The sequence below is a fragment of the Chelonoidis abingdonii genome, chromosome 14 (genome assembly GCF_003597395.2).
Source record: "Chelonoidis abingdonii isolate Lonesome George chromosome 14, CheloAbing_2.0, whole genome shotgun sequence".
In the NCBI taxonomy this organism is placed as follows: Eukaryota; Metazoa; Chordata; order Testudines; family Testudinidae; genus Chelonoidis; species Chelonoidis abingdonii.
In genome coordinates this window covers 20610924-20754328 of record NC_133782.1, presented here as the reverse complement: position 1 = coordinate 20754328, position 143405 = coordinate 20610924, and the positions used below count along the sequence as shown (strand labels likewise).

The 143405-nt window shown below is 48.0% G+C and overlaps 3 protein-coding genes across 3 annotated transcripts in view; 2 read left to right on the top strand and 1 right to left on the bottom strand.

The window, feature by feature from the left end:
- Positions 1 to 23287: 23287 nt before the first annotated feature.
- On the bottom strand, positions 23288 to 46398 carry RBPJL (recombination signal binding protein for immunoglobulin kappa J region like). The gene is made up of 12 exons (XM_075072426.1): positions 46332 to 46398; positions 45534 to 45648; positions 38257 to 38382; positions 35783 to 35853; positions 33898 to 34013; positions 30485 to 30659; positions 29140 to 29277; positions 27540 to 27649; positions 26211 to 26351; positions 25355 to 25510; positions 24421 to 24524; positions 23288 to 23677 (listed from the first exon to the last, which is right to left on the bottom strand). The coding sequence occupies exons 1-12, from the start codon at positions 46396 to 46398 to the stop codon at positions 23404 to 23406; spliced, it is 1593 nt and encodes a 530-aa protein (XP_074928527.1). The 3' UTR covers positions 23288 to 23403.
- On the top strand, positions 45529 to 76989 carry MATN4 (matrilin 4). The gene is made up of 11 exons (XM_075072292.1): positions 45529 to 45616; positions 60715 to 60832; positions 63929 to 64498; positions 67275 to 67397; positions 68244 to 68366; positions 69047 to 69169; positions 70079 to 70201; positions 71562 to 71975; positions 72517 to 72669; positions 73997 to 74101; positions 74856 to 76989. The coding sequence occupies exons 2-11, from the start codon at positions 60757 to 60759 to the stop codon at positions 74912 to 74914; spliced, it is 1869 nt and encodes a 622-aa protein (XP_074928393.1). The 5' UTR covers positions 45529 to 45616; positions 60715 to 60756; the 3' UTR covers positions 74915 to 76989.
- A 65397-nt stretch (positions 76990 to 142386) lies between these two features.
- Positions 142387 to 143405, top strand: part of LOC142047758 (uncharacterized) — an 8998-nt gene continuing 7979 nt past the window's right edge. Inside the window, exon 1 of the mRNA XM_075072425.1 lies at positions 142387 to 142489. Coding sequence (XP_074928526.1) covers positions 142387 to 142489 — 103 coding nt within the window. The remainder of the gene's footprint in view (positions 142490 to 143405) is intronic.

Below are 143405 nucleotides of genomic sequence, written 5' to 3'. Positions count from 1 at the left end.
TCCTGAGTCACTCCTTAGGCCTGTGCCAGGAGCAGTGTTTTGGACCAGGCTTTCAAAAGAGTTCAGTGTCTGATGTGCTATACACCTTTGAAAATGGCCTCAGGTTCATTCATGGGAGCTGCCGCTTGGAAACCTGACCTGTTCTGCGGATCTGCCCTGCAGGCCCCAGGGCCTGGCCCTAACACAGAAGGTGCACTTATAAACATGCGGGGCCGGCGCTTCCATTAAGGTGAACTAGGCAATCGCCTAGGGCGCCAGGATTTTCGGGGGGGGGGGGGGCTGCGGCATTTTGCTGAGGAGGGCGGCAGGGGGCTCCGGTGGACCTGCCACAGTCATGCCTGCGGAGGGTCCATTGGTCCGTGGCTCTGGTGGAGCTGCCGCAGGCATGTCTGCGGACAGTCCGCTGGTCCCATGCAGCTCCAGTGGACCTTCCGCAGGCACGGCTGCGGCAGCTCCACCGGAGCCGTGGACCAACAGACCCTCCATAGAAATGGCTGCGGCAGCTCCACCGGAGCCGTGGGAGCAGCGCGCGGGGCGGCAAAATGGCCGTGCGCCTAGGTCGCGAAAAACTCTAGTGCCGGTCCTGTAAACATGAGTGCATCACCCTCTGCTGTCCCGCAGCACTTCATTTCTCCTCTGGAGCATTCTCTGGCTGCCAGTGCCATTCTGTATTCCCCACTCACTGCTGCACTGGGTGAAGTGCAAATGGGCCCTTGGTGTGTTTGTCCACCGGTTGGTCTGTCCATCCTGGCGTCTCAGACAACAGAGCAGGTCTCCTTTAAACAAGAAAATTGAGGGTCCCATTCAGTTTAAGATTTTTATCTTGTTTCTGACTTAGACCCATTTTACCCCAGTGTAACTCCACTGACTTTGCAGTGTCATTCCTGATTTACATCTATATGAAATCATTAGCATTTTGCATGGTGGCTATTGACACGATTGGAATTCACAACCTCTCCACTTTCCTCTCACTGAATATGCAGGCCCTTAAAGCTCTCTGGGGACAATGGCACATGTGGTATCTGTAACACCTACAGTTCCAGGCTGGGGCATGGGGCATAATCCTGGCCCAGGGCTGGGGAATGTCACTGCTCCCTGCTGTGCCAATGCTGGGTACTGGCATCCGGAAGGAAGGTGGGATACTCGATGCAGACTGTTGACAATGCTTGTTTGCTCCCTGTGATTTCACAGCAGCCTCTGGCCTAGGGTGTTGCTGGTGGATGCATGGTCATTTGCTGTGTCCTGAAAGATGGTGCCAGCATCCACCATGAGAGGGAGGAAGGCTCTTGGGCCCAGCATCAGCTGGAGTCACATGACTCACCACACAGGAGTGGCTCAAAAATAATGGCACAGATTCTGAGCTAGGTGGGGAGTCTGTCTAAGTTTGGGGAGGAAATGCAGGACTAAAGCTATGGAAACCTTTGGGCAGTGGTGTATGCTGCTGCCTTACCCCAGCCATGGCAGGGTAAAGACAGGAGGCAGGAGAAGACCAAGTGCTCGGGTCAGGGAGTGACAGCAGCCCTGTTTGTCCTGCTCTCCTCTAACCCTGCTCCAAAGCCAGGTTTGCCCTGGATTCTCGCAGGCAGGTTCTAGTTTTTGTGCTGCTGAATGGGGGCTCCCGGCGCTGCCCCTCTGCAGGGAGAACTGACTCTGACTCACAATTATTGTCACCAAAGCCCTCGCTCCAAAGTGACTCCATTAACCCCTTTGGCGTGTCTCTGGCCCTGGCCACACCCGGCTTATGTCCCTCTTTGGACTTGTACTGCCCGAAGGATCATACGTTTCCTGACCGCTTCTCCTTTTCTCTCTCTGGGGCTTGTGCCGCTGCAGTGACTTCAACACAAAGACACTCCCAGCGAGTGAAGCACTGGAAAGGGGAATTTCTGGGAATGGGAGCTGCCGTTAGCACCTCTCTTCCTGGAGCTGGCTCCCCTGAGCAAGCCAAGCATCTTATTTCTTTCCCATCCACACTAGGCTCTTGTTAGACAGGCCCAGGAGGGAGCCCTCCTCCCTCTCATGCTGGTTGCTGGCAGCATCTTTCAGGACACAGAACAGGACAAGGGCTCTGAAAAGGAGCTCGGTGCTGAGCCTGACCTACGGTACACTCTGCTGGCCGCGTACCCCAGGATCATACAGCCATGTACTCTGCTCCTGGCCTAATGCCCCCTGGGGGCTCTCAGGGCCAAACTCACATATTTGCATTGACTGAACTCTGCCCACATCAGAGTCTAGGGGTTTTCTTATCAATTTCGCTGTCAGCCATGCCCTGAAGTTCCCTGAACTGCCAAATGCCACAGACTGACTCACTCTGATTCACAGAGTCACAAGGCCCCAGCTAGGCACCCAAAACACCAGGGGAGGCCCCGGGAATTGGCAATGTTCGACGTCTCTGAAAAGCAAGCCCATACTGCACTAGTTTGTGTGTGTCCCGGTGATTTCAGATGTTCTCTTTCTTCTCTCTAATCACTGCTGGGGGAGGGGAGGGAGTAGGGTCTAGTACAGTGATCGGCAACCTTTGGCACGCGACTCGCCAGGGTAAGCACCCTGGAAGGCTGGGCCGGTTTGTTTACCTCCCATGTCCGCAGGTTTGGCCGATCGTGGCTCTCACTGGCTGCGATTCGCCGTCCCAGGCCAAGGGGGCTGAGGGAAGTGACGTGGGATGAGGGATGTGCTGGCCGCCACTTCCCACCACCCCCATTGGCTTGGAGTGGTGAACCATGGCCAGTGGGAGCCGTGATCAGCCGAGCCTGCAGATGTGGCAGGTAAACAAATCGGCCTGGCCCGCCAGGGTGCTTATCCTGGCAAACTGCATGCCAAAGGTTGCTGACCGCTGGTCCATTAGTTAAAATAGGGAGGGCTCTTGGGTTCTCTTCTCAGTTCTGTGAGGGGTTTGTGTATTAGGGATGGGCGGGGGGACAGGGATAGGAGTCAGGACTCCTGGGTTCTGTTCTGATCTTTGAGAAGGAGTGTAGTATATGGGCTAGCACAAGACAGCTAACAATCAGGATTCCTGGGTTCAATTTCTATGGTAGTTCCGTGATGATCTTTGGGGCCCTATGGCTCAGTTTTCTAATCTGGTAAATGGAGATAATGCCTACCTCACAGGTCTATTGTGAGTCTTAATGCTCGTAAAGCACTTTGAAATCCTTGGATGGCAGGTGCTAGAGAATGAATTGTGATTGTTTAACAACACATGTAACATAGTTGTGTTCTCCTGCCCCAGGACACTTGCACAACAGACAGACATATGTGTGTCCTCCTGTCGGACAGATTTAGCCTTTCTGAACCCTGAGATCTCTCAGTATTTCTTTAACAATAGTAGCTGCTGCAACCACCTTTTCTATGGTTCTATCAAAACTCCTCCTTCCCTCACCCTGCTGAACTGCTACAAAGACTTTTTCTGTTCTCCATGACAACACAATAGGGCAAATTCCTTCCCAGTGTAATTACTGAAATCAGATGAGCTACACCAGGTAGCTGCTACCTCAAAGCACCTCCTCAAAACCTGGAATAAGCCCCAAAATGGGACTCAGGAATTTATCTTGGAAGTGGAATAAATAACTCCTTCCAAACCAGGTCACATGGCAAGGAAGCCACATTAGAGAAGGGTTGGCTGCTGTTTAATCGGTCAAATTAAACAAGATGCAATTAGGGCTACTTTATTCCCTAAACGGTTGGGTTTATAATCCCACCCCCCACGGAAACCAGGATTTGGGGTGGGGACCAGTTAGCCCGAACCCTGTCTTGTTTACCTTGGCTAACACTATTCTGAGGCAGTTGTTTCATAGATCTCACCGCTTCATATTCACCCAGCTGGACTGTGCACTTTCTAATGTGGCTTATTTTAACTTTTTAAGTGTTTTGGATCAGATACAATTTATGCAAGGCTCTGTGTGTATGTGTGTGTGTATTCACGTGAGCCAGTGTGTATGTGTAGCGTACAGCTTTCTCTTTAAAGTGGTGTTCGTTCCTCCGGAGAGAAGAGTTTTATTTGTTCAGACTTTGTGTCCATTACAAAACTTATGTTGGTATAATTACATCACTCATGGGTGTGGAAAATCCACACCCCAGCGCTATGCAGTGATACTGACCAAACTCCAGGTGTAAACAGTGCTGTGTTGATGGGAGGGCTTCTTCGGTCGCGGGGCGGTGGAGCACCTATGCTGAGGAGAGAAGCTCTCCCACTGTTGCAGGTAGTGTCTTCACCACACACTAAAACTACAAGAGCAGACAAGCCCTTTGCTTTTAAATTGAACCCAGCCTCCTGCAGGCTGGGCAGTGTTAAGAACACTCAGCTTCTCTGGCTCCTCTAGGCTTCCTTCCTTATTGCAGTTGACCATGACTGAGGATGTGTTGTGTGTGTAAAAAAACCCAGATTCTTCCCTTTCTTCCAACGTGCTTCCTCCTGCCTGATTCATCTAGTGAGGTCACAAGCTGATGGGCATGACACCACAGCCACGTTGCTGATGAGGAATTAGGACGGCTCGCACGTAGTACGTTACAATGAATCTGTCAGGAGGAGCAGGCTGGCTAGAAAAGGGGAAGTTTCCTTAACATTCAGACCTTTGTGCAAGCAGCACTACCAGAGAGGCAATCAGAGAAGCAGGGACGGAGGGCTGAAGGGTTCTAGTATTTTATTTTAAGCCACTGGAATGTGTTGGTGGCTAATAGTTTTAATTTACCTTGGGCTTTGTTCTCACTATTAAAAATTGCAAATACCACTTGGCTTCATGAAATCTAATGAAGGGCTGTCTGTCTGCCCCTTATCCAGACTCCACAATGGGCTAAGTAGTGGATGGTTATGGCCATCTGCATTTTAATAGCACCAAATTTGATTCCATTTCTCTTGAAGGGTTTAGTAACAATGTCATCACCCTGGTATCTGGGCACTTACCACAATCAATACTCAGTCCCATTTATCAGCCACAGATCCCAAAACACATAGCAAAGATGGGTCAGTGTCATTATCCCCATTTTACAGATGGGGACACGGAAGCACAAAGAGCAGAAGTGACTAACAAACTCACACAGCACGTCGGGGTGGAGGTGGGAAAAGAGCAGATTTGGAAAGGAAGCCCCCTCAAAATGGAACCACCATAAAGTCCCTGCTAGGTGTCAGCTTGGACACCAACGGGGTTAGCGTTCACACCTCTTTTCTGGATGTTGTGCGTTTGGGGCTTGATGCAGGAAAAGCTGCAGTTGACTTTAATAGTGCAGAATCAGGGCTCTGATGGCTGACTGTTTTTGGAGCGAGTGTGTCAAGTCCAAGCCCAGTTAGGAAAATGGAGACTTTTATTGAGAGAGAGACTCCACTGCTCAAGCAGGGAAGAAGGAGCATTCCTTCTCGTCCAGATCTCCAATCACACAACAGGCTAGTATGAATGACCAGGTCTGCAGTGGTCGCTGATGGGGAGGACCTCCTAGCAGAACCCCTGCTACACAATCCACACCTTAGTGTGCAGATGGAGGATGGTGCCTGGCTAGTACTACCAGGCTCAGAGACCTCCTGGATTATGATCAGGACTGGGTTGACACCATGGCGCCCGGACAGTGCATGGGGCTGCCCACCCTGTGCATCCCCAGCCAGGTGCTCCAGGAGATGACAGCAGCCTTGCCTCCTGCTTCTCTTAATTTCTCAAGCAGGTCCTGCAAGAGGGTGCTCCCTGCCCACCATGCACCCCTGTCCCTCTGGAACTTATTATTGGGCCTCTGTCCCATGAGCCTCCCTGGTTGCCCCCAACATGCTACAATACTCAGCTGGTCTGCCTCTGAACAGCACCCAGAGAACATCTGTATGGGCTCATGCTTCATGCCATCCACTTCCTTACTCTTGTGCCCCACCCCAACACCAAGTGGTGAGACCTGTTGCCGCCTATGAGGGTGAGGAACCCCAGGGGGCCAGCTTCTACTCCACACTGGTTCTATGGCCCATGGGGGATATTAGTTGGCAGTTCCTCCATGGGGCCGTGAGCACGGCCACATACCTGGAGCAGCTCCCAAACTCCCCTGACAGTGGTTCCTTTTGCGATGAGAGGAAGACCCTGCCCACCTCTATGTAAGTGTGGCAGACTGCATCCCCTCTTCCAGCTCCTCCTACTGAGGTTCTCACTCCAATTCTTCCTATGCCTCCTCCTTTATGCACACCGCATCCATGGCCCCATAAAGTCACAAGACCACCTTGTGAAGGAGGAGGCAGCTGGGGTGGTGGTGGTGAGGGGAATATTCTGTGAGTGTGGAGCCTATTTCTGGTCCCTTATCCCCTCATGTCTCCAGGCAGATTTCCTCTGGGTAGCATCCATTGACTTCCCAAATGCCTTTGAGAAGTGGGCACTGTCAGGGGCTCTCTGATCACTGTCCCCGCTCTGACAAAGTGAGTATTATTCACCCATGAAAGCTTATGCTCTAATACATCTGTTAGTCCTTAAGGTGCTGCAGGACTCTCTGTTGCTGTCCCCCCTCTGGATCCCTCATTTTCAACCCTTGCCTTGACCTCATTCTCTTTCCTGTTTTTTCCGTTTGTTGTCCCAGTAATCAATTACAGCCTGGGCTTAGTCATTCCTCCCCCTAAATAGTTTTGGGAAGGCCTAGACCTACTTGCCTTAGTGCTGCAAACAGAACAACAGGCTAGTGTGACAACACACTCCACCAATGAAACACAAGACAGAAGCGTTACATCGCAAGATACTCTCACTGACTAATTGTACCTTAAAGGCACCATTATTTAGCAATGTAAAGGGACCAGACACCTCCTGAGTGCCTATTCATGGCTTGAGGTGGCTCTGCAGGCTCCCTGCCTCAATTTCCCTCTTCTTTAGCTCAGCACCCCTAAAATCAAACTGCCCAAACTCTTCCTGGCTCAGAGACACCACTCTTTGGCACTGAATTTATTAAAATAACAAAATCAATCACAAAATAATGTTCTCAAAATCCCCATATACCCAGTATTTCCTGCTAGGAGTCTGCCTGACACCCTCTCCCCCAAAGACTCAGGGTCCCTGCTGGCACCACCTCACTCCCAGCAGTCCCTATAGTCTCCCCAACTATCACCAGCTCTGCAGCTTCCTGCTGCTCTTTATAGGGGAACCAGCTCATCCCTGGGCAGCTTGTTCTACTAAAGGTGTGGCTGGGAGCTAATTAGATGGGGCAGGGCAGCTCCAGGTCTCCAGCCCTTAAAGGAGCAGGGCCTCACCATTGCAAGTAAGTCTTGATTCACTTGTCTGTGGTTGTTTCATCCCATATGCTGGCTGCTTGTGGCAGGAAATCTCCTACAATCTCACTTGGACTAATCGGAGGGTGTAATGAGGTGGCTAAGGCAGGTTATGTGATGAAACAGAGAGAGAACTTCAGCCAGCTGCAGTAGCGCTGAACAGTCCAGTAAGCAGAGGAAGTTGGCAGCAAACAGCGGCCAAGTGAGACTGAGTGGACTCACTAGGCTGGTCTGGCTGCCCTGCTGTGTGTTCAGCTCAGCAGCCATCAGAGGGCAGTAGGGATGGATACAAAGTGAGAGGTGATTTTCTCTGTCCTCGAACACAGGCCTGCTTTGGGGTTAATAGGATAGTTGGAGGATGCTCATGGCCCTTAGTGAGGGCTCCTAGTTCAGGCAGCCCACTGCTGCCACGGAGACAGAAATGAGGTGCCCCCAGGGTCTTAGGAAAGTACCAGTATGAATGAAAGCAAACAGGCTGAGGCTGGCTGAGCTGGGATCCTCTGTGCACAGAGCTCCAGCCGGCCTGCCACCACCAGTGTTTGCTCACTGCTGCTGCTCTGTGTGATTACTGAGCAAAGAGCAGCTAGAGAGACTGATGGTCCTGACAACTATGGCTCCCTGAGTCCAGGGCAAGAGATATATGGCTCAGGAGAGCTTTAAATGCACCTAGATGTCTCCTGGAGGCTGGTCAGAGGCTGCCTTGTGCAACACGGGGCCCCGGAGCAGCCTTGCAGGTGCAGTGAGGTACCTCAATTTTCCAAGAGTCTGAGATAGGACTTGGTGGGCGGACTTGGTGCCAATGAGGTAAATCCAGCATTTCTAGGGCAGTGTTAGCTCCCTCCCCTCTCTGCTGGGTCACTTTGGGGCAGTAGCAGCCGAGAAAAATGACCGCTGAATGGCTTCATGGTCTCTTGCACATCCGGCAAGATAACCACACTGAGCAGCACAGGGAGGGGAGCAGGCGGGGCTAGCGTGCATGGTTGGGGTGGGACACTGGGTAGTGCCAACAGCATAAACCCTACATGCCCTCCTCCTATTACAGCCACATGTAGGTGGTAAGAGGAGGAGGGTGTCTGGGGATACCCAGGTCGCTCCAATGTCTCATGAGATCACATTCACCAGGAAGAAGGCTCTGGTTTCAACAGAACCTTTCCCAAAGCACTTGGGGTTTGACCCATCATTTCTGGAGCCTGCTGAGGGCATTTCCAACCACCAGGGCTTCTCCTTTCTTGCATACGTGTGTCCCACCCCATAAGGGGGATTGGATTGGCTGGGAGATGTGACCCCACTGGGTTGACGGAGGGACAGTTGGGACCCAGTCATTGCTTTCTAAATCCTGAACCAGTTTGTTAAACATATTAGAGATGGAATTGTTTGCCTAATTTGCAGGTATAAATAATTACAGTGACTGTGCATGGAAATTAGGCCTGCAAACCCTATTGTTTATCTAAGCTGTTTAAAAATTCATCTCCCTGCTCTAGTGAACTCTGAGAAAAAAGATCAGCGTGTTTCTTCTGAAACAGAGTCAAACAATATTGCCAGCAAACTGCACATGCTGTTCCCCAGCACTGTTCCCCCCACCTCCCATCCTGGCTCCCCTTCCAGGACCCCCTTTCCTCCATTGACCCTGCAGACTGCTTAGGAAGAGTCCTTGTTTAGTCCGTGCTCCTGTTTTAATGTATGAATTAATAGTGCCTGGGGCTGGAGCTCCGAATACCTGTGTCTGGCCAGTTTATCACTAGTCTGCCTCAATGGACATAGAGGACCATAACTAGCCAATCCAGACCAGACCAATGACTCAGTCTAGCCCCCTTCGCTGCCTTCAGTAGGGATGTCATGCTTTGGTAACAGCAATAAAAGCCCAGGGCCAATGAGGGGGCGGCGGAAGAGGAATTCCTACCTGGTCCTAGTCAGCTGTCAACCTAAGACCTCCAGCGTGAGGACTGAGAGCCCTTGTTGGAGCAGAGCCTGTGCAATAGTCTGCCATGTACCCTTTACAGACATTGCACAGGAGGCTGGAGCAAGGTGTTGCTGTTCTCCCACGATTTCACCTCAGCTATTTCCAGTCACAGTGTCCATGAGCCTTGGGTCATTTATCCCCTGCCCGTTGGATGCTGGACTCTGTCCTGCTGGCTCTTGGGGAAATGGGGATGTTTGGTGCTTCCAAGGGAATTTTAAAAATGGATTTCTGTAAAAATGTTCTGGGTGGCCAGGAAGGACCTGCTGGATCTCATGGCTCGTGTACTGGGGAGGGAGCAGCAGGGATATGCCCTGCAGTCAGAGCAGTGTGGATCTCTGGCTTTGGGACAGTAGCCAATAATACCAGAGTCTGGTGACTTGAGCCATCTGGTGTAATTTTAGTCCTGGCTGGTGTCTGACCCACTCTATGTTTAATGCTCGTTATGTTTGATTCTGGTCAGCATGCACATATTCATAGGCTGTTCTGGGAGACCTTTGAGCAAGTAACTGAAATTTCTAAGCAACCAAATTCAACTTGGGTTTGGCCAATGGACCATTTTGCATCCCCGCTGCCCCAGGCAGCACATTTATAGTCCTGACAGAAAAACAGAAAGTCAGCAGATGTTTTATGGGCTCTGCTGCTACCCAACACTACTGCAGTGCATACAGGGTCAAGGGAGAGTAGCTGAGGTGAGGAGACCTCAAACAAATGCTCAGCCAAGCTGAGCAGGACATTCCATTTGAGGTGAGTTGGGGCCTGCTGTGTAGTCCCAGGGAGGCTTTTCAGGAAAGTGGTGCATTTTCTCTCCTAATTCGCCCCACGTTTGGCTTGCAGAGTAGAGTCATCTCCCACCCTTATAGCTGCAACACAGAATCCCGGGGTAGCAGGCTGTGGGGGCTCCAGCATAGAACTGTCCAATATATTAGCATGGAGGATCGTTCCCAGAATCGTTCCCAGGATCTTTCCTGTCAGACTGGAGCCCAGGGTTCAGAGTCAGGGATCTCTATGGGCAGGGCTAGCTCTAGCCATTTCGCTGCCCCAAGCACGGCGGCACGCCGTGGGGGCGCTCTGCCACTCGCCGGTCCCGCGGTTCCGGTGGACCTCCCGCAGGTGTGCCTGTGGATGCTCCACCGGAGCCGCGGGACCAGCAGACCCTCCGCAGGCACTCCTGAGGGAGGTCCATTGGAGCCGCCTGTCGCCCTCCTGGCAACTGGCAGAGCGCCCCGCGCGGCGTGCCGCCCCAAGCATGTGCTTGGCGCGCTAGGGCCTGGAGCCAGCCCTGTCTATGGGCTAGTAGCTATTGGCACTAGAAAGTGGTCAGATGCACTGAGACTGACTGCCTCCTTTAAATCAAAGTTCTCTTTTTCAAGACCTAGTTTATAGTGGCCTGCATGACTGTTGGGTTGAACCTGAGGAAGCATCATAAGCATCTCCACATCCATTATGGGGGTTCATCTATCACCGTCACTGTGTGTGAGTTCCTGTTCCGACTCCTGCCTGCCTGCTGCTATGTCTTACGTGGGCTGTGGTCAGACATGGAGATTTCCATCCCAGTGTCTGGGAGATGCCTCAAGGCTCGGCTGCCCTTGTCAAGTGCCTTTTTCAGTCCCCAGCAGCGAGCTGTGTCCCTGTGATCCCTGCCACCCAAGCAACTGCTTTGATTTGATAGTAGGTCTTTGGGAGGGCTCTCAGCCAATGCACAACTTCAGGCAGCTGTCCCAGGCTCCTCTTGCCAATGCATAAGCAATTAGAGTAAAGCTGGGAAGCCAGATCATGGACAGGAGACCAGCCCCATGGCGAGGCCCATCTGTGTCAAGCTGCAGATGAGGAGAGGCCCTTTCCCCTGCAGAGTTAAGTTTCTGTTACACTTCACCATCAACCTCCCATACTTCTTCCCCATCACTATGCAAACACCTCCCTCCAGCCTTTTCACGGCTTGGAGCTCACTTGCAAAAGTTCCCTCCAGTTTGGAGTTTCTCAGGAGTTTCTGAGTAGCAGCCATGTTAGTCTTTATCCACAAAAAGAACAGGAGTACTTGTGGCACCTTAGAGACTAAGGTGCCACAAGTACTCCTGTTCTTTTTTCACGAGTTTCTGTATGTTGGGATTAAAAATACTGGGTCCAGTTCTGGGGTCCACAAGTAAAGAAGGATGTTGAAAAATTGGAGAGGGTTCAGAGGAGAGCCATGAGAACAGCTAAACAATTGGAAAACCTGCCTTATAGTGACAGACTCAAGGTGCTAAATCCATGTAGCTTAACAAAGAGACAGTTAAGGGGTTACTAGATCACAGTCTATAAATGCCTAAACAGGGAAAATAAATGTGATAATTGAGGCCTCTTCAATTGAGCATGCAAAGGTATAACAAGATCGAATGGTTGGAAGTTGAATCTAGACAAATTCAGACTCTAAAGGTACTGATTTTTAACAATGAGGGTAATTAACCATTGGAACAATATACCAAGGATCACAGTGGATTCTCTTATCACCAGCAATTTTAAAATCGAGATTGGAGGTTTTCCTAAAAGATCTGCACTAGTTTAAAGAGGAATTAACTCAGGGAAGTTTATGGCCTATATTATACAAGTGGTCAGACTAAATGATCACAGTGGTCTGTTCTGGACTTAAAATCTATGAAAAAACACCAGCAGCCTCATTTAAACAAACTAACCCCTGTTGGCCATTTGGACTGGAGATCAAGCTCCCCAGGTTGGATTTTTAAGGGTTCTTCTTGCACTTGGATAACACTGAGAGTTTCCCACTGATGTGAAGAAATTACTTTGCCTAATGAACAAGGAGTGAAGGGGCAACATGGTCCTTGTGTGGGCACAGCACGGGGAGTCTGGAATGTGACCAGCATGTGTGCTTGGACTGCACAGTGATAACCTGGACTGTGCAAGGGCGTTTCTGGACTCAGGGAGGTCCCAGGCTCCCTGGGGATTTCTGGACTGGAGCAAAGTTTGGGAGCTGTCCAGGGGTTCTGGAATGCACTGGGGCATGAGGACTGTTTCTGGTTTCTGTTCAGGCATCCAGACAGAATGTCAGTTCATGCAATAAATTCTCTGCCACTACCTGGTCCCCAAACTATATGCCGATCTCTCCCGATGCACTTTAGTCACTGCATTCAACTATTGTCTAAAGAATCAAATCAGTTCACAGATTATCTAAAAATATGGTAAATGACCTCACTAAAAATCCTGCTAAAAGGAAGGTCAGAGTAACAGACACAATGAACCATCTTGTGACACACCAACACACGATGGGATAAGGACAAAAAACATCCCTTGGGCTGGGAAGAGCTGGCTCAGGGTCAGGGCTGGATCCAGGCACCAGCAAAGGAAGCAGGTACTTGGGGTGACCAATGGAAAGGGGCAGCATGTCTGGGTCTTCGGCAGCAATTTGGTGGTGGGTCCCTAAGTCCCTCTCTTCCTCTTTGAGTTGCCGCCAAAGAGGAAGAGAGGGAGAGAAGGACTCGCCACCAAATTGCTGCAGAAGAATGAAGTGGTGCAATTGAACTGCCGCCAAAATGCCTCAGAAGTGCTGCCGATCAGCTTTATCTTCTTTTTTTTTGCTTCGCCGCTTGGGGTGGCAAAAAAGCTGGAGCTGGCTCTGCTCAGGGTCACATTTGGGTGGCAGTTTGCTCATCATAAGCTCCAGGAAGCACCCCAGGCCCCACCTCAACTTCAGTCTGATCCTGTCAGGAACAAACCCAATATCATAGGTGTGTAATGCCCAGGGCAGTGATAACGGGTTATGAGGAGAAGCTGCTGTACATGTTCTTGTGCACTAGATGGCAGCAGCTGTTTACACAAATAAACTGGAGGCTGAGCATTGCCAGAACCCAAAGAAATCTGGGACCCAGGCACATGGGCTGGTACAACAGTAGTGCTGGGCTGAGGGGATTTCTCACTGACCGTATGTACTGGAGACAAAAGAAAATAGTGTGGTGGGGCTGTGCTGCCCTCCATGATGGAATGGGGCATGCTGCCCAGTAGCAGGATTCCCCGCCCCCGCAATTCAACTAAACAGGGTTTTTTTAGTATTTGTGGTAAAGGCAGGAGCGGCGCCAGCGTTTTTGGCGCCCTAGGCAGGGGTCCTTCCGCGCTCCTGGTCGTTGGCAGCAATTTTGTGGTGGGGGGGTCCTTCCATGCTCCTGGTCTTTGGGGCACTTTGGCGGCGGGTCCCCGAGTGAGTGAAGGACCCGCCACAGAATTGCCACCGAAGACCCACAGCGCGGAAGGACCCCCTGCCGCCCAGGGTGGCAAAATGCCACCCCCCCAAATCCTAGCGCCCTAGGCGACCGCCTAAGTCGCCTAAATGGAAGTGCCGGCCCTGGGTAAAGGAGTGCTGGATCTGCAGAAGTAGGCATGAGCTGGGGATGGAGGGTACCTGCAGCACACCTGGGAGGTTGGCTGCAAACAAACACTATGCATTTTAATGTATACGTGTAGGAGCAATGAATGTCAGCCATACTGAGGGTGTGAGGAATACTATTTGGGGAAGCCACGACTCTGAAAAGGATTGCGGGGGAGGGGCTCATGTGGCTAATCAGCTGAATATGAGCTCCTGGTGTGGTGCTGTGGCCGAAAGGACCAGAGAAATCATTAGATGCATTAACAGGGGAGTCTCAGGTAGGGGTAGAAAGGTTGTTTTACCTTTGTATTTGGCACTGGTGCGACCACTGCTGGAATCCTGGATCCAGTTCTGGTATCCACCACACAAATATGTTGATAAATTGGTGAGGGTTCAGAGAAGAGCCACAAGACTTATTAAAAGATAAGAAAATCTGCCCAATAATGAGACACTCAAGGAGCTCAATCTATTTAGCTTAACAAAGAGAAGGCTAAGGGGTGGTTTGATCACAGTCTGTAAGTACATACATGGGGAACAAACATTTAATAATGGGCTTTTCATTCTAGCAGAGAAAGGTCTAACGTGATCCAATGGCTGGAAGTTGAAGCTAGACAAATTCAGGCTGGAAATAAGATGTACATTTTTAACAGTGAGAGTAATTAACCATTGGAAAAATTTACAAGGGTTGTGGTGGATTCTCCATCACTGACAATTTTTAAATCAAGATCAGAAATCAAGCTTTCCTAAAAGCTCTGCTCTGGGAATTATTTTGTGGGAAGTTCTATGGCCTGCATTAGACTAGATGACCCCAGTGGCCCCTTCTGGCCTTGAAATCTCTAAACGCTGGAAGTTTAGAGATTGCCGGCTAAGAAGGCTGCAGCTGTCCACTTAGAGCTCAGCCTTCTTGCAATACATTGTTACCCTCAGCCTGAAAATCCATGCTGGCCAAAGTCACAGCTCAAGCTCACAGACCAATAGCTGGGCCCATAATACAGGATTTGGGAATTTAAGAGGCCACAACCTCTTCCCACATGTACTGTTTGAGATCAAATTAACTTCAACCCCCATCTAGCTCCTTATAATGGTCTTACTAAATCTAAGGACATGTCTCAGGAGCCAGCATTTTCACTTACCCCAATGTAAACTCTACTGACTTCAATGGACTCACTCCTGATTTACAGCCAGTGTAAGTCAGAGCAGAATCAGACCCCAAATATAAAAGGAGTTAAAAAGTGATCGAGAAGCGTTGAGCTCCCTGGGCTGAGTTTGCTGCTGATGTCACAATGTGTCAGATATGTGAAGCCCCTCAGGTACCTGCACAGCTGGAAAGAGCAGCTGGCAGCCTCACACCTCTCCTCCTGTTTATTCTTTTACCTCAAACCCTCAGAGCCTCCTTTTCAGAGGCAGATGAGACATATTAGCCAATTTGCTGAGGCTACATCTACACTACAAGCGCTACAGTGCTGCAATTACCTGCTGTAGATACTTGCTACAGCCACAGAAGGTTTTTTTTCCCATCACTTTTAGAAATCCACCCCCTTGAGAGGTGGTACCTAGATCAACAGAAGAATTCTTCCATTCTCCTAGCTGTGTCTATAGCAGGGCTTCGGTTGGCTTAACTGTGTCTCTCATAGCTACATCAATCTAAGTTTTAGGTGTAGACCAGGCCTGAGTGTGAGACAGGAGATTATGGGCAGGATACTCCCATAGAATCCATGTGGAAACCCAAGGCCCTGGTTTCCACATGGATTCTATGGGGGTATCCTGCCCATAATCACTCATCTCATGGGATGGGATATTCAGGCATGCTTGGGGATCTCAGGGAACTGACTGCCCAGACATACAAGGGGATTTAATAAGACTTCACTAAAGACAATGGGGAAAATTCTAGTGACTCTCAGCTGCTAGCTTTGTAAGTTCAGGGTGGATGGGACCTGCACTGCTCAAGCCAGGGTAGATGCTACTGTGCCCATCAACAGCATTCCTGGCTCATCAGGAGGAAGCAGGACGTGGGGGGAAGTCCTGGTGCTGCCTGTCCAGGTTGGTTAGGACAAACTCAGCTCCCCCACGTGGCCAGCGTTGCCTTAGCGATAGCCTGACAACCTAGACATTTTCCTTTGTGTAAAATCCTCATCACTGGGACAGCCAGGTGGCAGCATTTGCTGACTCTCATGATTTTATCACAAGTCTCATGGTAGCTGATTACTTTTAAGCTCCAGCTCCTGGAGTCATATGATTAGGTGAGGCTCCCAGCTTTCATTTTTAATAAAAGTGAGTTTTTAGCCTTCGCTGTTGTGGAGAAAAGCTTAAAAATACATCCTGGTTGCGACACAATGGCTCAGACACACCAAGATGAATACAAGGAGCCTCAGCAGATTTCTTAGTTTTTAAAAAACTCTCATGATTGTTAAGCCAGTCAGACGATTTTTGAAGCCTGAGGCGTGATTCTTTATGAATGTGTGGGGCTGGCAATACTGGGGGCAGAATGTGCAAGATAGGCCATGGGCATCCGCAGTGCAGGCCTGAGAAGAGTTTGCTTTGAGCTTTCAATGCCTGCCATGGAATTATTCCCCTCCTCCCCTGCATCCCCCCTGCACTGCAGAAGGTACAGTGCTGGCTTCAGCTTCAGAGGCAGGAGTCCTGAGGGCTGCAGAGAGGGGGTGAGCTGAGACCTAGGGAAGCCAGACGGGCACACTCTGTGCTCATGCTGCCTAACACTTGCAGCTTTATGTTATATTCCAGCAGGAAACAGGGGGCTGCTGATTTACAGTTTGGGAGTGAGACTTTATGACTCAAGGGCAGGCATCCACCAGAACCATCTGTGTTCATCAGTGGGTATGTACATAAACAGCGCACACAGCCCTGCCAGTGCCTACGCTGACAGGCTGAGTACACAGTCCCCCCAGGGGTAGGGAAGGAACTGCCCCTTTAAGAGTGGTGGACTTCTGTTTACAAACTGCTTGGAGGGCTTGGCGGGAAAAGCAGAGGGCAAAAATGCACCCAGGCTGTTGGCTGGTTTAAGGGAGGATGAAATCGATCCTGCCCTGATGCAGGAGGACAGGCTGGGCAACCCACTCTAGGTTCCTTCCAACCCAAAGGAGCTGCTGAGTTTTCCATTTCGCTATGTGATTAAATTACTGCAGCTGTTTGCTTAATTCATTAGAGTTTAAGAATGTGCCGTTTGCTACTTTTCTGACTGCTCCAGCAAAGTGCTTTGCAGTAAACAAAACTAAACAAAACTCTCTATTGTTGAAATCCTTTGATGTCTAGTAAAAAGTGTCACTTCTTCCCTACAGAACACAAAATAATGCTAAATATAGTGGCGGGCTCTTTACATTCACAAAATCTGAATGGCACAGCATTCTGTCAGGAGGCTTCAAAGGGAAGGGGGAAGTGGCTCCAGCAGATTGTTTATTCCATCTGTCCCACTGATAGAACTGGAGAATTAAGACATCAATTTAAAAGAATCTCCCGTCCTTTCATGCAATTCCAGCTCTTCTCAGAACAGATCTGGGTAGGAAATAGTTTCAGGAGGGGGCTACAGGAAGGATCCTTAAAGCAGGGACTTTGTCACATGGTCATCAATTTAAGGGGGTGTCTTGGGCCTGAGGCCTGTTTACACTAAGGCCCTTTTTCACCACACTAGTTCTCTGTAAAGAACCCTTAAAGTGGGTATAAATAGAACTCTAATATTAGTGAAGCTCTGCTGGTTTACACCAGCTGAGTATCTGGCCCTTATATCCTTTGAAGAATAGGTCCAGTACCCATATGGAAAAGCCCTACATAACTTACAGGGGATTAAAGGAATAGGGCTCTATGGAAATGTAACCAGGTTCCACCACAGTTACATTACACACCTAAAGAAATTAAGGGGACTCTCATTCTCTTTCTACAGACGTTTTCTTTCTCTAAACCAGTGACACTCTGACCTCAGTGGTTCAGGAGCCAAATTAGCAATCAACATTACCCAAAAGAGCCACAGTAGTGTGAATGTATTGTCATTTACTCTGGTACTATTCATATTCAAACAATATGGCAGGGGAAATATTTAGTATATGGATAATAAGTGTTATTATTTGATCAACCACAATTGTAGTGACAGAACTCTGAATGCTTATTCAGAATCACATGTTATTCAAACTTCAAATGATGATCCTTACCTGTGTGGCTGTCCCTGTGGCACTCCTCTGAAACCAGCGCTGTGAAGTTGGGCTCTATGCTGGAGATAGCAGTTCAAAGGCACTCTTGTGTGTGTTGGAGACTGATTGATTGGTTAATAACACATAAAAGCATCCTGACTGGTTAATAATTAAATCACACACTGTCTTAATATCATGTGCTGCAGAAGACACATAAAAGCCACTCGCAGCTCTCCAGCTTCGGTCTGAGTATCACTGGTCAAATCATCCTGTACAATCCCTCAACAGGGGTATTAATATCTATTAAAGTCTATAGGATGGTTCCAAAACATCTACAGAGAAGTATCATTTTCTATGATACTGGCTAGGGCTTTTCCACCAGGCTGCCACACCATTGGCAGTGCAAGTGAAAGTGCTAATATATATTCAAATGTTGTAAATATTTCTTTAGCTCTCTTTGGCATTAGAGTCTATCTCTGAAGCTTCTCTTTTAACCTGGTGCTTCTTGGAACCCTGGGAAACTTTACCATTATGGCCTCTCTCGCCAAAAACCTTTCCCATATTGTTTATGGATGCCCCTGCCACACCACCAGGTTCAGACACTGTGGAAAAGATTCTCAGCTGGTATAAATGGTTGTAACACCATTGGAGGGTGCTAAGGAAGGGCAATTCCCACCATTCACACATTGGTGCTATGCGAGCTACACCAGTTAAGGATCTGCCTCTGTATTATTGCATTAAAAACACAGGTTATATATATTTCCTTTTGCAGCTAGCCCCGGGATGTATTTTTAGCCTCTGTGCATTGCTCTGCCCTGCCTGTAAAAACCAATTCCTGTAGCGCTGCCAGCGCAGAACCAGGCTCCATAAAGTAGAAACTGACTTGGTCCCAAATCAGTTCAGTACAGCTGTTGGCCTCACCTGCCGGCAATTGGAGCCAGCAGAGCCAATCAAATGCATTTTTCTTCTCAGCACTCTGGCTCGAATGATCTAGGCTACACATTGTGCCATTCATGCCTAATGCCCTGGGGACCGTGACGCTGCCAGAGCTGCCTGGAGTTCCACTGTGCAATATATCTGCCCCCAGTCAACAGCGAGCTCTGGTGAATTGATGGCGAGTTGCCATCTTGTAAATAGAATGGCTCTTTTTTTCTTTATGTGCTAAAATTAGAATTAACTGATTAGCTGAGCAGAATACAGGAAACGATACCCTGGGGAGCAGGCTCTTGACTCATGCCCTGCTGGGACCACAGACGCTGCTCTCTTCTGATCTATCCGCTGGACACTAGAGGCAGGAGGCCAGCGTCTCTAAGTAGGGGGTTTAATAGCCTTCTGTCCTTCCTTAGCCACCTTCCCCCTTCTCCAGGTGCTTTGCAAACGGTAATGAATTCCGCATGAGCCAGTAGGCAAGTCAGAATCATCCATTTCAGGATTCTAAGGAAAGGAAGGAGTGAGAGTTGCAGCATAAGGACAATGAACTTCAAACAAGCAGATTGTAACAAACCCAGAGAACTGGTGGTAAGGTCCCATGTTATGAAAGGCACAACTGCAAACTAGCCTGATGTGAAGGAAGAACAAGAGGAGGCCATCGGGATAGCTGGCAGTTGTGCCTATAACATTCTCTCCTTAAGAAACAGCAAGCCCTTCTGAACTCCTTTATCCATTAGATTTTCTTCCCAGGGCACCTTACCTACCAGTTCTCGGGAACAAAAGCAGAAAGGCTAAGGCACACAGTGAGTTACACCTAGCAGGGGACATCAAAGGCAGTAAGAAGAGGTTTTTTAAATACAGTAGGAACAAGCGAAAGATGAAGAAAAGTTACATCTTCTGCTCAGCAGGGAAGGAGAGCTAATAACTGACGACATCAAGAAGGCCGAGGTGTTTAATGCTTATTTTGCTTCAGTCTTCACTAAGAAGATGATGACCAGATACTCAACATAATTAATATTAATAACAAGGAGGAAGGAACACAAGCCAAAACAGGGAAAGAACAGGTTAAAGAATACTGAGATAAGGGAAATGTATTCAAATTGGCAGGACCTGATGAAAATCATTGTTGGGTACTTAAGGAACTAGCTGAAACAATCTTGGAACTGTTAGCAATTATCTCTGAGAACTCGTCTGGGTCCCAGAGGACTGGAGAAAGGCAAACATAGTAGCTATCTTTAATAATGGGAACAAAGAGGACCTGGGGAGTTACAGACCAGTCAGCCTAGCTTCCAGACCTGGAACAAATTATTAAATGATCAGTTTGTAAGCACCTAGATGATAATAGGATTTTAAGGAATAGCCAGCATGGATTTGTCAAGGACAAATTATATCAAACCAACTTAACTTCCTTCTTTGATAGGGTTACTGGCCTAGTGTGTATGTGTATGTAGAGAGAGAATGAAAGCAGCAGATGTTGGTATATATTGATTTTCGTAAGGCTTTTGACACAATCCCACGACATTCTCATAAGCAAACTAGGGAAATATGGTCTAGATGAAATGACTATAGGGTGGGTACATAACAAGTAGAAAGACGGTATTCAAAGAGTAGTTTTCAATGTTTCATCATCAAACTGGTAGGAAGTATTTAGTGGGGCCCTGCAGGGATCAATCTGGGCTCCAATACTATTCAATATTTTAGTTAATGACTTGGATAATGGAGTGGAGAGTATGTTTGTTTATAAATGTTGCAGATGACACCAAGCCGGGAGGGGTTGGTAGCACTTTGGAGGACAGGATTGAAATTCATACCAACCCTGACAAATTAGAGAATTGGTCTGAAATCAACAAGATGAAATTCAGTAATGACAAGTGCAAAGTACTACACTTAAGAAAGAAAAATCAAATGCACAACTAAAAAATGGGGACTAAATGGCCACACGGTGCTACTGATGAAAAGGATCTGGGGGTTAGAGTGGATCACAAATTGAATGAGTCAACAATGCGATGTAGTTGCAAAAAAGGCTAATATCAATCTGGGATGTGTTAACAGGAGTGTCACATGTAAGACATGGGAGGTAATTGTCAGGCTTTACTCGGCTCTGATGAGGCCTCAGCTGGAGCATTGTGTCCAACTCTGGGCACCTCACTTTAGGGAAGATGTGGACAAACTGGACAGAGGGTTCAGAGGACAGCAACAAAAATTATAACAGGTTTAGAAAACCTGACCTATGAGGAAAGGTTAAAAAAAACTGGGCATGTTTACTCTTGAGAAAAGAAGACCAAGGGTACGTCCAGACTACTCGCCAGATCGGCGGGTAGTGATCGATTTATTGGGGATAAGTATATTGCGTCTCATCTAGATGCGATATATCGATCCCCGAATGTGCTCCCTGTCGACTCCAGAACTCCACCAGAACAAGCGGCAGCATCAGAGTCGATGGGGGAGCCGCAGCAGGTAAGTCGAAATAAGATATGTCGACTCCAGCTATGGTATTCCCACAGCTGAAGTTTCATATCTTACATCAAAACCCCACCCCAAAGCAGACCAGGCCTAAGGGGATGGGAACCTGACAAAAGTCTTCAAATATGTTAAGAGCTGTTATAAAGAGGATGGTGATCAATTGTTCTCCACGTCCACAGAAAATAGGACAAGAAGTAAGGGGCTTAATCTGCAGCACAGGAGATTTAGGTTAGATATTAAGAAAAACTTTCTAACTATAAGGGTAGTTAAGCTTTGGAATAGGCTTCCAAAGGAGGTTGTGGAATCCCCGTCACTCGGTGTTTTTAAGAACAAGGTGGACCAACATCTGTCAGGTATCGCCTGGGTTTACTTGGTCCTTCCTCAGTGCAGGGGGCTGGACTTGCCCCCTGAAGGTCCCTCCCAGCCCAACATTACTACAATTCCATGACTCACTCCATTTTAACAGTGGAGGCCCAGAGAGGCTGCAACTCGTCCATGCAGTGAGCTGTGAATAGAACCCAGCTAGCCCTGCCTCTCAGCCCTTGCTCTGATCTCCAGGCAACACTAGTGCTGAAGTCCCTAAGGGACAGTTTTTTAAAGGAATTTAGGCACCTAAAGACACAGGTAGGCACCTAGTAGGATTTTCAAGACCACTGAAGAACCTAACTTCAATTGATTTCAATGGGACTCCCACTAGGCTCCACCCTGCCTCTTTAGGCACCTAAATGGATTTAAAAAGCTGGCCCTAAATGATTCTTGCTGCTGCTGACCCAACTTTTCCTCTGCTTGTCGTCTCATCAGAGCCATTTCTAGGCACAGGAGAACGAGATGTACTGGTGATAGTGATGGAGATGGGACAAAGAGTGTCCTTCCTCCCTCTTCCCCAGCAGGCTAGTTTGAGCCAGTTCCAGCAGAGGTGTGCAGAGCAACTGGATCTGGGGTTCTATCACCCCATGGCACACTGCCTGGATGCCACGATCACAGATTTGCCCAGAGGTGGGGCAAAAACTATGCCAGGCCAAGCAAGTCTTTCAGTGATTATGACTATAGCGTATATCAACAGGGCAAAGGTCTCCAGTGTGTTTGCTGCCTGGTGCTGGGATGAGCTCTGCTGCATGAGGTGAGGATGGGGTACAGAACCAAAGCATGGAGCAGGGGCTCCTGTGGAGTTAACAGGGGTTGTGCAGGTCTGGACAAGAGCAGGATTTGGTCCAGCATCTTGGGGGAAAAAAAAAGAGCTGCCCTTAGGCCTGGAACTTGGACCTTGAGAAACATGAAAATCCATCTCCCAAACCACTGGACATAAAGTAACCTGTGTAGCATAATCCAAAACACGCCAGCCACAAGACTGCACGTGCTCGCAAAACACAGGCGTAAACGGGCGGATCCTCCAGGAGCAGTGCCGCAATTAGACGAGCGAAAGAAAGAGCCATCTGTTGCAAAGCCTGCCCAGGATTCTGTAGCTCACTAGACAGCAGCATGCTTCTTCCGGGCCTGCTGGTAAACCTTCAAGAGTTCAGTGTAGGTTAAAAGCCAGTGTGGCTTTGGCAATTAAGGCACTTCTAAATCAGCCTCAACTGCCAAAACAGCATGTTTCAAAATATACCATAGGCCTTTTGATGCCGTCGTGATCTGAAGACTCTAAATAGAGCTTCAGAGCCCACTTGTGTGTAGCACTCAGAGCTCCAGTTCCATGAAACATGGATTCTTCTTAAGGCAACTTTAACTCAGCAACTTGCTACTGAGGCATAGATTGAAGTGTGTGTGAGATGACAGGGCTAGTAAGGGCACCTCAGACTGTGCTACTTTTAAAAAAATAACCCCAGTAGGGGCCACAAATAAAACCACATTTGGGCTCAGCTTCTCAGCTGCCATAAATCAATATCACTCCACTGAAAACAATGGCCTCGTGCAGGAATTACTGGGTGAAAAGCTCTTGGAGGTCAGACTAGGTGATCACAATGGACCTTCCTGGCCTTAAGATCTATGAAGCCATGAATCCAATGGCACCACTTTACACCAGCTAAAGAGCCAAACCGTGACATCTGCAAAATGTCCAGTAAAAAGATCATTTGAACCAGTTAAACACTCCTTGAGGCACAGATGTATTGTTCATTTTGTTAGTAAATTTCACAGGGTGACGCTTCCTTCTGAAACAATTCTCAACAAATCTAAAAAGAATAGACGGGGTATTTTATGCACAGTAGAGCACTTGGAAGGGGGCTCACCCCAGATCCTATAGATCACAGGGATGTTTGTACCCATCTCTCAGTGTTAAGGTCAGTTTCAGGGATGCTGGCAGACCTTGTTTCAAGTCCTGTTTCTACGAAGATTCTCCACCATTCCAGGCTCGCTAGCTCTGCATGAAGAGGTGAAAATTGGTCCTAGTGAATTCCTGATGGATGCTGTTGAGTAAGGTATCGGAGTCCTGTGTCAGCCCTGGAAGGACCTGCAGGGCAGGGAGGAAGCTCTGCTCTGGGGTGTATGTAAATGTGAACGAGCTGGAGTAGATCAGCCCATCGTTCCTTATGAGCGAGAGTGGGACGGTGATGGGGTATCTCAGCCATCGCCAGTCGCTGCCAAATGCCGAGACATCAGGGACAACACACACTAAGGACTTGGGGGTCCTGGGAACAGTGCACAAAAAAAAAAGAAAGAAAGAAAGAAAAGAAACCATATATATTACTGTGGCTTTTCCAGAGAGGAGACTCTGCCCTGTCCTACTCACAACCCTAATGCAGCCTTTCTCCCACAGTGCCTTTGAATAAAGTAAATTCTATTTTGCTACCTGGTGGCAGTCATTTAGTCTTGGGATTAATGGCAGCTCCTGATTTGTCCAGTCTCCTTCCTTCTCTCTTTTGTCTCTTTCTCCCTTTCCCCTCTGTTTTGGTGGGGTTCCCGTTCCAAGGTTTGGTCCTTTGGGCCCAGACTTTCACCCTGTTTTATTTTTGCCTCATGCCCATGCTGCAGAGGGAGCTGCCACGTCCCTCCTGAAGTGACCTCACGGAGGACCCATTTTCCCAGCCTGAGACCCCTTGCCATAAATGCTGGTGTACTAGTCAATGTCCCTCGCGAGCAATCCCGAGCTGGTGCGGGCATGGATCAGATGTCCTAGGAAGCCTTTTGCGTCTCTAATTACAAAGCTTGTGTACGTGTGAGTTATTTCCAGACTCGTCCTGCTTTGTCTTGTGGGATACCCTGCACAAAATTCCCACCTAAAGCAAAGCTCCCAGTCCTTGGAACCACAATAGTGATCAAAAAGGCCTGCCAGATGTAGCCTTTAGGGTCGGTGCCATTTATGCCACCCACCACCACCTCCATCTCCGCCTGTGTCTAAACACCAGCTCATCAGACTGGTTCGTTGCTTTACCTGTACATAGTCTCAGCTTCCACATCTCCAAACCAGACTTTCAGATCTGCATGGAAATACTCGCCCTGCACCTCCAGCATCGCCACGTCCCCTCCGCCAGTCAGCTGTCACAACCAGAGCACATGAGAGGGGGTTATACACCTTGCACCATGACGTGCTGCTGCCCCAATATGGTCCTGCGGGCGGCAGCGTTCCCAGCTGGAGGGCTTGCAGTCCACAGTGCCCTACCCCAGGAGAGGAGAGCAGGGCCCTGAGCTGGGGGTGGGCACAGGGAGAGGGAATTGAGGAGACATTAGGACCAGTTATTGAGCAGAGGGGAAAAGATCAAAACTTACTGATTCCTCAAATCATCTGTGAAAAATCTGCCCTGTCATGTACACAGAGGGCAGCGTGTGGCAAGAGGCCGGGAGTTGGGGAGAGGGGAAGGTGATTCAGAGGCACATGCAGAGCTAGGAGAAGGGATTTGCAGCCTCTTGTGCTTCCATAAGCTAGGTCAGGGGTGGCCAACCTGAGCCTGAGAAGGAGCCAGAATGTAACAATGTACATTGCCAAAGAGCCATAGTAATATGTCTGCAGCCTCGCCGATCAGCGCCTCCCCCTGCCTCCCTGCCCCTCCTGATCAGCAGTTTCATGGAGTGCAGAAAGCTCTGGGGGGAAAGGGGAGGAGTGAGGGCATGGCAGGCTCAGGGGAGGGGGCAGGAAAGGGTGGAGTGGGGGCAGAGCCTGTGGCAGAGCCAGGGGTTGAGCAAGGAGCACCCCCTGGCCCATTGGAAAGCTGGCACCTGTAGCTCCAGCCCCAGAGTCGGTGCCTATACAAGGAGCAGCATATTAACTTCTGAAGAGCCGCATGTGGCTCCAGAGCACAGGTTGGCCACCCCTGAGCTAGGTTAACAAAAGCCCCACACAGGATAACAAGACGGAAAGCCCTCTGTACCTCCAGCATGGTTATAAGTGGGACTGGGCTCACGGGATCCTGAATACAGGCCAGGCTGTCACTGAATGTGTACTCCACAGTCTCCGTTCCAATTATCGTCCAGCAGGAGCCATCGTTCAGCAGATCACGGTTCGCTTCCTTTGGGCATGGAGACGCCTGCATGGAATTTTAGTGTCATGGAGGCCATATGCCATAGTGGTGTGAGCTGGGGACTGATAGCCAGGACTCCTGGGTTCTATTCCTGACTCTGCCATGGTCTGCTTGGCTTTTGGCAAGTCACTCCAGCTCTCTGTGCCGCTGTCTCACCGTCAAAGGGGGATAATAATATCTCTCGACCTTTGTAAAAGGATCTGAGAGCCCTGAATGGAAGGTGCTGGACCAGCACGTTGCTATTTATTATTATTATTAGCCAGCTGCGGCAGCTCCATGTTCAGGGATAGGGATATGTCTATGCTGACCCAAAGGAGCAGGCAGGATCAGTGACTTCATCCTCAAATGCTTCTGGCTTAACAAAATCACATGGAAGCTTGGCTATGTGATGCTGTGGGAGGCGGCCAGAGGGGAAGGGCCATGTCGGAAGGGAGAGAGGTCTGTGTTGCTGTGGGGTGACAGGAAAAATTACAGCAAGGCCCAGCATCGGTAGGTAAGGTTGGAGTGGGGATGTGGGTCTCCATGCACGGGTTCTCTCCCTATTCCCACATCACATAAAGGATTGAATTTCATTTGGGGATTGTGGGGGGCTTTAAGGTAAAGACCATTCAAATGATGGACTCAGCAGCAAGTAACAGGAGGGAGGAGCTGAAGGGAGTTTGCTCTCGCTAGCATCTGGACAGCTTCCCAGTTCGTGCTGCATTACCTGGAACTGGATCACTTTCTCGGTCGAGAGACACAGGTACATCCCGTCGCTGCCTTGGAACTGGAAAGCGCACTTGTGGAGCTGGGAGATGGGCTCATCCACATCCAGCATGGCATACTGCTTGGTGACTTTCCGAATGATCTGTGGGGAAGAACACACAGGCGGGCTGACCGGCTGGAAGGAACTGTCAGCTCCAGAAAGTTCAGCATTTTTATCCTTCAAAGATTTTCTCAGCCCGAAACTTCCTCTGGGACTGGTTGTGGGAATTCCCTTCTCCCTCCCCTGTTGTCTGACATGGAACAAAATCAGCCCACATCATTCTAGTCTGTCTCCTGCCACTGCCCTCCCATTCGCTACACCCAGTAGCGATGATCCCAGGTATCTGCTGGGATCATTTCCCAGCAGACCGTGCTCCATCCTCCTGACCTGAGTCACCAGGTCACATTGCATGCTGGGATCTGTTGCCTCTACAGGCCACACTTCGTTAATAAAGGTCAGGATGGCTGCAACCTGCTCCATGTTATGCCACTGCTGCCAGCTGCTGGCTGAGCAAAGTTGGGGCATGGAGCTAGGGCTGCGAAGTTGCTAACTGCAGAAAACCAAACACCCTTGCCCTGCCCCTTCTCTGAGGCCCCACCCCCTGCTCACTTTATTCCCTCTCCCTCTGTCACTTGCTCTCCCTCACCCTCGCTCACTTGCTCATTTTCACCAGGTTGGGGCAGGAAGGTGGGGTGCGAGAGGAGGTGTGGGCTCCAGCTGGGGGTGCAGGCTCTGGGGTGGGCCAGGGATAAGGGGTTTGGGGTGCAGGAAGGGGCTCAGGACTGGGGAAGGGGGTTGGGGTATGGGAGGGGCTGTGGGGTATGGACTCCAGGAGGAAGTTTGCGTGCGGGAGGGGGTTCTGAGCTGGAACAGAGGGTTGGGGCACAGGATCCAGGGGGTGCTGACCTCAGGCGGCTCCTGGGAAGCAGTGACATGTCCCTCCAGCTCCTAGGTGGGGGGAAGGGGGCGGCCAGAAGGCTCTGTGTGCTTCAGGCACTGCCTCCAGGCACCGCCCCTGCAGCTCCCATTGGCTCCAATAGGAGCTGCGGAGCCAGCCTAGGAGTCGGAGGGATATACTGGCTGCTTCCCGGGAGCTGCGTGGAGCCAGGCATGGAGCCTGCCTGCCCTGTGGCCAACTGGACTTTTAGTGGCCGGGTCAGCTGTGCTAACCAGAGCTGCCAGGGTCCCTGTTTGACTGAGTGAAAACCAGAGGGCTGGCAACCCTAAATGGAGGTGAAGCTGGAAGCATTCCCCATCCTATCCGGTGTCTGAGTTTCCTGGGAGCCTTACCAGGGGCGGCAGGGTAACGCCGGTGGCTGTGCAGATGAGCTGGACTACGGAGCCGTAGTGAATGTACCCTTCCCGCAGTGGGAACTCACCCCGGGTGCAGTGCTCATCCGCTTCCCATGGAGAGGAAAAGAGATGGAGAGTTACCAACTTGGAGTATGAAGGCGGGAACAGCTCCCTCTGGCTCTAGCTGAAGGACCAGGGTAGAGAAGAACTCTCTCTCATCACGGAGCCTGGCAGCACGGTAGATAAGGGGCTTCTTGGACACTCTTCAGGCAACTGGTCCCTTTCTTAGGCTGAAGCTCGCTCCAATTTGTGCATCTTCAAGATCAGGGTAAATGCAGCCTGCAGAGGGCAGTGCTCCCCGCAGGCAGTTCTCCACTGCGATTGGAGCAGGCAGGCCAGCACCCTGGAGACTGTAAGCTCTGCAGGTGACACCTCCAGATTCACAACGGGGAGGGAGGTAGCTGAGATCTCTTACATTTCATACAAAGTGCGCCTGGCTGCATGCTAATGTGGCCCTTGGACGGGCACAGCCTGAGCCACCCTTGCTCAAGACCAGCAGGCTTTTAAGGTCTGATCCAAAACCTACTGCAGTCAATGGAAGTCTTTCCCACTGATTTCAAAGGGCACTGGATCAGGCCCTTAATGAGGAAAGGGTGTTGGAAATCAGAGATGAATTTAGACTGCTCCCAGCCCTTTCCCCTGCTGACTCCTTCCTGGAGAACGACATACCAGCGCAGGAGAAGGGAATCAGATTGTTACTGAGTCTGGGCAACACCCTGGGACTCCAGGAGGCAAACGTGGTGGCAAAGGGAAGTTAAGGTAGGTAGGAGACCAAAGGACTCCGGAGACCAAAGGGCGTGAGGTGGAGAGGGGGGAGGGTGGGAGGGACATTCACAGGGAGGATAATTTCACACTGCCTGAGGGTGCTGGTAGCAGGTATCAAAGAAAGCAGTGTGGTCAAAATAGGTACCATCTCCTATCTATTCTTGGGACCTATATGGCCCCATCCTTGTAGTATCAGAATGCCCGCTGGTCTTTAATTTAGTTATTCTCACAACACCCCTGGGAGGCAGGGCAGGGCAAGTACTGATCGGGGCTGAGGCCCAGACCCTCAACGTACGTAGGCTTCTAACTTCCATTGACATCTGAGCCTCTGGGCCTAAGTGACTTACTGAAGGTCACGTAGGAAGCCAGCAGTGGAGTAGAGAATTGAATCCAGGTATCTGAAATCCCGGATTAGCTGCCTAATCAATGGACCATCCTTCCTCCCTCCTCAGAGCTCTGTCTGCAGGCAGGGAGGAGCAATGTGCTGCAAAGAGACACAGGCCTCCTACTGGAAGCTGGCCTCAGGGGTTCCTGACATCTTTTAGAAAGATACTTCTGTTGACCTGTGATTATGACTTGTTAAAATCAGTAAGCACCATTGTTCACATTGGATGTGACCACCCTGTTTGTCTTTCACTATTGCTATGCTTGGGTGGCCAAACCTACCCCTGCTATTAAGGACACAGCTCCACTGACTTCCCCAGTGATGTACCAGCGGTGAATTTGGCCCTGTGTGGACTGCTGGAGTTTGCTGAACATGTAAGGTCCTCACCCAGGTGCAGTGTGAATGCTGCCCATTGCCTTGCACTAGCGATGAAGGTGCCACCCTCCACGGACAGATAACGGGTGCTGACTGTCTGGGAGCGGAGGCGGTTAAAGAGGGAAACCTTGGACCCAGATGAGATGCACACTGCAAAAGACAGACATGCTGGCATTAGCACTGATGGAAACTCGCTGTTATCAGTATCAGCTTGCCTGAATACCAGAGCATGGCTGAGTGATTTGATAGCCACACAGGCCAGTTATTGCTTTGCATGGAGTTAGGATAAAGAATGCAGTGAGCCATTATGTTACAAAATCTTGTTCTTCTGAGTCTTTATAATGATATATAGGGAGAAACTGGAAGGAATGTTGAAAGGCCATAGAGTCCAGTCCCCTTCTTTTACTAGCAGGACCAAGTACTGTTGCTGACAGTGGTTGTTTGGTTTTCATCCCAGATCCCTAAATGGCCCCCTCAAGAATTGAGCTCACAATACTGGGTTTAGTAGGCTAATGCTCAAACCACTGAGCTATCCCTTCCCCCCACTTGGATCCCATGGGTGGTGTGTATACAGCCCCAGGTGCGTGAGTGGGCTCCAGGCAGACAAAACAATTCGAAGAACTTGTGACTGTGAGGTGAGTAATCATTCTTCTGCGCTGCCAACACTTCATAATATTTTCAAGTTCTGTGACTGAAAAGACCTCTTAATTCATATCTTGTGCAGTCCGGGGTTGCTTTCCCCTGCTCTGCACGTCATTAGATAATGCTCCATGTGTTCTCATTTCCATATCAGCGTGTGGTTTGAAAGCACTGCTCTGCCCTTCTCAGACTCCCCAGGGCTAAGCTGGTGTACACAGCAAAATGAACACTAGCCCTTTCTGGCTGGCTTTCCCTTTAGCAGAGTACCAGCTGAGATGGCCTTTTATGAAGGGTGAGTGATGCCTTTGTCTGTATGTGGAGATCTTTGAACAGAAATCCTGACAAAGGTTCTGCATTAGATCTTAACACAGCTTGGTAGGATACATTTTCAAGAAAGTGGACATAAATATGCCCTGATCCATTCTTTCTTCTATTGACTTCACCGGGCTTTGGATCAGGCTGCCTATAGCACATAAACCTGTCATGTCTAAGGACTTGGCAGATATTCAATCTGCCATCTATGATAGTTTCTTGTTTGCTTTATATCAGTTCCCCATTCTGATAAAGCATCTGATAACCTGTTCAGGTGCTAGCTACTCAGACAGCTGAAATGGTGCATGCTACTGAAGCAACGGAGAACAGAGTATCGCAGAGATTGCTGTTAAAAACCCTGCAGCACTCAGCTCCCATTAACGAGGCTTGCTCCCCTGCTACTTACAGTCTGTGTTCTTCAGGGACTGCTTCTTCTGTGAGGGTTTGGAAATCACTTTGATCAGCTTGCTGTAGAAAGTGCCGATCTCCTGCCCATTGCTGAAGAAGAGCTTCAGAACCAGCCGAAAATGCTTCCTCTTCTCCGTGTCTGAGATGTAGAGTGCTTTGGCACAGCTGAACTCCTGTAAGTAACAAGGGGCTATTGTCATAGACTGGAGATTGTGTCTGGAGTCTTTGGGTGCATCTTCACTGAAGATACTCCAGTAAGGGGGGACACAGATATCTGCCCGCCGAGATACCTAGAGAGATACCTGCTCACTTCATTTCCTTCACAGCTGGGGGGCTTTATCTGCTGTGAGAGTGAGAGGCTGGCCAGCAGCATTGGTTAATGATTGCTGAGTGCAGGCAAGGTCCCCTGATAAACTCACCTCTGCTCATAGGCTGTTGTGCCTAGGCAGGAGACTTGACTGAGCAGAGAGTGATAAGCATTGCAGGGTATGGTTAAAGGGACAAATGGCCACGGAGACTGGGGAACTCCTAACTATCACAATGATGGGGCACTACTGTTGCCAGTGTTTATTATTTGTATTGTGGGAGGACCTAGGAGCCCCAGTCAGGGACCAGGACCCCTTTGCACCAACTCTATACAAAGACAGATCAAAAAGACAACCCTTTCCCCCAGATGCTTACAGTCGGTGTAAAGATGCTCATGGTGCTTTCCAGACACCAAACAAAAGATACAGGCCAAAGGAGCTTGCCTTTTAGTTTAGATTGCATGAAAGAGTAAATAACAAGAAGCCAGGAGCCCTTAGAGGCTGGGACGATGGCCCCACCAGCCCTTCTACCATATCAAGTCTTGCCTAATTAGTTGGTCAGGTATTTTAGGCAAAAGAACTTTTAAACTAGTGTATGTGTGAAAAAGGGAAAAAAATCACTGCCGAATTTTGCATGAAAATTTTCACTCTTCTGTTACAAACTAATTTTGTTTCCTGGAATTTTTTGCTTTTCCTTGAAATGTTGATGATATGACATTTTGGGTCCACAAAATGTCATAGGAAAACCTGGAAATCAACGTCCTCATGGAACTTCCCACTGAAACGGAAGTGCTGGGAAGTGGAAGTAGCTATTTTTGAAACTCTTCCTGCGTGGGAAGAGAGAGACTGAGGGCTGACAGACACTTTTCCATGTGTGTCTGTTTCTATCTACCCACCTATCGGAGATGGTTAGCTTAGGCCCTGATCCTGAAAATGCTTACTCACATGCTGAACTTTATACATGATTGGTCCCGCTTGACTCAATGTAAATGAGCACGGCCAGATTAGTAGGGTGGGACCTTAGATGTAAGCTCTTTGGGGCAAGAACTATATCTTCATATGTGTTTGCAATGCACCCAGTCTAAGGAGGCCCTGATCCTGGCTGGAGCCTCTGAGTACTATCATAAGGAGTACTGCAGAAAAGGATCTGGGAGTCATAGTGAACCACAAGCTAAATATGAGTCAACAGTGTAACACTCCTGCAAAAAAGCGAACATCATTCTGGGATGTATTAGCAGGAGTGTTGCAAGCAAGACACGAGAAGTAATTATTCCGCACTAGTCTGTGCTGATTAGGCCTCAGCTGGAGTATTGTGTCCAGTTCTGGGTGCCACATGTCAGGAAAGATGTGGGCAAATTGGAAAATGTCCAGAGAAGCGCAACACAAATGATGAAAGGTCTAGAAAACATGACCTATGAGGGAAGATTGAAAAAACTAGGTTTGTTTAGTCTGGAGAAGGAAGACTGAAAGGGGACATAACAGTTTTCAAGTATATAAAAGGTTGTTACAAGGAAGAGGGAGAAAAATTGTTCTTTTTAATTTCTGAGGATAGGGCAAGAAGCAATGGGCTTAAATTGCAGCAAGGGAGGTTTAGGTTGGACATTGGGAAAAACTTCCTGTCTGGGTGGTTAAGCACTGGAATAAATTGCCTAGGGAGGTTGTGGAATCTCCATCATTGGGGATTTTTAAGAGCAGGTTGGACAAACACTTGTCAGGGATGGTCTAGATAATACTTAGTCCTGCCTTGGGTGCAGGGGACTGGACTAGATGACCTTGCAAGGTCCCTTCCAGTCCTATGATTCCATGATAAACAGTAATACAGAGAGGGAGAGAGTAACAACAAGGCTCCCTTTCACTTGTGACACTAGGCAACAGTGTAAGACAATCAGTTAACCCAGCAACTCAACCTGTGCCGGATTCCTGCCCAACCTGAGCACCATGACATGTGCAGAAGTGAATCACTGCACCATCAGTGCACAGCATGGTGCTACCAACCGGCTCCTGTTAGTCCTGTGGCTGAACATACAGCTCTCCAAACCACAATGCCTGGGCCTCCCCTAGAAGGGGTATCTTCAACAATCTTCACTCTAAATAGTTTCAGTGTCCACCTTATAACAACAAAGACTTCAGTGAAAAGATGCCCTTCATGCTGGTGTGGGGATGGGAGATCTGCAGGGGAGCTGCAGGAGCCAGATGGCTATTCTTCTCTGTCCTTCCTTATGTGCTTTGGGTTTTCAGAAGGGAAACTGACCACCTTGCATTGTGCTGTGTGGATTAATGATGATTCTTAAGCACCACCCCGTGAAGGGCCCAGAAGACAAGACCCCGCTTCACCAGAGCCACCATCACTTTGCTCAGTACACCCAAGAAAATGCACTGCAAGACAAAGCAGCTCCCACTAGGACATGATGGGGTCCATTCAGAGGAGCTATAGGTTCATTTAAAGGGGGAAATGATTAGAGATGTTATTTCAGGTGGAGTGAGGAGCTGAGGAATGGCAGAGGCTTTATTTACACTGGGGCTAGAGAATTCCAAATGGAAATTAATGTTCCCATGTGATTTACCCAACATAACACAAGAAATCTCCTTAGGTTTACAGTTTCCCAGTCACCTTGGCGCTTTGGCTGGACTGATATGCTGCAAGGGAAGCACTGCAAACACAAAGGTCCTTTTTGTTATATTTCTGGCCAACCCCAGACCCTACATTCTTCAGAGCTCCAAGATAATACTTGATAGATTTCTTTCCCTATAGGAAGATGCCAAGTTATAGCTCCAGCCCACAACGTTTGTGACAGGTCGGTGTTTTCGCTAGCAGTTTATCTGTAAATGAAAGATTGCACTCTCATTTTGTGATGAGTGGCATTGCCATTTGTCAGGAGAATACGACGGGCTGGAGAAACTGCGTAATCCCTGGCCATCCTCCAGTCACAAGGGCCAGGAAGTTGAAAAGATGGTGACAAGGAAAGATTGGTTTCCTGGCAAACCATGAGTGAAGAGCACTCAGAAGGCTGCAGGGAGATGCCTGGTCATATGTGACTAGGGGGCAGGAGAGCCTAGAGAGGTATTGTGTGAGTGTGTGTCAAGGGAGTCATTTTACTCAGCTTACCTTGGAGTCCGGCTGCTCCTCAAAGTTGAGTTTCTGGGTCTCCATGTGGCTGCTGCCTATGCTGTCCAGCCCCATGTACCCGCACACCCTGAAACCAGCCTCTCCCAAATCCCTCGCTGGAAAAGAGAAGGAGAAACATTTCCCAGACACAGAAACCTGGACACCAGCTGAAACCAATGGAGCTGGAACCATGGAGCTGCAGTGAGAGGGTTGGGGCTGCTGCTGCCCAGACTGCTGGTGGCAATGGAAAGAGAGGAAGGGCTGAGCTGTTGTCACCCCCCATGCCCTCACTAGAGAGAGGAAGAGGGGACTGGGAATCTACTGCCCTGCCTGAGAGGGCACAAGCAGGTGAACCTCCCAGAAGCATCTTTGGGACACTTGGACACTTCTGGTCTCCAGCCGCACTGATGTGAGATGCTGCTTTCCTGCATCTCACCCTCCTTATCCTGCACCCCTAGACACCTTCGACAACAGGCTCGGCAGCTTCTCCCGACTGCCCTGCTTCACCAGCCCCACTCTCCCGATCCCCGTCTCCATCCCCCTTCTGTTCCTCCTGGCTCTGATCTTCCTGCTTCCCTTCTCCCACATCCCTGTCTCTCCACCCCTCCAGTCTTTTACCTTCCTGTATCCTCCCCCACCTGGGCTGCATGATCCCCTCCCCAGAGCTGTGAAGCCGCCATTATAAGAGCGTACCCATTGCTTAACGGGTATATCTACACTGCAAATAAAAACCTGCAGCAGCGAGTCTCAGAGCTCAGTTCAATTGACTTGGGCTCAGGCAGTGGGGCTAAAAGTAGCAGTGTAGACATTCTCGTTCAGGTGAGTGGGAATGTCTACACTGCTATTTTTAGCCCCTCATCTGGAGCCCAATTCACTTGACCTGGGCTCTGGGACTTGCTGCTGCGGGTTTTTCATTGCAGTATAGACATACCCTAAATGGTCTCATGGTCAAGAATTTTCCTCCGAAAGTTAATCTCACTCTCCCTTTTCTATCTTCAGTCCTCGCTCCTGGCTGGAGCTGGTCAGGAAATGGTTGCTTCCCTGCTCCCCCCCAAATTTTTTCATGTGACTGAACATTTTTCATTTTCATCAAAAGTTTTCTTTGGAATTTTTCAGGTTTTTTGCTGAAAACTGAAAAATGTCAAGTTTTTGGTTGCGGAAAACAAAATAAATAATTTGTTAAAATGCAGTTTTTGAACTTTTTGTTATTGTGGCTGAAAACCTGAACATTTTGATGAAAATGGAATTTTTTTCATGAAAATTTCCATTTCATAGAAAAGCTGTTTTTCATTGATTTTCATGAAAAATTTTAGACTAGCTCATGGTCCCAACTCTCTTTGCCTCCCTGCATAATCCCCTTCCCTCAGGGCCTGATCCCCAGGTCTTGTCCCCTTTCTCCTCAGTAAATCACATGTAGTGCCTTCAGACTCTCCTTAGAGGAAGTCCCCTCTGAGCTTTGGCATTTTTAATAGCCTCTTTTTAGATTCTATCCAATGTATCAGTCCTGCAGATGGAACGTGCTGCTTCTTCTCATCAGCTCAAGCCTAGTTCCATCGCTTCCTTCGCTGCTTTTCATCACCCCCACTCTGCCCGTTCCTGTGAACTTGCTAATAGAGCTGAATAAATATATAATTTGATTAATTTAACTTTGCGATCTGTTTGAGTATATGAACTATGTATTCATTTGTCATGGGTATTCACTCTGTTAAAGGTCAAGAACTCAAACACTAATAGGTCAAATATACACTCAAACCGAAAGTCACTTTCATGTCCGAATGAATATTTGCAGACAGCTTTTCCCATTGTGCTCAGTTCTGCTTATCAGGAGTGGCTGAGCAGCAGGACTTCTGCTCTCCAGGCATACGTGGCTTTCTTCTGCTCTTACCTTTTATCTGTTCCTGCTTAAGTTTCCAACCTGGTCCAGTCAGATAAACACAAGGTGGGGGGCAGAAAAATCTAACAAAACAAAACAGCATCTTTGTTAAGTGAACACTAGGGTAAGAGACTTCACCAAGAAGGGTTGTTTCTTTGTAGGATTGTGAATCCAGAGTCTTCTTCATTGCTTAACCAAGTGAGAGATCCTTAGACATGACCTGCTTTGGGGTCACTAATGCCAGCATATACTTGGCTTGCTGCCCCAGACACGCACTTGCAGCGCTGGTGCCTGGAGACGCCACTAGTTTTCACAGGAGATGCACCCACAAAAATGTGGATGCCTGCACCACACCTGTATTTGCATGTGCTGAATGCGCAGTCATGCCATCTGCATGGCCAATGGCAGGTCTTTGCAGGCACAGAATCATAAAAACATAGGGCTGGAAGGTGCCTCAAGAGGTCCTCTGTCCATTTCCCGGCACCAAGGCAGGATGACATATACCTAGACCATCCTGGACAAATGTTGAGGCCACGATGGGAGGGAGCTCAATGCACTCATTATTCCTATCTCTGTTTGGCCTAAACAGTCTGCTATGTTGTGAACATCTCCCCATCTGTTCTTGTGCAAGCCTCCCCTGGGTTCCTCCGGCAAAGGATGGATGTGGTTGCACAATTAAACCTGTTTCTGGCTTTAAGACTCTGGTGACATGCAGACCTATCAGGCTGTAATGGCTTTACATGTCTCTGTGTGTGACGACTCAGAGCATGTCCCTAACTTGAAGCACCTGAGGAGGATGCAAAGGCAGCAGCTCTTCAACCATGTAGAGTGCCATTAGCAAAGGGTCAGCATAAGTAGGTCATGCTGAGGCAGCTCTTTTAGCTTCTCCCCCTTGCATGACAAACCAACCACATCCAGTGTCCTGTGCAGCACCGGAGAAATGAGACCGCCTCTTGCTGCAATGTCCATCCCCCTGCCCCAGATGCCCACGTGCGCAGCCACATCCATCAGGTGCTCTGTTAGTGGAACATGCCAGCCCTATCCAAGGGCAGATGGCTGAGAGGGCACATAGGGAAAGCTTACTTCAGATCTTTCCTCCTTGAGTCAAGGGAGAATTTGTCACAGAGAATTTTTCAGCTTGGAATGTGGAAGTTTCAGCAGGTTGAGAACACAGTTTGTATTCACAGCCAGCTCCTGAGACCAGTGCAAACAAATCTATAGCCAAAGTTTTGGAAACACATTTTCCTGTGTTTTATTTGGGTTTCCACTGTCTTTGCATTCAAGTGAATGGTGCAGATTCATCCCATATTGATACTGTGTAAAATGTTAGCAGTGAAAACACCAGTCTGGGCTGGTTCCATATTTCTGGGTCCTAATCTCCTTGGATATGTGTTTATTTAAACAAGTTAGCTACAGTGTAGGACCCTGAATCCCCATATCCAAGAAAAATAGCACTAGCTTATTTAAACTTTAACCTAGAAGCGCTGTGCCAGCTTGTAATCACTTTTTAGATTTCACTTGTTTTTCTTGCCAAACCCACAAAACCTGCTTCCCAGCATTCTTTGCACCACGCCTCAACCAGGATGCACCAGGGCTGTGTCTTTGGTTAGTCCCAGTGACGCAGCAGCTCCACTTGCTGGCTCAGCGCTCCAAGAGGGTAACAATCTCAGGGCTGTTTGAAATGGGCCTGAACCAAAATCCTAGATCTAAACACCCATAAACTCTAGCCAAGGCTGGATCTGGATCTGCATTTGGCAGCTGGCCGCAATCTCTACGGTGGATCAAACTCAGAGCTCACAGCCATCCTCTGGGGAAGGTTGGATCTCAACTCTACAGCCAGCGCCCAACTCTGTGAAAAGTATCTTCCATTGATCCAGTGAAGGCATAGGGAATAAAAAAACCCAAACCCCACCCTCAGTACAATAGGGCTTCTCTCAACCTCCTATGGAGAAACAGATGACTAGAGGGGAGAGAAAAGCATGAGAGAGAAGAGCAGAGGAAAGGAGAGAATGGCAAAGGGGGAAGAAGGAAGGAAGGAATCTAAGGACAATGACTGTTAAACAGAGTGAGGAAGGGCTGCAGCAAAGACTGATTGCCGAGGGCACTCTAGCTATCTGCATGGGGGAGGTGAAATGGCCAGTGGTGTCCCACAGGGGTCAGTGTTCAGCCCTTCCCACCATTTCATTAATCCAGGATAGAGTGTTCAGGGCAGGGACTGCCTTTTTGTTATTTGTTTGGGCAGTGCCTAGCACAGAGGGCCCTGATCGGGACACTTAGGACTACTATCATAATCATCATGAATGACTGTATTATTCTGGGGCTGCATGAAGGCTGAAAGGTGAATACAATGGGGTTATGTTAGCTCATCTGCTTCATCAGACTAGACAACAAAACCCTGGGTAGTTTGAAAGGGAGTTGTAGAGTCTGGTTTTTGGAAGGTGATATCTAAAGGCAGGGCTGTATAAGAAGCCAGGCAAATCTCCTACCTTTTTTCACTGCCGTATGATTTCTGCGCGACTTTTGCATGCAGTATAAGCACAGTCTGGTCAGCTGGGAGCTGCAGATATCTACGCACTCCGTCCCGGAGATGGTCAAGTTGATCTGGATTGGATCTAAAAGAGAGTCCTGAGTAGCACCCTAGCAAAGGGGACACAAAGCTTGGCTTCCTACCATCCCCCTACTGCTTGATACCACCCCGGAGCTACCCTGAGGGGTATTTAACATGGAGATAGCCAGCACAGGCACCTTACCTGTAGGTGATATCCTTCTGTCCCTGATTCTCCTGCACTCTAATGTGCCTGCTGTGCATTAGACCTTGACAATAGAACTAATTATAACCAGGTGCTGCAAACCCCACTCTGCTCAGTGCACTGGTATGATATTGCATATAACAACACCAGGAACAGTCATAGTTTTGAGATACCCCCCTTCCCTGCATCGGTATCTGCAATCGAGGCATCTGGCATCTCGCTCAGTAAGAGCTACTGTTTTAATAATACTTCCCAGCAGGGGCCCAGTTTAATGATGCAAACTAGGACAAGAGGAATCCCGTTAGAACGCATTGGGAATGGGAAAGTTTCAAAGCTGCTGTAAGACAAGTGCTATCATTAAAATTGTTTGGTTAGTTTACCCGCTACTTTCTCCACCCTTTGGTAAAAGACAGATAGGAAAAGCTTAGCTTGGAAACATTCCCATTGCTTCCTAATGGGAAAGCGCGTCCTTTCACTCCTCCTCTCCGTCCCATGTTATGAAGATAGTGACATTCTGATAGTTCATGATGTTCTTCTCTTGTATATATGGCCCTTAAAAACACCTGGGCCAGCTTCTCAGGTGCCCGGCATTTTATGCAGTCACATGCTACCAAATTGGAGTGGTGGCATTTTACACCCAGTCTCCATTCTCTGTGCACTCGTGTGAATGAATGCACATGGTGCCGGAAAATGGGAAATCAGGTAATGTTATCTTTACTGATCCCCTCTTCCTTGTAACTGACGATAATAATTACAGTCTCATTTATACCATACTGGAGTTTATCACCATCTAACGGGATAGCTTTACATGCTTTCTGTTTAACATTTATTCATTTTTATATCTCCTCTCAGTACATTATGAAAGTTTATGGAAGGTAATAATGAGCACGGCTGGGGAGCTATTATTCTTGGCATCTGGAGCTGTTATTTGGTTACTGCTGGTGACTGTGCCGTGGAAATGTGCCCATTTTGCTTCACTGCAAACTAAAAAAACAAGGGCCAGATTCTCAGCTGGTGGAAATTACCCAAGCTGAGGATCTGGCCCTTAGACTTTGTTAATGTGGTAGGTTATTTTTCCACTGATTGTAGGCAGATGAGCCCAGTCTAAATCACACAGGGCCTTTGCTGTGTTGTGCTGGAACCTGAACACAGGATGCTTGTTTTAAAGGGAAGTTGGGCATAGAGAAGCTGGAATGGTGGAGATGTACTGTACTGCTGTCTCACCTTTACAGGAAGTGAAATTCACCCTGTGCAGAATACTAGCACAGCGCCTGCAAAACGTTCTGCAAAACCATCAAAGTGTGGTGTATATGGGTGCATGGGCCTTGTGCTTCAATAGGGCAATGTGCTACTTTCTTAATGGAAGGAAACCTGAGAGGGAGGAAGTAGGAGCTGTTTGGACAGGCCTCTTCTCATTCCCACACTTAGGGAAGACACTTCCTTGGTGTAGGGCAGTTCAGTGAAGCCAATGAAAATGTACCCATCAGCTTAGGGCCACACTAGCCAAATATGGCAAGGATTTCACTTAAACTGAGCTCACTTGTTTCTTGGTTCCATGTCCAGTGACACACACACACGGAGGGTGTTCATACACACAGGGCCATGCACAACCTGGACATCTTTGGCTTGCTCATGATTGATAAACCCATATGAAAACTGGATGGAGATTGGTTTCCAGCCTCTGGCATGGGGCTCCCCTTCACTGCTGGGGTCATGCATGATGTTAGTTCCCTCAGAGAAATGGTGGCCTCATGATGGAGACTCAGAACCGCCATCTGTGATTAAAAACATTGGTTTCAGATACGTATACCCAGTGGCCTCCTAGGGCAAAGAGCTTCTTCTCACTGCTCAAACTTTCAAGCCGCATAGCTGTGAAAAATGGGGAAGTTTGCCTTTAAAAACCCAAAAGAACATTAGATGTAAAAAGGATGAGCAGAAGCTAGAAGTCCCAAATTGCAGCTGCATACACAGTGCTGTACCACTGGTAAGCCAATGCCAGGACATGGGCAGCCCTTAGTGATTTGCTCAAAGGACAAGCTGGCTATTGGAGACAGGGCTGCGTCTGCTACAGCACAGGGAAAATCCTGCAACATAGGCCTGGTCTACACTGCGGCGGGTGTGGGGGGGGAATTGATCTAAGACACACAACTTCAGCTATGAGAATAGCGTAGCTGAAGTCGATGTATCTTAGATCGACTTAGAATCATTTACTTTGCGTCCTTATGGCGCTGGGTCGAGAGCCGCAGCACCCTCGTCAACTTCCGCCTCTCGCACTGCTGGAGTTCAGCTATCGACAGGAGAGCAATCGGGGATCGATTTATCGCATCTAAACTACACACAATAAATAGATCCCAGATAGATCGATCGCTATCCGCCGATCCGGCGGGTGGTATAGACATACCCATAAACTCAACTGAGTTTTAATTGAAAAAATAATCATCCCAGCTTTCAAATACACATCACACTAGCCAGAAACTACAAATAGCAAAGAACATAAAACACTAAAGTTTTGGGAGCAACTACAAATCTGATCCCATCCCAGGATTCCCAGCCAGCTTATACTGATTTCCTGATGAACTCAAAATAATGTGGCACCTGGACTTAGAAAAGCTGAAAGAGAAACAGCAGCAAATAACCTTTACCTCAGTTACAACCTGAGGAACCCTTTAAGATGTTTCACTGGCTAACGCTTCACTTTCCAATACAGTGAAAACTTGCTGAAAAAGAGCAGCATCCTTTACAGCTTCTAGTAACAATCCTACGTGACAGCTCCTCAAGCTTGGGATCCCTCGTACAAAGATTCATTGTCTGGTACTACGTTGCTGATGGCTCCGTCTTCAGAGTACCCTGGAGACCAGAACAGGCAACGGCGTTGACATAGCAGACGTATCCAGCACAAGAACATAACAATCTGGAATCTTCTTTATCTGCAGCTGTCCTCCCAAAATCTCTGGCTGCATTTTCACTGCACAATCTTTTCCTCCACTGTTTTCCCTGGTTTTTAGATGGATGCTCTTGATCCCCTGCTCTCCTTGTTTCCAGTGTCTTCCATACAGACACTAAGCTCTCCAATGTGTGACTCAGATCCTCAGCTGGTGTAAATTGGCACAGCTCCATTGAAGTCAATATGGTGATGCTAATTTATAGAGCTGATGATCTGGCCTTGGGTCACCTGATAACATTAGCTGCTGCTTTATATCTGAGAAGTGAGGAGTTTATGTCTGCTGAGCTTATTCATAACTGCTGAGTACGAACCGTAACTGATATTCACTGGCAACCAGATGTGTTGTTTTTACTGATGAGACCGATACATGGGCTGCAGTTGTTAGTGCAGAAGCAGTGGGTGCTTTATTTTGTGATCACAGTGACAGTTCTCCGCAGACAATACTTCATTATTTACTGTCAGTCGCTTATTCGTTTTTTGCCAGAGCCCAGTGCCAGTAGTACTCATCAGATGTTCTTCAAAACTTTTACAGATGTTTGCTTTTGATCCAGTTGTAGAACTTTGTCCACAACTTTGTCCCTGGCTACCAATCAACACACTCCATTACACTAATATTAGTTATTTAATCCCGGCACGTGACTTAATTCAATCTTCTATATCTATTTTATGGTTTATACCCAGTCCTGGCCAAAGCTAACTAATATGGAAGCGAGCTAGCGATTGACATAACATTGGCATCCATTCCATGTCATCATATGCCTCATGTGTAATGCTGAAAAACCATACTGCAATATGCAGTTTAAGTTTCAATTTGCCTTGCAAGTTTTGTCCTCATTTAACCCTGCACCGGGGGCAGGCTTATCTTTGCCCTGGGAGAGAACTGCACCCAGTTATGGTTAGGAAACATCTTGAAATGTCCTGCACGTCGAGGGTCTGTAACATAGGGCTGTGGCTCTCAACCCTTCCAGACTACTGTACCCTTTCAGGAGTCTGATTTCTCTTGCATACCCCCAAGTTTCACCTCACTTAAAAACTACTTGTTTACAGAATCAGACATAAAAATACAAAAGTGTCACAGCACACTATTGCTGAAAAATTGCTGACTTTCACATATATAATAAAATACATCATAAAATCATAAATTATACAATAAATTAATTGGAATACAAGTATTGTACCTACATTTCATGTATAGTATACAGAGCAGTATAAAGAAGCCATTGTCTGTATGAAATTTTAGTTTGCACTGACTGTTCCAGTGCTTTTTATGTAAAACTAGGCAAATATTTAGATGAGTTGATGTATCCTCTGGAGGACCTCTGCGTACCTCCAGGGGTACGTGTATCCCTAGTTCAGAACCACTGTAATAGGGCATGACCACCCTGTAGTGCCTCCTGCTGGCCAAACATGGTGCTGACATCACTTCCTGACTCCGTTTCTTTCCTCAGGGTGGGTCTCCTCAGCTCTCCGTACACTGTGCTGGAGATGCATCTTAGCTCTCTGGCTAAGTTGCAAACAAAACTTATACTCTCTTTGGGTGGCACAAACACAAACTAAAAAGGTTCTTCTACTTTTCATGGGCTTTTCTTTGGCCCACTGTCTGGGCTCTGTTCACGCCCCTTTTTGGCTACCTTTCAGAATCTTTCTGGCTCTGGGATAAAGCACTTGGCTCCCAGGCTGGTTCCCCTGGAGTCCCCAGCCGTCTACAGACCCTAGCTCAGGGCCTTCCAGAGGCCTCTGGCCATTCTCTGCAATTCCACTCAGACTAATCTCTCACTGACTTTCTATAAGGTACAGGTGTCCATGAAGCTATAACCTGATCCTTGTTAGTTCCACCACCTCAGGCTGGAAGCAGTTAATTAATGATGGTACAAACATGACTGGTTCCCCATTGCCCTGCACCTTGTATATTCATTTAGACCAGGGCAAATGAGTGAAATCATTGCTATTTCCATTTGAGAGCATTATGTGCTCACTTTACACTGGTGCAAATAAAAGCACAAGGAGAATTAGGCCCAAAGGCTCTGATCTTTTTTTTTTTTTTTTTAGCGTCTCAGCCTGATCTTCAGTACTGTAGGTGCAAAATTGCGGGTCCCAGTTCAACTCTCAGCTATGACTGACAATGTGCATGGTTCATTCACAGACAGTCTAGCCCGAGATGAAGGACTCTGCTGATGGGTTCAGCCAGCTGTAGTGTTGGGCCACCAGCATTGAAGCACTTCAAGTTTTCTATCCATGTGGTTCTGTGTCTGCCTAATAAGCTTTGATCAGAGACCAACTTTAGAGATACACATTCCTCCTTGTCTGTCTGGATATGTCTGGATATGTGGACTCTCTACTCAGACCCTATGCCACCAGCACTCCCAGCTATCTCCGTGACACCACTGATTTCCTGAGGAAACTACAATGCATTGGTCACCTCCCAGAAAACACCATCCTAGCCACCATGGGTGTAGAGGCTCTCTACACAAACATCCCACACACAGATGGAATACAAGCTGTCAGGAACAGTATCCCTGATGATGCCACAGCACAACTGGCTGCTGAGCTCTGTGCCTTTATACTCACACACAACTATTTCAAGTTTGATGACAATATATATCTCCAGATCAGTGGCACTGCTATGGGCACCCGCATGGCCCCACAATATGCCAATATTTTTATGGCTGACCTGGAACAACGCTTCCTCAGCTCTCGTCCACTCACGCCCCTTCTCTACCTACGCTACATTGATGACATCTTCATCATCTGGACCCATGGGAAGGAGACTCTAGAAAAATTCCACCACGATTTCAACAACTTCCACCCCACCATCAACCTCAGCCTGGACCAATCTACACAGGAGGTCCACTTTCTAGACACCACGGTGCAAATAAGTGATGGTCACATTAACACCACCCTATATCGAAAACCTACCGACCGCTACGCCTATCTTCATGCCTCCAGCTTCCATCCCGGGCACATTACACGATCCATTGTCTACAGCCAAGCACTGAGGTACAACAGCATCTGCTCTAACCCCTCAGACAGAGACCAACACCTACAAAATCTTCACCAAGCATTCTGATTTACAACAGCATAGCTACATTGAATTAATTTAGACTATCACAGGATCTGGCCCAGACTTGAGTCTGACATCTTTCTTACTCATGTTAAGGTAAATCAGGAGTGACTCCACTGAAGTTAATGATGTTACATGAGTATAAACAAGAGGATTCAGGCCCAGAGCATGTTGAAGTACACGATTCCTACAAATCTAAACAGGAATAAACTTGGTACAAGTTAAAGTGTAAGGTTCTGAGAATACTTTGTTGCCCAGTATATGAACTGGACTTTAATAGCTACAGAGTTTCACTACTTTATGTAGTGATGTGGTTAATTGTATGGAATTTCCTTGACAGGTCATAATCATATATCCATTTGATTTGTTTTGAGTTTTTCATGTTCATGCATGTACAGAATAGGGTGGCAAACAAAGGTGTGTGTGCAAGCAGAGATGTGCATTGGTGTCTCTGTGTTTAGACCTGCACGTGCGCTGGGTGTGTATTCTGTGAGTGTTAGCTCCAAATCCCGGCGTGTGGCAGAGTTAGACGCTGCACTCTGTAGCGTTGTGTAGGAGACAAGGGGAAGCAAACCCCAGTTTGTCTAGGCAGCAGAGGTGAGAGTGTTTTCAGTGAGTGCTCAGTGCGCACCCAGGGCAGTTCCCTCTTCTCTCCAGCCTCTGACGCTCACGTTCATGTGGACTCTGGCAGGTGCGCGGGTGGATCTGGGCATCTCTTTCGAGTCACGCTCTGTCTCAGCCAGCGCTCGGCCACGCTGGAAAGCCGCTGAGAAGCCCGATGCCCGTGGGGGTGTGACCTGGCCCCCCGCCCTGCGCCGGCCCCTGGGGGTGGGTGGGGCGCCGCCCCGCAGCAGCCCCGCTCGCTGCAGTGTCAAAGGGGGAGGGGTCGGCTCCTTCCCGCGGGCCCAGCGCCCGCGATGCCGGGTTAAATGCAGCTGCCGCTGCCCCAGCCCCACTCAGTCCAGGACAGGGCAGCGGCTGAGCGGGGTCCCCGGGCGCAGCACCCACCTGTACCAGCAGCACGGGGGTGTCCTCTGCCCGCCTTCCGCTCGGCTCCGCAGCCGCCCCTCCGCGCTCTGCAGCCGGCCGAGGTGAGTGAGGGGCTCCGGGGGCAGCAGGGCACCTGCAGGGCAATGCGCAGCGGTGGGCGCAGGAGCGCGGGGCTGCCCCTCGCCGGACTCGCGAACCCCATCCCCGTGGGGCGGTGATACTCCCCGTGTCGTTCGCTCTGTGCCCAGCGGAGAGTGGGAGGCGATCTCTGGTTCTTCCCGGGGCTCCCCACCCCAGTGCCCCCCGCCAGCTGGAAGGGAGCAAACCCCCTGGGGGCTCCCCACCCCAATGCCCCCCGCCAGCTGGAAGGGAGCAAACCCCCTGGGGGCTCCCCACCCCAGTGCCCCCCACCAGCTCAAGGGGAACGAAGCCCTTGGGGGCTTCCCATCCCAGTGCCCCATACCAGACAGGAGAATGTTGCCCAAACCCCTCCATCTCTCCAACACAGTGTCCCCTGAATGATCCTGAACCCCCTACGAACTCCCCACCCCAATGTCCCTTGCCAGCCAGAGGGGAGCAATCCTGCTAGGGGCTCCCTGTGCCCAAAGGTCCCTATGCCTTTGGCCCCTTCCAGTGCAAAACCCTTCCTGCCCCCTAGGAGCTGCCCACTCCAAGTGGCCCTGCCTCCTGCTCCAGCCAGAAGGGAACAACTAGACTGTGAGTTCTTTGGGGCAGCAGCTGTCTTTTTGTTCTGTGTTTGTACAGCACCTAGCACAAAGGGGGTCCTGTTCCATATCAGGGACTCATAGGCGCTACCATCCAGCGTGTTCCCTACTATCCCACTTCCCAGCTCCCTGCTTGTCAGAGTACTGGAGCTGTCCATGTCTGTGTCTTGTTGGTAGGTATTGGATGTAATGGACTGGGCTAAGAATCAGGCTGGATACAGAGAGGATGGTGTGATGATGAGTTGTTTGTATAGCACCAGCAGCATAGTGGGCACTTGTGCATGGTGTTCATGGTGTCAGGGGAATAGTTTGGGGGAGGCGATAGAGGTGTATGTCTTAGGAAGAAAATTCCGTTTTAGCTCAGTCCCCTCCACTCCCCCACGTGCCTGCAAAATGTAGGAGCTGCTGTTTACTTGATAAAGGAACCTAGCTGTTGCAGCCTCTCTGCTCAGTCTGACACCCAGGAAAGCTGGGAAGTTTATGAAGAGTTAGTCCAACTTAATTCTCAGGGGAGCTGAGTCCCAGAATGGTGCTTGGAGGGGCAGAAGCTCTCAGCAGCTAAGACATGGAATGGTGCTCGCAGACAGCTGAGACTGGGCATGGTGCTCAGAGAGAGTGGGAGCTCACAGGGGCTGAGACCTGGCATGTCACTTGGAGGGTGCAGGAGCCCAGCTCAAGGACAGGCTCTTAGGAAGCTGGTGCTCCCAGTAGCAAAGATCTGACATGGTGTTCAGAGGTAGCAGGAGCTCATGGGATCTGAGATCTAACACCATGGTCACAGGGAGCAGGAGCTCCCAATGGCCAAGTCTGGAGGCATCATTGAGAAAAGGTGAGAGGTGAGTTCCCAGGAGCAAAGTCCTGGCCCCAGAGCTCAGAAGGAGCAGAGTCCCAGCATCTCTCCTGCATTAAAAACTGCTTGATGATAAGAAAGAAAGGATGCAAAGATCTGAAGAATGAAGTACCTGGTCAGTGAGAATACAGTTTGAAGGAAAACCAGAGAGAAGGAAGGAAGGGACATGCCCTGCACAGCTTTTGCCTGTTTCCCCTGAGACCTTGGTATGCCAAGAATCAACTTTCTTCTCTGCCTGCGCACCTTATGCTCTCCACTCAGGTTCAGATCTAAACTGCAGCAATTCAGGGCTCCCCACTCTTTCCTTCCCAAGTGGAGTGCTCTTCGCTGGGAATTACTGAGCATGCTCAAAAATCTGTATGTTGCAATTTAGGAATAATGTGGGCGACCTACTCTGTCTCTGGAATACTTTTCAGCTCTCTTTATATTCATATTGGAGACTATGCTTCAGTAAGATGTTCCCAATTGTGTGGGTAACTGATTTTACACTGCATGTTCACCATCTGCCTGTATTAGGAAGGTTCCTGCAGATACTATCCAGAATCTGATTTGACAATGTGGTATACAAACTCATATATATGTTGTAATGTAGCATACCAAGCATTAGAATGTCTGGATTGTCTAACAAGATATGCACATAATTGTGCTCTTAATTTGTTTGCGGTGTTACTGCACTCATACATGCAAACTGGATAATTGCACAGGCAGATGGTAATTATATATATTTGCATAAGCATGCAATCATGATAATTATGCAGGAGAATTAGGTATTCAGTTATGTGTACATTTCACAAGAGCAATTATGCAGCTAATTTGTTTGGAAAATTAGACTGTTATACATTCGTAGTATCTGTGCTAATATGCAATAATCTGAACTAAACCAAATTAAGCAGATGTGGAACATGAAGTTACTTGCTTTTTCACATTGTGCAGCATGGAGCCAGGGCAGCATTTGTGGTGCAGAGAATCACTGGGGATTCATCGGGAGGCAAGCATGCAAAGGAACACTGTAATTTGAAAGGAGCCTACCACATATATAAAGTGACATGGGAGATGAGCTTCTGGGACTAATGCAGGTTTACTTGGACCACAGCTGCCAGGAAATGTATCAGTTTAATATTGAGAATGTAGGGTCTATTCACGCACTAAGAAAGCCAGTGGGACTTCTGCCTCATTTGAGCTCCAATTGCATGTGGGCTAAAGTTGTTACATTAAAGTTCCCTGCACAGGTGACCAGATAGCAAATGTGAAAAATCGGGACAGGGGATGGAGGGGTTAATAGGAACCTATATAAGAAAAAGACTCAAAAATCAGGACTGTCCCTGTAAATTCAGGACATCTGGTCACCCTATCCCTGCAGAAGCTTCTCCTTACCTTATAGAGGAGCCTTTGATAATGAACAGCAGATTTTGTAATAATAATAAGAATTAATAATAGGCACTGAACATGTAGTTCAGAACTTCTGTTACAAATTGAGTTTCAGAAGCAGGTCTGAATGTTCCATTCTGGGATGTCATTAGATTTGCCTTTGATTTGTGCAAATACCCAGAGCAAAATCCTGCTCTCAGATCTATCTGGTAACTCTCAACTTTGATTTTCTTCTCTCAAGAGTATGGCTCAGTGAAGTGAATGGATCTTCTGTATCTGGAAGGCATGCAGAAGAGTTTGGTAATTTTGGTAAAATGACACTTTGTGTCTAAGCAGACAGGCCATTACTGCATTCAGCTGGAAATGTTATTCAAACACTTCCATAAATTCCACGAAAAGGAAGAATTAAAAAACATTTAATTAGATTAGACAGACTGGAGCTTGGGAGTTGCCTTTAAAGATGCTTTCGTTGGTGCTAACTAGGCTGCACTTGCAGGCAGTTTGTGGTCCTTGAGGGGCCTAGTGCTGTGATTGCTCCTAATACAGTATTTCCCTGGAGGTTTCCAGCAGGGGTTGAAGGTTTTCAAGGGAAATCTTTGCTTAAACCGTTTATAAGTTTCCAGTGGGGCCTCTTTGTTAGATTTCTGAACAATGCCTCTCTCTTGTTAAAACCTGGAAAAATCATAAAATGAAATTTACAAATGTTTGAATGAACAGGGCTGAAGCATATGAAGGATGGGGTGCAGTGTAGTCCGTGTGTGAGTGAATGATGGCCAGATGCTGGTCTGAGTAATTAAGAGGGAAAAATGTTTGTGAAAATAATTCAGTTGTGTTTTTAGAGAAACTTCTTGGAAATCTGCTGTTTCCAAAGAAACTGACTAACCTCTTTGTACCAAAAGTCAAACACAGTTATCACCTGGGAATGGTACAGGGCTGAGCTGCCTATTTGACTTGTTGGCAGTAATAATGATCTAATGTAATAACTTTATCTCCACCTCTGGCCATATGGTAGCAGCTGGAACATCTGGGTTCAATCCACTTAATGTGAACTCACCTAGATTTTAATGAGAGCTGGCATAAGGATTTCATTCAGAGGTCAGTCACTGAAACCCAGCATTCACACTTCTTTGTTACCTGCTGCTGGGGCTGGAAGAATTGGCCCTCTGTAGATATTTGCAACACAGACATAGCTTTCAGTGTCATGTGACATTTTTAGCTGTTAGAACGGTTCTTTTCCCTCTCCAGTCGTGGCAAGATAAAGTTCTAAAAATAGCTCAGTTAAAACAGGGAATGGTATAGAAATGTGCATAGAATATGCTACACAGGCTACATGTTCAGGTTTTTTGGAGGTTTTTTAGTCAGGATAAAATTGTAGAGCATCTTGTTTTAGTTTGAACTTCAATAAACTCACAGTAAAATGACAAAATATTGTATTCCATCTCTAAATGCAATATTGTAGGAGCAGGCAAAAATCATGCTTCTGTTCTTGGGTTTCTGTTTCGCTGGGGTCTGGTGAGCCTCTTCTGTCAAGCAGAGGTGTGTAAGTGATGGAAGAAAATTGCTAAAGTGCCCCTATATGTAGATACTTATATGGACCACTCTTTCCACAATAAATTTAAGCAGCTTATAATCTTGAATGCTTTCAACCTTGTAATACCTCTCGCAAGATGGGGAAGTGCTATTACGCCAATTTACAGATGATAAACTGAGGCATAGAGATGCTAAGTGACTTGCCCAAGCTCACATGGGAAGTCTGTGACAGAGCAGGGAACTGAATGCTGGTCTGCCAAGACTCAGGCTACTACTGGACTATCACTGGACTACCACAGGACTATCTTTCCCCTCTTCAGTGGTGGGATTTTGGTGTGCTTGATTAACTGTCTAAATCCATTAGTGGAGTACGTTGGGCTTTCTTCCCCATGCAGAATAAATTTGTAGAATCTATCAATCATATTGTAAGGCACCTAACATCTTAATATCTAAGCTCCTTTATCTTTTTTTGACCACAGTGACCTCTCTTTTCAAGGGTATATTCTCTTAAACACTGTTCATGATCAGTATAAAACATCCAAGTGCGTATATACTTCAAATTCACTATTTAAAAGCATGAGACCATTTTTCATGTTTTTGCATTTAGAAATAAGGACTTCGAGGAGAAGACTAGATTGTACCTTCAGGAGACTGAAGGCAGGGTGAGGTGTAAGTGGTTGACTGGTGACACAGGAGCTACGGTTCATGGAAGGGTTGCTGTTCCTAACTAAGGATTTTATTTTAAAGGTGGGATGTGGTGGAGTGGCAAGATTGTCCCATTGAGTTGCAGAGAAACTGGTGTCTCAGGTGGGAAGTAACTGCATCTTTCAGACCCACGCTTCACATACTTTCCTAGATGCTCATGTGAACTGTTTTGTTCAGTTCTGCTGGGTCTCACACCTGGGCATGTTAGGAACCTTGGTCATTTTCCAATGAGCTCTTTAGCACAAGTCAAGATGCCATTTTGCATGGCAGAAGCATTTCACATCGATTTGCAAGTCCTGTTATTTGGAAAGGCTTTGGCTCAAGGGAACCCTTTTCCCGATTGTACGGTAAGAGGAGAGGTTCAAGTTTACTATAGGTTTGCACAAACCAGATAGAGAACTTGTGGCTATATTGAAATTACTATGTGATTTTCCCTAGAGAACTCAGCTTTGTGTCAAAACTCTCTGGAGAACATGAGAAGCAACCTCGGAATATTCCTGGATCCCCAGATGCAGCAGAAAAGTTTAGATGCAGCTCTGATGAGAACTTTGTGAACACAAGCCGAGTTAGCACAAATTACAGTTGGTTCACACATGCAGATCAGAGGCAAACCAGGGCTGATTTCAGATTCGTCTGAGGTTCAAGTCAAATGCTTCTCAGCAGGGATCTAAATCCTGCTTTGTGGAATTGTAGAGACATCTGCTGAGTGTTTCCATTATGTGCTTCTGTGGGCACATCTACCCTACAGCTGGGAGTATGTTTCACAGCTTGAGTAGACAAACACGTTCTAGTTAGATGGAGCAGTAATGCAGGCTACAGGAGTATGGTTTCTCAAGTGCACTAAGGTGTTGCACGTAAATTGGTCCATATAGGTCCTGCTGGTGTGCACTAAAGGTTCCCAAGTGTGTTGTTTGGAAGAGTACTACATTAAAATGCTCTAGGGAGCATTGCAAAGAGATTATGCATTATGTTATGTACTACCATACTGAGTAATGTATGTGTCATAAATAGATAGGTAAGGTAAGGGTTAAGTTTCTTTTACCTGGAAAGGGTAACCAAACACCTGACCAGAGGACCAGTCAGAGAACTGGATTGTTTAAAGTCAGGGGCGGGAATTTGTATACTCGGGCTTCTTCTTTGTTTTCTCGGCTGTGAGTAAACAAGGTTTCCTCCTAACTCCTTCTTATTTCAAATATTATACCAAAGTCTGTGAGTACAAAGAACCCCAAAGCAAGTCGGCTATGAGGAGCTTTGGGTTGTACGAATAGATGTGGATGGCTGTGTCTTTTGTTGTTTTCTCGGCTGTGAGTTAACAGCTTCCTCCAAATGCCTCTTATCTCCAAGTGCTCATACACATATGTGAGTACAAAGGAACCCCAAGCAATTCGCTATGAGGAGCTTTGGTTGTATTTACATGTATGTGATTGTTGGACTGGTTTAATCGCTATCTTTTAAATCAGACTGTTTCTTCATATTTCTTATAAGCAAAGCCTGTATGAGTTTCTTAATGCAAGATTATTGTTTATATTTTCCTTCTTTTTTTCTATAAGTTTTCTTTAAACCTTGTGAAAGTTTCTTTTCTAGTAAGGCAGAGAAAGTGAAACTCTGTATCAGGTACCTGTCTCCTACGGAAGGCAGGCACGGGGAAAGGCAAAGCCAAGCTGTTGGTATTTGCATCTCAATGTCCTGAGGGCAGAGAACGCTTATCTCTTGGAAGCAGAGAAACCGGTTTCTTGATACTTGCAGGCTAGACCAAGAGGCAAGCCTGGGAAGGAGGAGGGAAGGGTTTTCTCCCCTGCTTTTAGCACCAAGGGATTTGGAATCTGGGTGTCCCACCAAGGGAGGGTTGGGGACACCAGAGAGAGGAAAGGGGGGTCAGGCCCTATCAATTCCTGATCTGGTGGCAGCCTAGCAGATCTAAGCTGGAGATTAAGCTTAGAGGATTTCATGCGAGTACCTTATATTTGAACTCTAATGTTCAAATTGAGGATTAATACTATGACAGTATGTTGTATACATTATTCATTACAGTATTTACAAAGAGAGCCTTGAAACTCCCAACTTTTAGATATCTACATAAAATGCAAAAATTGCTAAAAAATAAACCCCAAAAATGAAATTAATAACCCAGCAAAACAGAAGCAGATTATATGAATGTTAATATGATATATTACGTTTAACATTATATTTAATATTATATTACACTATTTTGACATCATCAGAATGAAATGATTTAACATGATTGAAATGAAACATTTTGATGTTTCCAGGCTGATACTTTTCAGAATTTCAGTTCTGTGCTAAATTCAGAATTTTGCCATTTTGTTCCTAATTCAGAATGAAAACAGCTTTTGAAATGTTGGAATTTCCTGCAGGGCAGAAATTCCCTTCTCCAGCCAGCTCTAGTGTTCAATTTCTTCCTTGTCTGAAGGTACCAGGGGAAGCTGCGAACGTTGCACTGCAGGGCAGGCACTTCTGTGTGTACAAACAGGAAGCGTCCAACCCTCTGGTGGCTGGTCGTCCTCTTTACATGCCAGTAGAATGTCAGGAAGTACCTGGAATGTCTGGCAACAGGGCAAATGTGTCTCTATAGATATACCTGGAATGCCTGGCAGCACTTCTTACTATAAAGAGTCCTTTGCAGAGACTTGTCTGGTTTGGGATGGGGTGTCCAGCCAGAGGATATGGAAGAATAATCACCGCCCTAATGAGAACCATTTGCTGATCTCATCTTTGCTCCTCTCTGTTGTGCTGTGGGAATCTGAGAGCAGACACCTGCTGTAGCTACTGTTCTGTCTTTTTCTTTCTCTTGGTTTACATAAGTCTTCAGTTGTGTGAACTAAGCACAGCTGATGGGGAAGGCAACATTAAACCCCAGCCTCTTTTACCATGCTACTGAAAAGGAGTCCTGCAAAGCTGTGTGTTACTGTTACACATAAGATGCGCGCGTGTGTGTGTGTGTATGTGTGTGTGTAGAACTTGGGTCTTGGAGGATAAAAATGACTCCCAAAATTTTAGAAAGAACTGGGATTTGCTTCCCCACTGGTGAAAAGAACTGGAATTTAATGCAACATAGAAAAGCATCATCCCTCCATTAAACCAGTACTGGCCCATTATTATTGTATTATGGTAGCAGCTAGCGGCCCGAGTCACAGACCAGGGTCCCATTACGCTAGGTGCTGTACAAACATAGAACAAAAAAGTCACTGCCCCGAGGAGTCTACAATCCCAGCGCATTCGTGGGGAGTTAGCATTGCCAAAGGCACAGTACAATGGTGCTGTGCTCATCTTGCCCAGCAGCTCTACCCAATGCATAACTGATCTTTTGTCATGAGACTGTTCACCTCTCAGCCAGCTGCTTAAATTGCCTCTCTCCTGCCTTCTCCCAGGATCCTCAGGAACGGAGGAGCTGCCTCTTTTTAGTTTCGCACATGGCAAGTATTTGTGTATAGGGATATTAGGCCAGAGTGGGAAGGAAGTAGCTGAATAATAGTGTGTGTTTTGGGGGTCAGAGCCCTAATTTCCAGTAAGAGAGGGATTAACCCTTTGCTCACACTCACGCAGGGGCTCAGGGGAAGTGATGAAGCAGGGCTGGGGAGAAATGGCTCCATCAGACTTGGGGGTAGAGGGGAAAAGGCAGGGAACTCTATAAGAACAACTTCTTGCAAAGCAGAAGGAGAAACTGCTTGAGAAAGGCCAGGTGCCTGCGCCCAGGGAGTACAGGGTTTTCCACGTGGGAAAGGGGCTGTGTGACTGTTTGGTTTTCCATTTCCTTTGTGCAATGAGCACACCTGAGAGCCACTGGAGAATGAAGATGCTTGTGACTTGTTTTGGTTGGTCCCTACACTAGCTTCCATGCTCAGTGTGCTGTTAGTGTTGCTAAGTGTGGGCATAATGTAGCCAACCAGGGAGGAGTATGGACACAAAGCCCACCGTGGCATGAGTAAAAAATCAGCTGAGTAGTCTGCTCACCCCGGCTTTGCAGCCTGACTGGTCTAATGACGGCTCAGCTAGAGGTTGCTCTGTGGGAACCAGGAGACCTGGCTTCCAGGCTTTGCCAAGAACCTGCTGTGTGACCTTGGCAAATCACCTCTGTGGCGTAGCTTCCCTCTCTGTGCAATGGGGGGAATGATACCGACCCACCCTGCTTTCAGATCTGTGGATACAATGCTTGTAAAAGACCACAGTATTATTATGTCTACTAGAGCTGAGTGCAGACAGGCAGTTCTCTTGCTCCCAGGATTTAGATAGGACACAAGTTGGCTTTGTTCTGATTAGGAACAAAAGCCAAATATTTCAAAATTCTTCACGAAGGGAATGGAGTCCCAGCTCTGGGCAGTCCACTTGGTGGATTGCTATGGACCCAAGGAGACCCTCCCCAGTAAACAGTCTGTGACAGTCCACAAAGCTGGCTGCCCCAGAGCTGCGGCCCTTAGAAGCTTCAACTCTCCAGCAAAACCTGCCTTCGAAACCTGTCTGGCAGCCAGGCCTCCACTGGAACCCTGTCTGGGTTCCATCAGAACTTCGGCAAAATCCGACTGTTTCTGTGGCACATTTCAGTTTCTCCAAATGGGCAAATTCTGACAAAACAATGTTTAGTTGGAATTTTTCCAGTCAGCTCTAATTATTATTTTTGTCCCCTGTGTACATACCAGGTGGTACTGGAGCAGCTCATGAAACTTTCTGGCTATTGTCCTTTGTTGTCCTCCACCAACTTTCCCGTAAGTCTCTCTCACATGTACTTTAAGAGTGACTGGCACCCAATCACAGACCCTTGGGGAAATGCCCCACTCTCCTCTGGTCCTTGATCTCAATCTGGCCATTTTTGCTATTGCCATTTTAGCAGGTGGAACATGCCGTTCTGAGTCTGAGACTTGTTTGCTCCTGGGGTTGTTGAGTAAAGCAGCAGAAATCCCAGAAATGCAGACAAAGCTGTGTGAGTCACAGGAACACCATGGCAAGTCCAACTGAAATGGCTGTGATTCCCGGGGTCTAATCCAGAATCCATTTCTCTGCCTAAAACACTGGGGTCAGAGATTTTTCTCAGTCTGCGAAAGTGCTTCAGCCCCCTGTGACTTTCATCCCCTCTCTCATCCACCCACTCACTCTCACATAGAGTCCAATAGGCAAAACCCTCCCAGCCTATGATAGCAACTGGAATACAGAGCTGATCTGCATCCCCAGGGCTTTCAGATCCCTGACCTGTGATTATGGGTCAGAAGTGGAATATTCCAAATGTTTCTATTAACCTGTAGCTAGGAAACAAATCGCCAAATAGCCACACTGAAATCTGAAGCTGCTGTTTTCCCTGAGAGTCAGGATTTGGCAGATAATCCAGACAGACAGAGGCAATCTGAGCAGAGAGCAATGCAAGAGAGTTGGCACTGTGCTCGGATGTGCCAGCGTGTGTGGAAGCAGCAACACGCACAGGGTGTTGAACTGACATACCTGTTTGCCCTGGAGGATCCATTGTGAAGTGGGGGAGGCCTCCCAGCCAGTGATCGCTCTGTGAGTTGAGAGGAGTCTGGAGCCACCATCTACCCTTCTGTTGCGTACTTTTCCTGTGCGGATCTCTTTTGCTCACGTATCAACTACCAGGTTCAGGCATCCTTCTGCCCAGTGCAAAGCAGGTGATTACTTATCTCCTTGTGCAGCTCTGAAAGTCAAAGAACTTCTGTCTTGGCACCCCTCTTGTTTTGGAAACTTTTTTGTCTCTTTAGCCTGAGCCGAGGTCCCTGTCACCCAGTGGTGCTGGAACAGCTCCCAGCAGCCTTTACCTTGAGCAATCACACCCTGACTGTATCTCTTTCACTTTATAGCTGGGTTGTTATCTCCAAGGTCTCCTGATTATTTCCTAATTTTTCAGTCCTGCCCAGTATTTGCTCTTCCTTTCAGCACCTGTTTCCCAGCTGCGTGCTTCCCACACAGCTCTCGCCTCTGCCAGGCAAACAGCAGTGGTGGCAGAGGGAGACGGGGCAGAGCAGAGAAGGAAAAGAGAGTGAAACAGGCATAGCCCAGCAGGCAAATCCCATCTCTCCCCTGGGAGAGAGGAATGAAGAAATGACCAGGGTCACCCTGTGGGCTGTGATGGGTGCCTGGCCTGTCAACAGCTGGGACAGATGCACCGTTCCTGAGCTGACGCTGCTATCCTAATCATGGCATCAGGCAGTATAAGCTGTGCTGCAGGGCCAGTATGCGGTAATACCTGATGTCATGACTGGGATGCGGCATGCATTATTATTACACAGACCCCCCGCAGGTAGACATTAACCTCCTCCAGCCCACTGAAACTTTAAGAATGATTAAAGAATTAAGAGGATATAAAAAAAATCCCCAGCTGCTTTTTTTCTTGTTAGTTTCTCACCCTTACAGTTCATTCTTCTGTCTGTGCTGGCTTTGAAATTACCCGGATACCGACAAACCTAGGCTCCATGGCAGCCTGCCACTGGAGTAAAGCGTGGACTCTAGAAACCTACAGAAATGTTATGCATGGCACAATTGCCTAGAAGTATTTTCTGGTTAGCAACTGCTTTTTCCCAGAAAAATACCTCTGGAAAAAAAATCTGTTAAAAGGGAGTGAAACGAAACAGAAGTCATGGGGACCAAGTGTTTCCTGCAAACTATTTCACTTGCAGATGTTTAGCTGCATCAGAGCAAGTACCACTAAACTGTCAACCTGTGTCAAAGAAGGCGGGTGACTAGCATGATGTGATAATTTAATACCTGCATACTGCACATTTCAGGAATATGCATTCCAAGCTGAAAGCAAACTTACATTGCTCAGAAAGATTCATCACATCATAGATTTTAAGGGCAGGAGGGATCATTATGATCTTCTAATCTCATGTCTTGCATAACGCAAGCCAGAGAACCTCACCAAGTAATTCCTCCACCAAGCCCATAATTTCTGGTTGATCTTTAGCTCTCTTTTTAGAAAGGTATCTAATCTTGCTTTAGAGACCTCAACTGATGGAGAATCCTCTACATCCCTAGGTATGTTGTTTGAGTGCTTAATTAGGCTTACTGCTAAAAACTTGTGCCTTGTTTCTAGTCTGAATTTGTCTAGCTTCAGCTTCCAGCCATTGGATCTCATTATGACCTTTTCGCTAGATTAAAGTGCCTGCTATATTTTCCAGATCTCAAATCATTCTTGTAGCTCTTTTCTGATTTTCAGTCCTTTCCAGTTTTTCAACATCCTTTCTGAACTGTGGACACCAGAATTGGAGACAGCGTTAAGGATACAGCTTTAAAGCCACTAACTGGACCTGCTTCCTTACAAGAGATTGATTCAGGGCTTGTATATTACTAGTTGGCAGTTAAATGAACACTCAAGTGATTAGTTATGACTGCAACCTTAGAGCGCTAAATAAATATTTTACAGCTGATTATTCTTAAAATGACTTACTGAAAAAATTGCTTTTTTATATTCTTGACTCCGTTAACGGCACTGCCTCTCTCACAGGGAGATAGCTTATTAATGATATTTTCCAGCTTGGGGGCATAAATCTCACTTGCCCCACAACAATTTGAAGAGACTGATTTCCAAGGTGTAGGAGAATAGGAACTGCCCTACAGAATGAAATCAATGGACCATCTATTCTGATACCCTGTTTCCAACAGAGGCCAGAGCCAGATGATTCAGAGGAAGGTATAAAACAGTAAAAAGGTGTCCTCGTAAACAAGAATTATGAAGTAACATAAGTAGAAAGAATCTTCTTAGCTGCAGGAAGTTTGTGGTTGTTTTTTGTCCTGGAGGTATGGACTGGTATAGAAACCATGAGGGCTCTAAAGGGAAAGAGAGCTCTCTCAGTCCTGCACTTCACAGGTTGACTCTAAGAATATTTGCATGGCCAGTTATTGCAACTGCAATTATTATCCAGGTAAATGTCTGCAGAAATTAGGCATGCAAATACACATCTATTTTGCATACTTGAAAGTATGCCGGCATTCCTGAAAATCTAGGCCCTAAATATTTTTGTAGTGATTTTGTTTTTTTGGTAACTAGATGAAGACAATAGAATCTCACCCACACCGTAATGAAGTTTTCCTTTAATCATAAGGCAGGGAGATCATCTTCCAGATAATGGCTTCATCATCTGATTTACAGATTGATACAAACCAACACCACCTTTGGCATGGTCCATGGCTTTGGGAACCTGTCTTTTCTGAAGGGCCCTAGTTCAGTATCATGTTGTAGTTCAACATTCTGTGACTCCAGGTGACGCTAGTCTTGGAGTGTTCTCCTCTGGTGCCCTGGCTGTAGCTCCAGGCAATGCCAGTGACATATCTGCCTCTGCTGGCAACGAATTACCGATCTAAATGATCTTTAAAACTTATTCTGACTGACCTTCCTCTCTTTAAAGCAATCGCATAATAAGGATTTATCCCAAATCTGAGCAAAAGACAGAGAGACCGCTGGTTCAACTTCAGGGGCTGAAGTGACTTACACAATCAATTAGTTTGTATTCCAAAGAAATGGTGCCTTAAAACATCTGTTTTATCTCCTTAAGGTGATATTTCCAGAGACGTGCCTGTTATTTCCTTTCCCTGGCTCCGAATCAGATAACATGCAAACAAACCGCACCAGACCTGGCACCATCCAGACCCTTTGCTGTGGTACCTTTCTCCCTCCCGTTGCTTTTCTCTGGCTACATTCCTTGCTTTGGGTTGTGTTGCAATTTGCATTTTAATAGCCAGTTGCAGCACTCCTGTGGACACGTCTGGGATATGAGCGGCTCTCCCATATTGACCTGTGTCTTTGGGAATGTGGGGTCTCCTTGCCTCCTCTTGGATGGAATGTCCTGCCCACAGAGACCTCAGCACAAAGAGCTCCATTGTGCATTTAAAGATTCAGGGCTAGAGCAGAGTTTGAGTTTCACTGTGCAAATGCATAATGGGGGAGGGGGAGAATCAAGTTATTCTGAGGATATCTATATAATTGCTCCCTATTTAGCTTTCACCCAGCATAAAGCTCTATTGTTTGGCGGCGGCCATTAGTAGTAGTCATTTATTTTACTCATACTGCACCTTGATTGGTGCCTAATCATTGGTTGGTGCATTAATAAAAGCAAATAAATAAATAAATATCTCCAAAAGGAGACAAACAAATGCAGTGAAGAACTCATAACCGGGGAGGGGAGAAGTGGAGGTGGACGTGACATCCTGAGGTTTTGAAAAAACACTAAATGTCTTTCCCCTTAAGAGCCCAATTACACAGCTGTCTGCATCAGACAAATAAAATAAATATTGGAACACGGAGGATGCAACCAAGGAATTATCCCGGGAAGAAACAGCTGCAAAACACTGGAGGTTCAATAAGGTAACATCTCTCTGCAGACAGGTCGCTGGATTCTGTGGGGAAGGAGTGCAGGCACAAACTAATGGCCATTGCTCTTCAAAGCAGGAAGTGTGATTTACTCTGTGTTTGTACAGCACCTAGCACATGGGGTCCTGTCCTGGCTGGGCTGGCATTTCATTCATGAGTGCCCAGTACACAGCCAGTGTCCCTCAGTCCAGTCTGATGATCTATGGCAAGAGAAGGTGACTAGATAACTACTGTCTCCCTTTCCCTGATACAGACATCCTGCTCCTCTGTGGGCTAAAGAGGGCTGTGGTGCATCCAATTATGAGAGTGTTTGGCTATAAATCAGATCTGCCCAGTTTATACAGTAAGGCTTGTCTGACTGCCAGCTCAGCCCACTGTTTGCAAATCAAACTGAGCTCTGTTTGATGCATCATCACCAACTGTAATGAAATTTAACTGCAATGAAAAGTCTCATCTTTGGAAATCTCATCCTTAACTTTTGTTGTTGGTCTTTGGCTGGCTCTCCCTTCCCTCCTCCTATCACTGGCTTGAATTCCCACATTCTCTCATAATTATCATTCAGAGATTAGTATTTTGGATCATTCACCCTGGACCAGGACAGTGACTATTGCTGACTTTTTGGTTCCCAGGATATGTTCATATTTGCCTTATAAACATCCCAGAATAGCATTGTGATTTTCTGTCTTCTCCTTGCAGTGAACCTTCTAACCTCCAGAGGCTGCATTCTCTTGGAGCTGAATGATGAAGCTGCTACTTGCCGTTCCTCTCCTCTCGCTCATCTTAACGGCCTTAGAAGCCAGACCAAAGCCTGCAGGTGAGCAGCTGGCCAAAGCTGTGCAGATTATAAGCAAGGAGCCAAAGCCCTGGCTGATGTGCAAGTGTGTAAGTCAGAGTAATAGATACCCCCTACAGTGAGCTAGAGTCTACGGTTACCATAAATCGTTCGCTCTTGCTTCCAAACCTGTCAGCCTACAGAATCGGACTCTATAAATGAGCTGAGCACTAGGAGAAAAACCATGAAGAACTCTTTGATTCCTCAGTCTTTGACACCACATTTCCTACTAGAGTAGTAGTAATTAAAGGAGACAAGCAAACTCCAAGAGCAAGGTATAGGCGAGTGCTGAACTCCTTGCCAGTCCCACTGCAGCATGTGCCCGAGGTGCGAAACCTCCATCCTGAGCTCTCAGTAGGCCGAGGTTGCTAAATTAGTTCCAGTGTTAGGAGTAGCAAAGACTCCAAATGGAGAGAACAGATGGGCACATATCAAAGATGTCCAAGCACTTAAAGATTGCGCTGTTGATTCTGGGCAGCAGACATGGGGACTTCACGTGTTCGTTTAATATTTAGGGTCACATTCTCCAAGGCTCATGTAACAGGCAAATCAAACAACACACATTCACAGCCGTTGTATATGCAAAGCACCCTGCTCCTGTTTGCATGCACAGATTAGGTGCAGAAGGGGACTTGGAACCATTTTATATGTCCCCTCCATTGTGGGCTTCTTCTTAAGAAGTCTGTCTCATTTTATGCCTGAAAAACAGGAGCCTGCAGATCATGATAAAAATCCAGGCAGTGTTGGACTTAGAGGGGAATAAAAGAATTACCCACAGTGGGTATTAATTAATGCTATTATTATTTAATGTTTGCTCTAGAAGGAACCATGAAGCCTGCTTGTGGAACCTTTTATTGTATGTAAACTGCAGCTGCTAAAGGGCAAGGCCATCTTATACACACACATGAACTGCTCAGAGGCGGCACCCTTGTAGAGGGTTGTGATGCCTCATCCGTTGCGAGAGCACAGATAGACAAGTGTCGTAATATACTTTTATATACCATGACTCCAGGAGCTGGTGCAGAGATCTCAGGGCCTCTCCCTAACATGACCTCTCACAGCAGGGAGTCAGGAAAGACTGATTGGTTTGATTTTCCCCCCAAAATATTATAAAATGCTTTGGCATAAGCAGATAGATGGACAGACAGGAGAGTCTGAAGCCAAATTATAGCCTCCTTGGAACAGAATAGGGTTAATGACTGATAGCCTGACAGCTGGGGCAGTAAGCAAAGGGTTAACTTCTACTTGAAGATGACAGGGAGGAAGGGCTCTTGCTTGGAATGCTTACTGATGAGTTTGGAGAGGAAAGGCCCAATCCTGAGCCTTGCTCTGACCCCCTGTGCCACCCTGGTGGCACCAAGGGGCTGTCTAGCTGGTTAAACTGTCAGGTAGGGAATCCCCAGTGGTGGGGAATCCCTGGGTGGCATAAAGCCAGGGTAGCCTGCCCTGTGACACCTTCCTCTCCTCACAGCCACAGGCACTGGGAGCTGAGGGCAGGAAGGGGTGTGTCTGGATCCAGCTGTGCTCCAGCAAAGCCCAGCTGGTGGAAGGTCTCTGGAGGCTGTACCAGCCAGGCATAGGTTCGAGCAGCCCGGGTGCACCGGAGGGTTGAGCTTAAAGTGTGTGAGCGGCAGAATGGGGATTGGAGGAGATCTGGTGGAATTCAGCTGCCGGGACCAAGAAGGCCACTTTCATGTAGTCGGAATCACCATCACCAAAGCTGCTGTGTGGCTCTGCCTGCCTGAGGCTCCCCCGGCACAGCTCCAGTGCCGCCTGTGAGATCTGTCAGGCATGTTGTTAAAGCTGATTTGCTGAGGAGCATTACCAGGGCTTGAATCAGCCAAACATTCCCCCATTGGCGTTTGCTCAGGGATAATCAAAAAACAGAGACTGTTAATCCTCACTGTATGGCTGTTCTGGCAGTACCACCCTAAAGGGGAAAGCAGCAGGCCCAGAGGACTCAGCTGGGGGGAGAAGAAGGCGAGTTCTGTGCGACCCACAGGGACCCTAGTGGCTGTAGCTTGGTCTCCCTGTTTCTGGCTATTTCTGGAATAGGCAGGTCTTGGGTTTTAGGAGAGGGCCTGTGAGCATCTTCTGTACGTGTGAGTCCCATGTGCCCCGACTGGCGCCTCATGGGTGCCAGTCCATCTGGACTGCCCAGGCCTGTGCCCTTGTGTTGGCTCTGCCGGGCCTATCTCATTTACATTCCTCCGCTAGCCCAAATCACAGCCTTCCGGCTGTTGGCTGCCAATGCTGAGAGGAGAGTTTGGGGCCTCAGACGAAAGGACCGAAACTTCCCTGCAAGCTCAGCCAGGAAAACCTAGAGCATCCTTCAGAAATGAGGGTCTGTCTCAGAGGGCTGCGCTGGGAGACCCCCAGCCATCAGGAGAGAGTGAAACACTGAGCGGAAGGATTTCAGGTGTCTCTGAAGCATGAGCCAATATTGTGGTCCCCGCCCGCCCGCCATGCTGTCACGAGCAATCGGGGGTGCTGTTAACACCTGAATATCCATTCTGTTCAGGATGCAGCAAGAAAGCCGCTGCTGGGAATCCGTCATTCCCTGAGCTCATTCAGGGCCCCCCATGGCATTGGGCCAGTCAAGGACTCTGTGTCATTCCTAGGCTGGGGGGTTCAGTGAGCCAAAGGCAAGTTTTAACCTTCCCAGGGCCGCAGATAATGGGACTGACGGCATGTCTTGCCCTCTTTTTTTCCCCCAGTCTGGCACATCCATCTCCAGCCTCTGTTGAGGTTCCTTCTCACCCAGGTCTGTGGTAATGGAGCTCAGAGGAGCTCCAGACTCGGTCTGTATTTTGATCCAGGTCTTCTGTGACTCCTGCTATCTCCAAGGAACTGTTACCCCCACCCAGAGATACGAAGGGCTGCACCAGGCCTGATCTTTCACGTCCACCCCTCATCACATCTGCTGGGGGTCTTGCTATGCAGCCTGGCCCAGTTAGTGGGACCGTAAGGTTGCCTGAAGGAGAAAGGTGGGGGGAACAGGATTTTTTCTATCTCTCACTCCCCCAAACACAGAAAGGCAGGGAGATTCAACCAGCTCTTTGCTTTCTTCTCCTCCAGCGGTGAAATGTAAGACCGGCCCCCTGGACATTGTGTTTGTGATCGACAGCTCGCGCAGCGTGCGCCCCTTCGAGTTCGAGACCATGCGGCGGTTCCTGATCGACATCATCCAGAACCTGGAGGTGGGGCCCAATGCCACACGGGTGGGGGTGATCCAGTACTCCAGCCAGGTGCAGAACATCTTTTCCCTCAAGACCTTCTTCAAGCAGGCTGACATGGAGAAGGCCATCAACAGCATTGTGCCACTGGCCCAGGGCACCATGACGGGGCTAGCCATCCACTATGCCATGAACCTGGCTTTCACCGTCCAGGAGGGAGCACGCCCACTGCACAAGAAGATCCCCCGTGTGGCTGTCATCGTGACGGATGGGCGGCCCCAGGACCGCGTGACGGAGGTGGCAGCACAGGCACGGAGTGCTGGCATTGAGATCTACGCCGTGGGCGTCCAGCGGGCAGACATGAACTCCTTGCGGGCCATGGCCTCCCACCCCCTGGAGGAGCACGTCTTCCTGGTGGAGTCTTTCGATCTCATCCAGCAGTTCGGCAAACAGTTCCAGGACAAGCTGTGTGGTGAGTGAAGGAAACAGAGCCCTAGCCACAGCCTGCTGTGGGACCAGACGGGCTCCGGGTTTAGCCACCCGGATGTGGAGGGACAGAATGAAACATGAGCTGGGTGGTGGTTGGGAGTGGCAGCTGCTCCTACCTTTTGCTTCTGGAGCCTTGCTGAGATCATGGATGCAGTGAGCCTGGGGTGTCTCCCCCACCCCCCCACAAAACGACGGGACAATTCAGAGCAGCTGTTGTTCTGTGCTCAGGAGAAATCCACTTCTGGAGGAGCAGAGAGAACTCTAAGGGTGGGGTTAAAGAACTGAGTGTTGGTGCCTAGGACTGCGATAGCTGGAGACACTGCAGTGTCAGGACTAAGGTGCGTTGGCCATGCAGTTATGGGGAACAGGACAGAAAGAGCAGGCACTGATGCAGGGTCAGGACTGAGGTGCATTGGCTGATCTGTGCGCAGGAAGCTCACAGCGCATCTGCACGATGCCTGTTCATAAAAAGGCTTGAGTGAAGACATGTGTCTTTGAGGTGTGAATATGTGCACGGAGCTGGACCCTGACTGCTAGCACACCTGTGTCAGCATCCCGGGCTCCTTCTGTTGGTTTCAGTGACCTTCAAACCATGCCCTAAGAGAACAAAACCAGCCCATTGCTAAGTCAGCTTCTGCTGTATAAGAACTGAGTTGTCGGGGAGCAACATTTGCCAAGGGTAGTGCAGAAAGGGAAGTGTTATGATGCTGACGCTGCTGAGAAGCTGCTACAGACAATGAGGAGATAACACTCATGCCAGACACCTTGACAGTGACCCTTTAAGGGGAGCCTCCCTTTTTGTCGCCCTTTCCCTTAATTGTTTCCAAACAGTTCATAAGCCAGAACATTTGCTTACCTAGATCTGCCCTATGTAGTATTTCTGAGCTGCATTTGCTGAGGCTGGGGGGAAGTGGCACAAGTGACAGTATGGACATGAGATCACAGAAACATGGAGCTGGCTTCCCCCAAATTGAAGGGATGGGTGGGGTCAGAGAACTCAGAAATGTGAGAGGCCTTTGGCAAGGTTTGGAATCTTGCTTGCCTCATGTTGTTCTGGATGGGCAGATTTCCTGTCCAGCTACCTGGTGTGCACGTGCAGTGCAGTAATTCAGAGCATTTGCCGTATGCCACTGTCTGTGCATCTGTATTTAATAAAGCCTGGCCTGGTATCACTTCTTTGCAAACACCTTGTTGGCCTTGGCCTGAAGAGGAGAGGCCTGTTTCCACCGCAAGCTGCTTTGTGCTGTGGCAACTCAGTAATTGTAAAGGCTGGTGCCTGGTTGCTCCTCCTGTGCCAAGAGACAATACTGAGCCTTGGGGATTTTGCCCCGGAGCTTGTGTTGCAGCCAGTTGGTGTGACCTTGGTTGCAACTTCTCAGGTGACTGTTCAGTTAAAGGAAAAAAGGACACAGTCACTTTTTTCTTTGTGGGAAACTTGAAGCCTCTGTGAACTAGTGTCTGGCACTCACAGCTTGCTGTCTCATCCGTGGCCAAATCTGAAGCCTTTTCTATGCACAACCGTGCACTGGTTAAGTTAAACCAGGACAAATGCTTCTGTCAACACTTATTTTGAATGAAGAGTGGCATATTGCAGTTAGCTGAAACCATTATCTACTCAGCTTAAACCGCTACTGCTAATAATACGCAGCTCTTACACAGCCCTACCAGCAGCACATCTCAAAGCACTTGACAAAAAAGGTGACTTGCCCATGGTCATCTAGCAGGCCAGTGGCAGAGTCAGAAGTAGAAGCTAGTCTTCTGAGTCACTGGTGCTTTATCTGCTAGGCCACACTGCCTCCCTAAACCAAGGTAAGTCTGGTTTAAGGAAGTACTTCTTGACACAAGGCACAGTCAACCTGTGGAACTCATTGCCAGGGGATGTTGTGAAGGCCAAAACTATTACTGGATTAAAAAAAGAATTAGATATGTTCATGGCAGATAGGTCCATTGATGACTATTAGCCAAGATAGTCAGAGATGCAACCCCAGCTCTGGGTGTCCCCAGGCCTCTGACTGCCAGATGCTGCGATTGACAGGATGACAAGGGGTGGATCACTTGATGCTTGCCCTATTTTGTTCATTCTCTTTGAAGCATCTGGGATTGGCTATTGTTGGAAGACAAGATACTGGGCTAGATGGACCATTGGTCTGACTCAGTATGGCTGTTCTTATGTTCTTCAACCGAAATTAAGGCATTCACCCAGACTTTTGCACTGGTTTAACTATATCGGTGTAAAGTCTCACTGTTAGTTAAGCTGAATTTTACTAGGTCTGTGAATTTCCCTGAATTTTACTAGATCTGTGAGTTTTCCCAGCTCCAGGATGGAAGCTAAGATTGGAACATTTCTTAGATCCTTTGTTGCAAGATCCAGAGACCCAAGACCGTGTTTGGCTGAGGAAGTCCTAAACAACTAGCACTGTGCAGCATCAGTAACATGGAGAACTCTCTGGCAAGAAATAATCACTAACTTGTGGGGTTATTAAGGACCCAGAAGAATGTCAGCAGTGTTCTGGTAGCAGCAGCTATCATGTTCCCCTTTGGTGGGCAAGTGGTCTCTGTGTGTACATAGGTTGGAAGTCAATCTGAGATGCTTTGGGGGATGAAAACATTGGAGAATGTAAATTATAACAACCGATAGCAGTGACCTGAACACCATCAGCAGACACTGCAGTGATGGAAGCAATATAAGAACTTAGATAGATCACCTGACACATGCTCTGAGTCAATGAATCCCCAACATGGCCAACTGTGTCTTTCAGGTGTGGATATGTGCACAGAGATGGACCATGGCTGCCACCACACCTGTGTCAGTGTCCCAGGCTCCTTCTATTGTGAATGTAACCCTGGATACAAGCTCAACACAGATGGAAAGACATGTTCCCGTAAGAGCAGATTTTATTTGATCTACGTTTGTATCTTAGCTCTCAAAGTGCTTTAGAAAGGAGACTAGTATCATTATCCCTGCTTTACAAATGGGAAATCTGAGGCAGGGGGTTAGAGAGACTTGCCTGAGCTCACCATTGCAGACTAGGGGCAGAGCAGGGAATAGGATCCAGGTCTCCTGAGTCCCAGTCTAATGTTCTACCCTCTAGGCCACATTGCCTCCCATTTTGACTAACTTTCTGGTGTTGTGCTGGACATAGGTACTAGTGCTAATTAGTTATTAGTACTTTTTGACCGTAGGCCTAGGTCTGCGTTAAGAACCCTTGCAGAGAGCAGTAGGAACAGCCGGCAGGCCGGACTTTGTTCTATTGCGAAGTGATAATTGTGTTGCTGAGATGGGAATGACTCCTCTGAAACATAACCACCTACAGCTGCAGCATCTTTTCATTTGGGGTCCACGCAGAGCAAGAGTAAATGGGGACACAGACCCTTGTCAGAAATACCCTTGAACTCTGTACGTGGTTCCTTCACAGTGGCACCAGACCGAGTGCTGGCAGGGGGGAATGTGCCTTCAAATGAGCAAAAGACAAAATACCTAGGCTCTGTGCTTTGGAAATGGGCTGTAATTGCATGAGCCCGCAATGGCCATCAAGTCCCCTCTTTCTGCCCCTATGTCAGTGTGTTTGTTTGTGCGACACGCTTCCCCGCCCTCATTTCAGACATGTCCGGTCTGTGCTGCGTCTTCTTTCTGAGGCCTGGAGGGCAGAGGATGGCCCCCCTCTGGGGGCACCGAGGAGCGAGGTGGTGAAGGAATGGGTGAGAAAGTGGTTCCTTTTTCTCTGCAGCCATTGATGCTTGCGCTGATGGGAAGCATGGCTGTGAGCACCAGTGTGTCAGCTCTCATGGGTCCTACACCTGCCACTGCCGGACAGGTTACGATCTCAACCAGGACAAAAAGACCTGTACCAGTACGTGACTGTCTCCTCTGTGCCGCCTCCTCTTGTTTCTCATTCTCTGTCCTTTGCCCCTCATCGCCCCAACATTCCCCTCCTTCTCACCACATCCTCTGTCTGTGTCCCGCTGCCCTCAGCTCTTGTGGAGAGCCCAGTCATCGCTCTTTCCAGCATCTGCGATCTCTTACTTCTCCCAGACCCACGGGACTCTGTTCCCTTAGGCTCCCTCATGACAGGAGATGGGCAGGAGAGAGTCTGGAACCTGGAACAGGCCTCTAGTCCCAACATTGCCCACCTGCTCCTAGCAGCCACCGTCCACGAGGAGAGATTTAGCTCAGAGTGGTGGCCCACATATGCTTTATCCAGAATGAAAGGCCAGCAAATGCCCCATTAGGGATGAGCAGGGAGCTCCATGGCCCCTGTGTGCTATCAGTAGACCCCCCTGTCCTGTCCCAACTGTGCTCTGAGCTAATTCACCATACTGAGGCAGGGCCTTGGCATCGAGCCATCTGTGGGAGCCTCGTATTTCCAGAGCCTTGTAGGGCCTGAGGACAAGTGGCAGCAAAGAGCTGATAAAAACCCACCTCGGGAACAGGCCCAGCTGGCCAATTAGCCCTCGAGCTCTTGGTGAGGGTCATGGGTGAGCTGTGAATGGCTGATGTCCCTCACGCCTGTGTGTCTCCTTCTCTTTCCAGTGATTAATTACTGCAGCTTTGGAAACCACAGCTGCCAGCACAAGTGCGTGAGCATCCCGAACGGATACTACTGCCGCTGTAACGACGGCTTCACTCTGCAGGCGGACGGCAAGGCGTGCCAGGGTGAGTGCTGAGTCAGCGTCTCTGCTGCAGAGGGCACCATCATTCCAGAGAGCACAGGCAGGCCACGGTGTACTGTACAGCCTCCGGGTTTGGCTGCTGGCCTTAGAATCCAAGCAAGTGTCACCATAATGATGTCCTTTCAGCTGATGTGCTCATTTGCATGTCAGGACCCAGAATGCCCTTCCAGCACATTACAGAGCGCACTGGGAAAATTGGGGAGAGTTTACCAGGGTGTGCCCTGAGGTCACACCAGGAGGCATAGATGTGTTGCTAGTGGCACTTCTGATTCCTTTACAGCCCTAAGCGGGATTATTCCTGCGAACTTGGGTCCCACTTCAGAACACCCGAAGGTGTGGGGTGCACAAACCCGAGTTCCACTGGGATGAACAAGTGTTGTCAGTGCAGATCATTCAGCTGAACAGCCCAGGATCTGCAGAGGGACAGACCTCACGGCAAGTTAGTGATTGCTCATGCATCTCCCATTGGTGATCAGGAGCGGCTCCAGGCCCCAGCATGCCAAGCGCATGCTTGGGGTGGCATGCCGCAGGGGATGCTCTGCCGGTCGCTGGGAGGGCGGCAGGCACGATGCCTTCGGCGGCATGCCTGCGGAGGGTTCTCTGGTCCTGCGGCTCTGGTGGTCTTCCAGCAGGCGTGCCTGTGGAGGGTCCGCTGGAGCCGCATGACCGGCGAGTGGCAGAGTGCCCCCCGCGGCATGACACCGTGTTTGGGGCAGCGAAATGTCTAGAGCCGTCCCTGTTGGTGATGTGGGTGTATCAGCCTCATCTCTACAGCTCCACTGAGTTCCCATGGGAGAAAGAGACGTTCTGTGCAAGGCACTTCCTTGGTAATCACAACGGAAATGCCATGTCCTGTAACATGGTGTGTTTGTCCCTTTGGTTTGTGTTTTAGCCAGTGACATTTGCAATGGGATAGATCACGGCTGTGAGTTTAAATGTGTCAGCACCCCTGGCTCTTACCACTGCGTTTGCCCAGAGGGACAGCAGCTCCATGCGGATGGAAAGACATGCAATAGTGAGTATCTGGGGCAAGGCCTGGGGATAGTGCCCTTAATATATGGACTTTGGTCTGTAGTAACTGGCACCTAGATTCAAGGTGCTCCCAGTGAGAGCTGGGCAGCTTGAGATGTGAAATTGAGTCTGGATCTAGGTGGGAATTTCAAACCACGCTAAGGTTCAGGAGTGCTTGATCTTGGGATTTTGTTCCAGATCCATCTCGGCTACGGACACATCCAAAACCCAAACAGAGACAGGAATCCCAGGGGGCTCTCTGGTTAGAAAATACAGTAGGAGGATCACCGCTAAGTAAATTGCTGTGTAACAGCACAACCCTGTGGCTGGCAGGATTGGTCATGGACCAGGAGAGGACTGGGGGATATGAGGCACAAGAGGGTGAATGTGCTGGGGAAGCTAACACGGACTCCTGGAAGGAGAGAAGGCAGTCCTGACGCACTCGGTAGAGCGGCCTCTGGCTGATTAAGGAGAGGTGATGACTGGCTCTGAATGGAAGTGTTAAGGTACCATCTGGTCCTCGTTGGCCAGAGAGACGGAAGCAACAGTGCAAGGTGTGAGAAACTGGCAAGGGATGTGAGAGGGAAGCACAGGGCCCCCACAGGGAGTTCTTGGGGGTGGGAATTTGGCGGGGCTTTGAGAAGGATGCCCAAGAATCTCCGGGGTCAGGGCAGAGGGTCGGAGTGGAATTCTCTGGGCTGTGTGCAGTGTTGTTGTAGCTGTCGCAGGATATTAGAGAGACAAGAGTGGGCAAGGCGATATCTTTTACTGGGCCAACTTCTGTTGGTGAGAGAGTCAAATTTTCCAGCTAACACGGACCTGAAGAGAGCTCTCTCTAAGCTTGGAAGCTTGCCTCTCTCACCAACAGAAGCTGGTCCAATAAAAGATATCACCTCACTCACGTGATTTCTCAGGGCTGTGACATTGTAGCCACATTTTCTCCAGTTGTACTGTCCTGTTTTTCTGCATCAGTTACAGCCAGCATATGTAGCTCAGCAGTGAATCCAGGGGGAAGAATCCCTATTGAGTCCCAGAGCCCATTGACTCTGCTTCCCCAGCCCCTGGCATCTGCTCGCTCTAAGCTCTCCCTTTGTGCCCTCGGGAGCAGGGCCGGCTCCAGCTTTTTTTGCCACTCCAAGTGGCGAAGTGAAAAAAAGATGAAGCTGATCGGCATCACTTCGACAGCAGCCGAATTGTGCCGCAACTGAGGGACCCGCCGCTGAATTGCTGCCGAAGACCCGGACGTGCTGCCCCTTTCCATTGGCCACCCCAAGCACCTGCTTCCTTCGCTGGTGCCTGGAGCCGGCCCTGTGCGGGAGGCAGGGCTGGTGCCGTCTAACCTTTCACCTCTTCCTTTGGTGCAGAGTGCAAGAGCAGCCATGTTGACCTGGTGCTGGTGATTGATGGCTCCAAGAGTGTCCGGCCTCAGAATTTTGAGCTGGTGAAGCAGTTTGTGAACCAGATTGTGGATTTCCTGGATGTGTCGCCCCACGGCACGCGGGTGGGGCTGGTCCAGTACTCCAGCCGTGTGCGTACCGAGTTCCCACTCAACCAGTACAAGACAGCAGAAGACATCAAGAAGGCGGTGTTGAAGGTGGAGTATATGGAGAAGGGCACCATGACCGGCCTGGCCCTCAAGCACATGCTAGAGCACAGCTTCTCAGAGGCTGAAGGTGCCAGGCCCTTCTCCCAGAACATTCCCAGAATTGGGCTGGTCTTCACTGATGGGCGCTCGCAGGATGATATCTCTGAATGGGCCAGGAAAGCAAAGGAATCAGGTGAGGGTGCAATGGGAAAGGGGTGATGAACCCCAGCAGCGTCACAGCTCATAGGGCTCTGAGTGGATGGGACTCAGGGGATGCTCTTCATGCACCCAAAATTCCAGGCAAATTTTCCATGCTTGCCCCTCGCTGCACACAGCTAATGGTCCCTGGGTGCCTGCAGCATGGAGAAGCTCATGGCCTCTTGGTGTCTGGCACACTGACCCTCCCAGTCCCTGGTACATGTAGCCTGCTGACTCAACAGGATAATACACATTTTAGCTTATAACTGAGGCAGAGGAAGTTAGGGGCTGGCCATCCTGACTAAGCCCTTGCATTTAGCCTCAGCTACCTGGCCCATCCATGTGGCTGCCATATTCAAAAGATGCTCCCAGAAGCACCCAGGGCACTACTGTCACTAGCATTGTGGCAGCATTGGCCCAGCTGATGTCATTCTAGGAGGGTCCCGCCTTGTGGACATGTTCTGGGGCAATTGAGTCCAGGATGCCTGTTGAGCATGTTCAGCTTGTACAGAACCACCCTTCACTCCATTGTGCAGGGATAACCATGTTCGCGGTTGGGGTTGGAAAAGCTGTTGAAGAGGAGCTGAGAGAAATTGCCTCTGAGCCGGTGGAACAGCATTTCTCGTACTCCGCGGATTTTAGCACCATGACTCATATAGTCGACAACCTCAAAGTTAACATCTGCCCAGGTAGGTGCTGGCAGAGCCTGTGTAGTGGTTGCCACCTTCCTAATGACTGGTAACAGGAACCCGAGGCCCCGCCCCTTCTCCACTTCTTCCCTCTAGACCCAGCCCCTGCCCCTGTTCTGCCTCTTCGGCTGCAGATCAAAAAACTGGACATCAGGACTTGTCAAATGACACCTGGACATACAAGCTGAAACCTGGATTGTCTGGGTGAAAACCAGACAGGTGGCAATTCTAGGTGGGCCAAGCCCTTCAGGCTTGATTTCCTGTGTGATCTTGATTATTACTTAATATTTATATTACAGAAGAGCTCAGACAGTCCTCCTCTGCCACGGCTAGTTGGGATAAAGAGAAACAACTAAGTTTATTCTGTACAGACCTTTCTGTAGCCAAGCAACAAAATATGTAGATGATTGAGTTAGAGAGGCTGCCTGAAGGTGCCTGTAGCATATGGGGTCCTCCTTATTGCAAAGCACTTACAGGCAGGCATTCAGAGTCAGAACGATGGCGTCTGTGACATTCAAGATCCAAATCTTCCCTAGTTAGCAACAGAGCAATGTGCCCCGGCCGGTGCGTTTTTATGTTAATCTGCGGTGGATGCTCTGCCCGGAAGCTTGCTTGGCAAATATGGGGAATCTGAAAATAGGAGTGTGTTGTCCAGGACTGTGTGACGTTACATGTTCCCCATGATAAGCCTGTCGTGTTTTTATTAGATAAGCAGAGATACAGTGTTAGGAGAATAATCTGGGACTTGGAAATGCCTGGCTCCAGAGCTTACTGAAGAGAGTGACCTGATAAAATCACATGGCAAAAGGGCAGTGAGGGGCTCTGCTGGTCATTTTAAAAGAAGAGTGAACTTTGATGTCAAAACCAAAGGGATCTATTCCCGCATCACCGCACATGGGTAGCCATTGTTAACATGCCCTGTTCCCTTCCCTGAGCCAGTGTAGCCCCCATCAATGTGTATGGGAGGTGTACGTGGGGATCCGCAAGAATAACACCCCCGCAGGGGTTAGTGTTTTTTCTTGATATGGAATATTCCATTCAAACTGATTGGTCTGAGGAAAGCAGGATGCTGGCTTAGTGGGTAAAGCATATGACTGAGAGTCAGGACTCCTGGGTTGTGCTACATTTTCTCTCCTGTTCCTGGCCCTGTTGCTGAGTGGCCTGCATATCTTTGGGCAAGTCACTTCCAAACTCCCCGATCTATAACACGGGGAGAGTAGCTGCCTACCTCCCAGAAGAGCTGGGGGTAATGCTCAACAAGGACTTTCAGAAGGTGCCATAGAAAGATAGAGGGTTCCTGAGGCTGTTTTAAACTCTTGTTTTTCAGAGGAGGGCAAAGGGGAGATTGAGATCCGTAGTCCGTGTGAGTGTGAGGCCCTTGTGCAGTTCCAGTCAAACACCGTGGGCATCCTGGAAAACCTGACAGAGAAAAATATCCTTTTGGGTCACCAACAGGGGCCTGGATTGAGCAACAGTCGGTGCAGGATCCAAATGGAGCTGGGTTTGTTCCAGCTCCTCTAAGGACAGTGTCTGCCTTGATTTTTCCTCTGTGTAATTCAGCCAGTGAGGTTTCGTGGGCTGAACTGCCTGCCATGGAAGAGTTGGCCCATGGCATTTATGATGTTGACCAGGCAGTGACGGCTAGCAGAGCTGAGTTCCAGTTCATTTGTGCTCCCTGGTAACCTTTTGGAAGAGCAAGGGGCTCCCAAGTGCCTTAGCAATTGGATAGTAATGAGTGCAAAATGCTTGCCCTAAATGGCAGTTGTGTGTGTCAATGGGATTCCCAGAGCTGTATCCAGCTTTGTCCTGCTGGAGGGACAGGTTAGTGCAACATGGGGTGAGCGGAAGAGTAAAGGGGATCTTTTTGTCTGTTTGGTGCTTACAGGAAGGGGGAAAAGAATGCAAAGTGGAGGCAGACTCATGTCTGTGGATTTCCAAAAGCTGTTCTAGGGAAGACTATCACAGCTCTCTGTGTCAGCCTGCAGGCCTCCCAGGAAAGTGGTGTCTCCAGCAGACCCAAAGGGGGCTCTCCTCATTTAGTGTGGGTGAAATGTTCGTGCAATTAGTTATTAGCCATATGTTGTTGGGCTGACGCCCTCTTAACCTGATGTTAAGCCCCACCAGCCCTCTTCTCACCAGCAGACCACCCTGTCTCGTTTCTGCGTCAGCTTCCTTAACACGACCACTCGCTCAGATGACGGCCCGAATTGAAGACTTGGAAAACCAGATTGCCAACAAGAAATGATCCCTGCAGATGGCCAGGTGGCACTTGGACTCGGGGGGCGGAAACGTACCGTAGCTACATGTCATTGTTATTCCTAGTATATTGTAAAGGGTCATTGTTTGTTCTTATATTGCAAAATCCTGACAGGGACTCAGAGGGTAAAAAAAAAGCCCTGTTCCAAAAATGAGTGGAGTCAGCCTTCGAGGCTGTTCCATTCCTCTGGACTAACGGGATTGGGCTGAGGTGTGACGAGTGGGGTCAGTTTGGACCTTCAGAAAGGAGATAGGCATTGGGACAATTGCATCTTCTAACCCACCTGCCATTAATTGACAGTAGCTGGCCACCGGTTTCTTCAATGAGGCCCATGTGCACAGCTGAGAGCTTCCATTAGGCAGCAAGATGCTTTGCAGAGCAGGCGAGTCCATCCTGAGCTCAGTTCTTGCTCAGCTGTAACTAGACTCTGTGTAGGTCGGGGAAGGAACTATGGCAACTTCCAATATACTTTTTACCGCGGACCCATGTGAGAAACTCCCTCGGCTGCCCCTCTAATCCTGAACTGTGAAATGAAAGCACTTGCAGCAACTTCTTTGTCTCTGAAGTTTTTTGCTTTAATTGCACAGGAATTTAAGTGTAATATTTAATTTCACATAGAGGGGGAGGGGAAGAAAGGCCAGAATAAATCATCAGACAGAAAAGAGGATCAAACATAATTGGGACATTCCTCATCAAACCCGCTTTCATCCTGATTTTGGCAGAATTGTTGCAGAATTTGTCATTATCTTTTTTTTTTACCAAATAGCAAAAAAAATCTATAAATATATGTGTATATATCTTTAATTCTGAAAGCAAGATAGTACTATTTTTAAACACCTTTATACATATATATCCTGACAATAAACACGCTGAAGATTTTTATGACATTTCTCTCTCCTCTTCACTGGGAACCTTGGAAAATGAAGTCTACACAGGCATCTCTGCATCAAGTCACATTCAGTTCACGTGACTCCAGCTTTCACAAAGCCAGGACAACCTGCTCCTAGCCAACCGGTCATTGGGCCATTATTACCCCTGTCCCAGGAGAAAGACCTAGCAGGTGTAAAATCTCTGCTTTAAAGGTTACACGTGATGTGTTGCAGAAAGTACCTCAAGTGATGGCAGCTCCATTTGATGGGAAATCACTATGGGATTGTGACAGTGCCATTATCCCTGGCTCCTTTCTTTTTGCTGCCTGTCCCCTCCTTGAAATGGACTCCTCCATCCGTTAATATTGCATAATGGATCCAGGCCCTCAAGGACAGCTCATCACCCGTGTTATATGTCACCAGAGTTAGCTAGTATAAATCAGCTAAGTCAATGGAGCTATGCCAGTTGACCCCCCACTGAAACCTTGTCCATGGGCTCTTAACTCTGGGCCCAATGAATAATAATTGAGGTGCAGCCTTGCAAGCTGACCCAGTGGAAAAGTGCTGCTACAAAGTGTATGCAGGAATGCACCACAGATCTAACAGTATTAAAGGTTTTCTTCCTTATTAGATTGTCCTGTAGTGGCTCCTTGCGATGAGATGGGTGATCTGGTAGGTCTTCTCCATCTCCAACTGCCGTGTCAGCCGGGGATTGTTGTGCTTGAAGTGTGGTATAATGAAGGCTGAATTTTATATGGGGGTCAGAGAGGAGAATCTGTCTCTCATAAGTCCCTCTCCATTGTGATGCAATGAAAGCCACATTTGTGTGTGACAAGGGGTGTGATCCTGATCTCCCAAACCTTAGCCCTATCACACACTTTCAGCACAGTAGCACTGCTGGAGGTGAGGTGGGGTGGGGTATCTCCCTATAATCTGGGGAGTGTGCTCTGCCAGTCGAACAGTGGGGTATTGTCAGTGGAGTGCCGTGCATGAAAATGGGCCTGAGCCCTCCCATTCCCGATTGAGCCTTTTTTAAATGACCACCACATACCAAGGCACTCATGATCCCAGAGCACCTGTGCTGTCATCTGTTCTGTAGAGTGAGTGCAAAGCTGTGCATCAAAGCCTCCTCTTCCTCGGGGGATCTGAATCTGTTACAGAGGCTACTGTTACCTGGCATTGAATCCCATCAATAAAGAGACATTTTCCAGACACCATCTGGCTTTGAATGTTGTCTTAGTCTCATGATCCTTTTATTACAAGTGTCAGCCCCATGATCTGACACTAAATGCACAGGTGGAGCAACACAGGGTGCAAATCCCAGCACAAAGTGTGACTCCAACCTTCAGCCACTTTCTCTCCAGATGGCAGACTTTGTCCTGGTGTGTACTCAGCTCCAGACACGGTGCATTCTGTGCTAGCAGCATCCCTCAGTGCTGCCGACTCACTAGGGGAGAGGTGGGCAAACTACAGCGCAGGACCCTCCTGCCCGGCCCCTGAGCTTCTGCCCTGTGAGGCTCCCCCTTGGCCCCTCCCCTGCTGTCCCCCCACCCCCGCATCCTTAGCTCACCCCGCCGCTGACACAATGCTCTGGGTAGTGAGGCTGCGAGCTCCTAGGGCAGCACAGCGGCAGAGCCCGGCCTCACCCGGTGCGCTGTGCTGTGCGGTGGCATGGCTGGCTCCAGCTGGACATTGCAGCTGTCTGTCCTGCTGTTCTGGGCAGTGCAGCTGTAGCGCTGCCAGCCACCGGTGCTACAGGCAGTGCAGTAAGGGGGCAGGGAGTGGGGCGGGTTGGCTAGAGGCAGGGGAGCTTGGGGTGGTGGTCAAGGGGCAGGGGTGTGGATAGGGGTTGGGGTGGTCAGAGGGTGGGGAACAGGGGGGGTTAAATGGTGGCAGGAGTCCTGGGGGGGCAGTCAGGAAGGAGAGAAGGGGTTGAGTGGGGCGGTGGGGGGCAGTCGGGGCAAGGGTTCCAGAGGCGGTCAGGGGAAAGGAAGAAGGGGTGGTTGGATTGGGCAGGGGTTCTGGGGGGGGGGCATTCAGGAAGGAGAGGGGGTTGGATGGGATGACGGAGGGGGTCTGAGGGCTGTCATGGGACAGGGGACAGGGAACAGCGGGGGTTGGATGGGGCAGGAGTCCGATGGGTGCCGTCAGGGGGCAAGAAGTGTGTGTGTGGGGGTCAGATGGGGGTGGGGCTGGCCACACCTGGCTGTTTTGGGAGGCATAGCCTCCCCTAACTGCCCCTCCATACAATTTTGGAAACTGGCTGCAGCCCTCAGGCCAAAAAGTTTGCCCGCCCCTGCACTAGGGCTTGGGAAGAGGGCGTTCATGATACAGCAGTATATGCACTTCCAGGGGAAGGACTGCGTGGGACTGGAGTTCATGTGCCGAACAGGCAGGGAGTTTCTCTACAGAAGGGTACAGCCCTGGCAGTGATGGGGTGAGCTGCCCACATGCTGCCCTGCCTCTCAGCCAGTCCTGCAAGGACCTCCAGCTGAACTGAGTGGACACAAGAATCAAAGCTGCGTCCCTAGTGCAGACGATAGTCCTCAGAAGGAAGGCTGTAGCTGTGCAATGTTGCCTTACTTATTATTAAAATAATAACCAGTGCTCTGCACTCATGGGGGATGTTTCTGCTGCACCCAGCACTGTGCTAGTGACTTCATGGAACAAGTTGAAGGACACAGACCCTGCCCTGAAGAACTTACCCAGGCCAAGCCCGGTGGAGTAACAAACAGGGAGGGAGAACTCAAAACAGCAATGCCAGTGACTCCGGTTAAGCACACGTGTACATGGCAGGGGTCCTCCCCCCCAGCAATAACAACGCTGCTGATCGACTCACCCCTGTGGGCACAGGGAAAGATGGAGCTTTCCTTGGCCATAAATGCTGCTTGCAGCAATTTGAGCTCCTCAGGAGAAATAAATGGAGAGTATCACTGCTGCCCTGACTCAGACTGAGCTAGTGGCTCTTTACTGCGGCGAGGTCAAAGGGACAACTTGTGGAGTAAGTCTGAGTGAGCAAGACTGGCAGCATCTAGCCCCCGCTCATCAGCAGTGATGGCCTGTAACTGGTAAAGGGCCTGATTCGGATATGCTTACGCTGAGCAATACCTTACTCCAGAAGCAGTGTAAGATACACCGCCATCAGAGGGGTGGTTGCAGCATGGGCAGGCATACCTGCACTAGCGTTCATCTAGTGAGTGTGGTTAAAAAGCGCAGTGAAGACATGGCAGCCCGGGCTTCAGCATAGGCTGCTTAGGACCCTTAGTGTGGCCTTATATTGCTAGCCTTTGCTGACATCTATGCCACTGTGTCTTCCCGTCTCTTTTTAGCCATGCTAGCTAGATTAAAGCTGTGGCAGAGAGGGAGCCTGGAGCACTGGGCCTGGTGCAAGGCCTGAGGCCTGAACCAAAGTCAGCAAGAGCCATGCTATGAACCAAAGTCAGGCCCTGTCATGAAGCTTGCTTACAAGTTCGCTGACCGGTACAGGAACTTGGCAAAAAACACCGCTAGCATTGGTAAACCACAGGCACTCCTAAGTGCTAGGTACTGGCTGTTCATGTAAGTACAGAAACACATCGACCCCGAGTCAGGACAAGGATGGAAGGACAGGGAGATGTTTTGTTCGAACCAGCAGGTACAAGGGGTAGGGTCGGTCGGTCGGTCACTAACCAGAGCAGAGGTATCATAGGTAACTTGTCTGGATCAATGTATAAAAGACAAAGCATAGGCGGGGCAGCTTTGTCCAGCCAAGGGGGCAGCAGAGAGTCCCACGGCTGACTGAGCTGAGTCCATTGTAATGAGCATACATGTGTTAGTGTGCCGTAGACATGGATCCATCCTTCACTGACAACAAACCTGGCCGAGCGCCTTCACCCTGAACCAAGGCTGTAGTCTTTCTGGGTAGTTCTATCCAGGTCTGCTGGGCCAGCTATCTGCACAGAGCTGATACAGCACACACACAGAACACACACTGCCAACTGGCAACAAAAGCTAGCACAGGTATGCCGCCCCAAGCTGCAATCACACCTCCCACTGCAGCGCAAACAACATACCCTTAGAGAGAAAGGGTGGCCAAGTCTGGCCAAAAACAAGGGATGGGGGCAATTATTTTTTGCTCAGCTAAGATCTGGAGGAGGAAGCAGAGCTCCAAGCATTGTTATTGGGCTGCAGTTTAGATGATTTTTTTTTTTCCAGGAGGAGACTTCTCCAATTTGAGATGAATTGAAAAGTTTTCAAATTTTTATTTTGCCGAAAATGGGAACATGCTGCCTAGGCTCTCAAAGCACTTTGCAGCTATTATTGAATCTGTTTTCACAAGCCCACTGTCTAGGTGGTCAGTATCATTACCCCATTTTACAGATGAGAAAACTGAGGCACAGAGAGTGGAAACAACTTCTCAATGTCATGCAGTGGGTCACTGGAGATGTCAAAAATAGAACAAGGATCTGCTTTACCCACTAGGGTGTGCTCCAACTCAGAGTCCAGCCAAATGCATATTGCACTTTCCCCTTGCACCTTCCCTAGCTCCTGTGTCATCTGTGGGAAGCATGAACTCCTGCAGCTGGCTCTTGTCACCATAACTAAGAGTTTCTGAGTTCAGGAGACACATCCATTCTGTTCCCTGCTTAAACCCCCACAGGGCTTTGGTTTTCAGAAGAAAACAACAGATATTCTCTCAGCCAAACCAAAGACGTCTTGCAGGCAACAAAGCGAAATCTTACAAAATATGCATACTCTGAAACAAATGCTATCAAAGCCGATTTCTCCAGAGCTCTGCTTAGCTGTCAGGGAGGGAAGAGGCTCCCTCTGTCCCTCTCCTCCGCTGAGGCTGGCAGGCAGCTCCCGGATACTGCCTCCTGGGTCTTAGTGCCTGTCATCATCATCTTCTGTGTGTGCTGGGTCCCGTTTCTGGACAACTGGTGAGTGCCTAGTGGGGGCAGGGCAAGGGGGTAGTGGGGGGAAGAGGCAGTACCAGAGCAGTAGGGTTGGAAGCTTGCACAGAACCTGCACACACACTATCCAGCTCCATCCAGAACGATGGCCCCTCCCGTGTATAAGGAACGAATTCCCACACATTTGTAGGAAAAACAAAACAAAACATCCCATTCTAGATACCAGTACTTGAACTTTTACAAAAAGAACAGGAGCACTTGTGGCACCTTAGAGACTAAAAAAATTATTTGAGCATTTTTTTGTGGATACAGACTAACACGGCTGCTACTCTGAAACTTAACTTTTACAGAACCTTCCATCGAGGGGCTTCAGATGTATGATGCACTGTGTTCAATACTGTATTGAACTGTACTAAAAATCAAAGAAATCCATTTTTTTCTTTAATGTATTTTTCTGTACTGGGATGCACAGGCCACCAAGTTCTTTCCTTATACTCAGCCCAGTTCCAAAGGCCAATGCACCTCTGTGCTTTTAAGGGGTTGCAAAAGCACTGGAGAAAGCTCAATACACAATGTTGTAGGTTTCTCCCTCAAGGATTTTAAATCCACTTCTTAGCAGGCTATGACAGAAAGACTGGCTGAATAGGCTAATGGCAGGTTCTGTCCATTTGCTGGTTCTCTAGCCATTCAATCCACCATAAAAGTACCTCACATTTGATTTCTTTTGAGTTTCATTCCAAAAACTTGGAGCTAAATAAACCTGAAGTTAGTCCTCATTTTTCTCCCTCAACTCAAACTAACTTCTTTCCGAAGTGGAAAATGTTGGGCAAGCCTGGAATGTGTGATTTGAGAAGGGAATGAGAACACAGGCCAATTCCTGCTGACAGTTACACCTGTGTGGCCTTATTGACTTCAGGGAGAACAGATTTTTGCACAAGAATAGATTTCGGTCCCTTCTGCTTTTTCACACCTGGTAAAAGCAGAATCTCTTTCCCTTTCCTCCCCTAAACCCAGAGCACTTTAAGGAAAAAAAAATAAGCAAGGTCTGCTTGATTTGCACATGCAAACGAAACAGGAAGCTCTCCCTTCTTTCTACACCAGCCTTAAACAAACACCAGACCTGATGTAACAAGTGTGTCACAACAACAACCTTGGTTGGACTGATCTTTTGAAAGATCCTTAATGGTTCTTTTAAGATGTTGATTTTCAATGAAGTCTTTTTGTTCAGGGGAGCAGAGAACACAACAGGGAATAGCTCTGTTTTGTCAACTCCTAGTCATTCAAAAGCTGAAAAGCTTTAGATTAAGTTTGTTTAATGTTTGTACAGTGATTTTGAAGAGCTAACATAGTAAAGAAGTGCTAAATATCATGACTGGGCAACCATCTAAAGATCTGTGTCACTTCAAGCTGTTACCTTTTTCTTACAGAAAGCTTAAAACAAACAAATGCAAACCGTAGGGGGCTGGTACACACAGAACTCATGCTTAAAAAAACCTCAGGTCAGAGCTGCTGATCACATATTCTAGAACAGATAATACTTAGTCCTGCCATGATTGCAGGGGACCAGACTAGATGACTTCTTGAGGTCCCTTCCGGTCCTATGATTCTATTCTATTCTATGATTCTATTTGTGGAAGAACGTGGTGACAGAATGGCCTGATGTGGTGAATCACTGGAGATTAACTACACGATCTTGGTATCATTCCACAAATAATATTTGGGTTCAGTGGGAAAACAGTAATTCTTTGTCCTCTGCCAGTGCAACACTGGGAGGCAGCTTTCAAAGCAGGACAGTCTAAAATACAATGCCACCCAATGTAATTTCCTCACTACTACTTCCTCTTCTTCAGTGAATTTTACACCTGAGTGGTTTCTTTTACATAATAAAAGCTGGCTGCAGTCAGATGAAATAGGGCATGCGGCATAGAGTCCATAGCTTGGGGGAAACACCTGCAGGGTTTGGCTTTGCCCTGTGCTGTGTGGAGAGCTGAGGGTAGAAGGACAAGGTTGGAAGAGGTGAGCAGGATGGGAAATGTTGCAGTGTTCTTCCCCATACCGATGAGCCTCCTACTACCTAGGAGGAAGGAGGCCTAAGAGAAGGACAGTGTAGCATCCTTTGTGCTACCTCTTACTTACTGAGAAGTATCTGTTTGCAGAATGGAGTGTCATGAGAGTAGAATAAACTTGTTTATTTTACATAAATAAATGCTATGTAAATATGTATGCAGAGAAATGTTTGATGACTTCATAATTGTTTTTGCAACATGTAATTCATACTTGGGTGCTTTCCTCCCATTAGCTTTCGGCACCTCATAACCTTAATCCAGCCCAGCTAAAGAGCCAGTTTAAAGTCTATGGGAGATAGGCACCTAAATACATTTAAAAATCTGGTCCAAAGTGACATGTCTAGGGTCACACAGGAATTGTGTAGCAGACCAGGTCTCATAGACAGGTGTATATTCTAATCACTGGCCCATCCTTCATCTGCTTAGAATCATAAGCCTATAGTCAGGTACCTAAGTAAGTGATCTGGTTTTAAAAAATGCTGAGCACCCAGCAGCTCCCGTTGTCTGCTGCTTCTGAAAATCAGACCACTGACTAAGGTGTCGAACTCTGGATTTACAGGGAGCCTAACTTTATGGACCCATTTTTCAAAATCCTGCCCAGTACCCTGAAGACTTGATAACTAAGATAGGATAATTAAAAGACATCAATCCAAAGATGGAACTTATTTGTGTGGTGATACAGTGAAGGGCTTTTTCGTTTGGAGCCTTGTTTGGGTTTCCCTCCTATGGTAGCAAGGGCAACGGATGACTTTCTGATTGTTCGGGCACAAAAAACGGATTTGTTGCTATGGAGTCTTGCACAGATTTAAGCAACTCTGGCAGGCTTTACGGAGACAAGTTTTATGTACCGGAAAAGTTTCCCTCCCTCCTTGGACTTGCCCAGGAAGGTGCTAGTGACAGGAACAGATTGTGGTCTTGCCTGATGTGGAACTCTTGGGATCATTTGTTGTGGGAGTAACTTGAATTTCAGGTTGCAGCTTTTCACATAAGACTAGAGATGGAGTAAACGAAAACAATAAAGATCCTGATGATGGATGAAGGAACCCTGCCGACACTTCCGTGCCAGCTGGGAAATCTGACACATACACAGCTCCTTGTAATTTACTTTTGAAGTGTTTAAATGTGGTTTTGCAATGCTATGATCTACTTAGTGTCTTGAAGCACAGAAACTAGAAAAGAAGACAAATTGGGCCCATTGTGGCCCCTTGGCACCTACGGAGAGTCACAAAGGAGCTGGAAAGAGGACTGTGGCGAGGACTCCCTGGCTGTCATAACAGACCTTTGGGGGTTGCTACAGCCAGCATTCATTAGGGCAGCTCTGAGGCGGCTCTCACTTGTGTCAGGGGCTGAACTAGTCCCCAGCATCCCTGGGATCAGGGGAGAGGAAGGATGGCATATAGGCACTTTTGCTTCCACGCTGAACAGAGCTCAGCTGTACCCAAGAATCAGGGCCAGTGCGTCTGCCCAGCTCAAATGCTTAAAACGATTAATGCCAACAACAGCCAAGACCACCATTGAAATCAGGGAGCCAGCAGACGCTAAGCAGATAAAACGAACAACACTGTCCAAACAGATCTGCAAGTGTGTGTTGCACATGCAAACGCACACAGAGCTAACTTTGTGAGCAAAGCCACTCAGACAGCAACTAGAAACCAGCCACAAAATTCATCCTGCTATTTTCTCCAGGGAATTTCTAAGGGGAAAGAAAACCAGTTTTTCTTCCTTGAGTGCACAGAAGAACTAAACAATTGAGCTGTTTGACTGTGCGGATGAATGGGGGGCCTGTGAAAGGCGACAGCTCCCTCTGCAAGGAAGTCCAGGTATCGACCTTTTACCCACTCCTAAGAACAATCCTTGTTTTCACAGGCCAAATACTGAAAGGAGCATTAAACGCAAGACTCCCATTCAGGCAGACGGTCCCTGTTAATCCATTAAGGGCCTGTCTCCCACCACACACTGAGCTGCCCGCCAGGCTCAGGGCAGGGGGACACAGCTCAGCACAGCAGGAATCCACAGGCAAAGTTGTGCAGATTAGTAGCTCTGTGTATCTCTGAGCTGACACCAAATTCAAACATTAATTTTTCCTCGTTGGTGGTGCATAGAAGAGTCCAACTCCCATAGGTATCTCAATCCCAAATAGGCCATTCATTCCTCAGGTTATGACAACTGCTCCCCAGATGGGTCAGGATTAAGGCAAGGACTCCAGACCTCCCTGATTTCATCCACACACACACCCTCCACCCAGGCCTGTCCCCTCTATGGGCAGAATCAAAAGATGCCCTGTTGAATACAAACAAACAAAAAAGACAGTCTCTGTTCATGTTCCTCTGAGCTGCTTAGAAAATGCTGCACCTCTGAAGTGCCAGGCAAGCGGCCTGTCCCAGAGAGAGCAGCTTTGAGAGAAGGTACAGACGGCTCGTTGAGCTGCTAAGGGGAGGTTATTCAGAGATGGAGCTAGCCACAAAGGGTATGTGGGCTTGGCTTGCTGGGCGGGAGGCTCTGCCAGAAGTGTGTGTGTGGTAGGGAGGATGGCAGGGGGGTGAACTGAGGTACATCATTTACCTCAGCCAGGTCTGCCTGGGAATTTCCCTTTATGCAGCTGTTCAGAGGGAATTCAGAGCCATCCATGACCCGTTGGGCTGGTAACCTGATAGTAGGGTGATGGCCATATCTCCTCTATGCAGGAAGAGAAATTAGGTAAATTAAAGCCAATTTGGACTATAGCCCAGAAAAATATCAGATGAGACCAGAGAACCTGACTCTGAGCCGCCTTAAAGAATAACACAAGGGCAGTGAGCAAGGGGCGGATGTGCCATTGCAATGCTGGAGAGCACAGCCCTCTCTCCAAGGCACGGGCAGTGGCCTGTCAGGCTTCTCCACACTTCTCTGCCAACATGCCTTGCCCCGACCTGGAAGAGCCACCTCCAGATGCAAGAAGGGCTTAATCTCCCCAGCCCATGTAGCCCCTGGCCTCCTAGACAGACAAGCAGAGTGGAGTATAGACCAGAGGGAAGGATCTGTCCAGAACAAGTTTCAGGGATTGGCCTTCCCAAGATGTTTTGAAACCTTTAGGATGCTGCTAAGTGAAATGAGCCTGGAGGCAGCATTACACAGCAGGGCTGGCACTTCAGCCAGGTAAGCCCCGCTGACATGCAGGGAGAGCAATGGGGCAGCGGCAGCATAACAGGTGTCATGCGACAAGGATGCCAAGAAAATTTGCTGTTGATTCAGACGAATGGGCCAACCTTGAGGCCTCTGGTCTCTTGTATTCACACCAGGCACAAGTTGCCACGGATTCACCCTGTCTTTGATTAACAGTCTGTAGCACACACCGCACAGATTCACTCCAGCCCCGAGGGTCCCCAACCTTCCAGTTCGAAAGGGCTATTGTGAATAATCGTCCTCTCCATTCTCCAGTGAGCACATGCTTCAGCCTGGCTCGTGGTTAAGTAAATACACAAATCAGGCAGGCTCCTGTTCCTGAGATCTGCGGGAGGTTCATGTTTCTCTGGGGTCCTGTGAATTATGCTCTCTGTGATTGGATAAAGAGACCCCTCCACAAAGACCCAGCCCCTGATCATTTTAAAGAAAACAAATTGTTTCTTGGCTAGCCACACAGGCTGCCCCCGCAGAGCAGGCTGCCTGTCAGAGGTGTGCTGACAGCAGTGTCGCAGGGCTGTTATTAATGGAGTCCAGTAAGGAGGGGGACCAGCACGAGTGTGCAGCTCGCTCTCCTCAAATCCTATCTGTTTACCATAAATGTAGCAGTGACAAGCAGCCCAGAGCGCCGCAGACACTGGGACTGATCGGCCCATGGCATTCTCTTTCTTGTTTTCTGCAAACAAGACACATTCATGCACCCACAGGCCCAACTGCAAGGGCAATGACAACTGGAGTTCTCTGAGGGGAAGCACCCTCCCTCATACCTGCATCACCTGCATTGCTTGGGGACTTGCCCATCCCCAGCACAACTCTGAAGGCATCTATGGATGTGACTTATAGAGCTGGACGTCAGTGGGGTTACACTAGGGACAAATCTGGTCCAATATGTAAACAGCCTAATGAAATCCAGAGCAATAGCACATTCTCTTATGCCATCCTCTGCTCAGCCATGCTGGAGCCCGTCCTGGCCAGCCTACCCTATGCCTGAGGGTGGGGCTAGCATTGAAGTAACCCCCAAACTCCAGCCTGTGAGACTGGCTTGTTGAATTAGCCCCTCCACAGTCTGTCGGGTAGAAAGCTGAGCTCAGGCATATGACCATCTTTGCCTTGATGGTTCCTGAGACGGGGACCCTGGTGAAAGGTACCATTTGTACAAACAAGTGAAGCATCTGGGGCTTGTCTGCAGAACTAAAAATGGACTTAATGGCCTGATATGATGTGATTTAACTGCAAACACAGAGGGAGTTGGGCAGTTAAAAGGGACTGTTTGGGAATCCTCTTACAGGGCAGCCTTCAAAAAACAACTCATGTCAGATTCCAGCTTGGACCTCCAAGTACAAGCAAATGAGTCCTGAGCCCGCTCAGGGGACCCTGCCTCCCCTTTGCTATTCAGGCACTGATTAGTGAGGAGCTCATACTGAATAACCACATCCCAAAATGTGAAGTGTGCTACCATCCAGCACAGAAACCCTGCTCAGAATGGGTCAACCCAACTTCACAACAGATTCTCACAGTCTCTCGCCTTGCTGGGCTGCCCTCCCTATCCTTAGTGGCTACTGGGACAAGAACAGACGTGCATTATGGATAGTGCATGATCGAATGAGTTAGAGGCTGTTTATGGGGCATGAGGACACAGCCGTCCATCTGCTGACCCAGCTGCATTTTGTGAGCATAGCCTTTGATTAATTGAGGGTGCAAAAGACACAAGTCACTATTAACAGGTTCTTTGCTCAGGTAGCTATTTGAGATTTGTTATAGGAAACGAGACTGGTGAGTTACGTACAGAGAGGCACGAGGACTTTATTCAGTGCCCAAATAAAAACAAATAGTTGAAAAATAAGAACAACACGATAAGTAGAGCAAAGCAACCTCCTACACTGCACATACTCACAACTTGGGAGGCCATCAGAAGTGCAGATGGAAAGAATAGTAAGTGGAGCAGGCCCATAATGGGATTGACAATAAGGTTTCCACCATCCTGTCATCCCAGTGTCCCAACTGGGGGTTGGTTTGACAATATTTTATAACCATGTTTCCTTATATCTGGGTCTATATTTGATTAGGTCTCCCCTCTTGCCCATGTTTCTTAATCTGGGTTGACTATAATTAGGATTCCAACAGTTTACGTAAGCTAAAGCATCAATACATTTCCCAGTGGTCTGGATACGTGAATGTGGTTTCATTCCATAGTTACATGTACCAAAAAGCCCCTAAAGATCTGCTATTTTAAGATCAATCTGTTATTTTGCAGTTTATGTGTTTATTACAAGATACATCTTGCTAAATCTCCTGCCCCTAGATCAAGCACTAAGATAACTATTTAACCTTACACTAACTGCTAGGCCAAGTTAGGCCTCAAGCTTGTTACAACACCTATTTCAAATACTTTTAAATCTCGTTTCCCCCAAGTTGCATTATAGTGTAACTTTAATTGTTTTTATTATCATTTCCATCCTACCCTATCCACTGAGGGGGGTGAGGGGAAGGGTCTAGTACAAAGGTAATTCCCAGACCCCAGGCTGTGAGATTATGAAATTAGCCTTCCTTAGTATGTTTCGTAGAGAGCTGATCTCAGGCACATGATCATCTTTATCCCAATGGTTCTGGACACATGGACCCCGGCTCCCAACTTCAGCGGCTCCTGTCAACTTGGCAGACTGGGCTTCCTGGACTTCCAGGGCCATTAGTACCAGGGTAAGAAAATCCCTCTCTCCCTCCCTCCTATGTGTTTTTCACCATTCTCTCCTTCCAGTTCTCAGTTCCCCATCCAACCTGACAGGACTGCCCTAGATCCTGGCTCACCCAGAGGGCAGGGAGAGGTCCTCAGACACTCCCAAAAGGGCAACCCTTCGCCGAAACCAAAATAAAATTGCCACCTGTGATTTACAAATTATAATACTCTCCAGCCACTCAATCCAAAACTCGCTTTGCCATAGGTGGGGCTTTCATAATGTTGATTGAAGGTTGAGTTCACAGCCATGAATCTCAGTGAGGTTTGTGATTCATCCAGTCATTAATACCTCCCTGTTTAACAATATGACATAGCAAAGGAAACCATATTTGGGAAGCCTGTGTCTCAGGAACCGCAAAGTCAAATAACCTGACATTTGAGTCACTAAAGCAGTCCTGTGTCTCCAGGAGACATGCAGATTTTCAGAGCAATTTGAGTAACCATTTGGATTATAGAGCACTTACAGGTATCACACTTTAAAGCATATAAAATGGCAGGCATAGAAAACCTCTAGCCGTTTTTCTGTATTGGTGCATGTGCACTGTAAAAACACTGTTCTTCAAGACCGTTTTCAATTTGGGTCCACCAAAGATATAGTGGATGCCGTGCATTACGTTGGGTAAAACTCCACAGACTGAGACAATTTTGACCTGCATCTCAACAACATTTTGATCTCCAGAGCTGCACAAAAAACACCAACACATAGAAACTGTTTAGAAACGGGATTTTTTTTTCAGGACTTAAATGGCCCCAAATTTGGGTCACTAACCCTACTCAGGAACATCAAATTTCATAGGAATCTGACTAAGCATGGCAATATTAGAAGACTAAGAAAGGTCTACTTTTAAGCAGAAGTTGAGATGCAACCTTAACTATATTGGTGCTGCTGTGACACAGTAATTTGAGCACCTTACATAATTTAATGTATTTATTCTTTATAGTTTCCAGCCTGGCATCTTATAGAATCATAGAACTGGAAGGGACCTCTAGAGGTCATCTAGTCCAGTCCCCTATACTCAAGGCAGGACTAAGTATTATCTAGACATGAGGTGGGCAAACTTTTTGGCCCAAGGGCCACATCGGGGTTGCAGAACTGTATTGAGGGCCAGGTAGGGAAGGTTGTGCCTCGTCAAACAGCCTGGCCCCTGCCCCTTATCTGACCCCTCCCACATCCCGCCCCCTGCCTGCCCCCCTCAGAACACCCAACTCATCCAACCCCCTCGCTTTTTGTCCATCACTGCCCCTCCCAGGACCCCCCCCCCCTAACCACCCCCCAGGACCTATCCCCAATCCAACCCCCTTCTTCCTGTTCCTGACTGCCAACCCTTATCCACACCACCACCCCTGACAGCCCCGGGGACTCCACATCTATCCAACCCCCCTGCTCCCTATCCCTGTGCGTCTGACCCTCCAGCCACACCCTGCCCTAACCGCCCCCTGCCGCCCCACCCCATCACCCCACTCGCTCCCCCACCCATCCATTGACCCCTCTCCCTCCCTTGTGCCCTCCAGAACCCTCTGCCCTTATCACCACCCTGCCCCCACCCCCTTACCTGCTGCTCAAAGCAGATGCGTTGGCAGCCGCTCTGCCCGTTAGTGCCAACACACTGCCGTGCTGCCCTGCAGGAGCGTGCAGAGGCATAGCTGACGGGGATGGGGAGCGCAGGAGAGGGGCCAGGGCTAGCCTTCCCAGCAGGGAGCTCACGCGCTGGCCGGATGGTCCCACGGCTGGATGTGGCCAGGGGGCTCTAGGCATTTTGCCACCCCAAGCACGGCAGGCAGGCTGCCTTTGGCAGCTTGCCTGCGGAGGGTCCGCTGGTCCTGTGGCTTCGGTGGAACTCCCACTGCACCAGCGGACCAGCGGACCTCGCAGGCAACCACCGAAGGCAGCCTGCGCCCCTTGAGCGACCAGCAGAGCACCCCCGTGGCTTTCCGCCCCAAGCATGCGCTTGGCTGCGATGCTGGAGCTACCCTAGATGTGGCCCAGGGCCGTAGTTGTCACCTCTGATCTGACATTGCTGACAGGTGTTGTCCAGCCTGCTTTAAAAATCCCAAGAGGAGATCACAACCTCCTAGCATTTATTCAGTGCTAACCACCCTGACAGTTAGGAGTTTTTCCTATGTCCAACCTAAACTCCCTTGCTGCAATTTAAAGCTCATTGCTTCTTGTCCTTCCTCAGAGGCAAGAAGAACAATTTTTCTTCTCTTCTCTTAACACCTTTATGTACTTGAAAACTGTTCATGTCCTTCTCAGTCTTCCTTCTCCAGACTAAACAAACCCAGTTTTTCATCTCTTCCTCACAGGTCAGTTTTCTAGACCTTCTCATTTTGTTGCTTTCTTTGGACTTTCTCCATTTGTCCACATTTTCCTGAAATGTGGTGCCCAGAACGATACAATACTCCAGCTGGCTAATCGCACAGGAAGAGTGGAAGTTATCTTGTGTTTGCTTCATATCCTGCTAATACATCCAGCAGATGTTTGTTTTTTTTTCCACTGCATCTACACTGTTGATCATATTTAGTTTGTGTATCCACTATGTCCCCAGATCCTTTCCGCGTCTCTCCTGGCGTCATTTTCTCCTTTGTATGTGTGCAACTGATTGTCCTTCCACGTGAGTCCTTGCGTTTGGTATCTTATTTTAATTTCTCTTATTTATTAACTTTTCTCCAGCCTCATTTATTGCTATTTTAATCCTATTCTTCCCAATGCTCCGCACCCGTCTTAGGTATCATCTGCAAACTTTATAAGTGTACTCTCTATGCCATTATCTAAATCATTGATGAAGATATTGAACAGAACTGCACCAAGAACTGATCCCTACGGGACCCCACTCATTATACCCTTCCAGCATGACTGTGAACCACTGATAACTACTCTCTGGGAATGATTTTCAACCAGTTATGCACCCACCTGATAGTAGCTCCATCTAGGTTGTATTTCCCTATTTTGTTTATGAGACGGTCATGCGAGACAGTATCTAAAGCATTACTAAAGTCAAGATATACCACATCTACCACTTCCCCCTATCTATAAGGCTTGTTATTCTGTCAAAGAAAGCTATCAGCTTGGTTTGACACAATTTGTTCTTGACAAATCCATGCTGACTGTTATCTATCACCTTATTATCTTCTAGGTGTTTGTAAATTGATTGCTTAATTATTCGCTCCATTATCTTTCCGGGTACAGAAGTTAAGCTGACTGCTCTGTAATTCCCCGGGTTGTCCTTATTTCCCTTTTTATACATGGGCACTATATTTGCCCTTTTCCAGCTGGAATGTCTCCTGTCTTCCATGACTTTTCAAAGACAATTGCTAAGAGCTCAGATATCTCCTCAGTCAGCTCCTTGAGTATTCTAGGATGCATTTCATCAGGCCCTGGTGATTTGAAGACATCTAACTTGTGTAAGTCATTTTTGACTTGTTCTCTCCTTATTTTATACTCAAATTCTACCTCATTTTCACTGGCATTCACTAAGTTAGATGTCCAGTCGCCACCAACCTTCTTGGTGAAAACTGAAACGAAGTCATTAAGCACCTCTGCCATTTCCACATTTTCTGTTACTGTCTTTCCCCCTCATTGAGTAAAGGGCCTGCTCTGTCCTTGGTCTTTCTCTTGCTTTTAATGTATTTGTAGAATATTTTCTTGATTCCTCTTATGTCCCTAGCTAGTTTGATCTCGTTTTGTGCCTCGGCTTTTCTAATTTTGCCCCTACATACTTGTGTTATTTGTTTATACTCATCTTTTGTAATTTGACCGAATTTCCACTTTTTGTATGATTCTTTTTTGAGTTTTAGATCATTGAAGATCTCCTGGTTAAGCCAGGGTGGCATCTTGCCAAACTTCCTATCTTTCCTACGCAGTGGGATAGTTTGCTCTTGTGCCCTTAATCATGTCTTTTTGAAAGACTGCCAGCTGTCTTCAGTTGTTTTTCCCCCTAGACTTGCTTCCCATGGGATTTTACCTACCAGCTCCCTGAGTTTGCTAAAGTCTGCCTTCTTGAAATCCATTGTCTTTATTGTGCTGTTCTCCCTTCTACCATTCCTTTGAATCATGAATTCTACCATTTCATGATCACTTTCACCCAAGTTACCTTCCACTTTCAAATTCTCAACCAGTTCCTCCCTATTTGTCAAAATCAAATCTAGAACAGTCTCCCTCCCAGTAGTTTTCTCCACCTTCTGAAATAAAAAATTGTCTCCAATACATTCCAAGAATTTGTTGGGTAATCTCTGCCCTGCTGTGTTATTTTCCCAACAGATGTCTGGGTAGTTGAAGGCTCACCTCATCATCAAGTCCTGTGATTTGGATGATTTTGTTAGTTGTTTAAAAAAAGCCTCATCCACCTCTTCTTCCTGGTTTGATGGTCTGTAGTAGACCCCCTACCACGACATCACCCTTGTTTTTTATCCCTTTTATCCTTACCCAGAGACTTTCAACAAGTCTGTCTCTTATTTTTATCTCAACCTCAATCCAAGTGTATATATTTTTAATATATAAGGCAACATCTCCTCCTTTTTTTCCCTGCCTGTCCTTCCTGAGCAAGCTCTATCCTTCATGGCTCTAATGGGCCATTCCAACAGCCAGTGGTATGTCCATTTCACAGAGGATTTTGATATTTCAGAATCTGGTTTCATTTTAATTTGCATTGAAAAACAAAAAATTTCCAAAATTTTCTGTGATAGGGAATGGAGCCAGTGCCAGGATAATCAATCTGGTGGGCTGCCCCAGAGCCACAAACCGTGAAAGTTCAGCTTTTGAAAACTTCCTTTGTTCTGTTGCAACTGCACTGAAATCATCAAACTCACCACAAAGCATTTCAATTTCAATGAATTGGCACATTCTGACAACAAATTGTTTGCTGAAATTTTTCCAACCAGCTCCCCAGTATAGGCTTGGAACATTAATACCTTCAGCTGGACACTGTGTTTTGTGGGGAGAGCGTGTAGCGAGCCAAGCACACAAATTTCTGTTCACACATTAGCTAATTAAATCTCAGTAGGTGGCACCATAAACCGGCATGTGCAATTAGGCTTGGAAGGGTAAGATTTGTATCCATAAATGTCAATTTCACTGTACATGCAAAAACCAATGGGAAAAATGCATCCATAATAATCAAAATTTACAAATGGGCCAAGAAAGCAAAATAGAACTTGAAAACTAATTAGAGTTTGGTTTAAGGCTATTTATTGTGTATATTTTGATCTGTGATGATCCCAATTTGTGTTTTAATGGTTATAAAGCTTTAATTTTAGGAATCTCATTTATTGTCATTAAATAATTATGGCATGACCCCTCTCATTGTCTGAACCCCCCCAACATTTCCCACAACCGTGAAAAAGTAAATTTATGTAAATAGTAAAAATGCTTAAAAATAAACATTGATATTATCAGTCAAAAAATAAAAAGAGAATTCTACCAACCCACAACTACAGCTGGTGAATGACAGGAAGATCTGGGTTTCTGGACCTTTCTGCTCTGAACCCAAGGAAGGGGAAGCTTGTGGGTTGATGGGGTCTGGGATGTAGAAATGGGTCTCACTGCCTTGCCTGGGAAAGTGTGGATAGAGGGAAGCAGAATCTTCAGGTGGGGCTGGAGGTTCTCTCTTCATTCTGTCCCTGATGCCATACACTGAGGTTTAACTAGAGCATCTTGCTCTGTTACAAATAAACTTGTTCCTGCAGAAGCATGTGTTCTGTCTCACTCCTTGGCCAACCTTGTGGTTTCCTCAATTGCTTCACTAGCAATGTGTGACTCTGGGCTCAATGCGGATTCCTGCTTGACTGTGCGCACAACTCCTGGTGTTTGCTTTGTGGGGAGGATCTGGCAGGGGTTCCTGGATGGTAAAATTTATAAAGTACCCTGTTTCTTCCTGCCAAAATATTAACAGCATTTGGGGTTGTGGGGGGCAGGGTTGGTGCCAGGGATTGGATTGTGCTTGTTACAAGTCTTCTGTTGTTTAACAGATGTGTGTAGTCTTTTAAAGGAAAAAATATTTGCAACAAAGTCTTTTAAATGGCCTCAGATGCCCTTGTTGGGAAAGGGGGCGGGGGTGAGTTACCAGTGGGGCCCTCAGATTTCAGGTTCTGTTCTGCTCTGTCCTCTAAAGACAAAAGCACACAAAGCGGCTGAGAGCCAGGCAAAGCAAAGGAGAGGAACATGCAGCGGATGTCTCTGATGCCCATGGCTAGGCTGCCATCCGATTAAACCAGGCGCCTAAGCTCAACTCTTATTTGACAGAGGCCAAAAAGATAAAGGCAGAAAAGAGTCTAGAAGGGGATGGAAACTGCCCCAAACAGAGAGACCGTCTGGACCAAAGGATGTCCCAGGCTGCTGTTGCGTAATGTAAAAAAAAACTCCTTGCAGTTCTCAAGAATGGTTGATGTAGACACATAAACCTAATTGTGAAATGGACAAGGAAAGGGCAGAATGCTGGCAGGCTCCCATTGGCCTAAGGCACGGGGCCCTGGCGTGGGGCCCTCTTAGGTATGGGGCCCGATTCCGGGGAATCGGGCAAATCGGCCTAAAGCCGGCCTTGGACCCCAATCACCTCCACTTTCTGCTCAGCGCCACCCCTGGGAGCATTTAAATCCCAGCTGGCTCAGCTCGGGGCATTCAGACCCAGACAGAACCATAAAGTCAGTGAGTGTCCTTCTCCTCGTGGGGCTGCTCACCCTCTGGACAGAGCTATCAGGTGCCTCTGGCAGGGTAAGTACAGAGGGTGGCTATCCCCAGGCCTGGCCAGGGGCAGAGGGCAGCAGGTTCCAATCCTACTGCAGAGCAGGGGCTCTTCAGGGGTTCCTGTACTATGACCCCTCCAGAGCAGCAGCTGAAGATGTCCCATTTGGTATCCTGCTGGGGGCAATACCTTGCTTTATTTGCAACCTTTGTGCCTGAAGGAGTGGGGCCTGATCTGCCAATCAGGTTGAAGGACAGATTTTAACCCTTTGATGGCTGCACCCAATGTTCTGGTTTCACAATTGCTTTTTAGACCAAGGAAAGGAGCAGCCCTTTTGTCTTTGCTGTGGCCCCTAAGCCCAACTCAGTCCATGGGGACAGATACGAAAACTCCCTGTTCTGTGGCATCTAGTCTCAACCAACAGTGGTAGATTATGTCTAACTAACTCCCCTGGATAGCAAAAGACTGGAATTCAATGTGTCCATGGGCTGCTGACCAGTCTCTGCCTGGGTTCATTTCTCTCCCAGTCTTGGTTTTCCAGCGAGGAAGGGGAGAAATTATTTTTTTTGCTGAAGAAGTTCTCCCAGAAATCTTTTCCCATCTGTCTGTCTCTATCAAACAATGCTAAGGTACCATGGTAAGAAGCACTGTAGAAAAGCTTAGGATAGATATGTTCTGTGATAGTCATACTGTACTCCTGATCATCTGAGCACCTAATAAATAGGCATGGCAGAATTCAGTTTTTATTTTTGTATAATTTGGACAGATATCATTGGTTTATTTTTAAGTATTTTTTTTCAATTTTTATCAATTTACATTTTTGTAAAATTAGGGTGAGGGGTGTCAGCCAATAATTACTTAGTGACAGCAGACATTGAGATTCAAAAAGCATTATAACCATTAAAACACAAATTGTCAACATCACATGTCAAAATATCCAAAGTAAATATCCTTAAATCAAACTCTAATCAGCTGTCAAGCTCTGAATTTTCTTACCTTGCCCATCTGTACATTTTGATTACTATTGATGAAAATGTTTGTGGCTGGTTTTTGTGTGTGCAGTGAAATCAACATTAATCAAAACCACTAATCCTCCAAGACACATATGAATCCAAACAGACTTTCTACATCTAGGGAGGAGGGGTAGCTCAGAGGTTTGAGCATTAGCCTTCCAAATTAGGGGTGTAAGTTCAATCCTTGAGGGGGTCACTTAGAGAGCTGGGGCAAAAGTCAGTGCTTGGTCCTGCTAGTGAAGGCAGGGGGCTGGACTCAATAACCTTTTAAGGTCCCTTCCAGTTCTGGGAGACAGGTATATCTATTATTATACAGACTGAGATACTAGAGTTCAGGCTGATAGGTATCTTTTGTTTTTCAATGGGAACCCCCCATGTCAAATATGTGAGTTGAGGGGTTAGTAATGACAGCAGTAGGGGCTGTGGTTCTCCATTAGCTTTTATGGGAGGGGACTCTATTGCCATGAGCTGGCTGCTCAAAATTTTCTCTCTTTCACTGTTATTCATCTCAGCTTTATTGCTGAAAATCATCTCTGAGGATTGATTGAAGCTTACACATTAACTTTTGGTCCTGGAAGGAGAGATGGTAAGTGAGAGAGCCCAGTCCATTGAGAGCCTTGAAAATCAAGACCAGGAACTCAGACTAGGTCCAGTGCCTGGTGGACAGAGCCGGCTCCAGCTTTTCTGCCACCTCAAGCGGGGGGAAAAAAAAAAAAGACAGATCAGCTGCAGCTCATTCACCCCGCTTCATTTTTCGGCAGCAATTTGGCGGCGGGTCCTTCACTCCCTCTCTTCTTCTTCAGTGGCACTTCAGCAGCAGCTCAAAGAGGAAGAGAGGGACCGAGGGACATGCCGCCGAATTCCCGCCGAAGACCTGGAGGTTGTGCCCCGATACTGGACGGAGGGCTGCCCCTTTGTATTGGCAGCCCCAAGCACCTGCTTCCTTCGCTGGTGCCTGGAGCTGGCCCTGCATAAAGCCATTCCACTGGCCCTGTATCAGAGGAGAAATTGCCCAGTGGACAGATTGCTAAGTTAGTGACCCCCATACACCCACAGGCCTGGCACAGACAGCCTTCAGTGAGGCCAGAACAAAGGACAGGCAGTTTTATCAAAGATGGACCAAGTAACAAGGAGCATTACTGAGCACAGTGCTCTACTATGGCAAATAAGGAGCATTCTCATGCTTGCCCAGTGAGCAAGACAGAGCATGCATGATGGAGAGCCAGGTAGGTGGCACCACATATTGGTGCTCAGTAAACCATGTAGGTTTTTAAAAATACCACTAATTTCTTTTGTTGAGAAGATTCCTGGGACTTGTCCAGCCATCACTGTAGTTTGTCATATAGCTGATCTTCCTAACTGCTAGAAGAGGAAAAAGAGTGTCCACAAAACCAGAAGTCCTGTGACACCAGCTGTGGGAAAGACTGTGTTGGGTCTAAGAACAGTCCCCATCTCTCCTGACATCTCAGTCATGTGTATACAGCCCTGCGGTGAGATCACACCCTGCTGCAGCTGGGCCAGGGGACTGCCTGCCCTTAGGAAGGGAATTACAGCTCTGGGCAACAGATGCAGAGCACTGCACTGACCAGAGCTCATGCCCAGGGTCAGAACATGCTGCTTTAGCTAAAAGGGACTTGGGTCCGTCACGCTGGGACACTAGTGTTAAACCTGAACCTGATTAGGTTAGATTAGATTTCAAATCCAATGGCCTCTTTCCCCCCTTTGTACCCTAACTCCATATAAGGGCCAGCTGGGAGGAGGCAGCAGAGCTGGTAGTGAGAGACACAAGGAGGAATAGATAAGCATGAGAGAGCGGATGGGAGGGCCCTGCCAGGAGGGAAATGGGGGAGATCCTCTCCCACTGTGAATTCTGTAATAGTGGGATCCTGAGGACGCATGGAGCAGACTGGGCTTGTGGGCAGGGCTCATTCGTTATAAGCTCAGCTCTCCAGCGTGTACATAATCAGGTAGAGCCAGCCAGACCTCCTGGGCCCAGCGCCTAGGCTGTCACCTGCCATGTACGTTACAGAGGCTGACAGGGTATGGCTGCCCCTAATGGGTTGCACTGTGAATATGCTCATCCCTGTACAAGACACAGTTCTGTACAGCACAGAGCCTAGGAGAGCCGTGTACCCAGAGTCAGGCCTGTAGCTGGGCCCTCCTGCTTTTCTGCAAAGCCTGGCAAGGGCAGCTCAGTTTGTATAGAGCAAGATTTTCTCATGGTGCCTCTGATCACTTTTTATTTTTCCAGCATCATTCCCTGCTGCATGGATAGGCCGAGGGTGTCCCGAGGACAGTGCCGACCCAGATCCCTGTGTCCTGGACTCTCCAGATCCCTGCAGGCTGTATACTGGGGCTCAAAGGGAGCCTCTGGCACAGTTACAAATAAACTTGTTTATGCCTCAGCTTTGCCATTGGGGATTCCTGAGTCTCACTGTCTCTCCTTTAGTTCTCTACTCAACAGTCTATTAACAGTGAGTTAAGGAATGTCAGGAGCCGGGGTGGGAGGCCAGGAGGTACATCAGGAAGTGAATGTGGTTGATTATTTAAGTTCCAGAAGCAGACATTGTAGAAACAGGGCCAAATGATCTTGTTACTGCCAAAGAGAAATGTCCTGACAGTATCTTTAGGCAGATCTCGCAAGGCGTGTGAGATAGAAGCTTTGACCTGAATCTAAATGGTCCTGCTCAAAACGTCTTCTAGTGTCAGAGATACATAAGGCCCTATTCAAAATCAGGAATCCACCAAACATAAAGAACATTAAACTGAGAGCTGTATCACTTGTGATATATCTCTAAAAATGAATGCAAAATGAGACAGACAGACACACACACATACACAGCAAACTCCCTCAGCTGGCAGCTAGAAAGCATCTCTGTGAGGCATCCTTCCATCTCTCTCCCCCAGGGAACTTCACAGAAGAAGCCGGTTTTCTTCCTGGAGTACACAGAAGAGTTAAACAACTGGGCTGCTTGGCTATGCTGTGAAAGGCAAGTGCCCTCTGGAAAGGAGCTCTTTGTGCTGACTTTCCCCACATTTTTGGACTATTCCTGGCTTCCACAGGTTAAACACTGAACTGAGCATAGTTTGCAAAAGTCCAACTCCTGTTGTGCTCCCAAATGTCTGTGGGGAGAACTGCAGAGCTCAGCAAAGCTCGGGGAGCTGGAGCCCTGCACAATCTATAGTCACATATTGGTTTTTCATCAGATTTTGTTGATCAGCAGAATCCTCCTTGAACCAGCCCACAATAACAAAGGGTTGAAAATTCTCCTGAGATTGACCCCTCAGCTACTCTCAGATAGACACATTGCAAGTCAGCCTCTGCTGAGTTCAAGAAAGACTCCAACTGGCCTCCCCCAGGATTTAATGAAACGTGTGGCACAGCCTTAAGGCTCATGAGTTATATGACATAAATAACCCTGAAATCTCAGACACAGTCAGGAGCAAAACCAACATCTGCTACCAGCCTTAGGTGTTTTCACCCAGGAGACCACAACTGCTCCCTTTAAAGGCCAGGATTAGGTGGGAACCACGCTGACTTCATCTCACAGGCCCTCCATCTGCGCCCACCCCTTTAAAAGTGAAATATAAAGTGCCCTGTTTAAAAACACAGAGAGAGCGAGAGAGAGAGCGACTGTATTCATGTTAACCTGAAACAGGTAGAAAATGCTGCCAGACAAACGACCCGTCCCAGAGACAGCAGCTTTGAGGGAGGGAACAGACGGCTTCTTGAGCCATGTGGGGATTATTCACAGATGGTGCTAGCCACAAAGGGAGCGTGGGCTTTGTCTGCTGGGCAGGAGGCTCTGCCAGACCAGCTCCCCTTTCTACTGAGGTGTGCTGGAGGTGGGAGGTGAGCTGCGATGCTTCACATACCTCAGCCAGGTCTCCCTGGGAATTTTCCTCCCTGGTGCTCCACAGGGGAAGAATCAGAGGCACCTACAAACTGGATCACACTGGCTGGCACAAGCAGGAAATTGTAGCATCTGCTGTCAACATCTGCAGCAATGCACAGTACAGGCTATTTGGCTTTAGGGGGGAAGGTCTGATTTGCTAGTAGGGAAGGCGATGGATAATGCAGAGAAGGCAAGAGGCTCAATTTCAGGTGGTGGCTCTCAGCTCTTTGGTTCAGCTGGTAAATCCAATCCTGCTTCACCTTAAGATAAACACACACAGAGCAGGAGTGAGAAAAGAAAAGCAAAAGGGGAAGAAAGTGCAGCTTTTGTCTGATGGCTGCAGATCAGTTGCTGGAAGATCATGGGCACAGCGCATGGCATGTTAACCACTCTCATGCACTGACCCCCTGGGAAAATGTGTGGCGAAAGCTTACTATTATCAATATTTTCCTCTGGCCAGTCTGTTCTGGGGAAGTTTCCACTATGACTGGGCTGGTCTGTACAGCTCGAGCTTGCTAAACTGGTTGCAGCCAAGTGTTGCAAGGTTAGATTTGTCCTAGTAACTCAGCCAGGCTTGTATTAGGCAGCAGGCTAAAAGGGAGAGACAGAGATGAGTCTGGAAGAACAAGGTGGAGTTGTAGCTGTCATGCCAGGGAGGGAGGAATAGAAAACACCTTTGGTTCACACCTCAGGATCTGCTCAGGATACAGCCAGGGAGATGGCGAGGTCATTTGGCTCCTCCTCCTCAGCTGGTCTGCTGAGGACGCCTTTCGGACTCAGGAGAAAGAAGGCAGTTCAGGTCCTGGGCCTCAGCCTCATGGTGACACTAGTTGATGTGGAGAGGTTGATGCTGCCCACTGGGCCCGTTCTGGCTGAATAAATGGCCAAGAGCACCTCCAAAAGAAATGACCAGAAAGCATGGCCACTTTCTCCCATGAAAATTGTCCAGTCAACTATTTTCCAGTAGCCCAGATGTGGCCACGTCCTCTCCTCTTGAGAAGTGTCTGCTCTGCTGTTCTAACAGTTAGGGAACTTCACCAGATGCCTTCAAAGGCGCTGCTCAGCCAGTCTGTCATCCACACACACTCCACTCACACCAGTTCTTTAACTACACTCTGAAGTTTCTTTCCTGACATGCTTATAGGTCACAGTGAGGCCTTGTCACCTTTCACCTGTTTTGGACAATTAGAGACTTCAGCCAAGGGGAGAGTTCAGCTCAGCAGCTCCCAGCTATTCATAAAAACAGCAGCACAAATTAAAGACTATGAGAAATAAAATGTCACACTGACACTGGCAGCGCTACAAATGTCATGGCTGGGAGTCCCTGGGTCTGCACTTTCTGATGGGGTGTGTAGAGGGACGAATGAGTCTTTAAGTCACCTTGCTGCTCCTCTGACCTTGGGGCTGACACGGTCTCTGACAGAACTAAGAACAGCCAAAGAGCTGCTCTACGTTGTGTCAATCGGAAATCACTCTGCCAACAAAGGATCAGCTGGAGTGCAGTGTTCTGCTCCCACCCTCTTCCAGCCAGCCCTGAAACTGCCCCTCTCCACCCCCTACACAGAGGCTGGCAGTGTGAGCGGCTACACCAGCTGAATGCCCCTCTGGATTCTTCTCCATTGGAGTTAGCTTGTTCCTTTCCTTCTCCATTTAGTAACATACTAAAGCGTAGAATTAATAAACAGCTGAAAATACTAATATATATAATTGCTTAAATAAATTTGTATCCTTCGAGATAGCAAAAATATCTACCAAACAAGTACAGTGTAAAGGCTCAATTTAGAAATCAATCAATATGTTGTAATGGTTATATCAACCAAGGAAAATGCACCTTTCCTTAGAAAATAACTGAAGTACAAATGGAAAAGATGATTAAAATCAGCAACTTAAATCAAAGTTTCCACTTGGTGATTTAAATCAATATTTAAATCGTGTTGGGTGTCAGAGTTTGTCATGTTTCCATGCCATACCGTACACATTTTCTGGTCAGCCATGAACCCTACAATTTTCCAATTAAAGTTCTTCCAGCATTTTTTCATGGTTTCATATTGTCGCAGTAGCAATTATTCAGACGCTCAGAGAAAACTATCACAGCTCTGGACACAAATCTCTGATGCCGTCCACATCTGCTCTCACCCATTGTGTGAGGTGCACGCTACGGAAAAAACCCAGATCATTTCCACCTGCATGAATCACCACCATGTCCAGTAGATCGCAACCTCGTAAGTCACTCTTTAGACGCTGCAGAGTGGAGAAAACATGATGCAACGGAGGCCACCTCTCTTCACCAAATCAGCCTGTCCTCAGCAATCCCCGTGTCATGGTGTTCTCCTTGCTGTCAGACGAACTTCTGCAAGTTTGTGATCCAGGACTTTCCTAGAATCCACATGCTGCCTGCCCTGGCAGTGCAGTGCGCATATTTCTTTTCCTTCAGCAGACAAAGGTGCATGTGTGTCAGTTCCAAACCTCCACATTCTGAGCTCCTTCCATTCTTTAATGTGTTTATTCTACAGATTCCAGCCTGGCTCCTCAAGGCTCTAACAGGCCATTTTGACAGCCAGCGGTTCATCCATTTCACAGAGGATTTTGATATTTCAAAATCTGGTTTCATTCTGATTTGGATTTAAAAGCAAAAAATTTCCCAGTTCTGTCTGACAAGGAATGGAGCCCAATGCCAGGGCAATCGGCTTGGTGGGCTGCACCAGAGCCACAAACCCTGGAAGTTCAGTTTTTGAAAACATCCTTTGTTCCGTTGCAACTGTACTGAAATCAAACCATCACCATGAACCGTTTCAAATTCGACGAATTGGCACATCCCAACAACAAATGTTTTGCTGGAATTTTTTCTTCCAGCTCCCCAGTGTAGGCTTGGAACATTCACACTTCAGCTGGACTCTGTGTTTAGTGGGGAGAGCGTGTAGCGAGCCAAACGCACAAATTCTTGTACACAGATTAGGTAATTAAGTGTCACTAGGTGGCAGGACACACCAGGACATATGCTAATAGTTTACAATTAGGTTTGGAAAGATTATATTTGATGGTAAATGGAAATTTCGTTGTACACACACACAAACCAATGGGAAAAAAATTAATCTGTAATAATCAAAATTTGCAAATGGGCAAAGTAAGAAAAACAGTACTTGAAAACTAGGGTTTGATTTAAGGCCATTTACTGTGTATATTTTGGCTTGTGATATTGACAGTTTGTGTTGATGGTTATAAAGGTTTAACTTTTGGAATTTCATTTATTGTCATGAAATAATTATCGCATAAACCCCTCACTGGCTGAACCCCCCCATCATTTCCCAAAACTGTGAAAAAGTAAATTGATAAAAATAGCAAAATGCCTTAAAAATAAACATTATCAGTCTAAATATAAAAAAATAAAAATTGAGTTCTACCTACCCGCCTTTTAAATACTAAAGCATATGACAGACTTGGGCTGCAGGCGGAAATCATTGTCCTGACCAGAGCTGATGGCAAGGGGACTAAAGTGTCTCTCTATCAAAGGATCACTCAGATACCTGGGATGTTCCTTTCGCCACTGTTACACCGGGATACAGGCTGGTGCTGAGCCTGAAATGGCCCATTCACATTGTTCTCAGCTCCAGGCTGACATGGACCTGGAGTGTATGGGAAACGTGGTGAGTAATGGAGGTAGTAGCGGGAAAAGGAGGGGGAGAAAATACAGCTGTGTTTTAACTGAAGTCTGCAGTGTCATGGGCTGAAAATGGGACCTGCTCTGAGGAGCTCAGAGTGAGAATTTCAGGAATCTAAGGAAGTTGCATCATGCCATTCACGGCTTTCACAGCACCTGGATTGGACTGGAGGGAATCCACAGTTAGAAGCTTCTCTAGAAGCAGCGGGTCCAGGATCTGTTCCTCAAGTGTAGACTTCCTCGTCATAACTGACTCTGTCACTGGGGGAATGGTTGTTGATGGGCTGTGTGTAAATAAACAGCTCCCTGGGTAACACAAAACTGGGATGAAAGGTGCCTGGGGGCCTCAGCCCCATGCTGCCTGAGCTCGTTTCTTCCCTAATCACTCATCTTCTGCTCTTGGGAGTTCAGTCACTGGATCTCTCTGCTTACCAGCAGGCCCTGCTGAATCCAGCGAGTGAACTTCAGAGCCCCTGTCAGCAAACTACAGTGTGCACTAGGTAGTACCATGTGCTGGAGTTTAGTGCACGGTCTCTGCAGGGCTTTTGAACACTGAGTGTCAGGGAAAGACGGGACATATCCAGCCATCAGCATAGACAGTTGTAGTGTTGGTCTTCATCATGACTGTGAATATAATCTTGAGCATCCAGCAAAGAGGCAGTAACGGCTTGAGACCCTGGGAAAGATGAGGCAGACTGTTGCGGCTCTGTGCCAGCGTTCACCCCCTCCTCAGTCTTCTCCTGCATCCCTTTGGCCTCCTTCCTGCCCCTCACATTTCTCTGTCTCCTATGAGTTTCCTCCCCACATCACACATCCTGCCCGAGGGTCTCGGGGATAACTGGGTATTTTATAGATGACCAATGCTGTACTCTGCCCTGCACAAGACAAACGCAATGCCTGTCCTCGATAGCTTGTCATAGAAAACCACTTTAAATCAGGCCAGTCAGGAGCTGTAGTGGAGGCAGTGGCTACATGGGGGCCGGGCCAGCAACCAGGCTGCACCTGCCCAAGGGTCATACCAGTGGGTGCGCAAAGTGGCATTTTCCTCTGTGGTCTAACCATTTTTTCCTTTCCCAGGCTAAGTTCCTGCTTCACTGACAGGCCAAAGGGTCTCCAGGAGAAGCACTGACACCGGCTGCCTGTGGCCAGGACCCCCAGGCCACTGTCATCGCTTACTGCAGGAAATCATTTCCCACAACTACGACTCAGGAACGACAGAAAAACCTGGGTTTCTCGGTCTTTCTGGTCTGATCTTGGGAAAGTGGATGCTGGTGGGTGGCTGGGGTCCATGCTCCAGGCCTTGAGGAGGAGGGATTATGAACATACAGACTTGACAGCACAGCAAAGACATGACAAAGCCTTGCACTCTGATTCCCCAGAGTGACATCACCCACAGCTCCATTGGGATGTGGAAATGAGGCTTCCCACCTGACTCTCACTGCCTGGGAAGGTGTGGATAGAGGGAAGCAGAATCTTCAGGTGGGGCTGGGGGTTCTCTCCTCATTCTGTCCCTGATGCCATACATAGAGGTTTAACTAGAGCGTCTTGCTCTGTTACAAATAAACTTGTTCCTGCAGAAGCGCGTGTTCTTTCTGATTCCTTGGCCAACCTTGCGGCTTCCTCAAAGGCTTCATTAGCAATGTGTGACTCTGGGCTCAACAGGTGTGCTCCTTGCTTGAATATTTGCACAATTGCTGGCGTTTGCTTTGTGGGGTGGAGCTGGGCGGGGTTCCTGGATGGTAGAGTTTATAAAATGCCCTGTTTCTTCCTGCCAAAACATTAGCAGCATTTGAGATGTGGGGGGTTCAGGTGCCAGGGACTGGACTGTGCTTGTCACAAATCTTCTGTTGTTCATGAGATGTGTGTAGTCTTTTAAAGGAAAAAAATCTTTGCTAGAAAGTCTTTTAAATGGCACCAGATGCCCTTGTTGGGAAAGAGGGAGGGTGAGTTACCAGTGGGAGTCTCAGCTCTCAGGTTCTGTTCTGCTCTTTCCTCTAAAGACAAAAGCACACAAAGCAGCTGAAAGCCAGGCAAAGCAAAGGAGAGGAACATGCAGAGGATGTCTCTGATACCCATGGCTAGGTTATTCTCTGATTAAACTAGGAAGGTAAGCCTAACTCTTACTAGACAGAGGTGTGATGGGATCCCCCTGGTGTGCAGCCTGGGACCGAGATGCAGCCTGTGACTGTGCCCCCCGAACGCTCCCCAGCCTGGACTGTCTCTCACAATGCCTTGCTAGTGACCAGCAGCAACTCCTCCAGGAGCTGTGATTTCTGAGCACAATGGCATGTGGAGCCCCACACCCAGGTAGATTGCACGCATGCTCCCAGAGCCACTCATGAATCACACCGAGAAAGGCACCAGCCAAATCCCCCCCAGTTCCCAGCACTGTACCCCAGGAATATACCATCTTGCACTGCTCAAGATCGGGAGTGCAAATTTATTAATTGGTTCACCACTTCATCAATGGAAAGTGGACATACACCAGCCTTTGCCAACCTGAGCAGATTTGCCCCACACTTCATACAAATTCACAGGTAAAGAGAAATAATTAAACAAATATATTGACTATAAAAGGTAGATTTTAAGTGACTATAGGTGCTAGGCAAAAGGTCAGAGTGGTTACCAAAATAAAATAAAATATAAGCACACAGTCTAAACTCTCAACCCTATTAGACTGGGCAACACCTAGATTAAGCAGTTTTTCTCACCCCACTGGGTATTGCAGTCCTTAATATACAGGTTTGTTCCTTAAACCTGGGCCAATCTTCTGTGTCGGAGTCTTGTCTTCTTCTCAGTGTCTTGCTGCTTGCAGCATAGGTGGGAGCAGGAGAAAGGCCCAGTATGTGTCCACTCAGTCTGTTTTATACTCTCAGTCCATGTGCTTGGGGAGCACAAGTCCAGGCATGCCTAGGGGGCATTGCTGAGTCTTTCCCAGCAAGGTTGAGCAATTTCCCTGGTGTGGCCTCATGCAGATGAGTCATTGCATTGTAGCTCCCTTGCTGGTCAATGGCTGTTGATGCATTGTTTGACACCCTGCTTGGGTGTTTGTTACTTTCCTTGCTGTTGCCTCTGGGGAGATAATATCTGGCTGATTCCCCAACTTACAGCATGCTTTAGTGACCACCATACAACACAATTCTCATAACTTCATATGCATTAAGGATGCACACATATGGATAGAGAAATGACTTTCAGCAGATCGTAACCTTTCCCCTGATACCTTACAAGGCATGCTTTATATGAGAGATCACTATTATTTGAAAACGAGGAATATGGTGGTTACAGTACGCTCCCCCAAGGTATAGAATGTCACAAGAGGCCAAAAAGATAAAGATAGAAAAGAATCTAGAAAGATGTGGAAAGTTGGAAACTGCCCAGTGGAGGGACTGTCTGAACCACAGGATGTCCCAGGCTGCTGTGGAATAACGTAAAAACTCCCCTTGCGGCATGGCAGGGCTTTGGTTTTTTTTTCTTTCTTTCTTGCCCAAGAATGTTTGGGACAGACACATGAACCTGATTGTGAAATGAACAAGGAAAGGGCAGGATGCTGGCAGGGCCCCAAGCACCTCCACTTTCTGCTCAGCCCCACCCCTGAGAGCTTTTAAATCCCAGCTGACTCAGCTTGGGGCATTCAGATCCAGCTCTCCAGCAGCACCATGCAGTCAGTTGGCGTTCTCCTCCTCGTGGGGCTCCTCACCCTCTGGACGGAGCTGCTGGCTGTCTCTGGGCAGAAGAAAGGTTAGTACAGAGAATGGCTGTCTCTAAGTCTGGCCTTGGGGGCAGCAGGCTCCAATCCCAATGGAGGGCAGAGTGCAAGGGCTCAAGAAGGGTGTGGAATTCAGTGTATCCATGGGCTGACCCCAGGGCCGCCCAGAGGATTCCGGGGGCCTGGGGTCTTCGGCAACGGGGGTTCCCTCTTCGGCGGTAATTTGGCAGCGGGGGGCTCCCGCTGCGGGTCTTCGGGGCACTTCGGCAGTGGGTTCCAGAATGGAAGGGCCCCCCGCCGCTGAATTACCGCCAAAGACCTGGCCGCACTTCGGCGGTGGGGGGATCCTTCCGCCACGGAGCAGAAGGACCCCCCACTAGCGAAGACTGGGAGCAGAAGAAGCTCCGGGGGCCCGAGCCCCACAAGAGTTTTCCGGGGCCCCCGGAGCAAGTGAAGGACCTCACTCCAGGGGCCCCAAAAAACCCTCGTGGGGGCCCCTGCGGGGCCAAGGGCCTGGGGCAAATTGCCCCACTTGCCCCCCCCCCCTCCCGGGCAGCTCTGGCTGACCCATCCCTACCTGGGCTCATTTCTCTCCCAATCTCTGTTTTCCTGTGAGTAAGGGGAGAAATTATTTTCTTAACTAAACAAGTTCTTCCAGAAATCTGTCCCCCGATCTGTCTCTCTGTCTAGCAATGCTAAGATACCATGGCAAGAGGCATTATATAAAAGCCTAAGATAGATATGTACCATGATAGTCATACTGTTCTCCTGATCGTGGTATCTGAGTACCTAATAAATAGACTTGGCAGAATTCAATTTCTGTATAATTTTGACGGCTAATATTGATGTTTATTTTTAAGCATTATTTTCAATGTTTATCTATTTACATTTTCACAGCTGCAGACAATTAAGGAGGGGTCAGCCAATAATATTTAGTGATAGTAGATATTCAAAAAATAAAGCTTTATAACCATTAAAATACAAATTGTCAACATCACATGTAAACATCCTAATAGGACAGTGAATGACATTGCCATTAGCCTGAGGGGTGGATTTCAATCAACAATCCCCTCACACAATACCAGGCTGTTCACACTGTGGCATTTTTCTGTTACAGAGAAACCTGGGACCTGCCCACCAGATTACATAAGATGCATACGGGCAGAACCTAATGAGTGTACCATGGATGATGAGTGCAGAGGAAATCTGAAGTGCTGTCATTTCGCTTGCGCCATGCGCTGTGTGCGCCCAGTAAGAAGTACGAGATACAGCTAATCAGAGTGTATGGTCTCATGCAGGGGGAATGTCTCTCTCCTCTGCTTCTCCTCCGCCACCACCCCGCCCCATGCACCAGGAGCTGTCTCCAGGATTCAGAGCCATCTTGGGTGCAGGGCCGGCTTTAGGCCTAGTCCACCAATTCCCCCTAATCGGGCCCCGCGCCGAAGGGTTCCCCGGGCCCAGTGAGAATCCCTTCCCTGGCTAGAGGCACCTTTTTAATTTTTACTCACCTGGCAAAGCTCTGGGTCTTCAGCGGCAGGTCCTTCGCTTGCTCTGGGTCTTCAGCAGCAGGTCCTTCAGTGCCGCCGAAGACCTGGAGAAAGTGAAGGACCAGCCGCCGAAGTACCGCCGAAGACTCGGAGCACTGCCCGGTGAGCACAAGCCCCACGTGTTTTTTTACGTTTTTTTTTTTTTTTTAAGTCATCCCTGCCAAGGCCCCATTGAAACTGTTTGAATTGGGCCCCACACTTCCTAAAGTCAGCCCTGCTTGGGTGGGCGCCTTTAGGGCCTTCAGTGGACAGAAAAATCCCTGTGGAGCCCTTAGTAAGAATTCAGCTGGTCACCTCATCCAGAGGCCTTGGTGGGAACCAAACACTGAATGAGAGGCGCTCTCTGGATTGGGTGGGGTTATAAGCAGCAATTAGAAGATTCTCCCGGAGCAGTGGAGGATACAGCAGGACAAAACCAACCCAAGATAATAGTGTCAACCTCCTAAGGATGCAGCTGTGTCTCTGTCACTGGAATGGGAGTTTATGGGTGGTGTTGATTTAAATAACTCCCCCTGGTACCTGGAGGCAGGGGTTAAATGTGTGTGCAGGGGGCTGACTCCAGTCCTGCCTGGACTCATCTTTCTCCAGTCCCCTCATCTCAAGGCGGCAGGTCTCCAGTCGCAGGACTGCTCAGCACTCGGGTCCAACAGGGCTTGGCTCTCTGCTGACCATTCAATGATCACTGTTTAGCTGTATTAACGCAGCAAGAAAGTATGATCCTGATGGGTTTCTGCACCACTACAAAGAGGCCTAGCACCCATGGAAAACTGATGTTTGAAATGCTTCAGGATCATGCTAATATCAGGCTGGTGCAGAAAGGACCAAACAGTGGAGACCATTCTCCCAGGCTGCTGTTGAGTAATGTGAAAACTCCCCTTGCAGCTTGGAAGGGTTTGGGAGTTTTATTTTTCTTGCCTAAGAATGGTCAGGACAGACACATGAACCTGACTGTGAAATAAACAAGGAAAGAGCAGAATGCTGGCAGGCCCCCAAGTACCTTCCTCCCCTGCCCAGCCCCACCCCTGAGAGCATTTAAATCCCAGCTGGCTCAGCTTGAGGCATTCAGACCCAGCTGTCTGCCAGCACCATGCAGTCAGTTGGCGTCCTCCTCCTCGTGGGGCTCCTCACCCTCTGAATGGAGCTGCCGGCTGCCTTCGAGGAGAAGTGAGGTTAGTACAAAGAGTAGCTGTCTCCAGGCCTGGCCCGGGGCAGAGAGAAGCAGGCTCCAATCCCACTGGAGGGCAGAGAGCAGGGGCTCCACAGGGGTCCTTGTATTGTATTGGGACATCTTCAGCTGCTGCCCCGGAGAGGTCACATTTGGAAACTTACAGGTCAATAATTTTCCTTAGTTGCAGCCTTTGTGCCCAAAGGAGTGGGGCTTGATTTGCCAATCAGGTTTAAGGACAGATTTTTAACCCTTGAGCTGCACCCAATGTTCTGGTTTCACAATTGCTTTTTAGACCAAGAAAAAGAGCAGCCCCTTTGTCTTTGCTGTGACCCCTGAGCCCAACTCAATCCATGGAGACAGATATGAAAACTCCCTGTTCTGTGGCATCTAGTCTAAACTGACAGTGGTGGATTATGTGTAACTCCCCTGAGTAGCAGGGGTCTGGAATTCAGTGTGTCCATGGGCTGCTGACCCATCCCTGCCTGGGCTCAATTTCTCTCCCAATCTCGGTTTTCCAGTGAGAAGGGATAGAAATTATTTTCTTAACTAAAGAAGTTCTCCCAGAAATCTTTGCCCATTTGTCTGTCTCCTCTGAGTCTCTATCGAACAATGCTAAGGTATCATGGCGAGAGGCACTATAGAAAAACTTGGGATAGATCTCTACCCTGATAGTCATACTCACCATCGTATCGGAACAAACAGTAATTAGGGGTGGCAGAATTCAATTTTCTTTTTGTGTAATATTGACAGATAATGTTTGTTTATTTTGAAGGGTTTTTTTCCCCAATTTTTATCTATTTACCTTTTGACAGTTGTGGAAAATTATGGTGGGCGGGTGGACCAATAATTACTTAATGATAGAAAACTTTCAAAAAATTAAAGCTTCGTAACCATTAAAACACAAATTGTCAACACCCATATGTAAAAATATCCAGGGTAAATATCCTTCAATCAAACTCTAATCTGCTCTCAAGCTCTCATTTTTCTGACTTTGCCCATCCATAAATTGCAACTATTGATGGAAATATTTTTTGTTGGTTTGTGTGTGTACAGTAAAATCAGAGTTTACTGATATTTACCAATAAAATATGAATCCTCCAACCGTGCTAACAAACACATATATATCCAAACAGATGTTTTACATATACACTGAGATACTAGATTTTGGGCTGACAGGTATCTTTTGTTTTTCAATGGGAAACCCCATGTCAAACAGATGAGTCCTGGCTTTTGTCCTGAGGTTGCAGGCATTGTGGTTATGCATTAGCTCTTGGGGGAGGGGATTCTACTGCCATGAGCTGGCCACTGAAACTCTTATTAGTCTCATCTTTATTGCTCAAAATCATCCCTGAGGATTGACTGCAGCTTGTGCGTTAGCTTTTGGCCATGGAAGGAACATTGGTAACAGAAAGCCCAGACCATGGAGAGCCCTGAAGATCAAGACCAGGACCTCAGATGAGGACTTGGAGAAGAAGCTGCTAGGAGGAGCGCTCATGATTAATTCCCTTTTTTCGTCCATCAGAAAGGACCTGGATCACAATGGCCCTCACAGGCCACTGTTGCAGACTGGACATGGTAGAATAGCCCTGTATGCTGACCAGTAGCTGTTGTTAAAGTCTTAAATTTTGATCCTGATAGGGCAGTGAATAACATTGCCACTAGCCTGCCAGGTGACACTGCTGGGTGGATTTCAATCACTTATCGTCTCACACAATACTAGGTTGTTCATACTGTGGCATTTTTCTGTCACAGTGAAAGATGGGACCTGCCCACCAGGGTACACAAGGTGTGTTAGGGCAGAACCTGACAAATGTGCCAGGGATGCTGATTGCAAAGGAAAAAAGAAATGCTATTAGTCCTGTTGTGCCATGCGCTATGTGAAGCCAGCACAAGGTATGTAACACAGTTAATGCAGAGCACATGGTATCATGCAGAAGGAATCTGTCCCCAATCCCAGTGAGCCCTGGATTCAGAGCGATCTTGGGCAGGTGCCTTTGGGGAGTTCAACAGACAGAAAAATCCCTGTAGAGCTCAGTGTAGGAATTCCACCAGGCGACAGCTGGTCACCCCCTCTAGAGACATTGGTGAGACCCAGACGCTGAGTGAGAAGACATGTCTGGATTGTGTGGGGTTATAAGCAGCAGTTGGAAGCTGCTCCTGGAGCAGCAAAGGGTACAGCTGGACACACCCAACCCCTGAGAAGACAGTTTCAACCTCATAAGGATGCAGCTGTGTCTCTGTCAGTGCAGTGGGAGTTCATGAGTGGTGTAGAATTAAATAACTCCTTGGAGGGTGGGTTAAATGTGTGCGCAGGGGGCTGACTCCAGTCTTGCCTGGCCTTAACTTTCTCCATTCCCCTCATCTCAAAGTGACGGGTCTTCTGTCACTGAACTGCTTAGAACTCAGGGCCCCTATTCTGGACTTCATCTTAGCTAAGTATAGCTCATCAGATGAGGAGGATGGAATAGGGGTGGGTTTCTGCCACCTTAGTCTCTCCCGGATTCTAAAGGCAGAGGAGTGGGCCCAGCATATTCAAGATATGCCCGTAACGAGCCATCTGTCAGCTGCACAGGGCAGGGAGGAATAGCATTCAATTCACCTGTCCATTCTCCAGCCACTCTTAGGCCAGCAGCTGCGAAGAGGACTCCATAAAGCCATTCCTCTGGCCCTGTACCAGAGGAGAAATTGCCCAGTGGGGAGAACACAGGGTTCATGGCCCCCATACACCCACAGACCTGGCACAGACGGCCTTCAGTGAGGCCAGAACAAAGGCCAGGTTGTTTTATCAGAGTCAGATCAAGTAGCAAGGAACATTACTGATCATAGGGGAGTGCCTTCCCATGAAAAGGGAATTGCAGCTCTGGGCTGCAGACACAGCACTGCACTGATCAGAGCTCATGCCCAGGGTCAGAACATGCTGCTTTAGCTGTGAAGGACTTGGGTCCTTGGCTTCCCCAGCACTCGTCATGCTGGGACGCTGGGGACAAGCTGAGGCTAAATCTGAACCTGATTAGATTTCAAATCCAATGGCCTCTCAGTCTTCTTAGACGCACCCTTTATACCATAACACCATATAGGGGCCAGCTGGGAGGAGGCAGCAGAGCTAGTAGTGCCAGACACAAGGAAGAAGAGACAAGCATGAGAGAGGGAGTGGGAGGGCCCTGCCAGGAGGGGAATGGGGAGATCCTCTCCCACTGTGAATTCTGTAATAGTGGGATCCTGAGGAGGCATGCAGCAGACCTGGCTTGTGGGCAGGGCTCATTCGTTATAAACTCAGCTCTCCAGCGTGTACATAATCAGGTAGAGCCAGCCAGACCTCCTGGGCCCAGCGCCTAGGCTGTCACCTGCCATGTACGTTACAGAGGCTGGCAGGGTATGGCTGCACCTAATGGGATGCACTGAAAACATGCTCATCCCTGTACAAGACACAGTTCTGTAAGCACAGAGCCTAGGAGAGCCGTGTACCCCAAGCCAGGCCCGTAGTTGGGCCCTCCTGTTTTTCTGCAAAGCCTGGCAAGGGGAGTTCAGTTTGTACAGTGCAAGATTTTCTCATGGAGCCTCTGATCACTTTTTATTTTTCCAGCATCATTCCCTGCTCCATGGATAGGCTGAGGGCGTCCCGAAGCCAGCGCTGACCCAGATCCCTGTGTCTTGGACTCTCCAGATCCCTGCAGGCTTTATACTGGGGCTCAAAGGGAGCCTCTGGCACAGTTACAAATAAACTTGTTTATGCCTCAGCTTTGCCATTGGGGATTCCTGAGTCTCACTGTCTCTCCTTCAGTTCTCTATTGAGCAATCTATTAATAGTGAGTTAAGGAATGTCAGGAGCCGGGGTGGGAGGCCAGGGGGTACATCAGGAAGTGAACGTGGTTGATTATTTAAGCTCCGGAGGCAGATATTGTAGAAACGGGGCCAAATGTTACCGGCAAAGAAAAATTTCCAGACATTATCTGTAGGCAGATCTCGCAAGGGGTGTGAGGTTCGAGGTTGGCCTGAGATCTAAACATTCCTGTTCCAAACATCTTCTAGTACCAGAGATGCATACGGACCCATTCAAAATCTAGAATCCACCAAACACAAAACCCATGAAACTGAGAGCTGTATCACTTGTGACATAACTCCAAAAACGAATACAAAATCACACACAGACAGACACCCCCCCCGCCCCCCCCGAAGTCTCTCAGCTGGCAGCTAGAAAGCAGCTCTGTGAGACATCCTGTGATCTTTCTCTCCCAGGGAACTTCACAGAAGAAGCTGGTTTTCTTCCTGGAGTACACAGAAGAGTTAAACAACTTGCTATGAAAGCCAAGTGCCCTCTGGAAGGGAGCTCTCCGTGCTGACTTTCCCCACATTTTTAGCACATTCCTGGCTTCCACAAGTTAAATACTGAACTGTGCATAGTCTGTAAAAGGCCAACTCCTGTTGTGCCCAGGGGCCTCGCACATCTCCATGGGGAGAACTGCAGAGCTCAGCAAAGCTCAGGAGAGCTGGAGCCCTGCACAATCCATAGTCACATATTGGTTTTTCTCCAGATTTCCTTTGCTCAGCAGAATCCTCCTTGAACTCTCCCACAATAGCAAAGGGTTGAAAATCTTCCTGAAATTGATCCTTCAGCCCATCACAAAGAGGCACCTTGCACAGACACATTCGCTACCCGCACAAGTCAGCCCCTGCTGGGTCCAAGACAGACCCCAACTGGCCTCCCCTGGGATTTAATGAAATGTGTGGCACGGCCCCCCGGCTCATGTGACATAAATAACCCTGAAGTCTCACACACAGTCAGGAGCAGAACCAACATCTGCTACCAGCCTTAGGTGTTTTCAACCAGGACACAACAACTGCTCCCCTGAAATGTCTGGATTAGGTGGGAACAACCCTGACTTCATCTCACAGGCCCTCCATCTGTGCCTACCCATTTGTGAGCGAAATAAAAGGTGCCTTGCTTAAAAACACAGAGAGAGAGTGAGTGCGCAACTGTGTTCGTGTTACCCTGAGTCAGTTAGAAAACGTTGAGGACTCCTTGTGGCCCCTTAGAGACTAACAAATTTATTTGGGTATAAGCTTTCATGGACTATAACCCACTTCATCAGATACATGGAGTAGAAAATACAGTAGGCAGGTATAAATACGAATGGCCTGTCCCAGAGACAGCAGCTTTGAGGGAGGGAACAGACGGCTTCTTGAGCCTTGTGGGGATTATTCACAGATGGTGCTAGCCACAAAGGGAGCGTGGGCTTTGCCTGCTGGGTGGGAGGCTCTGCCAGACCAGCTCCCATCTCTGCGGAGGTGTGGAGGTGGGAGGGGAGCTGTGATGCTTCACATACCTCAGCCAGGCCTCCCTGGGAATATTCCTCCCTGGCGCTCCATAGGGGAAGGATAGGAGGCACCTACAAACTGGATCACACTGGCACGGGCAGGAAATTGTAGCATCCGCTGTCAACATCTGCAGCAATGCACAGTACAGGCTATTTGGCCCCAGGGGGGAAGGTCTGATTTGCCAGTAGGGAAGGTGACGGATAATGCAGAGAAGGCAAGAGGCTCAGTTTCAGGAAGTTGCTCTCAGCTCTTTGGTTCAGCTGGTAAATCCAATCCTGCTTCACTTTAAGACAAACACACACAGAGCAGGAGTGAGAAAAGAGAAGCAAAAGGGGAGGAAAAGGCAGCTTTTGTCTGATGGCTGCAGGTGAGTTGCTGGAAGGTCATGGGCATAAGCATGTGGTATATGAGCCGGTTAACCACTCTCATGCACGGACTCCACTCGGAAAATGTGTGGCTAAAACTTACTGTTTTCCGCTGGCCAGTCTGTGCTGGTGACGCTTTTATTATGACCCAGCTGTTCGGTATGGCTGGTAGCTGGCTAAACTGAACGCAGCAGAGTGTTGCAAGGCTAGATTTGTCCTAGTGACTCAGCCAGGCGTGCATTAGGCAGCAGGCTGAAAGGGGAGACAGAGAGGAGTCAGGAAGAACTAGGTGGAGTTGTAGCTGTCACACCAGGGAGGTAGGAATAGACAACACCTTTGGTTCACACCTCAGGAGCTGCTCAGGATACAGGCAGAGAGATGGTCAGGTCATTTGGCTCCTCCTCCTCAGCTAGTCTGTTGAGGACACTTTTCAGACTCAGGAGAAAGGAGGCACGTCAGGCCCTGGGCCTCAGCCTGATAGTGACACTGGCTGATGTGCAGGGGTGGCTCTATGGTTTTTGCTGCCCCAATCATGGTAGTCAGGGACCCTTTGGCGATGTTTCTGTGGGAGGTCCACCAGTCATGCGGATTCGGTGGCGGTTCTGCGGTTGATCTGCCAGTTCCGTGCCTTTGGCGTACCTACCGCCAAAGACACAAGACCAGCGGATCTCCTGAAGAAACACTGCTAAAGGCTGCCTGACTGCCACCCTCATGATGACCGGTACACTGCTCCCCTGCCTCCCGGCTTACCACTCCAGGCATGCTCTTGCTGTGCTGGTGCCTGGAGCCGCCCATGTTGATGTGGAGAGGATGATACTGCCCACTGAATAAATTGCCAAGTGCTTCTTCAAAAGAAATGACTAGAAACCATGGCCACTTTCTCCCATGAAAATTATCCAGTCAAAACAATTTTCCAGTAGCCCAGATGTGGCCACATCCTCTCATCTTGAGAAGAGTCTGCTCTGCTGTTCTAACAATTAGGGAACCTCACCAGATTCCTTCAAAGGCCCTTTTCAGCCATTCTATCATCCACACATTCAGCTGGAGCGCAGTGTTCTGTTCCCACCCTCTTCCAGCCACCCCTTAAACTGCCCCTCTCTGCCCCCTACACAGAGGCTGGCAGAGTGAGTGGCAAGGGCTGGCTACACCATCTGAATTCCCCTCTGGATTTTTCTCCATTGGGGGAAGCCTCAGCTGCCCCTTTAGAGCAGCTTGCTGGCTGCTTTGCTCTGCCTCAATAGCTCTAAGTAGCTGGAAGAAGGGCCAAGGTTTTGGCTATAGGACTTGCTTAAGCTGAGGACTAACACGCCCCACAGGAAATCCATTCGTTTTCACATACCAGTGTCATCTCTGTTCGTCAGCAAACGCTCAGCTTGATTTGGACGGTCAAGGGACATACAGCAGGGAAGCACCGAGTAAGGTGTCATCAACAAACCATGTAAGTGCTCAGACTCAGAGATGGAATCACTTCTGTTACTATTACACTGCATACTCATCAGCTCGGCTGGTTGAGCCAGTTGTCCAGCTGCTACCGGGACAACTTTGCTACGGTAATTAAAATACAAACAAGGCAAAGCAGAGTTTAAAGAAGGCTGCATTTTGCACTCTATACCTGCAGGAATTATGTAGAGCAATTAAAAGCATGGTCCTGATTCTTCATGGCATTACTCCAGTTTTACACTGCTATGGTTTTGCTCACTTCATTGGAATCACACTGGGATAACATAGCAGAGAATCAGGCCAGTATGTTGTATTGGACCTTGAGAGATCAGTGGAGTAATTCACCATAAAAACATTTCTTCTACCATGGTCCACCTGCAAGGTTTCTGATCAAGCAACTGGTCCCTCACATTGCACCAACAGGTAAGTGTAGAGGAAAATTGATCCTCTTGATCAAAGCGAAGCCACATCTGGTTCATTTCCCAACATATCAGTGTCTGTTTCTTAAAGCTCTCACAGATTTTCTCTCTCATTTCTCCCTGTCATCTTGATGATAAACAGATTGTTCCCTCTCAGGAGAGCATGCGGGAAATCTTTAGGAAGAGGGAGAGACCATGTTAGCTTGTTCCTTTCCTTTTCCATTTTGTAAAACACTAAAGGGTAGAATTAATAAACACCTGAAAATATTAACCTATATAATTGCTTAAATAAATGTATATAATTATTGTGTACTCTCTTCGATGGCAAAAGATGCACCAAGTCTAGTCTTAGATGGCAATCAATATGTTGTAATGGTCATACCAACCAAGGAAAATGCAACTTTCCTTAGAAAATAACTGAAGTACAAGTGGAAAAGATGATTAAAATCTACAATTTAAATCAAAGCTTCCACTTGGTGATTTAAATCATGATTTAAATCACTTATTTAAATTGCCTCGATTTAAACCAATCCCTCCTGGGTGTCAGAGCTTGTCATGTTTCCACGCCATATTGTACACATTTTCTGGTCAGCCATGAACCCTACAATTTTTCAATTAATGTTCTTCCAGCATTTTTTCATGGTTTCATATTGTCACAGTTGCAAATATTCAGATGCTCAGCCAAATCAGAGAAAACTATCACAGCCCTGGACATAAATCTCTGATGCCGCCCAAATCTGCTCTCACCCATTGTGTGAGGTGCACTCTAGGGAAAAAGCCCAGATCGTTTCACCTGCATCAATCACCACCATGTCCAGTAGATCACAACCTCATAACTCCCTCTTAAGATGCTGCAAAGTGGAGAAAACATGGTGCAATGAAGGCCAGCTCTCTTCACCAAATCAGCCTGTCCTCAGCAATCCCCATGTCATGGTGTTCTCCTTGCTGTCAGACGAACTTCTGCAAGTTTATGATCCAGGACTTTCCTAGAATCCATATGCTGCCTGCCCTGGCAGTGCAGTGAGCATATTTCTTTTCCTTCAGCAGACAAAGGTGCATGTGCTGTCGGTTCCAAACCTCCACATTCTGAGCTCCTTCCATTCTTTAATGTGTTTGTTCTACAGATTCCAGACTGGCTCTTCAAGGCTCTAACAGGCCATTCCCACAACCAATGGTACGTTCATTTCATAGAAAATTTTGATATTTCAAAATCTGGTTTCATTCTGATTTGGATAGAAAAGCAAAAATTTCCCAATTCTGTCTGACAGGGAATGGAGCTCAATGCCAGGGCAATCGCCTGGTGGGCTGCCCCTGAGCCACAAACCCTGGAAGTTCAGCTTTTGAAAACTTCCTTTGTTCTGTTGCAACTGCACTGAAATCAAACTGTCACCACTAAGCGTTTCAATTTCAATGCATTGGCACATTCCAGCAACAAATGTTTTGCTGGTATTTTTCTGACTAGCTCCCCAGTATAGGCTTGGAACATTCACACCTTCAGCTGGACTCTGTGTTCAATGGGGTGAGCATGTAGCAAGCCAAGCACACAAATTCCTGTACACGCATTAGCTAATTAAGTCTCACTAGATGGCAGCACACACCAGGACACGTGCTTCTAGCGTGTAATTAGGCTTTTAAGGATAATATTTGTATTGGTAAATGTTAGTAAAAGGCAATTTCAATGTACACACACAAACTAATGAGGAAAAAAATCATCTATAATAATCAAAATATACAAATGGGCAAAGTAGGAGAAAATATTAAAGAAAGGTGATACAAAGGGTTTGATGTGTCAGTCGTTGGTCATCGGGGGAAACATACAGAGCATGGGGGGACGCTGGCAACTGGTTACGGTTCAGCATATAGTACACACAGCCTGTAATGTCCCCAATGCGGGGTTGTCAGGTGGTTTGGGTTCAAGATATGTAGGTCGGGCAGTGAGGGTACATCGCTCATAGAGTGGGCTACAACAGTCGTGGGTATGAGATATATCGGGGCCGGGTAATTGGGGACAGTGCGTGTGACTCCTACGTGTGGGTCCAGATTGGTAAGTATTCAGGACTCAGGTGGTTAATCAGCTGGTGTTTGGTAGGGGTGGTTAGTGAAGCGCCAGTCTTCCGTCGAGCTGTCCCCCTCGCTCCCCCGTTCGCGCGGGTGCGTTTGGAAGCTAACATCGCCGCCTTTATCTGTCATTATCCGGTATCGCGACCGGCGACTCAGCGCGGCAACGTGAGTGTTCGCATGGAGCCGTTTTTGACTTTTAAGGGTATTCTACTGTGTAGTATTTTGATCTCATTTGATGATGACAATTTGTGTTTTAATGAGTTCTAAGCTAACTCTGGATCTAGTTTTACTGTTCATTATCAATAACTATCGCTAACTCCTCATTGTGTGGAGTCCCCCATCTCATTTCCACAAACTCTGATAAATGTAACTTGCTAAAAATAGCAAAATGCTATAAAACTAATGGATATTATCAGTTCATATATATTATATATATAAATTTCCCTTCTCACCCCTATGGGTGGATTGTGTCTTCCGTCAACCTCGGTGTCCTCTACCAGAGGCTGGCGTTTTGAGGTTTCTGCGCAGTATTTAGTGTTCTAGCACTGCCACTCTTCTGGACAGAGAGCTCTGATGTTCTGGGTATCTGCTGGTAGCACTCACTGCTTAGGAGTACAGCCGCGAGTGCTCTTACACCATGGATTCACTTTTGGCCGTTCACTTTCCACATCGCTCTTAGTCCTCTTCAGCCCTCGAGTACTTCTCCAGCTTCTATATTGCCGTCTCCTGATGTTCTGTCCATTGCCTGCTTTATGATCGATCACCACTGCTGTTTCTGGTCTTGTCCTATTACCATGTCTGGTGATTTGGCAGTACTGCGCTGTCGTCTGGATGAAGTCCACAGATCTTAGCCTGCTATTTCCACAACCTTCTGTGGAATTCCCTTGGTCTTGGAGGATCTAGCATACGCTGTTGAGATGTTCCGACACAATGCCAGCCACTTGGTTGTGCCATTCAGTGATTGCTTGTTATGCCTGCATCTACATCCTGCCACTATTTGTTGGACTGTCTTGAGGCTTTCTGCACAGTCTGCACCTTGGGTTCCTTCTAGTGTGGTAGACCCTGCTTCAAATTGGATCTGGTGCTTCAGTAGCTGTTCCGGTGTGTGCTCATGATCGTGCCTCAGTAGCTGTCTTTTAGTCCAGCCCTTTCAGCCACTGGTAGGCGATTTCCAATGATCAGCCCCGGCACTATTGCGATGGTACATGCCTGCAGGGTCTTGTCTTGCCATGGCACTTCTTCTGTTGGTCTTCCTCCATGTCTGCTGCTGCCTGAGGCATCTCTCAGCAGCTCTCTTTGGGGGGCCATCTTATGATGTACTCCTGGATGTGTCCGGGTTTCATCCGGACAGAAATGGCTTTGCGCTCGCCAAGGCCCGCCCGCCTTCTTTCCAGCTGGTATACAGTTCTCTGGTGTGTGGACTTGGGTGGAACGCCGTGCATTGTAGAGAGCTTTCCGGGGTCTTACACATCAGCAAGCCTCCTGTCCTCCTTTTGGCCAGCTCGTTACTCTAGGCGAGGGTATCTGATGACTGACAGGGCGTATCCGTTGATGGCATTGCGATCTTTTTCTTCCGCAGCTGACTGGCTTTAGGCCTGTCTTATCTTTGTGATTACTTGATGTTGTGTCTTCCTGCCTCTTCATAGTATCTTGTTTCATGTACTGTTGGGACTCCAAAGGACTTGTAGCTCGGTTCTGTATGTCTGCTATGTGGCCCGTCGGTATTCCACCCCATCAGGTCTGACTACATTCCTCTGTTTCACTACATCCTGCCACACTTTGCCAGTCGAATTGATCCGATATCCTTTGTAGTCCGGTCAGGTGGATTTAGCAAGTCAAATGTCTCGTTTCATTTACTTAGCATACAGCTGATGTATCCATGGTAGAGGAGGTGGTGATGGTAGTTCCACTTCTGAACGACCGTATCGTCCTTGTGATTTATTGGTGAGGGGGGTTTAAGGCTATTGCAGAAACGAGCGCGGGACGTGCTATCACTGGGTGATTATGCCCACTTGATGGCACTTGTTGAAGCTGGCTTGATTGACTTCTGTGTTGGATCTTACATTGTCCTTGAGTTTTGAGGGAGCGGTCCTTATGTCCTGTTGACTTTTGTATAGCGCCAGACATTCCGTCCGGTTGTGAAAGCATTGGTTCGTAGGCTTTCCTGCTGTCAAATCAGGCTGTGCTCAGATGTCTGTCTAGACCTTGGTCTTGGCGATGCTCTATCTATGAGCAATGGATGTTTTTATGATAAAATATATATAAGCAAATGAAATAATCATCAATGGAGCGTAAGAAGTATACCAGAGGGCACATAGCAGACATACAGACACACGACAAGTACTTGGGCATCCCAAGTAAGGGATACCACGATGAGGAAGCAGGAAAGACTCGCAACATCCATGTATCACCAAGGATGAGACGGCCTGAGAGCCACGGTCAGTGGGAAGAACAAGATCCAAGCTCAACATATACGCCCTGCTGGTCATTTTTCAGATACCCTGCCTATAGTGAGGTTGGCCACGGAGACATGGAGGCTGCTGATGATGAACGCACCCGAAGCTCCTCACAATGGCACGGAGGTTTCCACCCTCAAGTCCAACACCAGAGGACTGTCTATACAGCCGGATAGAGGCGGGGGTTGGTGAGCGTCAAGCACTGTCTGGATGAAACCCGGAACATCCAGGGTACGATCAGTTAGATGGCCCCCAAGATTTGACTGCTGAGAGAATGCCTGAGGCAGCCGCAGACATAGGGAGCAAGCAGAGAAGAGCGGATGGCAATGACAAGACCCTGCATGGGATGTACCATCGCAGAATAGCTTGAGGTGTGCTGACGTTGGGAAATCCGTACCATGGCTGGAAAGGCTGGGACTAAAAGACAGCACTGAGCACTGATCATAGCAGCACAGGAAGGCACTGGAGCACAGCATCCTAACATTGTAAGCAGGGGTTCTACCACACGAGGGAGGACCAAGGTGCGGACTGTGCAGAAGAGGCGCAGGAGACGTCAACACATAGTGAGGATTGGTGAGATGAGGCAGGAACAGCATACACTGACGGCACAACCAAGTGGTGGATTGTGTACAGGAAATCTGCAACGCGTATGGGGCTAGACCTCCGCACCAGATGGGAGATTCCACAGAAGGTTGGAGGAATAGCAGGGCTAAGATTTCTGTGATTCCCATGATCGCGGGAACGGAGGTACATGGCATCAACAGACATCGTGGTAATAGACCAAGGACCAGAAGCAGCAGTGTGTATGATATAGCGAGTGCAGTTGACAGCAACTAGGAAGAATTGTGAGAGAAGGCTTGGAGAAGTACAGGGCCTGAAAGAGCGGAACTAGAGGGATGTGGAAGTGGAGGCCAAAGTTTGATTCAGGTGGTGGTAGGAGCCTCGGGGCTGTGATCCTAGCTGGTTGAGTGGCTCAGCAGAATCAGGAAAAAACAGTCGAGCTCTCTGTCCAGAAGAGTGCAGTGCTAGGAACAGCTAAGATACTGCGCAGAACCCTCAAACTCCCAGGCCTCTGGTAGAGGATCCGAGCTTGAGGAAGACACATACCACCCATAGGGGTGAGAAGGGAATTTTTTTTTTTTATAAATTGAATTCCACCAACCCTACTTTTAAATACCAAAGGGTATGACAGCCATAGGCTGCAGGCAGAGATCACTGCACTGACCACAGCTGATGGTTAGGGAACAAAAGTGTCACTCTATCTGGATATCTGGTATGATGGATTCCTTCCCGTGCTGCCACCTGGAATTGGGGTACCACTGAGCCCCCTGATCCACCAGCCTGGACTCCTTTTTACACTGCACTGCTGTGACAAGCTACAAAATCTTCCAGCCTGCACTTTCCCCAGCATAATACCAGTAGGGACACACGCAGCTGCAGTTAGAAGCAGGATCTCTGACCAGCCCCTGCATGGGAAAGCTATTCTCAGCTCCTTAGGCACGTACACCCTCTGGAGTATAAACCCAAAATTATACTGTCTTGTGCTGCACAGGGAACTGTACAGTATAAGCTCATAAAATCACCTCCTCCCCCCAATTTGGAAAGGAATATGCAACAGCCTTTTGCCCCTGAGTTATTATTCCCATACACAGGTTTACATAAAGCAATGATAAGTTTATTATCTATAAAAGATAGATTTTAAGTGATTATAAGTCATAGCAAAGTTAGCTGATTAAAGTAGATTACCTAGCAAAGAAACAAAACTGGAGACTAAACTTAATATACTAAATAGATTGGATATGAATAGCAGATTCTCACCCCTAACAGATGATACAAGCAGGCTGTAGATTCTTAAGGGCCAAGCTGCACTTGCTTACAGGTTGGAATTCCCAGGTGTTCCATTCATAGGCTAAAAATCTCTTTTGCCTGGGTCCAGCACTTCCCCCAGTTTAGTCTTTGTTCCTCAGGTGTTTCCTGGAGTCTTCTTGTGAGGGGAGTGAAGAACACCAGATGCCATCACTCCCTGCCTTATACAGCTTTGCATAAGGTGGGAAACCTTTGTTTCAAAGCTTGGTCCCCAGACTTGTCTGTTGAAAAACACTGACATCCCAAGATGGAGTCTAGAGACATATAGTCTCATCACATGTCCTTGTAGAGTCATAGCAGCTATCACTAACAAGCTGTTTGGAGTGTTCACAGGAAGGCTTCCCAGATGGGAAATAAGCTTCTCCTAAGGCCTATTATTTTTCCCTAATGGCCATTCCCAATCCACTATCTAGAACAAAAACGTCTTGTTTAATGGGCATTACCCAGGTGTAACTACATTTGAAATACAGATACATAGTCAATACTCATAACTTCATGATACATGCACACAAATAGGATAATCATATTCAGCAAATCATAAGCTTTTCAATGACACCTCACATGACTTATCTTACAAAAAACACATCATAACTATGTCATAATCACATCATCATCATATTACTATGAAGAATACGCAGTGCAGTGTCACACATGGCACCTTCCTTTCACAGTTCCCCAAGCCATTGTTACACTGGGATACCATGGACAGGCTGGTGCTGAATCTGAAATGGCCCATTCACATTGTTCCAAGCACAGAGATCAGCTCCAGGCTGACATGGACCTGGAGTGTTTGCGAAACGTGGTGTACAGTGGAGGCTGTTAGCAGGATTTGTTGTGTCTAAACCATCCAAGACAGGTGCTATCCGGCCTCCTTTTGAAAACCTCCAGTGAAGGAACTTCCACGGCCTCCCTCAGCAGTCTGTTCCATTGTCCTACTGGTCTATCAGCTAGGAATTTTTTCCTGAGATTTAATCTAAATCTGCTATGCTGTAGTTTGTCACTCACCTCTGGATCCTTTCCAGTTTTTCTACATTCTTTCTATTAGGGCTGTCAAGCGATTAAAAAATTAATTGTGATTAATCGCTCTGTTAAACAATAATAGAATACCATTTATTTAAATATTTTTGGCTGTTTTCTACATTTTCAAATATATTGATTTCAGTTAGAACACAGAACACAAAGTGCTCATTTTATATTTATTTTTAACACAAATATATGCACTGTAAAAAACAAATAGGTGTTTTTCAATTCACCTAATACAAGTACTACAGTGCAATCTCTTTATCATGAACGTTGAACTTACAAATGTAGAGTTATGTACAAAAAATAATTGCACTCAAAACTTTAGAGCCTACAAATTCACTCAGTCCTACTTCTTGTTCAGCCAATTGCTCAGACAAACAAGTTTATTTACATTTGCAGGAGATAATGCTACCCGCTTCTTGTTTATAATGTCACTTGAAAATGAGAACAGGCGTTCACATGGCACTTTTGTAGCTTGCATCGCAAGATATTTACGTGCCAGATATGCTAAAGATTCATATGTCCCTTCTTGCTTCAACCACCACTCCAGAGGACATACTTCCATGCTGATGACGGGTTCTGCTCGATAATGATCCAAAGCAGTGCAGACCTATGCATGTTCATTTTCATCATCTGAGTCAGATACTATCAACAAGGTTCATTTTCTTTTTTTGTGGTTCGGATTCTGTAGTTTCCACATTGGACTGTTGCTCTTTTAAGACTTCTGAAAACATGCTCTACACCTCATTCCTTTCGGATTTTGGAAGGCACCTCAGATACTTAAAGGGCTGGTCTACACTACGGGGGGAAATCGATCTTAGATACGCAACTTCAGCTACGTGAATAACGTAGCTGAAGTCGAATATCTAAGATCGGATTACTCACCCATCCTCACTGCGCGGATCTATTTGTCCGCGGCTCCCCCTTGTCATTCCGGCAACTCCGGTTGGGGTTGGTTGGGAGTTCCCGGAACGATATAAGCGCGCTCAGGATCGATATAGATAATTCAATCTCAGATTGAGACGCGATACGATCCCCAGCAATCGATTGTTAAACCTGCCGTACTGCGGGTAGTCAAACGTAGCCTTAAACCTTGGGTTTAGTGCGTAGACTTAACTAGAAATCCATGTACCTTCTTTGGCATTTGTCAAATCTGCGCATGATAGTGTTCTTTAAAACGACAACACTAAGCTGTGTTTGTCTCCGAATTGTGAATGACACAAATATTGGCAGACATGTGCGGTAAAACAGGAGCAGGGAGATATTACAATTGTCACCCAAGGAGTTCAGTTCCACCAAATTTCACTCAGTTAATGCATGATTTTTTAATGAGCTCAATCAGCATGGAAATGCATGGGCTCTTGATATGGTGGCCAACTGCATTTGAAGGGGACATCTGAGATGTTGCATATCACTGGCATGTTAAATGAACCTAGGCAATTGCCATCGTGCCACGCAAACACTTGTTCTCATTTTCAGGGGACATTGGAAATAAGAAACAGGCAGCAGTGTCTCCCGTAAATGTAAACAAACTTGTTTGTCTTAGTGATTGTCTGAACAAGAAGTAGGACTGAGTGGCCTTGTAGGCTCTGAAGTTTTAAATAACTGCACTCAAAAACAAAATGTAACAAAAAAACTACATTTGTAAGTTGCATTTTCATGATAGAGATTGCTCTACAGTATGTGTGACAGGGCAAACTAATGCCCATGGGCCGGATCTGAACATTCATGGCCCTCCATACAATTTCTATTCACCAATTTGGCCCTCAGGCCAAAAAGTTTGCCCACCCCTGTTGTATGAGGTGAATTGAAAAATATTATTTCTTTTATCATTTTTACAATGCAAATATTTGTAATAAAGAATATAAAGTGAGCACTATACACTTTGTATTCTGTGCTGTAAATTGACAGCAAATATTTGAAAATGTAGAAAAACATACAAAATATTTAATAAATTTCAATTGGTATTCTATTGTTAACAATGGGATTAAAACTGTGATTAATTGCGATTAATTTTTTTTAGTTAATCACAAGTTACCTGCGATTAATTGACAGCCCTACTTTCTATACATTGGTGACCAAAACTGGACACAGTGCTCCAGCTGAGGCCTAATCACCACGGAGTAGAGCAGTGCTATCACCTCACAGGACTTGCGTGCTATGCTTCTGTTAATGCAACCCAAAATTGCATTTGCTTTTCTGTAGCAGCATCACATTGTTGACTCATGTTGAGGTTGTGACCCACCACAACTCCCAGATCCTTCTCAGCAGTGCTGCTGCCAAGCCAGTTGTCCCCAATTCTGTACTTTTGCGTTTTGTTTTTCTTCCCTATGTGTCGCACCTTACATTTGTCTTTGTTGAATCTCATTTTGTTGTCCATTGCCCGGTTTTCTAATATATAAAGAGCCCTTTGAGCTTTAGCACTATCCTCCAAAGTGTTTGCAACCCCTTCTAGCTTTGTGTCATCTGCAAATTTGATCAGCATGTCTCTATTCATACATCCAGGTCATTAATAAAGATGTTAAGTAACACCAGACCCAGAACTGAACTCTGTGGAATCCCACTTAAGACCTCCCTCCAATCTGACATCATTCCATTAATAGTTACTCTTTGTTTGTAGTTGTTTAACCCATTAGGTAGCCATTTAATGGTAGTTCTGCTGAGTCCACATTTCCCTAGATTACTTATCAGAATGCCACATGGGACTGTGTCCATGTCCCTTTATTTCCACCAGTCTCACACGTTGTCTCTCAGGGGGGTTGCCCTGCAGACTCAGACCCTGCCCAGACAGCACAGCGAGGCTATGGGATGGCCTGGTACTCGAGTTCCCCTGAACAACATCACCCAGAGCCCCAATGGGATGTGGCAATGGGACTTTTCCCTCCTGCTCTTATTGCCTGGGAAGGTGTGGATTGGGGAGAGCAGAATCTTTAGCTTGGGACAGGTAATCTCTGCTCATTCTGTGCCTGACACCATACAATGCGGTTTAACTACAGTCTTGCTCAGTTATAAACAAACTTGTTCCTGCAGAAGCTCTTGTTCTTCCTCTCTTCTTGGCCAACCTTGCGGCTTCCTCAATTGCTTCAATAGCAATGTGAGAGTCTGGGCTCAATGGGGGTTCTCTTTGTTTGACTGTTTGCACAATTGCTGGTGTTTTCTCAGTGGGGTGGATCTGGCAGGGGTTCCTGGACAGGAGAATTTATAAGGCACTCTGTTTCTTCCTGCCAAAACATTAACAGCATTTGGGACGTGGGGGGTTCTGGTGCCAGGGATTGGATTGTGCTTGTCACAAATCTTCTGTTGCACAGTCTTTTAAAGGAAAAAATCTTCACTAGAAAGTCTTTTAAATGGCACCAGATGCCCTTTTTGGGCGAGAGAGAGGGTGAGTTACCAGCATGGCTCTCAGCTCTCGGGTACTGTTCTGCAATTTTCTCTTAAGACAAGAGCACACAAAGGAGTTGAGAGCCAGGCAAAGCAAAGGAGAGGAACATGCAGCTGATGTCTCCGATATCTGCAGTGCAGTCAATTAAACCTGGCAGCTAAGCCCAACTCTTACTAGACAGATCCCAAAAAGATAAAGACAAAGAGTCTAGAAGGGGGTGGAAACTGCCCCAAACAGAGGGACCATCTGAACCATAGGATCACATCACAACTCAAGCGATTATCAGGACACAGCTATGGGGAGGGTGATATCATTTAGCTCCTGCTCCTCTCCAGAACAGGTCACAACATCTTCCAGGATGAAGGAGGAAAAAGGGCCCCATGTTGGGCTTGTCAATCCCTGGGTCCCAACATGTGGCAGCCGTGACCAGGATGGCAAGGCTGTGTGACGAGGTGGGTGTGACACTGCCCAAAATCCCCTGCCAAGTGCTCCCGAGAAAAGGACTATCCAAAAGCAGGGGCAACCATTTCTCATCAAAAGTGCCCAATCTAAACATGACCTGCATTAGAGAGGAGCATCTGCTAATGGCTGGTCTCCGTTAGAGGTTAATGAGCAGACTACAACTTGTAGGTAAAGGAGATAATCCTTTAGCTCAAGCAGTCAAAGCTCATGCAAAATTCAAACCCTATGGACAGCCAGTGAGATTCCTACTTCCAAATGATTTTCCCGGGGCCCACTTCCTTCTCAACGTGGGAAGACCCTACTCTGCTGCTCTAACACTTGGGTAGCCTCACCAAAAGCCTTAAACGGCCCTGCCCAGCCATTCCATCACTCCATACAAATGCTGCTCCGACCAGTTCTTTAACTCCACTCCGTGGTTCCCTCCTGACATGTTTCTAAATTATTATGACATTCCCACCACCTTTCACCTGCTTCAAACAATTCAGCTGAGGGGAGAGCTCAACCCGACAGCACCCAGCTATTCACAGAAAAGCAGCAACACAAATTAAACACCATGAGAAATAACAGCTCCCTGAGCTTGCGAGAACTACAGGCGTCATAGCTGGCAGCTCCTAGGCTTCAAGCTGTAGAATCTGGTTCAGCTAATTACTCACATACTCCCCTCCGTGAACCATTTCATTCCAATGTATTGTTTAGTGGCATTTTAAGCCATGGCCCGTTGCACAGGCCTCTGGGTGCAAACACAAATCAGTAACAAACTGCCCCAAACCAACAGCAGCAGAAAATCGGCTGAGCGCTTTTTGGGCACACGGCCCTATTCCAAAGGCCTCAGAAACACTAATCCCAACCCATCACACAGGTACAGAGAGTCTTCCATACAGCCCTGCCTGGCTAACCTGATTGCTGCCAGGCAGTGCAGGCTACCTCAGGCAGTGAGAAACTGACAAAGGAAGAAAGTTCCAGTGACCCTGTTGCTCCCAGGTCTGTTCCATCCCCAGCCATCCCCAGGATTTCCCCAGCATCCGGGGCTGCTGCAAGGCTGGCTCTGCCACTGATGGCGTTGCCTCTTGTGCTGGGGGAGTTCCCTGTGGGGAGCTTTGCACAAAGGGGCCACTGGGCAACCATGAATTGGGCCCAACAGTGCTTGGCTCTCTGCCAGTCAGTAAGAGCTCAGCTTTAGTAACTCAGCAAGGAAATACCAGGCTGATGGTTCTTAGCGACACCAAACAGGGGCCCCGCGCCTAGGGAAAACTGCTGCTTCAAATGCTTCAGGATCATGCTAATGTCAGGCTGGCGCAGAAAGGGCCAAAGGGCGTAGGCCATTCTTCCAGGCTGCTGTGGAGCAATGTAAAGACTCCCTTTGCAGCATGGCAGGGCTTTGGGTTTTTTTAATTATTTCTTCCCCAGGAATGGTCAGGACAGACATGTGAACCTGATTGTGGAATGAACAAAGAAAGGGCAGGATGCTGGCAGGCCCCCAAGCACTTCCCCCTCCCCTCATCCCCACCCCGGGGAGAGTTTAAATCCCAGCTGGCTCAGCTTGGGGCTTTCAGACCCAGTTCTCTGGCAGCACCATGAAGTCAGTGGGCATCCTCCTCCTCCTCGTGGGGCTCCTCACCTTCTGGATGGAGCTGCCAGCTGCCACAGTGCAGAAGCAAGGTTAGTATAGACAGTAGCTGTCTCCAGGCCTGGCCCGGGGCAGAGGGCAGCAGGCTCCAATCCTACCAGAAAGCAGAGCAGGAGCTCCACAGGGGTCCTTGTACTGTGACCCTTCCAGGGCCGCAGCTGAAGATGTCCTATTTGGAAACTTACTGTGCAATTCTTTGCCTTATTTGCAGCCTTTGTGCCCAAAACATTGAGGCCTGATCTGCCAGTCAGGCTTAAGGACAGATTTTAACTCTTTGATGGCTGTACCCAATGTTCTGGTTTCATAATTGCTTTTTAGACCAAGCAAGGGAGCAGCCTCTTTGTCTTTGCTGTGACCCCTGAACACTGCTCAATCCATGGGGGCAGAAATGAAAACTCCTTGTTCTGTGGCATTTAGACTAAACTGACAGTGATGGATTATGTGTAACTCCCCTCAGTAGCAAGGGTCTGGAATTCAGTGTGTCCATGGGCTGCTGACCCATCCCTGCCTGGGCTCATTTCTCTCCCAATCTCGGTTTTCCAGTGAGAAGGGGTAGAAATTATTTTCTTAACTAAAGAAGTTCTCCCAGAAATCTTTCCCCATCTGTCTGTCTCCTCTGTGTCTCTACTGAACAATGCTAAGGTACCATGGCGAGAGGCACTATAGAAAAGCTTGGGATAGATCTATACCCTGATAGTCACACTCACCATCGTATCGGAACAAACAGTAACTAGGGGTGGCAGAATTCAATTTTCTTTTTGTGTAATATTGACAGATAATATTTGTTTATTTTGAAGGTTTTAATTTTTTTTTATCTATTCACATTTTCACAGTTGTGGAAAATTATGGTGGGGGGGGGCATCAGCCAATAATTACTTAGTGATAGACGACATTCAAAAAATTAAAGCTTCGTAACCATTAACACACAAATTGTCAACAGCCACATGTAAAAATATCCAGGGTAAATATCCTTCAATCAAACTCTAATCTGCTCTCAAGCTCTCATTTTTCTGACTTTGCCCATCTATAAATTGCAACTGTTGATGGAAATATTTTTTGTTGGTTTGTGTGTGTACAGTAAAATCAGAGATTACTGACATTTACCAATAAAATATGAATCCTCTAACCCTGGTGAGAGGCACTCTATAAAAGCTTAAGACAGATACACATTGTGATCATTATACTGCGCTCCTCATCTTCATATCTGAGCACATAATCAATTGATGTGGCAGAATTCAATTTTCTTTTTGTATAATTTTGATGTATAATATTGATGTTTATTTTTAAGTATTATTTTCAATTTGTATCTATTTCTATTTTCACAGCTCTAGAAACGTAAGGGTGGCTCAGCCAATAATTATTTCATGAGAGTAGACACTGAGACTGAAAACATTTAAGCTTTATAACCATTAAACCACAAATTGTCAACATCACAGGTCAAAATATCCAAAGTAATTATCCTTAAATCATACTGTAACCAGCGCTTAAGCTCTCATTTTTCTGACTTTGCCCATCTGTAAATTTTGATTATTCTTGATGAAAATATTTGTGTCAGGTTGTGTGTGTGCAGTCAAATCGATGTTTACTGACAAAACACGAATCCCTCAACTCTGATAATAAACACACCTAAATCCAAACAGATGTTCTCCATATAGACCAAGATGAATCCTTGGTTTTGTCCTGAGGCCACAGGGATTGTGGCCATGCATGAGCTCTTGTGGGAGGGGACTCTACTGCCATGAGCTGGCTCCTCCACGTTTATTAGTCTCAGCTTTATTGATGAAAATCATCCCTGAGGACTGATTGCAGCTTGTGCGTTAGCTTTTGGTCATGGAAGGAGCGATGGTATCTGAGAGAGCCCTGTCCATCGAGAGCCTTGACAATCAAGACCAGGATCTCAGACTAGGTCCAGTGCCTCGTGGACAGCTAGTGCAGCGATTGCAGCTGTGGACAAAGGAGCGCTCACATTCCTGTCTCTGTTCTGCTCCATCACAAAGGGCCTGACTCACAATGGCCTTCCCTGTCGCTACTGCAGATTGAAAGCAGCAGCAATCAGAGCTAGGTGGCAGAGCCACGTGTCCTGACTAGTAACTTTTGTTCAGGTCAGGAATTCTGATCCTCAAAGGACAGTGGAGGACATTGCCTCTAGCCTGCTAGGTCAGTAGATCTCAACCAGAAGTCTGGGCCCCCCTAGGGGGGCTTGAGCAGGTTTCGGGGGGGGCCTCCAAGCAGGACCAGCATTAGACTCACTGGGGCCCAGGGCAGAAAGTCAAAGCCCCACCGGATGGGGCTGAAGCCAAGGTCCTTGAGCCCCACCACCCAGAGCTGAAGCTGAAGCCTGAGCAATGTAGCTTCATGGGGGCCCCTGTGGTGTAGGGCCCCAGGCAGTTGCCCTGCTTGCTACCCCCTAATGCCAGTCCTGGCTTTTATATGCAGAAAACCAGTTATTGCGGCACAGGTGGGCCGTGGAGTTTATATAGCATGGGTGGGGGACGCTCAGAAAGAAAAAGGTTGATAACCTGTGTGCTAGGTGACACTGCAGGGTGGATTTCAATCAACAGTCCCCGCAGCCAATAGGAGGGTGTTCATACTCGGGCTGTTTTCTGATACAGTGAAAGCTGGGACCTGCCCATCAGATTACACAATGTGTTATCAGGCTGAAACTGATGAGTGTGCCACGGATGATGACTGCAAAGAGCAGAACAAGTGCTGTTATTGCCAGTGTGCCAAGCGCTGTGTGGAAGCAGCAGAAGGTACGTGAGAATGTCCATGTGGACATTTAGGGTCTCGTGCAGGTGAAGTGTCTGCCCCATCCTGATGAGCCAGGCTTGTCTGCAGGATATGGAGTGATCTTGGGCAGGCGCCTTTGGGGATTTCAATGGACAGAAAAATCCCTGTGGAGCTCTGAGTAGGAATTCCACCAGGTGACAGCTGGTCACCCCATCCAGCGGCCTTGGTGAGAACCAGATACTGAGTGAGGGGAGCTGTGTGGGTTGGGTAGGGTTACAAGTCATGGGTGGTGCAGAGCTAAATAACACCCCCTGGTACCTGGATGCTGTGGTTAAATATGTGTGTGCAGGGGACTGAATCCAGTCCTCCTTGGGCTCATTGTTCTCCAGTACCCTCATCTCCAGGTGGCAGATCTCCACTCACAGGACTGCTCAGCACTCAGATGCCCTATTCTGGGCTTCATCTGAGCTCAGCTTAGCTCATCAGATGAGGAGGATGGGGTGGGTCTCTGCCACCTTAGTCCCTCCTGGATTTTAAAGGCAGAGGAGTTGACCCAGCATATGCAAAAGTGGCCCATAAGGAACCACCTGTCAGCAGCACAGGATAGCCAAGAATAGCATTCAATTCACCTGTCCCTTCTCCAGCCAACTAGGCCAACAGCTGCGAAGAGGGCTGCATAAAGCCGTCCCACTGGCCCTGTACCAGAGGAGAAATTGCCCAGTGGGGAGAGCACTGGGTTCATGGCCCCCATACACCCACAGACCTGGCACAGACAGCCTTCAGTGGGGCCAGAACAAAGGCCAGGCAGTTTTATCAGAGACTTACCAAGTAACAAGGAGCAATACTGAGCACAGTACTCTACTATGGCAAATACTGTGGCCTCTCCCGTGCACTCAGCCAGCAGGGGGTTGGACTAGATGACCTCCTGAGGTCCCTTCCAACCCTAATATTCTATGATTCTATGACAGAGAGTGTGTGATGGGGAGATACATAAGGCCAGCTAGGGGGCACCACACATTGATGTTCAGTGAGCCATGTACGCTTTTATATACCATTAATTTCTGCTGTTTCAGAGACTCCTGGGACTTGTCCAGCCATCACTGTAGTTTGTCCCATGGTTGATCCTCCTAACCACTGTGAAAAGGACAGCAAGTGTCCAGAAAACAAGAAGTGCTGTGACACCGGCTGTGGGAAAGATTGTGTTTGGCCTCAGAAGGGTCCCCATCTCTTCTAACACATCAGTCATGTGTATACAGCTCTGCGGTGAGATCACACCCTGCTCCAGCTGGGCCAGGGGACTGCCTGCCCTTAGGAAGGGAATTGCAGCTCTGGGCTGCAGACACAGAGCACTGCACTGACCAGAGCTCATCCCCAGAGTCGGAACATGCTGCTGTAGCTGTGAGGGACTTGGGTCCAAGGGACTTGGGTCCTTGGCTTCCAGGCTTCCCCAGCACTCATCATGCTGGGACGCTAGGGACAAGCTGATGCTAAACCTGAACCTGATTAGATTTCAAATCCAATGAGCTCTCAGTCCTCTTAGACACACCCTTTGTGCACTGACCCCATATAGGGGCCAGCTGGGAGGAGGCAGCAGAGATGGTAGTGCAAGACACAAGGAAGAGGAGACAAGCATGAGAGAGGGGTTGGGAGGGCCCTGCCAAGAGGGAAATGGGGGAGATCCTCTCCCACTGTGAATTCTGTAATAGTGGGATCCTGAGGACGCATGCAAGAGACTTGGTTTATGGGCAGGGCTCATTCATCATAAGCTCAGCTCTCCAGCACGTACATAATCAAGTAGAGCCAGCTAGACCTCCTGGGCCCAGCGCCTAGGCTGTCACCTGCCATGTATGTTACAGAGGCTGACAGGGTATGGCTGCACCTAATGGGTTTCACTGAGAACATGCTCATCCCTGTACAAGACACAGTTCTGTACAGCACAAAGCCTAAGAGAGCCATGTACCCAGAGCCAGGCCTGTGGTTGGGCCCTCCTGCTTTTCTGCAAAGCCTGGCAAGGGCAGCTCAGTTTGTACAGTGCAAGATTTTCTCATGGAGCCTCTGATCACTTTTTATTTTTCCAGCATAACTCCCTGCTCCATGGATAGGTCGAGGGCGTCCCGAGGCCAGCGCTGACCCAGATCCCTGTGTCCTGGACTCTCCAGATCCCTGCAGGCTGTATACTGGGGCTCAAAGGGAGCCTCTGGCACAGTTACAAATAAACTTGTTTATGCTTCAGCTTTGCCATTGGGGATTTCCGAGTCTCTCCTTCAGTTCTCTATTGAGCAATCTATTAATAGTGAGTTAAGGAATGTCAGGAGCCAGGGGTGGGAGGCCACGAGGTACATCAGGAAGTGAATGTGGTTGATTATTTAAGCTTCGGAGGGAGATATTGTAGAAACGGTGCCAAATAATCTCATTACAGCCAAAGAAAAATTTCCTGACAGATCTCACAAGAGGTGTCAGGTAGGAGTTTTGCCTGAGATCTGAACATTCCTGCTCAAAACATCTTTTAGTTCCAATGATACACAAGGCCTCATTCAAAATCTAGGATCCACTGAACGCAAAGTCCATTAAACTGAGAGCAGTATCACTTGTCCCATATCTCCAATAATGAATGCAAAATGAGACAGACACACACAGAGAGAAAGCAAACTCCATCAGCTGGCAGCTAGGAACCAGCTCCAGGAGGCATCCTGTGATCTCTCTTTCTCCCAGGGAACTTCACGGAAGAAGCAGATTTTCTTCCTGGAGTACATAGAAGAGTTTAACAACTGGGCTGCTTGACTGTGCTATGAAAGGAAACTGCCCTCTGGAAGGGAGCTATACGTGCTGACTTTCCCCCCATTATCAGAACTTTCCCCCGTTCGAACAGATTAAACACTGAACTGTGCATAGTCTGCAAAAGTCCAACTCCTGCTGTGCCTAGGGGCCTTGCACATCTCCATGGGGAGAACTGCAGAGCTCAGCAAAGCTAAGGAGAGCTGGAGCCCTGCACAATCCAGTCACATATTGGCTTTTTTCCAGATTTCCTTTGCTCAGCAGAATCCTCCTTGAACCCGCCCACAATAACAAAGGGTTGAGAATTCTCCTCAGATTGACCCCTCAGCTGCTCTCAGATAGACATGTTGCACAGACACATTCGCTACCCGCACAAGTCAGCACCTGCTGGCTCCAAGACAGACCCCAACTGGCCTCCCTTGGGATTTAATGAAATGTGTGGCACGGCCCCCTGGCTCATGTGACATAAATAACCCTGAAGTCACACATGCAGTCAGGAGCAGAACTAACATCGTCTATCAGCCATAGGCGTTTTCACCCAGGAGACCACAACTGCTTCCCTGAAAGGTCTGGATTAGGTGGGAACCACGCTGACTTCATCTCATAGGCCCTCCATCTGCACCCACCCCTTTGTGGGCGAAATAAAAAGGTGCCTTGTTTAAAAATACAGAGAGAGAGTGCAAGTGCGTGACTGTGTTTGTTACTCTGAGCCACTTAGAAAACGCTGAGGAGTCCTTATGGCCCCTTAGAGATTAACATATTTATCTGGACTGTGACAAAGTTCCTCCTCTACCTTGGTGGGTCCTGCTCTTATTGGCAGATTTGCTCACTTCGGTGATCTTCCCCACAGGCTGAGTCAGCTCCTCCTGTGTCTGATCAGGAGTTGAGAGGTTTGGGGGGAACCCAGGCCCGCCCTCTACTCCGGGTTCCAGCCCAGGGCCCTGTGCATTGCAGCTGTCCATAGTGCCTCCTGTAACAGCTGCATGACAGCTACAACTCCCTGGGCTACTTCCCCATGGCCTCCTCCAAACACCTTCTTTATCCTCACCACAGGATCTTCCTCCTGGTGTCTGATAACGCTTGTCCTCCTCAATCCTCCAGCAGTACACGCTCTCACTCTCAGCTACTTGCTCCCAGCTCCTCACACACACTCCTCCTCCTCTGGCTCCTCCCTGCCTGACTGGAGTGAGCTGCTTTTTAAACCCAGGTGCCCTGATTAACCTGCCTTGATTGGCTGCAGGTGTTCTAACTAGCCTGTCTGCCTTAATTGGTTCTAGCAGGTTCCTGATTACTCTAGTGCAGCCCCTGCTCTGGTCACTCTGGGAACAGAAAACTACTCATCCAGTGACCAGTATATTTGCCCTCTACAAGACTCCTGTACCCCACTGGTTTGGGTCTGTCACAGGACATAAGCTTTCATGGACTATAACCCACTTCATCAGATGCATGGAGTAGAAAATACAGTAGGCAGGTATAAATACGAATGGTCTGTCCCAGAGACAGCAGCTTTGAGGGAGGGAACAGATGGCTTCTTGAGTCATGTGGGGATTATTCACAGATGGTGCTAGCCACAAAGGGAGCGTAGGCTTTGCCTGCTGGGTGGGAGGCTCTGCCAGACCAGCTCCCCTCTCCGCGGAGGTGTGGAGGTGGGAGGTGAGCTGTGATGCTTCACATACCTCAGCCAGGCCTCCCTGGGAATATTCCTTCCTGGCGCTCCATAGGGGAAGGATCGGAGGCACCTATAAACTGGATCACACTGGCTGGCACAGGCAGGAGATTGTAGTATCTGCTGTCAACATCTGCAGCAATGCACAGTACAGGCTATTTGGCCTTAGGGGGGAAGGTCTGATTTGCCAGTAGGGAAGGCGATGGATAATGTGGTGGTTCTCAGCTCTTTGGTTCAGCTGGTAAATCCAATCCTGCTTCACCTTAAGACAAACACACACATAGCAGGAGTGAGAAAAGAGAAGCAAAAGGGGAGGAAAAGGCAGCTTTTGTCTGATGGCTGCAGGTGAGTTGCTGGTAGGTCATGGGCACAAGCATGTGGCATATGAGCCAGTTAACCACTCTCATGCACGGACTCCACTCGGAAAATGTGTGGCTAAAACTTATTGTTTTCCGCTGGCCAGTCTGTGCTGGGGAAGTTTCCACTATGGCCAGGCTGCTTGGTATGGCTGGTAGCTGGCTAAACTGAACACAGCAGAGTGTTGCAAGGCTAGATTTGTCCTAGTGACTCAGCCAGGTGTGTATTAGGCAGAAGGCTAAAAGGGAGAGACAGAGAGGAGTCAGGGGAAACAAGGTGGAGTTGCAGCTGTCACGCCAGGGAGGGAGGAATAGACAACACCTTTGGTTAACACCTCAGGAGCTGCTCAGGATACAGCCAGGGAGATGGTCAGGTCATTTCGCTCCTTCTCCTTGGCTGGTCTGCTGGAGGCACCTTTCAGACTCAGGAGAAAGGAGGCAGTTCAGGCCCTGGGTTTCTGCCTGATGGTGACACTGGTTGATGCTACCTGGAGCCGCCCCCACTCCCTCTCCTAGGCTGAATAAATTGCCAAGAGCTCCTCCAAAAGAAAAGTCCAGAAATCATAGCCACTTTGTCCCAGGCAAAGTGCCCCGTTAAAACTATTTTCCCGTAGTCCAGATGTGGCCATGTCCTCTCCTCTTGAGATGCGTCTGCTCTGCTGTTCTAACAGTTAGGGAACCTCACCAGATGCCTTCAAAGGCCCTGCTCAGCCAGTCTATCATCCACACACACTCCGCTCACACCAGTTCTTTAACTACACTCTGAAGTTTCTTTCCTGACATGTTTATAGGTCACAGTGAGGCCTTGTCACCTTTCACCTGCTTTGGACAATTAGAGACTTCAGCCAAGGGGAGAGCTCAGCCCAGCAGCTCCCAGCTAGTCATAAAAACAGCAGCACAAATTAAAGACTGTGAGAAATAAAATGTCACACTGACACTGGCAGCGCTACAAATGTCATGACTGGGAGTCCCTGGGTCTGCGCTTTCTGATGGGGTGTGTAGAGGGACGAATGAGTCTTTAAGTCACCTTGCTGCTCCTCTGACCTTGGGGCTGACACAGCCTCTGACAGAACTGAGAACAGCCAAAGAGCTGCTCTACGTTGTGTCAATCGGAAATCAGTCTGCCAACCAAAGATCAGCTGGAGTGCAGTGTTCTGCTCCCACCCTTTTCCAGCCAGCCCTTAAACTGCCCCTCTCTGCCCCTACACAGAGGCTGGCAGAGTGAGTAGCAAGGGCTGGCTACACCATCTGAATTCCCCTCTGGATTTTTCTCCATTGGGGGAAGCCTCAGCTGCCCCTTTAGAGCAGCTTGCTGGTTGCTTTGCTCTGCCTCGATAGCTCTAAGTAGCTGGAAGAAGGGCCAAGGTTTTGGCTATAGGACTTGCTTAGGCTGAGGACTAACACGCCCCACAGGAAATCCATTCGTTTTCACATACCAGTGTCATCTCTGTTCGTCAGCAAACGCTCAGCTTGATTAGGGTTGTCAAGGGACATACAGCAGGGAGGCACCGAGTAAGGCGTCATCAACAAACCACTAAATGCTCAGACTCAGAGATGGAATCACTTCTGTTACTATTACACTGCATACTCATCAGCTCGGCTGGTTGAGCCAGTTGTCCAGCTGCTACCAGGATGACTTTGCTATGGTAATTAAAATACAAACAAGGCAAAGCAGGGTCTAAAGGCGGCTGCATTTTACACTCTATACCTGCAGGAATTTTGTAGAACAATTAAAAGCGTGGTCCTGATTCTTCATGGCATTACTCCAGTTTTACACTGCTGTGGTTTTGCTCACTTCATTGGAATCACACTGGGGTAACATAGCAGAGAATCAGGCCCAGTAGGTTGTATTGGATTTTGAGAGACCAGTGAAGTAATTCACCATTAAAACATTCGTTCTACCATGGTCCACCTGCATAGGAGTCTGATCTAGCAACTGATCCTTCACATTTCACCAACAGGTAGGTGTAGATTAGAAGAACGTAGATTTTCTTGATGCTCTTTATCAGAGGGAAGCCACATCGGGTCCATTTGCCAATGTATCAGAGTCTGTTTCTTAAAGCTCGCACAGCTTTTCCTTCTAATTTCTCCCTATCTGTCATCTTGATGATAAGCAAGTTGTTCCCTCTCAGAAGAGCATAGCTGGGCTCTTTAGGGAGAGGGAGAGAAGATGTTATGTTGTTTCTGTCTCTCAGTTTTTATTTATGTGTTAGTTAATTGGCATCAAGCAGGAGTTTGCAAAGATGAAAATGTCCATGGCTTTCTCTGACATTGTTTCCTGTTTAGCAGTTAAGTTGGCATCTTTTGCACAGGAACACAGGGATGTGAGGATTGCCATGCCATAGGACATCAGTGGTCCATCCACCCGGCGTTCTCTCTCTAAGGAGGTGTAAGAAATGTCCATGTTGGACAATCGTGGAATAAATGTGACCACTTTGCAGATCTATCTACCTACATACTTATCCTGCCCCATCACCATAGAATCTGAAGCTGTCTCTCACCATCTTTACAGTCTGTCTACACTAGGAGCTGGGGGTGTGATTCCGCATATCACACAGACATACTGACACTAGATCTCATCGTGCTAGTAGTGTAGCTGGAGTAGCACAGGCTGGGGTGAGCAGCGGCACAGGATAACTGTGCCAATTATGTACTCATGGGTTTCTGGCAGGTTTGTACTCAGCATGGCTAGCTAGTGTCACCATTTGCTGCTCCCTGTGCTACCATGACTACACTATTATTGAGATGAGAGCTAGTGTGGTACATATATGCAGCCAGGGGAATCAGACCCCTCTATCACTTGGTGTAGACAGAACTTTAATGTATTTGCCCTTGTAACACCCCTGTGAGGCAGCAAAGTGCTATTCTTCCCATTTTACAGAAGAGGAACTGAAGCAGGGAGACTCAGGACCAGATTTTCAGAGGTGTTTAGGCAGATAGTAGCCTTGAAGTATTTTCAAAAGCACCTGTGCACCCAACTCCCATTGATTCCCTCTGACGAAGATGTCAAATCTGCTGCTGAGCAGGAGACAATGTCAGAGGGAACCTTAAATATTTTTATTTCCATGGGAGCTTGATGTCTAGTTGTTTGAAGAACCCTATTAATCGCCTATCTGCATCTTTAGCCACATAAATCCCTTTGAAAATCTGACCTTATGTAACTTGCCCAAGGTCAGATAGAAGGAGCAAGATAGAATTGAATCCAGGTCTCCCAAGTCTTGAGCGTACACCCTGATCTAAGGGAATCCACTGTATCTGCCTATTCAGTGGCTCCCATCAGGTTTTGCATGAAGTTATGTCAAGGCAATCACCACAGCTTCTCTAGGGCAATGGTTCTCAAACTTGGGCCGCCGCTTGTTCAGGGAAAGCCCCTGGTGGGCCGGGCCGGTTTGTTTACCTGCCACATCTGCAGGTTCGGCTGATCGCAGCTCCCACTGGCTGCTCCAGGCCATTGGGGGCTGCAGGAAGCAGCGCGGGCCGAGGGACATGCTGGCCACCCTTCCTGCAGCCTCCATTGACCTGGAGCAGCCAGTGGGAGCTGCAGTTGGCCGAACTTGCGGATGTGGCAGGTAAACAAATCGACCCAGTCTGTCAGGGACTTTCCCTGAACAAGTGGCAGCCCAGGTTTGAGAACCACTGCTCTAGAGGCAATGCTGAACTCAAAAGCCTTAGAGTGAATTGCTGTTCATCATCTGTAATTCACATGGTTTGTGAATCAACTTGTAAAAGAGCAGAGTGTGGTCTAGGCAGACCAGGTCACAAGTCTGTCAGCACATTTCTGGGTTAAACCTATTGCTTTAAACTCCTTGAATACATGTGTTTTTGGGAGCAGAGGGGAGGTGGCGTGCTGTCAGGTGGAGGCCTTTGTCCCAGGGTGTTGCTGAGTAATATGGGGAACTCCCTATTTCTGACAGGGGCAGAACCTCTCAGAAACTAGGCAGCTACTTTGTTCTTGCCCAAGAAGGGGTGAGGCAGACACGTGCACTGGCTCATGAAATGGAGGGGAGGAAGGTCAGGATGTTGAAAGGAACCCAAATGCCTCCTCTCCTTCCCAGCCCCACCCATCTGAGATCTTAAATCCCAGCCTGGCTCAGCTATGGGAATTCACACCTGGCTCCCAACAGCACCATGAAGTCAGCGGGCATATTCCTCCTTGTGGGGCTTCTCACCCTCTGGGTGGTGCTGCCGTCTTGGTCTGGCACAATCTTACCCGTGCAACAAATCCCCAGAGGTAAGTGCTGAGAACAGCCTCTCACAGCTCTACCCTAGGGGCAGCAGGCAGCAGGCTCCTGTCCCATGGGAGAGCAGAGAGCAGGGGGCTCTTCAGGCTGTAGTGAGTGGTCCGCTCCCCAGACAGCACTAACAGGGCTGCTCTCTTTACTGACACTCAGCACCCGACGTTCTGGGATCACAACTGCTCCTGCACCAGGGAAAGGAAATGTCCTTGTGCCCTGATATGAGCCCAAAGGCCACCTCACTCGCAGGCTCTGTTTGGGATTTTATACTGTTCAGATACTGAGCCTGAGAAGGCACAGAGACCACGGAGTGAGGCTCAGTGCAGTAGGTGCCGAAGTTGCAGTTTCTCAACATGAATTTCATTAGCTTGGTTTGGTCTGAGCCTGCAGGGCCACTGAGGGGTTTCGTTGTGGAAGGGTTCTCAGCCAGACACGCCAATGCATCCCTCACTTCAAGGGATGCCAGTCATTTTTAGTCCCAATGTTACCCTCATTCCACACAAATGTGGCATTCCTGGACTTTTGTCGTCAAAAGGTATTCGGATCCAAAATGAAGAATGATAAGGCTGAAGTTACAAAGAGAATCATTGGCCCTAAGGGGATGAATCCCACAGAACTGTACCTTTCCTGAAGGAATCAGTGGTTGTGTCCATTTTTTGGATCTTGAGTGATCATTGAAGTAATTAATCCTCAGAACATTTGTTCTACCACTGCCCACCTTCATAGGATTCTAAATCAAATCACTGGTCCCTCTTATTGCATAAACAGGTAGGGGTAGAAGGACATCGATTTTCTTGATGCTCTTGATCAGAGCAAAGCTACATTTTCCTTTCTATCAGACTGTTTCTTCAAAGTCTCACAACTTTTCCTTCCCATGTCTCCCTATCTGTCCTCTTGATGTCTAGCAGGGTC

Excerpts from the sequence above, each read along its gene's own strand:
- RBPJL (XM_075072426.1), bottom strand. The coding sequence starts at position 46,398 with ATGGACAGCTCCAGTACTCTGACAAGCAGGGAGCTGGGAAGTGGGATA. Across the intron at positions 35,854-38,256 it reads TCATACGGCAGTGAAAAAAG|ATTTTTCTGCCCCCCACCTT; the intron begins GTAGGAGATTTG and ends TTGTTTTGTTAG. Across the intron at positions 34,014-35,782 it reads TAAGCAGGAACAGATAAAAG|CGAGGGATTTGGGAGAGGCT; the intron begins GTAAGAGCAGAA and ends TCTCTTTTCCAG.
- MATN4 (XM_075072292.1), top strand. The coding sequence starts at position 60,757 with ATGATGAAGCTGCTACTTGCCGTTCCTCTCCTCTCGCTCATCTTAACG. Across the intron at positions 68,367-69,046 it reads GGACAAAAAGACCTGTACCA|TGATTAATTACTGCAGCTTT; the intron begins GTACGTGACTGT and ends TTCTCTTTCCAG. Across the intron at positions 72,670-73,996 it reads CAAAGTTAACATCTGCCCAG|AGGAGGGCAAAGGGGAGATT; the intron begins GTAGGTGCTGGC and ends CTTGTTTTTCAG.